Source organism: Acinonyx jubatus, chromosome D4, assembly GCF_027475565.1.
Source record: "Acinonyx jubatus isolate Ajub_Pintada_27869175 chromosome D4, VMU_Ajub_asm_v1.0, whole genome shotgun sequence".
In the NCBI taxonomy this organism is placed as follows: Eukaryota; Metazoa; Chordata; class Mammalia; order Carnivora; family Felidae; genus Acinonyx; species Acinonyx jubatus.
This window is the reverse complement of record NC_069391.1, coordinates 31,924,652-32,068,830: the sequence shown is the minus strand read 5'-3', so window position 1 is coordinate 32,068,830 and position 144,179 is coordinate 31,924,652. Positions and strand designations below refer to the sequence as shown.

Sequence of the window (144,179 nt, the reverse complement as noted above, 5' to 3'; positions counted from 1 at the left end):
GTTCAAATGTCACTTATTATTGAGGTCTTCTCTACCCTATTATAAAACAGCATACATGTCCCACTTCCTGTCACTCCCTTTCCAAGAGAATGTAAATTCCCTGAGAATGGGAGCATTGCTCTGTACACTCTTATATCCCCAGCACCCAAACAGTGTCTGGCATATATTAGGCACTAAATAAATTTGTTGAATTATTTAAATAGACTATCTTTTGACTTCCTATACACAAACCACACAAACACACATACACATCCAAAAACTACCTCTGATTTCAAAGCCCTATTAGCACTATCTGTTCTATTTTTTTATAGCTTGGGAACCATTACCTGTGATGGCCACAACAGAAGAAAAATAGAAGTTGAGTTGTTATGACTTACTGCTGTAATCTATTAATGTTCTTCCACTAGAAAAAAATGGATAATATGGGGAAGTCTAGAAAAAATAGAGCTTTGCAAACCAGAAAGCTTGAGAATTGTACTGTTATCTCAAAAGGCTTATAGTCAAGTTGCTAGGCAGGTAACTCCAAAATATGAAGCATAGTTGCCATCATTAGTGAAAATTAAAGGAATGAAAATTAAAGGAATGAAATTTAAAGTTAAGAAAAACTTACATAACAGAGATCATTGGTATTTAAAACCAAAGAAAGTCCTATAATTATTTAATCATATAAAGAGTGGATATATTTCTCTTAGTACTCATAGAAAGGTTTATGTGGTACGTTCTTGGAATGGACAAAAACTAACACAAAAGAATTTTGGATTTGTAGCACATGAACCATGGAAATGACACTGAGGTGTTTAATCTATAATTTTTAAATGTATAAAATCGATGCTGAGGCAAAAAGTACTGATGGTATGAGAGGCACAGGTTGATCTATGAGAAGGAATGCTTTGCTTAGTTCAAACCACAACTCAAAAATCTAGGAAAAGCTGTCCTTACCCACAGTTTAGAACACCTCCCTCCCCTATTCCAAGTTCTTTGAATATTCCATTATTCTTCCAAACAGATGAGTTCATCAAAAATGTTATAAAAGTCAGTGTATATATTAGATAAGTAACCTATAGGAAGTTTTCTAGCTTGTTTGCAGTTAGTGAAGGGAGAGGTTAGCTCTGGGCTTCTCCCTATACCAAGCCCTACAGAGCCTCTCCTACTTCTTCAGCTTCATAGTTAGATTCCTGACCGCTCTGGGACATGCCTGCTCTATCCTGAGGTCTTCCCACCCTCCCTTCCAGTGAGGTCCCCCAGAAGCTGCTCACGTCTCATGTCCCTCTGCCTACACCCATAGTCTGCCCATTTGAACATTTCTCCAGTGTGCTCCATGCTCTCTGCAGCCACATTTGACAGCTCTCTCTGCCTTCTTTCTCTCAGCCACCAGATCCCTTGCTCTGTTTCTTTTTTTTTTTAATTGAAGTATAATTAATGTACAGTGTTATACTAGTTTCAGGAGTACAGTGCCATGATTCAACAATTCTACATCACTCATCACAGTAAGTGTTCTCTTAATCCCCATCACCTATTCCATCCATCCCCCCACCCACCTCCCCTCTGGTAACCACCAGTTTATTCTCTATAGTTAAGAGTCTGGTTTTTTGTCTCTTTTTTTTTTTCCTTTCTTCATTTGTTTTGTTTCTTAAATTCAAATATGAGTGAGATCATATGGTATTTGTCTTTCTCTGACTAACATTTCATTTAGCATTGTATCCTCTATGATGTTGCATCCATGATGCAGATCCATCCGTGATGTTGCAAATGGCAAGATTTCATTCTTCATTATAGCCGGGTAATATTCCATTGCGTATATATACTATATCTTTTTTATGTAATCATCAATCGATGGACACTTGGGTGGCTTCCATGTCTTGGCTATTGTAAATAACACTGCAATAAACATAGGGGTGCATGTATCTTTTCAAATTAGTGTTTTTTGTTTTCTTTGGGTAAATACCCAGTAGTGAAATTACTGGATCATCTGGTAATTCTATTTTTAATTGTTTGAGGAACCTCAATACTGTTTCTACAGTGGCCGCACGCACCAGCTTGCATTCCCACCCACAGTGCACAAGAGTTCTTTTTCTCCTTATCCTTGGTGGCTGTCCCTGCCTACCCTCTGCTCTCTCAGCTACCAGGTGCTTTGCTCTGGTTCTTTATTGATCCTACTGGGATAAACCTCTCTGTATGACAGGGTCTTCACTGTTCCCAAAGGGAATCATTATTTATTTCCCAAAGACACCTCTTTTACCCTTCGACCTTCCCCCAACAGCTCCCTCTACAACCTGTTACAGGGCTTTTCAAAGAGTAGTCCCAGATCCCCTGAGACAAAATCTTGGGTCTGGGCCAGAAATTCTCAGTGTGCCATGTGTCATTTCTAACAAGCTTCCTAGGAGATTTTGTTGCACATGTAAGTTAAAGAACCACTGCATTCATGTGCCTCAAGGGAGTACCTCTGTAAATCTCCCTCCTCATCTCACAGAAGTCCCGGCCCCTCCCCATGGGTAGCATCAAAGAGGGGAGATGGTCTATGGTCAGGGCCTCTTAGAGGCCACACCACTTCCAATTTCTGAGAATGATGATATCTTAGAAAATGAAAAAAATATCAAAACAGCATGACAAAAATTGACATATTTTAAATGTTTGCACTCAGTAAACATATATAGTGCAATATAATTGTGCTATTCACAGGTTTACAAAATATAAAATTTATAGCACCCCACAGCTAATGCAATCTGGTCATAGAACACAACTTTCAAGTCATGCATAACGGCTGTTTTGGGATATTTTTATGTGTTTTGTTATTAGATCAGTGTATGTCTGTGGCTATGCTAACCCCGTTTGGAAATAACATCAAAAGTCTAAATTTGAGGTTGTTCTTAAATGTGAGGTGTTGGCAATATGGCCCTCCTGATGCTCATTGTGACACCCTATCCCTTGTCTCTTCGAAAGTGGCAAGAACCCTCTTCCTGGGACATAGTCCTAGATCTACTGTGTGGTGAAAGAAACAAAGGTCACTCAGCTGGAAGGGTGAGTACAGCCAACATGGAAGAACAAGAATAGCTGGGAGGTTTGGGGACATTCACAAGGTGAGTCCTCCCCAAGTGTGCTCTTTTATTGGAGGCAAACCCAGCAGACATTACTGACCCAGCCTAGGGAGAGAAAACTGCCTCTGTGGAGCCAGATCAGCGTGCACTTGTCACTCTGTGGTTGGTGGCTGCTTGTTACCCCCATCCTCTTCCCCATCCCAATCCTATTCAGGTCTTGATTGAACCTCCCAGCCTGTTCTCTGCCTTGTTACAGAAAATTGAGACAGGATACCTGTCTGAGCCAGGGAGACCCTCCTGGGACTGTTGTAACAACTAGTGAGAGATCCTTGAAGAGGGGTGGATGGCAGGGTCAGGGACTCCTCCTCACACTTCTCAGTGACACCCTGGACAGCTGGGATTTGGTTTCAGGGGGGAAGATGGTGGAGTTCATTGTAGTTACATAAGTTAAAATTTCCCTCCATGCTCACCTTGTTTCAATCAAGAAAATCTGAATCCTTACAATCAGCAACACTCACTAGAGAAAGGAAGTTCTAAGGGAAAGAGGTTTAAGTTCTTCTGGGTTTCATTCGCACTTTACCCTGAAACCCAGGATTGAAATTCACACTACTTGGCAGACACTTGGAGCTAGGCTTGTTGTCTTTCATCCCTTTTCTCCCCCAGGAAAAAATAAAAATCCTTTCCACACCTGAAGGCTTTCTGCTTTCCTGCCATCATACCAAAGTAAAGCGTCATCTCCCTGGCAACTTGTGCCTGGTGTGAGAAAAGAGTAAGCCCCTGGGCACATGTGTCCGGCACCTATCTGGGAGGAGAGGGGTCTCCACAAACGTACTCCTGTCTCTTCCCAAACAGACATTCTGGCATTATATTCAATCCCTAACTGTGTGGATTTATTTAGCTACAGTGTTATCTCCATTAAGCCACAAGTAAGAGACAATTCTCTGCTTTTATTTATAACCTGAAGGGATTATTTTTGAGTTAAGGCTTTAAGAATTCAGATCTATCAGGAAAGAACAGCTTGTGTAATGAACTTCCTGTTTTCATCATATTTGGACACCGAGCCTCCTTGTTGCCTGTTATTATTACCCAGTTAATATGAACTGCCTGGAGTTTATTTTTAGCTGCGTTGACTCTATTGTAAGGACTGCATAACTGCTTTCAAAATGGGAAAATGTAATTACGGGATCTAACACTAAGTTGGGGATATTCTTAGGTTCTTTCACAAGGCAGTGGCTTAAAAAATGAAAATAGACCATTTTAAATGGCTAAAGAAAACACAGTTATTTGATCCAAAATAGCCCATTGATCCTTTTACAAACTAAACACTTACTTCACAGAATAAAGCCTCATTTTTGTTTAAGTGACCTAAACATATGAATTTATTTCCAAGTTCAGAGCAGGGGGAGTCGAGTGAGGAGGAGAAATTGGTGGAGAATTGAGGCAGGAAAGGTTTAAGCATCATCTACTAAAACAGCACAAGATTAAAACCATGCTGAAGGCACCTAAACTCCTGCCATGGGGGTTAACAGATAAGGGTTGGCGGTGGGGGTGTGAATCTCAGCACATCTTGGATCATTCTATTGTGTGCACCAAGTGTCTCATTCAGGGGCTTCACGGGCAGGGAGAAGCCTGCACTCAGAGGGTTGTGTAGGCTTGCCTTTCACATTTGGTGGCCTTGAATTAGTCACTTGCACAGTCCACTGCCTCAACACCCACCTCTTCTAAGACTCCAGGTACTCACCACTCCATTATCCCTTCATTCAACAAAAATGTACAATAGTTCCCCCTTATTGGGGATATTGGTTCAGAGAACCCCAGTGGATGCTTGAGACCCAGAGCATGGAAATATATATATTTAGTTATATATAGTTACTTATTTATATTTATTTATATACATATACACATATACCTGTGGTAAAGCTTAATTTATAAATCAGGCACATTAAGAGATCAACAATAAGAGTAAAATAGAACACTTATAACAATATACTGTAATAAAAGTTATGCGAATGTGGTCTCCCTCTCAAAATATCTTATTGCATGGTACTCACCCTTCTGTTGAGTGTGTGAGATGATAAAATGCCCTCGTGATGAGATGAGGTGAACAACCAGGCGTTGTGTCCTAGCGTGGGCTACCTCATGCTACGTCAGAAGGAGATGCGCCTGCTTCCTTACCTCCATCACCATTGACCACAGGAGGGTAACAGAATTTGCAGACAGTGACCCTGATAGCAGGGCACAGTGTATTGCTCACTCAGATTGTGCTGGGTTCCTGGAATGAAATGGGAAACAAGACATGGTCTTAGCTCTAAGTGTGATGAATGGACTGGTAGACGGAAGTCTAGGGGATTCTAGAAGCACTGGTGTACACCTAACCCAGCCTGGATGAGAGGGGGAAGGCTTCCTGGAAGAGCTGATGTCTTGAGCTGAGTCCTGAGGTACAAGCTGAGCTTATTCTGAAGAATGGCACTGTAAGCAGAGGAGGAAGCTGGGCAGAGAATCCAGATGTGAAAGGAACTGTGGCAAGGTCAGGTAGCCTGACTGAAGGGGAGAGTGTAAAGGAAGATAAACAGAATGAAGCCTGCTGTGTTGTGTGGGGGCAGGTTGTAAACCATAGGAAAGCCTTTTAGGTTTATCCTGGGAGTAATGGGGGCAAGTTACTATAAGGTTCCAAGGGAGAAAATATATAATAAATACCACTGTGGTCCCTTTGATGTATGAATAGACAAACAAGATGTGGTATATACATACAATGGAATGTTATCCAGCCTTAAAAAGGACAGAAAGGCTGACACATGCTACAACGTGGATGAACATTGAGAACATTATGTTAAGTGAAGTAAGCCAGTCACACAAGGACAAATAATGTATGACTCCATTTATATGAGGTCTCTAGTGCAGTCAGATTCGTAGTCACAGAAAGTAGAATGGTGGCTACCAGGGCCACCTGGGTGGCTCAGCTGGTTAAGCATCCGATGCTTGATTTTGGCTCAGGTCATGATCTCATGGTTGGTGAGATGGAGCCCCATGTTGGGTTCTGCTCTGACAGCGCGGAGTCTGCTTGGGATTCTCCCTCTCCCTCTCTCTCTGCCCCTCCCCTGCTTGCCCTCTTTCTCTCTCTCAAAATAAATAAATAAACATTTTTTAAAAATTAAAAGAAAGAATGGTGGCTGGGGCAAAGGGTCATGGGGAGCTAGTGTTTAATGGGTACAGACTTTCCATTTTGCAAGAAGAAAAGACTTCTGGAGATGGTCGCATAGCACTGTGAATGTGCATAATGCCACTGAACCATACAAGTTAAAATGGCTAAAATGGCAAATTTTATGGTATGCACATTTTACCACAGTTTTTTAAATTTTTAATCAAAAAAAGAAATATCACTGTGGTGGCTGGGTTTATATGTATGTGTATACATATGTAAATGTGTATATAAATATGTATATATACCATATTATAGGTATATGTACACACACACTGAAGTGACCAGATTAATATATTATTATGTATGATATATAATATATCATATTATATATATATACATATATATACACACATATATATATAACTTGCTAGTGTCCCTCTTAAAACATAGTACAAGTATATTAATATTTAATAATACCATAATATACTATTTATATATAATACTAAATGTAGTATTAATTTTGAGTTGATATTTATATTTTCAAACTATCAGCACTTGGACATCTCAAATTGGATCTGTCCAAAACGAAAGTCCTGACCTTCCTTCCACAGTCTTCTTCATCCAAGACATGGCAATTCCAACCTTTGCACTCCTTGATGTACTTATTCAGACCAAAAACTCACCTTTTTTCACAACTCCTATCCTAACGGTCACCAATACTGGTGGCTCTATCTTCAAAATATGTCCAGCTTTTCCCCACTTTCACCAGTACAGCCCAAGTCCAACTGGCCATCATCTCCTAGCTAGGTTTCCTGCTTCCACTTTTCCCACATCTCACTACTGTCTATTTTCCACAAAGCAATCAAGTGATGCTTTTAAAACATGTCAGATCACCTTACTCCTCTGCTCAAAACCCTCCAGTTGTTCCCTGTCTCATTTTTTAAACCCCTTAAAATGGTCTACATGATCTGCCTCTCTACTTCCTCTATGGCCTCTCAACCACTCTCTTTCCATGCTCCATTCCTGCCACATCAAACATGCCAAGCACAGACCTACTTTGGGATTTTTGCACAAACTGTTCCCTCTGCATGGAAACTTTTCCCAGAGGGACTCACATAGCTCTCCCCTTCCAATCTCTGCTCAGATGCCACCTGGTCACACTATTTGAAATAGCAACTCCACACTCACACCCTGTGCACTCTATCTCTCTGTTACACACTTGACTTTTCCCATAGCACTTATCACCAACTGTCACACCATGTATTTTTTTGTTTATTATTGACTATCTTCCCCCTGTCCCTACTAGAATGCAAATTCTGTAAAGACAGGGAGCTCTGTCTGTTCTGTTTACTGATGTATCCTTGGCACCTAAAATTGTCTTTGGAATATAGTAGACTCATATATTGAGAATGAATGAGTGAATGAATGAGTATGTTCCCAGCTAGACGCCCTGGGGTCAGGCCTACAAAAACAACTCTACTCAATTGCCTGCACTTGTCCTAATAAACCACCATAGTTCTACCCACCATCTTTTACTAATTTCTTCTTAGGGTTTGGGCAAAAGGTATTGACTTAATTCAACTATGAACCTTATGTCATAATTTCCTTAAATAGTAGAGCTGTACATGCTACAATAAAATGGATCTCTTCAAGGCTTAACAAAATCTATGAAGAATATTTTCATCTAATTCTGAATTTTAATGAATAGTTATAACGATGAGTAATTAATTTTGATATTTATGGAAAATGAAATGCATTTCTTCCTCTATGAAAATCTAGTACTTTAGGAACAACAGATTCTTGGAGAAAAAAAATCTTAATGAGATCATTAAAGTTGGAAGGATTATACCAACCTAAGCCATAACAGGCACAGCAACTGAATGGACACCAAATGGCATCCTCTCTGTTGTGCCCAACTCTGCTACCCAAGCTCATCAATTCCTCTGATCTGTATGAAATTGCCAGTGGAGAAGTACTTGGGTAAAGTATGAGTTCCCTGGTAACTAAAGCACAAAGAGAAATACCTACTCTGTAACCTATGTTATAAGCAAAGAAAAGTTATGTCCTAAATCCAAAAGGAATTTATCACATATTTTTTTTAATAATAGCTTATAGGTGACATAAGGCACTACACCCTCAGCAATGATATTTGCCCAAAAAAATGCAAAAGCATTGTTCCAGTGGACAATTTGTATATTGATTCTCACAAAGGCTCAAACCAGACCACTAAGTTTTTAACACGGTGGGAGTTTTTCTATCAGGAATTTATATCAGGCCAGATACGTTGCTTCCCAATACCACAACGAATCCCAAGAACAGAGATTAGAGTTCCTGGAAGAAAAGTGGAGAGACAACCCATTTTAAATCGTCTCTCTCCAATAGCATGTGTCTTAGGTGAGCCTTTGGCAAGTGTACAGTTACAAGTCACTTCAGGATTGAATTCACTGACAAGTGCCTGAAGTGCCAATAGTCTATGCTGTTGATTATCCATAAGCTTTAAACACCAGATGTGCAGGAAGTGAAGCTGACATTCTGTTGTTAAATTTTTAAGAACCTAACTTGTATTCTTGCCATTCCATTTCTGCACAAAGATAAGCTGCAGGGGTTCCTGCAGGTGACACCAGTATTTCCCTCAAAATGGAGTTTGAATCCACTCACACACTTAGACTCACTCTTTTGAGGATCCCAAGTTTTTCACTATATTGCAGAGGGCGATTTCATCCAAGGTTTTTCCTAGGGCAGGTGTAACCAATCAATCATTTCAACTATTTTTAACAATAAAATAAAAACAACAAAATGAAACACTCTCCTTGTGGACCCAGTTGAACCAATATCTGGAATGCCTGTCACAAGGAGTTGTTAGGGAAGGAAGGAAGGAAGGAAGGAAGGAAGGAAGGAAGGAAGGAAGGAAGGAAGGAAGGAAGGTGGAGGCAGGTTGGGAGAGAGGGAGAAAGAAAGGGAAGGAAGAAGGGAGGAGGAAATGCTCCTATGGACCAGGGGAGTTGACTTCTGGATTAAGGTTATCTGACATTGTATATCTGATGTTGAGGAGCCTCTGCCAAAAGCAGCAATTTTAGCTCTGATAGAGTCGATGCTAAGCTGCTCTTTCTAACAATAATTAGTCAGCAGGTTCAGCTGCTTCTTTTATAGTATTGTTTATTACAAAACATTACAAAAACATTGACAAAACTCAAAAGAAAGAAAAATCCACGCAAAATCCTGCCATCCTACAAACCAAACTGTTTACATTTTTTTCATGCTCCCTTTTAGTCCCTGTCCATATGCAGACAGAATTTTTGCAGTTGTAAGCATAGCACAGATACAATTTTGTAGTCAGGTTTGTCTCAATTAGAGTTTTAAAGCATTTTTCTAGTTTACTCTGTCATCCTTGGTTTCACTACCAGGAACACCTCACCCCCACCATCCTTACTGACCTCTCATGGGATCCTAAATGGTGAGGAAGGCTTAAAAAGAATAATAATCAATAGAATTAGGGGAAAGGGCTATTTTTAAATTCCTTGTTTAAGGATGGGGGGTTTAGAATTAAACGTGTGTAGAAAGTATTTCTCTCAACCTTTGTTTGCTTCCATGGCTGGAAACCTTTATGAAAACAGCTACATTTTCCACCATCAAGCATGTTTTTGTTATCTTAAGAAAGAGCCCTTGCAGGTATTTCCTCTTTACCTAGTTTGTTTTGAAGGCCTGCTTAGTATTTAGGACATAGGCATATACAGACATCTTTTCCTCCATCTGCTATAATGATTTACGTAACTTGGAAGTTAAGTGTGGATACTAGATACAGAATCCATATAAACATGAAGTGAAATATTCAGCTGTCAAAATGCTGAGTACCTGGATGCATCTTTTTACATTTTAATATGCAGCTCTGTAGTCACTGGCTTCCACACCAAATGGCACGTCAGACTCATGTTGGCAGGAGCTGATAAAAAATATAGATCCTGGGATTCACCCTTGACCTTGTGAAGCAGAATCTCTGGGGCTTGGCTATGGACTGATGTTTGGTAACATCATATATCATAAATTGTCAAAGGTCTCTCTTTCTTAATAATAGCTCTGATTATTATGGGTTCTGGATTTTTATGGGGATGAAAGGGAAAACAGCTATAAGGATTTGGAGAAGGCATGGTAATATGGAAGAAGAATGTGGCCTATAGAAGCTTTGTTGAAATTTTTCTCTTTGAGCTAGATAGGCCTAAAATGTGAATTACCTGCTCCAGCAATTCTAGCAAGAATCCCAAAGTCAATAGTTTCCCATCTTGGTAAGCCAATCTATCCTAAATTTTCTATACACAATCCTGGAACCCCAAGGGCCATGGTCACAAAGGGGAGGATATCTGTTGGTGACAAGGTTGGGGAAGCATGTATCAAATCTCTCTTGGTTTTTTTTTTTTTATTAGAATACTTTGGATGGAACTACAGTGTATTATGCTAAGTGAAATAAGTCAGTCAGAGAAAGACAGATATCTGATTTCACTCATATGTGGAATTTAAGAAACAAAACAGATGAATATAAGAGAATGGAAGGGAAAATAAGATACAGAGAGGGAGGCAAACCATAAGAGACTCTTAAATACAGAGAACAAACTAAGGGTTGCTGGAGGGGAGGTGGGTGGGCAGATGGGCTAAATGGGTGATGGGCATTAGGAGGGCACTTGTTGGAATGGGTGTCATATGGAAGCGATGAATCATGGGGTTCTACTTCTAAAACCAATAGTTCACTGTATGTTAACTAACTTGAATTTAAACAAATAAATTTAAAATAAAATACAAAATAAAACTGCATTTACACAGTAAGAAAAAAAAAGAATAGACTCCAGAAATCTTTCATTTTTAATTCAATTTTAAATTAATTTTTAGAAGCATGGATTCATGTATTAACTAGTTAATTTTTTTTAACTGAAGAGTGGGTTATATCCATATGTGGCCTTTTCAAAAAAAAAAAAAAAATGATCTCACCCGTGGCCCAATTAGTGTCCTGGAATCTGACCAATCAGATTGCTAGTCCCTCCTTTTCAGAGTAAACAAAGAAGTTAGAGGGCAGAAAGATAGAATTTTTTCCTCTCTCCCTACATTAGACAAAGAAGGAGGAAAGCTTTCCAGGAACAAATAACAGAAAAAGCAAGGAAGAGAGGTACTACAGACCCTAATGTGTGCAAAGAGTTTGTGATTCACCACCCAAGTCCTAGCTACAGTGAAGTCGTATGAATGAAGTTATTTTTGATCACCATACCTAGAAGTGAGTACCATTGGCATCTAGTGGGTAGAGGCCAGGGATGCTGCTAAACATCTTAAAATGGCACAGGATAGCCCCAACACAACAAAGAATTATCTGGCCCAAATGTCACCAGTGCAGAGGCTGAGATACCTGCTGCAGTGTGAAGAGTGAGGTGGTGAACAATAGGTAGGAAATAAACCTGAGAGGCTCATAAAAACCAGATAATGGGACACCTTGAATTTTATGCCAGGGAACTTTATTTTTTTCCATTTTACTTTTATTTTATTTTATTTTATTTTATTTTATTTTATTTTATTTTATTTTATTTTTTACTGTGAATGATGGAGAACCACTGAAAGAAAATTACATGATTGAATTTGGATTTTAAATATATCACTCTGAAGGCATTCTGAAGGGTAAATTGGAGGAGGCCATAACTGGAGAAAAAGAAAGTCCTTAGGATGCTGTTATAAAGGCCCAGAGAGAAATGTAAGGGCCTAGGATAGCACAGTGCCAGAAGGCACCAAAGAAGAGAGGGTCAGCACACATGTAGGATGTGAAAGTTCAGCAGGTATTGGGAACTGAATGGGTATGAGGTGGGCAGGAAGGATTCCAGGATAACTCCCATATTTTCTTTTAGATGATTGGATGGACAATAGTTAGATAACAGGAAGGGAACATTTATGGAAGAAAAAAATAATGTATCCAGATAAAAGTTTCACAAAGTTATTCTTTGGAGGAGATAAAATAGGTAATAGAATCTATTCACTCAACAAATATTTTCATAACCATTATCTGTAGAAAATAGTTGCTAACTAAAGCTGGTTAGCTCCTTATGCAAGCAAGCTATTAGACTGAGCCTTAAGTCTTTCAACTTAAGAAGAAATTTGATGTTATTTTGAGGAAGTCTCTAAGAGCCTTAATGGTTCTCTAATTTCAGGAGATGGAAAGTTTCCCTTTTTGAACCTAGAGTCAACTACACTTAGGGTTTATCTTGAGGGAACCATACCTGTGGAGTTAATTAAGGTAAATAGGTTGGCAAGGACTTCAGCCAACTACTCTAGCAAGACCAAAATAATTCTGTCAGCAAAGATTTTCTTCTGGAGCTCGTTTCAACCTTGAAAGACTGGACTTTTTTTTAGAGTTGATGAAAATAATGGATTCTGGCTTTGGAGAATACTGGAGACAACAAAATGCAGAGATGCAGAGTCGAAATTGAGATGATTTGTTTAGTAATCAATCCATGCACGTGATTCTGAATTTCCTCATACTGAAATGACACCAAAGAAGATAAAATCCTCAAATCTGCATGGTTGGTGTCCCTGCAGTCAAGCACAAAATATTCCAGAATATTTTACGTAATTTAATTTTTGGAAAGGATAAGCTGTTTTTAGAAGAACTGTAATTTAATGAGTCTTTGGATGACTTGATCTCTTGTTATATTTGAGATATTATCTTGACAATATGGCCTGGAATTTTTTTTTCCTTTATGATCTCTTTTATGAAGCAAGAGATAAAAGAACTTGCTCTTGAATAGTCCAGCAACATAAGTACTAAAACCACAGTTTGTTAATATTACAAATAGTTATTTTTGAAGACTTCCAGAATAAAATATGTGCTATAAATTCTGTGTTACCATAAATTTACTTGTTCACTTCAGTTTAACATTATCCCTAAAATCTCACTGATTGAGTTATGTGTAGGGACAGATACAAGGATGATTTTGAAAGTTCAGATTAAGTTTAAGGGAAAAATATTTACTTTCAACCAGTCTAAAATTTCCAACTCAAGGTTGTAGATAAGCTCTGAAGACCTAACTCTTCAATCATCAATAATGCTACCTCTGGTTGGAAATGTAAGTAAAAGCCCACAGATTTATCCCACAGCCTGCCATTTACCATTATTGGACTATGATTATAAATGAGTTTGACCAGATATTTTCCTATTTGATTCAGACAGTTATTCCTGGAGAAGTGCCTTAAAAGGAAGAATCTGACAATTGCTGTTTTCTGATAGATGTAGCTCTGGTGGAACAGCTGCCAATCCTGGCATTCAAGTCCTCTGAAATTATGTCAGCTAATGAATACTTAGAAAACATAAAGTTCAGAAGGCTGCCAAATTACCGTACAATTTGAAGTATCAGTATGTACATTGTAGGAAAAACGTATGTGTTAAAACCTAAATCAGCCTTACCAGGAGCTGGATTAGTCCATAAATTCCATACCCTATACACTTAATTTTTACTCAGTAAGTGCCTTCTATGTGTTGGCCACTGTGTGAAGTTTTCACAACAACATATCTCCATTCATCTATGCAACAATCCTTTGAAGTAGTTTTAGTAGTCTCCCACTTAGAGATGAAGAAGAAAAGCTAAAGTTCAAAGTTATCTTTCTAATAATTGTTGGAGCTGGGATTTAATCCAGGTCTTTTGACAATAAATGTACCTTTTTGGCATTACACCATTCTGTGCCCTCCAATTTCAAGAAATCAAGCTCGGTGTATGAACCTGAGTTCATCATTTTTCTTCTCAATTTAGCTCCTTCTGTTGAAAACTCACCATCCCTCTTGTCTTCTGTCCCCATGACCAATCTACTGTCAATTCCTATCAATCCTACCTTCAAAGTCTTTGCTATTCAGTGTGCTCTGTGGGCCAGAATCATTGGTCCCGTTGGGATCTTGTTACAAATGCAACATCGCAGGTCCCTATGAACCAGAACCTACTGAACCAGAACCTGCATTTTTGTAAGATTCCCAAGTGATTCATGCACACATTGAAGTTTGGAAAGTATGTCTCTAGGCTAAGTGGCCCCTCTCCATTCCTGTTATCACCATTATTCATCAGGTTCTCAGTGTCTCCGATCCAGAGTGTTTAATAATCCCCTAACTAGCCTTCCTCACTTTCAGTCTCTCCCTAATCCTTCACCACCAAATTCCTATTCATAAATCAACACATTGACTTTTCTAAAGAAAAGATTGAGTCAGTCACTCTCCCCCACCCCCGACTCAAAAACGTTCACTTGTTCCTCAGAGCCCATGAAAAATAATAACAATAGTTAACAATGGCATTCTTAGTCCAAATATTTTATAAGTCCTTTACATAAACTAACTCCTTCACTCCTTACATCAACTATGAAATTGGTATTATTATTACCCCCATGTTAGAGATGAGAAAATGGAGACTGAGGAAAGTTAAATAACTTGCCCAAGGTAATGCAGCTAGTAAATAGTGGCAGCAGGGTTAAGGCGCCCCCAAACTTCTTAACTGGTCTTGAATATCCTCCACAGTTACATTTAAAAGGAAGGGAGGGTTTTTGTCCAAGCATCCACTCTTTGTCAGGAACTTTGCTAGAAGTGTCCACTTGATTGTATCTCACAACCACCGCACAGCAAGGTTTTGATGTTATTATTCCAATTTTTACAGATGAAACTAAGAATTAAAGAAAATTGAACCAAATTTCAGTTAACTCCAAGTCAATATAATTTCTATCTATAGCTCTACTATTCCTTCCACCTAGAAAGTGTTCGCTACATCTCTGAGTGCCCAGATTTTACTGTCTTTTAAGACCAGTACCAATCTTACATACAAATTTTTCCCTTTCCTTCCAGTATGGAAGTATTCTTACCCTCCTCTGAAAACTTAAAATCTCTTTCCCTCCTTTTTCCTTTGGCACTACTTTGTATTTTTTAATGGTTATCTCTGTGTATGTATAATGATGTATATGCATGAACATTTTCAGAATACTGGGTTCTACTTTCTTTCAGTAACTGTGATTATTATTCCTGAAGTTTTAGAAGATTAATCTAAGGAAAAAGATTAAATCAGAGCTATAATATTAATAAAATTTAACACAAATTCATGAACAGAAAAAATACAACAGTGATAATTCAGGGTTGAAACAAGAATTATCACCCTGGATAAGACAGAATTTGAGAAACAGACAAAAATTAACATTTACTATTTTCTTAATTTAAATTTTTTAAATGTTTATTCACTTTTTTGAGAGAGAGACAGAGACAGAGACAGAGAGCAAGCAGCAGAGGGGCAGAGAGAGAGGGAGACACAGAATCCAAAGCAGGCTCCAGGCTCTAAGCTGTCAGCACAGAGCCCAACAAGGGGCTCAAACCCACAAAGAGTGAGATCATGACCTGAGCTGAAGTCAGAAGCTTAACAAACTGAGCCACCCAAGCACCCCTATATTTAATTTTTTCCCATAAAATAAAGCAAATCCCTGTTGTGAGTTTATTTTCATGCAAGATGTTTTCTTAATTTTCCACCAACTCATCAGTTATTTTCTGTCACTTTGCTTACATCTTTCATTCTATTTTATTTTTCCTGACAGCTGTTATCCGTTATAAACAATCCTTTCAGGTAGCTCTACTCTGATAATAATTCCAAAATTACCCCAATATGATTCCAACCTTTTCTTACTACCTGACATATTCATTCCCACAAATAGCCCACTTTAAAAGGGATATGAAGGGAAAAGGAGAGAAGACTTGGCTTAAATATTCTTTTAAAAACTTCTATTGTGGTAGTTCCTGCAGCCCTAAAATTCCATTAGCAAGTAAGTTTAAAACTTTACCAGCCCATGTTAATTACACTAGAATTAAAAAAAAAAGTTTATCAGCTGAATATTTTTCCAAGATATATGTCACATAATTTATTGTCAACCAAACAATAAAATATATACATTTTCTCTTCATACTTATTTATAATTATTACTGATACCCAATAAAGATATTTATAGTCCAGAGATAATTTCAATTTTATAACTCAATAAGTATTATCATACAGGCAGCAACCAAGAAAACTTTCATTTCCTCTTTCACTGATGCTGACTCCCACATCTAAATAAAGGTCAGTCTTAATTACTTGGTAATTCCTTTTTTTTTAGTGTACTTTAAGAAGCAGAGCTCTGAAGTGTATTTCCAAAGGTGTTCTAAGATTCACTTTAAGAGAGGGATATAGTATGCAGCTTTGACTTGAATCTTTTCTAGAAAGAACATCTCACACTGGTTTCCATGGAATGCCCTGTAGGACAAAGTGTAAAGTATTTATCTTAAGCCAAAGGAATTCCCAAAAGCCAAAAACAAACTTCAGACATATTATATTTTTTTCTATTCTGTTTAAAAGAGAATTGGAACTAAGTGGAAGTATCACATACAGTGCCATAAATTCCAAAGAGCCTTGGAGTTTATATCATTTAATGGCACTAGAATATACTTTTCATGACAGGAAGCATCTTGACTTTTTTGTTCATTGCAGATTGTCCAGCATCTAACATACTGCCTACAGTTTAACATTTGCTTAATACTTGTTGACTAAATGAACAAACTCTTTTCATTTCACAGATGAAGAAATTGGGAGCCAAGTAGTCAAATGACCCAACCAAAGTCACACAATAACTTTGAAGCTGTCCTGGCACTAGAACTTCAGTCTACATCCCTCATTTGGGATCATTTCCACTGGTTGAAACATAAGCAAATTCAGGAGTTGGGTAGGGAGAGAAATGAATGAAAAGTGAAATTAAATAGAAGCCTAGAGACTTTTTTCAAACACCTCATCAGAAGCCAAAAATAAAATTGTAATTAGCATTGGGAAGGGAGTACTAAAAAACATGTTTTTTAATTAAAAACTCTTCCAAGAGCAAACAAACAAACAAAAACTCCACCTGTCTGACTGATGGCCAAAACAGCAATTACAGGGGTTTAAAAGAAAATTAGCTTTTAATAATAGAAAAGTAGCCCACAAAAGGAAAGGAAACCCACAAACAGAGCAGGTTAACCATAAAACTGAAAACTAGACCAAATATAATTTGAGAAATGCTTTGAAAAGGACTCCAAAGGCAACAAAACACTTTTTACAACACACTAAAAAAAAAAAATGTGGACTGAAGAATCTGAATGACAATTTAATGATCAAGGTCTAAAAAAGGTACACTCATCAAAAGATCAGATAGCAAATTGGGTAAACGAATCACTTTTCTTGGTCCTCATGGGGAAAAAATGCTAGAAGGGAGGTTCATGCATCATAAATATCTTTTGAAACAGACAACTCAGGGCTATCATATCAAATAGTGGCAAATGCCCATGAGTAAGCAGGAAAAAGGCAAAGAGGTTTCAATGTATGTAAAGTACATACTTATGCAACTGAAGAGAAAAACTATTCTCAAGTCTGTATCAGGACACCACACCAACCTAGAAAAAGGACAGAGAAATTCCCTGAAGGATACTGCCTCGATGTGATGCTTCAGCCAAAAATTCTACTAAAATACTGCTAAAGAGCATCAAGTAGAAGAAAACTTTCCTGTTTCTATTTAAAACTGTGGCTTAAACATGCTGGAAGAAAACATACATTTCTTACTACTGGTTTTAAGAATAATATAATAGAATTGAACTAGAAAACGAAAGGAAAAAAATAGGGACTCATGGTCAAGGAGACTATGCAAACTACTATAGACTATCAAGGCAAAGTGTCTGCTCTTGAGAGTTGTACTTAACCTAGGAATTCTGCAGTCTCTCTGAACAGTCTGTTCCAGTATGTGGATGTGGCCACCACTTTACTAAGCACTTAATCATGTACCAAGCATTGTGCTAATCACTTTATATCCATTATCTCATTTAAACTTCACAATAACATGAACATATAAGTATTATTTTCCCCACTTTACAGATAACTAGATTGAGGTTTAGAGAGGTTAATAATTTGTCTTTTTGACACTACAGATAAGAGTCAGGATGTGAACCTTGGCTGATCAGACCTCTATATCAACGTTTTATCCAACCTGCCCTCAGCAGGAGTTTTCCAAAGCAGTGCCAGTTTTCCCACAGCAGACCTACACAAACTTTGATAACATCATGCAGCCCACCGCCATGCTCTCCTAGAGATCACCCCACTCAAGCTGCCCTTGGCTGAAGTCCATCCAGAGTGGCGCCACAAGCATGGCAGTGTGCGAGCGGCAACATGGGCCAATACCACTCCAGTTATTCCTGCCCCAGGAAGAGGGGAAGATAACTACTCATACCAATTTGACCGTAGCCCCAGCAGTGGGCTGGGGGCAGACATCTGGTCTGACTACAGGCCCCACCCACCAATGAAAGTCTCCCGAGGAACAACACAGTGAGAACATCCTGCAGTTTAGTGCAACCACAGTTCTGGAAAACACCTGATCTAACCCAGCTCAAGCCCAAGGTGGCCCCAGATTGGGCCATTAACAACACTGGGACCAAACACTACCCATAACAGGCAAAGGGAGCCATTGCAGATGACTGGACTGAAGGCAAATGCAGTTCAGCCACAACAGTAAGGTGTGTATAAGACACATAGAAGACATCCCTGAAGTACTAGACTCTGGGGAACAGAGGACACTGCACTATGGAGCACCACAGAACTTCTTCTTCGTAAGGCCACTACTTGAAAAAGCAGGAGATGTAGCTGACTTTCCTAACACATAAAATAGACACAGAGAGTTAGACAAAATGAAGAAACAGAGGAATATGTTCCAAATGAAAGAACAGGACAAAAATCACAGCAAGAAAGCTAAAGGAAACAGAGATAAGTAATATGCCTGATAGAGAATTTAAAGTAATGGTCATAAAGATACTCACTGGACTTGAGAAGAGTGGAGGACCTCAGTGAGACCCTTAACAAAGAGAAAGAAAATGTGAAAAAGAACTAATCAGAAATGAAGAACAGAAGCTGAAATTAAAAATACACTAAAGGAAATAAATAGTAGACTACGGGAAGCAGAAAAATGAATCATCAACCTGGAGAACAGAGTAATGGAAAGCAATCAAGCTGAATAGGAGAAAGAAAAAAACTTAATTAAAAAAGAGAGAGAGAGAGAGAGAGAGAGAGAGAGAGAGAATAGATTAAGGGAATTCAGCAACACCATCGAATGTAACACCATTCACATTATAGGAATCCCAGAAGGAGAAGAGAGAGAAAGGAGAGGGGCAGAAAATGTATTTGAAGAAATAATAGCTGAAAACTTCCCAGATCTGGGGGAGAAAACAGAAATCCAGATCCAGGAAGCACAGAGAGCCACCAACAAAATCAACCCAAGGAAGCCCACACCAAGACACACAGTCATTAAAATGGCAAAAATTAGTGAAGAAGAGAGAATTTTAAAAGCAGCAAGAGAAAAGAAACAGTTACAGATACATGAAACCACATAAGGCTGTCAGATGATTTTCCAGCAGAAACTTTGCAGGCCAGAAGGGAGTGGCATGATATATTCAAAGTGCTGAAAGAAAACTTGCAATGAATAATGCTTCATCCAACCAGGCTATCGTTCAGAATAGAAAGAGAGATAAAGAATTTCTCAGACAGGTGCTCCTGGGTAGCTCAGTTGGTTAAGCATCAAACACTTGATCTCAGCTCAGACCTTGATCTTATGGTTGTGAGTTCAAACCCCATGTTGGGTTCAACCCTGGGTATGAATCCTACTTAAAAAAAAATTAAAGAATTTCTCAGGCAAACAAAAATTAAAGGAATCTATCACTATTAAACCAGCCTTACAAAAAATATTAAAAGGAATTCTTTCAGTGAAAAGGAAAGATCACAAGCAGGAGCAAGAAAAGTAGAAACCACAAAAGCAGCAAAATTAAATATATCTATTAGGTGTATCTATATCCTTTGACCCAGTCAAGGGATTCATAAAATGAAAGCATGTAAAGTATGGCACTATATACATAAAACATGGGGAGGTAGAAGTAAAAATGTAGTGCTTTTAGAATGGACTCATAGGCTATTATATGCACAAGATGTTTCATATAAACCTAAAGGTAACCACAAATCAAAAAACTGATAATAGATATGCAAATTTTTTTTAAAAAAAGGAATCCAAGTATATCACTAAAGAAAGCCAGCAAACTATGAGGGAAGAAAGCAAGAGAAGAAAGGAATAGAAAAGAACTACGAAAACAACCATTAAAAAGTAACTAAATGGCAATAAGTACATACCTGTCAATCATTACTTTGAATATAAATGTACTAAATCCTCCATTCAAGAGACATGGGGTGATGGAATAGATAAAAAAAAGAAAGACCCATCCATATGCTGCCTACGAGAGATGCAGACACATGCAGATTGGTACTCATGCAGCAGCCACTGTGCAGACAGGACTTCAGTCACTCCCACACCTCATTCCTTTCTGCCGAAACCATGTTTGACAAACCCATTATGGCTGAGATTGAGAAATTCAATAAGTTGAAACTGAAGAAGACAGAAACGCAAAAGAAAAATCCACTGACTTCAAAAGAAACAAATGAACAGGAAAAGCAAGCAGGCAAATCATGAGGCATGCACAGTCAATATGCACTGTACATTACACAAGCATTGCCTTCTTATTTTACTTTTTTCAGCTGTTTAACTTTGTAAGATGCAAAGAGGTTGGATCAAGTTTAAATGACTGTGCTGCCCCTTTTTACATCAAAGAATCAAGAAATACTGACAACAAGGGCCGTGCCTACCTCTCCCTTCTGCTTGTCTGGCTGGCTGGGAAGGGAAAGAACTTGCATGCTGGTGAAGAGAGAAGCTGGGTGGTACAAGAGTGAAATCTAGAGTAAAAACCAAGCTGGCCCAAGGTGTCCTGCAAACTGTAATTTGCAGTTTAATCACAGAACCATTTTTTTGTTCAAACAACTTTAATTATTGGAATATACAATTTTTTGAATGTGCAAATAAAAAGTTTTAAAACCTGAAAAAAAAAGACACATGCAGATTGAAAGTGAAGGGATGGAAAAAGCACTTATCATGCAAATGGAAGTGTATAGAAAGCCAACTTATATCAGTATAAGTAGCAAACTTATATCAGGCAAAATAGACTAAAACAAAGACTATAACAAGAGACAAAGAAGAACACTACATAATCATAAAGGGAACAATCCAACCAGAAGATATAACAATTGTAAATATTTATGCACCCAACATAGTGACACCCAAATACATAAGGCATTTTTTAACAAATATGAAGAAAATAATTGATAGAAATACGATAATAGTAGAGGACTTAACACTCCCCTTTCATCAATGGATAGATCATTCAAACAAAAAATCAACAAGAAAAGAGTGGCTTTGAGTGACACATTGGACCAGATGAATCTAACAGATATATTGAGAACATTCCATCCTAAAACAGTGGAATACACATTGTTTTCAAGTGCACATGGAACGTTCTCTAGAATAGATCACATGTTAGTCCAAAAAACAAATCTCAACAAACTCAAAAAGATTGAAGTCATACCATGCATCTTTTCCAGTCACAATGCTATGAAACAAAAAATCAACCTCAAGAAAAAATCTGGAAAGAACACAAATACATGGAGGTTAAATAACATGCTACAATGAATAGGTTAACCATGAAACTAAAGAGTAAATCAAAAACTACATGGAGACAAATGAAAATGAAAACTCAAAAGTCTAAAATCTTTGGGACACAGCCAAAGCTGTTCCAGGAGGGAAGTTTATAGCAATACAAGCCTACCTCAAAAGCAAGAAAAATCTCAAAGAAACTTACACTTAAATAGCCCTAACCTTACACCTAAAGGAGCTACAAAAAGAATAATAAACAAAGCCCAAAAACAGAAGGAAGGAAATAATAAAGATTAGAGAAGAAATAAGTGAAATAGGAACTAAGAAACAGTAGAAGTCAATAAAACCAGGAGGTGGTTCTTTGAAAAAAAAATCAACAAAATTGCTAAGCTTTTAGCCAGACTCATAAAAAAAAAAAACACGAAAACACACAAAGAAAGAAAGAAAGAAAGAAAGAAAGAAAGAAAGAAAGAAGACTCAAACAAAATCTGAAATGAAAGAAGAGAAATAATAACTGACACCACAGAAATAAATAGGACTTTAAGAGGATATTATGAAAACCTATATGCCAACAAACTGGATAACCTAGAAGAAATTGACAAATTCCTAGAAATATATAGCCTCCAAAACTGAATCGGGAAGAATATAAAACTTGAACAAAGTTATTACCAGCAATGACATTAAATCAGTAATCAAAAAAGTCCCAAACAAATGACCAGGATCAGCTGGTTTCACAGGTGAATTCTACCAAACATTTAAAGAAGAGTTAATACCTATTCTCATCAAACCAGTTCCAAAAAAAAGAACTATTCCAAATTCATTTTATGAGGCCAGCATTACCCTGATACCAAAACCAGATAAAGACACCACTGAAAAAGAACTACAGGCCAATATCTCTTATGGACATAGATGCACAAATTCTCAACAAAATATTAGCAAACTGAAACCAACAATACATAAAAAAAACATCATTCACCGCAATCAAGTGGGATTTATTCCTGGATTGCAAGTGTGGTTCAATATTTGCAAATCAATCAATATGATACTTCAAATCAGCAAGAAAAAAGAGAAGGGTGCCTGAGTGGCTCACTCAGTTAAGCATCTGACTTCAGCTCAGGTCATGATCTCGCAGTTCATGAGTTCAAGCCCCACATTGGCACATCGGGCTCTGTGCTGACAGCTGGGAGTCTGGAGCCTACTTCAGATTCTGTGTGTGTGTGTGTGTGTGTCTCTGCCCCTCCCCTACTCACACTCTGTCTCTCTCAAAAATAAATAAACATTAAAAAAAATTTTAAAGGATAAAAACCATGCATTCATTTCAATAGATGCAGAAAAAGCATTTGACAAAGTACAACATCCATTCATGATAAAAATCCTCAACCAAGTAGGTTTTGAGGGAACACACCTCAACATAATAAAGGCCCTTTATGAAACACCCACAGCTAACATTATACTCAAAGGTGAAAAAATGAAAGCTTTTCCCTTAATATCAGGAACAAGACAAGGATGTCTTCTCTCGCCACTTTTATTCAACACAGTACTGGAAGTCCCTAGCCTCAGCAATTAGACAACAAGAAGAAATAAAAGTCATCCAAATTGGTAAGGAAGAAGTAAAACTTCCACTATTTGCTATGACATGATATTGTATATGGAAAACCATAATGGTTCCACCAAAAAACTACTACAACTGATACATGAATTCAGGAAAGTCGCAGGATACAAAATCAATATACAGAAATCTGTTGCATTTCTATACATTAATAACGAAGCAGTAGAAAGAGAAATAAGAAAACAATCCCATTTATAATTACACCAAAAATAATAAAATACCTAGTAGTAAACAACCAAGGAGGTAAGAGATTGTATTCTGAAAACTATAAAACATTGATGAAATAAATTGAAGAAGACATAAACAAATGGAAAGAGATTCCATGCTCATAGTTTGGAAGAACAAATATTGTTAAAATGTCTATAGCACCCAAAGCAGTCTACACATTTAATGCAATCCCTATCAAAATACCAACAGCATTTGTCACAGAATTAGAACAAATAATCCTAAAATTTGTATGGAATCACTTCACATCCCGACTAGCCTGGATTTCAAGACATACTACAACAGTAGTAATTAAAACAGTATGGTACTAGCACAAAAATAGACACATAGGTCAATAGAATAGAGCCCAGAAATAAACCCATTATTATATGGTCAATTAATCTATAACAAAGGAGGCAAGAATATGCAATGGGAAAAAGACAATCTCTTCAACAAATGGTGCTGGGAAAACTGGACAGCAACATGCAAAAGAATGAAACTGGACCACTTTCTAACACCTTATACAAAAATAAATTCAAAATGGATTATAAACCTGACTGTCAAATCTGAAGCCATAAAAATGACACAAGAGAGCACAGGCAATAACTTCCTCAACATTGGCCAAAGCAACTTTTTTCTAAATATGTCTTCTGAGGCAAGGAAAACAAAAGCAAAAATAAACTATTGGTACTAAATCAAAATAAAAAGCTTCAGGGCACCTGGGTGGCTCAGTCAATTAAGCATCTGACTTCAGCTCAGGTCATGATCTCACAGTCAATCCCACATTGGACTGTCTGCTGTCAGCACTGAGCCTGCTTCAGACCCTCTGTGCCCTCTCTCTCTCTGCCTTTCCCCTGCTTGTGTTCTCTCTCTGTCTCTCTCAAATAAACATTAAAAAAAAAGAAGTTTCTGCATAGCAAAGGAAACAGTCAACAAAACTAAAAGACAATCTACTCGATGAGAGAAGATATTTTCAAATGATATATCTGATATCTGATATATCTGATACTGGGTTAGTATCCAAAATATATAAGGAACTTATAAAACTCAACACTCCAAAATTAATAATCCAATTTAAAAATGAGCAGAAGACGTTAGCAGACATTTTTCCAAAGAAGACATCCAGATGGCCAATAGACACATGAAAACATGTTCATCATCATTTACCATCAGGGAAATGCAAAACAAAACTACAATGAGATATCACCTCACACCTGTCAGAATGGCTAATATCAACAACACAAGAAAAAACAAGAGTTGGCAAGGATGTGGAGAAAAAGGAACTCTCATGCACTGTTGGTGGGAATGCAAACTGGTGCAGCCACTGTGGAAAACAGTATGGAGTCTCCTCAAAAAAAAAAAATTAAAAATAGAATTAACATATGATCCAGTAATTCCACTGTTGTGTATTTACCCAAAGAATATGAAAACACTAATTTGAAAAGATATATGCATCCCTTTGTTTATTGCAGCATTATTTACAATAACCAAAATATGGAAGCAGCCCAAGTGTCCATTGACTGATGAGTGGATAAAGAAGAGGTGACGTAGATATACAATGGAATATTACTCAGTCATAAAAAAAAAATGAAATTGGGACTCCTGGGTGGCTCAGTCAGTTGAGCATCCAACTCGACTTCTGCTCTGATCATGATCCCAAGGTCATGGGATCGAGGCCCACGTCATGCTCCATGCTGAGCACAGAGCCTGCTTAAGATTCTCTCTCTCTCCCCCTCTCCCCCCAACCTGCTTGCTCTCTCTCTCTCTAAAAATAATTTTTTTGTAAAAAAAGAATGAAATATTGCCAATTGCAGCAACGTCAATGGATCTAGAGAATATAATGCTAAGATCAGAGAAAGACAAACACCATATGATTTCGCTCACATGATTTCGTAGGGGGATGGCTGAAATAGGTGATGGGGATTAAGCGTACACTTATCATCATGAGCACTGAATAATGTATAGAATTGTTGAATTGTACACCCGAAACTAATATAACACTGTATGTTAATTATACTGGAATTTTAAATTAATGAATTAAGAAAAATAAATTATTTTTCTCATGCTTCCTGAGTTCAAGCCCCGCACTGGGCTTTGTGCTGACAGCTCAGAGCCTGGAGCCTGTTTCAGATTCTGCGTCTCCTTCTCTCCCTCTGTCCCTCCCCTGCTTGCACTCTGTCTCTCTCTCTCAAAAATAAATGAACATTAAAAGAAAAAAATGATTTTAACCAGCATGTTATACTTCCTTCCCCACCCTTAATCCTACCTATTCATTTTTCCCCTTTGGGCATGACTGAGTTGGTTTGCCCAAATCACACCATGAAAAAACAAATTAAACAGCTCTAATTCTAAATACAAGCATGAAGAAACCATGTCTGCTTTGACTTTGTGTCTGCAAAGTCTGACCATTGTCTTGTACAATATTCAGTAGGTGTCTGATAAGTTGAAATCTGCTGGATAGAAATAATGCATATTGCAGTAATATGGCAACTTTCTGACAAGAAACATACTTGATTATGTCTGGGTACACAAAGCCTGTACTTTAGAAACTGAGGCTTAAAGAACTATAACAGATAAAGGTCAGACTTTTCTACAATGGATACATTAGCTCTGACATAAACAGGCAACCATTGAGTAGTAGTAGTAGAAGGAGGAGGAGGAGGAGGATGAAGAGGTGGAGGAGAAGGAGAAGGAGAAGGAGAACAGGACAAACAATAAAGCCAACCCTGGTTAATTACTAAGAAAAAATAAATCCGTTGAAAGCTATTTTGTAATTCATAGAATCAACACAAAGACTGAAGAACTAGGCTTAAAATATCAGAAGAAACCAGAAAAATATAGGTAACCAGAACCACTGCTAAAGCCACATGCCAGGAATAGCCTGGTTAGGTGCTAAGCCATCACCACTGAACGTTGGATGGCACAGCTGGACTGCCACCACCTGAAGCTTAGGGAACTCTGCTAAAACTGCAGACACAACCACCAGTGGATGCTGGATGCCACAGGCACTACCCACCACCACAAGAAATTCTAAACTGACCCTGCTTCTTTAGGTAACTCATCACAGATTCCAATTCTTGGGCAGACTCTATTATAGCTGAAGTTAGGCAGCCTAAACTCAAGCTGTAAGGGAGGAAAAATAACTGGCTTTTTGGCCTCGACCATGGAGTGGACTCTGCTTCTCCCCAAGTCTTGAATAAGATTCCACAAACACAGGAAGTGAATTTGAGTGTGGGTGACCACAATAAAAAAAGATATGTATTTACTACAAAATTACAGTCTGATAAAGGGATCTAGAACTAGATTAGGATGAAGGGAGTCTCCAAAATCTAGTAAGGGGACATACAAAAGACCAAAAATCTAGTAAGGGGAAACCACACCTCCAAGTGAACTCTGTTTCTCAAGTGGAATGCACTCCCGGAAAAAGGAGCATGAGCTGTATCAGCACTGAAGGGGGACATTACCACAAGGGTCCCATGAAGGGAGGCACACTTCCTACATCATAGGTCAGCAGTTATGGTTTCACTCCCTTTGAAGTCCCTGAAGTTATGACATGCCTGTGGCCATAATTTCCTACCACCCCTGTTCAGACATTTGCTGATTATTTCCTCCTGGGTTACAGTGATGCTTCTGAGCCCTTCATAATGTGATGGTTACATTTACTGAGTGTTCCAGAGCTATGCTAAGGGCACATGTACTAAGTCATTTTATTTTCACAATAATCCTATGAAGTAGGTACTGTGATTACTCTCAGTGTATGGATGAAGAAAGTGAGGCAGAGAGGTTACTTAATTTACCCAAGGACACATCACAGGAGAGCCGGCAGTACCAAGGCTGGAACCAGGCAGTCTGGCTACAGAACCAGTCCTCTTCGCCACCTCCATTTTGTGAGAATTTCCAGCAAGCCCCACTGGACTGCTGCTGTATACCATATATTTCCTTTATTATATCAACAGCTACAGAAAATTAGCATTTTACACATCCAGCATAATACCAACACTTCTACTTGCACAACTTTATCAGCCCCTATGCATCAAATACATTTACCAGAATAATAACATTAGAAAAGTCACAGAAGAAAGAACAATCAAGCTGTGGTGAATCCCACTCACCAACTCTACCTACGAGCCTTTGATGGATCTCAATTCGTTGCACTCCATGCAAGTTAAAAGAACTGTGTTACCACAGTGTTCAGTGCTGCAATAAATGTATGTATATACTTCTTTGTTTCCATTGCACTCTGTTGCATGGGTGTCCCTGCCCTGAACCTATTCATTTCAGGGCCAGGAAAGCTCAGACTCATCCCCCTGCCATATGCCCACAATTCCCAGGCAAACTTCAGCTTCTGATTCTTTGCTACCTTCTTTCGGAAAGTGTCCATCCTCAGTTTAAAAAAAATAAAAATATTCCATCCATGTACCCTCTCCATTAAGATTATATATATCAGGCAGGGATCAATCAGGAAAACAGGACCATTCTAAGTATTGAAGGAGAGGGAATTCAATGTAGAGAAGGAACAGAAGAGCCCAGTTAAACAGAGGACGGTGAAGCAACTTAAGAGCTTAGCAGCAAGAAGCCACTACCACTTCTGTCGCTGGAGGGACAAAGGAAGGAGGTAGTGATATGGGCTTCCAGAGTTTAGGATTACTGGAGAAAGCAGGGACCATGGCTATAAGAACTGGAGTCACAGAGAAGATGCAGCGACTGCTTAAGATGCTGCCCATGGCAGAGAAGAGGAGAAACACCCTAGGCTCTCCTCTTACCTGCTCTTCTGTTTCCTATCAGTCCCTCCCAAACCAGCTGACAGGGGAGCCTGAGAAAAGATCCTGCCAGGTCAGCCCCATTATGACACCGAGTAAATCAGGGAATGCCAAGGAATGGATCTAAGAGCAAACAGATCATGGACAGTTCATGCTTCAATATTTAAATTACATTTGTTGGAGTATTACTTAATTTCTAAAACTAAGTGGATTTATATGTATTATTGAATACATATGTATTTTAATATTAAAATATTTCTGAGATAACCATCACTATTTCAAATTAGCACTGTTTGGGGCAGCCCTAAATAAAGTATGCCTATATATTATTTGTGATTTATTATGTGGTGGTAATATATTTATGATTAAGCTGGTTGTTTAATGAACTATATATAATCCATTTCATAATATATAATCAGTTCTCATTAATATATTTGCTGTCCTTTTTTCCATTTTGCTATTTATTTTTTCCAATATTTTAGCATGAAAACTTTATTTTTTATATTAAATATAATTTATTTCCAGACAACACTCAGTGCTCATCCCAACAGGTGCCCTCCTCAATGCCCATCACCCAATTTCCCCTCTCCCCACCCCACATCAATCCTGTTTGTTCTCAGTATTTAACAGTTTCTTAGGGTTTGCCTCCCTCCCTCTAACATTTTCCCCCTTCCCCTCCCCCATGGTCATCTGTTAAGTTTCTCAGGATCCACAGATGAGTGAAAACATATGGTGTCTGTCTTTCTCTGCTTGACTTATTTCACTTAGCATAATACCCTCCAGTTCCATCCACATTGCTGCAGATGACCAGATTTCATTTTTTTCATTGCCAAGTAGTATTCCATTGTATATATAAACCAAATCTTCTTTATCCATTCGTCAGTTGATGGACATTTAGGCTCTTTCCATAATTTGGCTATTATTGAAAGTGCTGCTATAAACATTGGGGTACAAGTGCCCTTATGCATCTACACTCCTGTATCCCTTGGGTAAATTCCTAGCAGTGTTTTTGCTGGGTCATAAGGTAGTTTTATTTTTAATTTTTTGAGGAACCTCCACACTGTTTTCCAGAGCAGCTGCACCAGTTTGCATTCCCACCAGCAGTGCAAGAGGGTTCCTGTTTCTCCACATCCTCTCCAGCATCTATAGTCTCCTGATTTGTTCATCTTAGCCACTCTCACTGGCATGAGGTGATATTTCAGTGTGGTTTTGATTTGCATTTTCCTGATGAGGAGTGATGTTGAGCATCTTTTCATGTGTCTATTGGCAATCTGGATGTCTTCTTTAGAAAAATGTCTATTCATGTCTTCTGCCCATTTCTTCACTGGATTATTTGGTTTTTTTGGTGTGGAGTTTGGCGGGTTCTTTATAGATTTTGGATATTAGCCCTTTATCCGATATGTCATTTGCAAATATCTTTTCCCATTCCGTCGGTTGCCTTTTAGTTTTGTTGCTTGTTTCCTTTGCAGTGCAGAAGCTTTTTATCTTGATGAGATCCCAATAGTTCATTTTTGCTTTTAATTCCCTTGTCTTTGGAGATGTGTCGAGAAAGAAATTGCTGTGGCTGAGGTCAGAGAGGTTGCTGCCTGCTTTCTCCTCTAGGGTTTTAATGGTTTCCTGTCTCACATTCAGGTCCTTCATCCATTTTGAGTTTATTTTTGTGAATGGTATAATAAAGTGGTCTAGTTTCATTCTTCTGCATGGTGCTGTCCAGTTCTCCCAGCACCATTTGTTAAAGAGATTTCTTTCCATTGGATACTCTTCCCTGCTTTGCCAAAGATTAGTTGGCCATACATTTGTGGGTCCAATTCTGGGTTCTCTATTCTATTCCATTGGTCTATGTGTCTGTTTTTGTGCCAAAATCATACTGCCTTGACGATTACAGTTTTGAAGTAGAGGCTAAAGTCTGGGATTGTGATGCCTCCCACTTTGGTTTCCTTCTTCAATATTACTTTGGCTATTAGGGGTCTTTTGTGGTTCCATACAAATTTTAGGATTGCTCGTTGAGAAGAATGCTGGCACAATTTTGATTAGGATTGCATTGAATGTGTAGATTGCTTTGAGTAGTATTAACATTTTAACAGTATTAATTCTTCCAATCCAAGAGCACGGAATGTTTTTCCATTTCTTTGTATCTTCTTCAATTTTCTTCATAAGCTTTCTATAGTTTTCAGCATACAGATCTTTTACATTTTTGGTTAGGTTTATTCCTAGGTATTTTATGATTCTTGGTGCAATTGTGAATGGGATCAGTTTCTTTATTTCTCTTTCTGTTGCTTCATTATTGGTGTATAAAAATGCAACCTATTTCTGTACATTAATTTTTACCCTGCGACTTTGCTGAATTCATGTATCAGTTCCAACAGACTTTTGGTAGAGTCTGTCAGGTTTTCCATGATAGAGTATCATGTCGTCTGCAAACTGTGAAAGTTTTACTTCATCTTTGCCAATTTTGATGCCTTTGAAGCATAGAAAAAAGTTAAGGGGACTCTACAGTGAACATCCATACACATACCAACTGTATGTTACAATTAACATTTTGCCATGTTTGCTTTATCACATATCTACCTATCTCTGCATCCTTCTACCCATCCATTAATCTATCTTTTTGTTTTAAAGTTTTTATTTTAATTTCAGTTAACATATGGTGTAATATTACTTTCAAATGTACAATACAGTGATTCAACACTTTCATACATCACTGGTGCTCATTACAACAACTGCACTCCTTAATCCCTATCTGCTATTTCACCCATCCCCCACCCACCTCCCCTCTGGTAACCATCAGTTTGCTCTCTATAGTTAAGAGTCTGTTGCTTGGTTTGCCTCTCTCTGCCTTTTTCCCCCTCTGTTCATTTTTTTTGTTTCTTAAATTCCATATATGAATAGAATTATATGCCATTTGTCTTTCTCTGAATGACTTATTTAACTCAGCATTACACTCTCTAGCTCTATCCACGTTGTTGCAAATGGCAAGTTTACATTACTTTTTATGGCTGAATTATATTCCATTATATATACACACACACATACATACATGCATGCATACATATCACTTTCTCTTCATCCATTCATTAATTGATGGACACTTGGGATGCTTCCATAATTTGGCTATTGTAAATAATGCTGCTATAAACATAGAAGTGCATGTATCTCTTTGAATTAGTGTTTTTTGTATTCTTTGGATAAATACCTAGTAGTGCAATTGCTGGATCATAGGGTAGTTCTATTTTTAGCTTTCTGAGGAAGCTCTGTACTGTTTCTCACAGTGGCTGCACCAGTTTGCATTCCCATCAACAGCACACGAGGGTTCCTTTTTCTCCAAATCTTCACCAACACCTGTTGCTTCTTGTATTTTTATTTTAGCCATTCTGACAGGTTGAGGTGATATTTCATTGTAGTTTTGATTTGCATTTCCCTGATGGTAAAGGATGATGAACATCTTTTCATATGTCTGTTGGCCATCTGGATGTCTTCTTTGGAGAAATGTCTGTGCACATCTTCTACCCATTTTTTAAATTGGATTATTTGTTTTTTGGTATTGAGTAGTATAAGTTCTTTATATTTTTCAGATACTAACTCTTTACTGGATATGCCATATGCAAATATCTTCCCCCATTCCTTTTGGTTCTTGATTGCTTCCTTCACTGTGCAGAAAGTTTTTGTTTTGATGTAGTTTCAAAGTTTATTTTTGCTTTTGTTCCCCTTGCCTCAGGAGACATATCTAGAAAAAAGCTGCTATGGCCAATGTCAAAGAAGTTACTGCCTGTGTTCTTCTCTGGGATCTTTATGGTTTCAGGTCTCACATTTAGGTCTTTAATCCATTTTGAGTTTATTTTTGTGAATGGTGTAAGAAAGTGGTCCAGGTTCATTCTTCTGCATGTTGCTGTCCAGTTCTCCCAGCACCATTTGCCAAAGAGACTCTCTTTTTTCCACTGGATACACTTTCCTGCTTTGTCAGATTAGCTGGCCATACATTTATGGGTCCAATTCTGGGCTCTCTATTCTATTCAATTGGTCTATGTGTCTGTTTTTGTGCCAATACCATACCATCTTGATGATTACAACTTTGTAGTACAGGCTAATGTCCAGGATTGTGATGCCTCCTGCTTTGGTTTTCTTCTTCAAGATTGATTTGGCTATTTAAGGTCTCTCGTGGTTCCAAATTTTAGAGTTGTTTGCTCTAGGGCTGTGAAAAATACTGTTGGTATTTCTATAGGAATTGCATTAAATGTGTAGATTGCTTTGGGTAGCATAGACATTTTAAGAATGTTGTTCCTATCCATGATCATAGAATGTCTTTCCATTTCTTTGTGTCAACTTCAATTTCTTTCATCAGTGTTTTTAAGTTTTCAGAGTACAGGTCTTTCACCTCTTTGGTTAGATTTATTCCCTATTATTTTTGGTGCAATTAAAAATGGCATTGTTTTCTTAACTTTTCATTTTACTGCTTCATTATTAGTGTATAGAAATGCAACAGATGGGGTGCCTGGGTGGCTCAGTCAGTTAAGCATCAGACTTTGGCTCAGGTCATGATCCACCATTGTGGATTCAAGCTCCGCATCAAGCTCTGTGCTGACAGCTCAGACCCTGGAGCCTGCTTCAGATTCTGGGTCTCCCTCTCGCTCTGCTCCTCCCCTATTTGCGCGCTCTCTCTCTCTCTCAAAAGTAAACAAACAAAAAAAGAAATGCAACAGATTTCTGTACATTGATTTTGTATCCTGCAACTTTACTGAATTCATTTATGAGTTCTAGTAGTTTTTTGGTAGCACCTTTAGGGTTTCTATATGCAGTATAATGCCATCTGCAAATAGTCAAAGTTTTATTCCTCCTTACCAATTTGGTATTTCTTTTATTTCTTCTAGTTGTTTGATTGCTGTGGCTAGGGACTTCCAGTACTATGTTGAATAAAAGTGGTGAGAGTGGATATCCTGGTCTTATTCCTGATCTTAAGGGAAAACCTCTCCCATTAAGGATTATGTTCCCCATTAAGGATTATGTTAGCTGTGGGTTTTTCATAAATGGCCTTTATTATGTTGAAATATAACTCAAAACCTACTTTGTTGAGGGTTTTTTATCATGAATGCAGGTTGTACTTTGTCAAATGGTTTTTGAACTTGCGTCTATTGAAATAATCATATGGTTTTTATCCTTTCTTTAATTGATGTGATGTATCATGTTGATTGATCTGCAAATATTGAACCACCCTTTCAACCCCGGAATAAATCCCACTTGATTGTGGTGAATGATTTTTTTATGTATTGTTGGATTCAATTTGCTAGTATTTTGTTGAGAATTTGTGCATCAGTGTTCATCAGAAATACTGGCCTGTAGTTCTCTTTTTTAGTTGTGTCTTTATCTGTTTTTGGTATCAGGGTAATGCTGGCTTCATAAAATTAATTTGGAAGTTTTCCTTCCTTTTCTATTTTTTGGAATAGTTTGAGAAGAATAAGTATTAACTCTTCTTTAAATATCTGATAGAATTCACTCTGAAGCCATTTGATCCTGGACTTTTCTGTTTCTTGGGAGTTTTTTGGTTTTTTTTTTTTTTCTGATTCAATTTCTTTGCTGGTTATCAATCTGTTCAAATTTTCTATTCTTCCAGTTTCAGTTTTGGTTATTTATGTGTTTCTAGGAATTTATCCATTTCTTCTAGGTTGTCCAATTTGTTGGCATATCATTTTTCATGCTATTCTCTTACAATTGTTTGTATTTCTGTGGTGTTGTTTGTATTTCTCCTCTCTCATTTTGTGATTTTTTAATATTTAGGTCCCTTCACTTTTCTTTTTGATAAGTCTGGCTAGAGGTGTATCAACTTTATTTTTTTCAAAGAACAAGATCCTGGTTTATTCATCTGTTCTATTGGGTTTTGTTTGGTTTGATTTGGTTTGGTTTTTTAGTTTCTATATCAATTTATTTCTGTTCCAATATTTATTATTTCCTTCCTTCTGCTAGCTTTAGGTTTTGTTTGTTGTTTTTTTTCTAACTCCTTTAGTTGTCAGGTTAGGTTGTTTATTTGGTATTTTTCTGGCTTCTTGAGGTAGAACCGTATTGCTATACACTTTCCTCTTAGAACTGCTTTTGCTGCATACCAAAGGTTCTGGACCACTGTGTTTTAATTTTCAGTTGTTTCCATGTATTTTTTTGTTTCTTCTTTTATTTAATAGCTGACCCATTCATTGTTTAGTAGCATGTTATTCAACTCCATGTATTTGTGTTCTTTCTAGATTTTTTTATCGTGGCTGACTTCAGTTTCATATCATTGTGTTCAGAAAAGGTGCATGGTATGACTTCAATCTTCTTGAATTGGTTGGGCTATTGTGTGATTTATTCTGAAAAATGTTCCACATGCACTTGAAAAGAATGTGTGTTCTGCTATTTTAGGATGGAATGTTCTGAATATATTTGTTAAATCCATCTCGTCCAATGTGTCATTCAGATCATTGTTTCCTTATTGATTTTCTGTTTAAATGATCTGTCCATTGATCTAAGTGGGATATTAAAGTCCCCTACTATTATTGCATTATCATCAATTAGTTCCTTTATATTTGTTATTAACTGCTTTATGTATGTGGGTGCTTCTATGTTTGGTGCATAAATATTTACAATTGTTATATCTTTTTGTTGGATTGTCCTCTTTATTATGATATAGGGTCCCTTTTTTTGTCTCTTATTATAATCTTTGTTTTAAAGTCTACTTTGTTCAATGTAAGTATTGCTATGTATTGCTACTCCAGCTTTCTTTCAATATCCATTTACATGATAGATATTTCTCCATCCTCTCACTTTCAATCTGTAAATGTCTTTAGGTCTAAAATGAGTCTCTTATAGATGGCATATAGTTGGGTCGGTTTTTTTTTAACCCATTATGTCATCCTATGTCTTTTAATTGAAGCATTTAGTCCATTTACATTCAAAATAATGATTGGTAGATATGTATCAATTGTCATTTTATTATTTGTTTTGTGGATGTTTCTGAAGTTTTTCTCTGATCCCTTCCTTTCTTTCTCTCTTTCGTGGCTTGCTAATTTTCTTTAGTGATATATTTCAATTTCTTTCTCTTTATTCTCTGCATATTTATTAGTGGATTTTGATATATTGTTACCATTAGGGTTGTATATAAGCTCTTCTACATATAGTAGTCTACATTAAGTTGATGGTCATTTAAAGTTGAACCCATTCTTTACTCCTGTCCTCCCCACATTTAGGTATATGTGTTACATTTTACACCCTTTGTGAGATCCTTGACCAGATTTTTTTAACAGAATTTTAATTTTTACTGCTTTTGTGTTTCCCAACTTCATACTGTCATTTTTGGTCTTTCCTTTCCATTCAGAATCCCCTTTAATATTTTTTGCAGGGTTGGTTTGTGGTCATGAATTCCTGTAGTTTTTGTTTTTCTGGGAAACTCTTTATTTCTTCTTATATTAGATAGAGTATTTTTGACTTCAGATTTTTCCCATTCAGCCCTTTGAATATATCATGCCACTCCCTTCTAGCTTAGAAAGCTTCTGCTGAAAAATCACCTGCTAGTCTTACACATTTTCCCTTGTAAGCTACTGTCTTCTTTTGTCTTGCTGCTTTAAAATTTTTTTATTACTATAATTTGCCAATTCAACTATAATATGTGGGTCTGCTTTTGTTGATTCTGATGGGAGTTCTTTGTGCCTCCTAGATCTGGATATCTATTTCCTTCCCCAGATTAGGAAAGTTTTCAGCTATTATTTCTTCAAATAAATTTTCTCTCTCTTCTTCTTCTGGACTCCTATAATACAAATGTTTCTACATTTGATGGAGTCAGAGTTCCCTAAGTCTATTCTTGTTTTGTATAATTCTTTTTTCTCTCTTTTGTTCAGCTTATTTTTCATTATTCTGTCTTCTAATTCACTAATTTGTTCCTCTGCTTCTTCCATCTGTTGTTCATTCCATCAAGCATATTTCTCATTTTGTTTATTGTACCATTTATCTCTGTCATATTATTCCTTACCTCTAGGCTTTAAGCCCCACTAGTTGCCAGAAGTCACAAAATTCAGCCCCTATCACCTTCTAAGAAATTGATATGGGGATTCATTTTCTCCATGTGCTCGCTTGTATGTTAGTCTGTCTCTCACCCTTCTCCGTGACCACAGCTCTCTCCTCACCACAGCAGCCATAATCTGTTTCTCTCCCAAACTACATCTCTGTACTTCCTACTTTCTTTGATGTAGCCTCTTCCCTGCCTTCAGTTCCAAGTCTCCAGTCTGTAAGACTCCAGTCTGCCAGTCTCCAAGTCAATTTCTGGGGTTTTTAGGATGGTTTGATAGTTATCTAGTTGTATTCATGGGACAAAGCAAGACTAGGGTCCTCCTACTCTGCCACCCCTACTCTGCCACCATCTTCTTTGTTTTTAAGTAGACTCCACGCCAAGTGTGGAGCCCAATGAGGGGCTTAAATCCACAACCCTGAGATCAAGACCTGAGCTGAGATCAAGAGTTGGATGCTTAACTGACTGAGCCACCCAGGCAGTCCCTCTGCTGCCATCTTCTAAACTCCCCCTTCTATCTTATTTTTTCAATGCATTTCAAAGTAACTTGCAATATCAGGACACTTTCCCCCAAAACACTTTGGTATGTACATCATTAACTAGAGCTTAATATCTGTGTACAGTTATTTTCAAGATAAAAATTATGTACAGTGAAATGCAAAAATATTAACTGTGATAGTTGATGAATCTGTCAAATGCATACCTGTGAAGTCCAACCCCCATCAATTTAAGGATATTAGTGTTAATCCAAGGAGTTCACTTTTGTTCTTTCCCTCTCAATCCTAGCACACACTCCTCTAGAGGCAACCAGTGTTCAGATTTTTTTTCAGCATAATTTAGTTTTGCTTGTTCTGGAATTTTATTTAAATGGAATTACGAAATATTTGCTCTTTCGTATACTTCTTTCACTTAGTACAGCTTTATATCAGTGTTTTGGGGTTTTAGATTTTTTTCATGTTGTTGTGTACATGAGTAGTTTCTCATTTTTATTGCCCAGTAGTAGTAGTTTGTTTGTTTGTTTGTTTTCAATATACCATAGTATCTTTATACTTTCTCTTATGGATGGACTCCTAGGTTGTTTCCAAGTTTTTTAATGCTGTACATTATTCTTGTATAAGTGTTTTTATGGAGATATTTTTCATTTTTCTTGGGTAAATACCTAAAAGTAGAATTTCTGGTTCATAAAAAAGTCATATGCTTAGACCATTCAAGAAACTTACAGACGATCTTCCAAGGTGATGAAACCCATTTTACACAGCCACCTACCAACAATAAATGGGTGTTCTGGTTGCTCCACATCCTCTCCAACATTTGGTGATAGCAGACTTTTAAAAATTATCCATTCTAGTGGGTATCAAATGTTAGCTCATTGTGGTTTTAAGTTGCATTTCTCTGATAACTAATGATGTTGAGCACATTTTCATGTGTTTTTATTAATCATTGGCCATTTGTACATTTTCCTTTTGAAGTATCTCTGCAAATATTTTGCTCATTTTTATTAGGGTGATTTTCTTTTTATTATTATTATTATGTCTTTTATAAGATCCAAGTTAAATAAACTCTTTTAAGCTCATAAAGCAAGATACGTGAACTATGCTGCCCCAACACATTTTTGGTCATCATTTTAGTACCTAGATTAATAAAAACTTTAATTTCCCTTAAAAAAAACTAAAACCTTATTTTTTACCAAATTCTTTCTTAAAAAAAGCATATTAAAACCTCCTCCTCCTCCTCATATTCAACCTGTATATACAGGGATATACACAGTGGGTATATACAAGTGTTGTATTCCATGGTATAGCTACATGTTTCTGTAAAACAATATATACCCCTTCCTCTCTATTCTACATCAGTGCTTATAATCTTTTTTTCTAGATTCTCTGGACTTCAGAGTTCAAACCCCAGATCTATGCATAGTTTTCTAGACACAGTTCTTATCTCCTGTTTTCTAGAGAACAAATCTTGACCAAACTTAGATGTGAATCAGCCCTTCCAGACTACTCTTCTAGTTATTCTTAAATCATCTTACTTTTCTACCTTATTTCCTAGTGATGTTGCTCACTTTGAACTCAGTTCACACTCAAGAAAGTGTTATCAATGTATGTCATCTAATATCTTAAAGATATTAAAAAAAGAATATTAGCAAAATGAATGGAACAGATTATACAGAGAAAGAGATGAGCTAGAATAAACAATCCTAAAATTTGTATGGAACCACAAAAGACCCCAAATAACTAAAGTAATGTTGAAAAAGAAAAACAAAGCAGGACGCATCACAATCCTGGACATTAGCCTGTACTACAAAGTTGTAATCATCAAGATGGTATGGTATTGGCACAAAAACAGACACATAGACCAATTGAATAGAATAGAGAACCCAGAATTGGACCCATAAATGTATGGCCAACTAACCTGACAAAGCAGGAAAGTGTATCCAGTGAAAAAAAGAGAGTCTCTTTAGCAAATGGTACTGGGAGAACTGGACAGCAACATGCAGAAGAATGAACCTGGACCACTTTCTTACACCATTCACAAAAATAAACTCAAAATGGATTAAAGACCTAAATGTGAGGCAGGAAACCATCAAAACCCTAGAGGAGAAAACAGGCAACAACCTCTTTGATCTCAGCTGCAACAATTTCTTACTAGACCCACGTCCAAAGGAAAGGGGAATAAAAGGAAACATGAACTATTGGAACTTCATCAAGATAAAAATCTTCTGTACAGCAAAGAAAACAATCAACAAAACTAAAAGCCGACTGATGGAATGGGAGAAGATATTTGTAAATGACATATGAGATAAAGGGTTAGTATCCAAAATCTATAAAGAACTTACCAAACTCAACCAAAAAAATACCAGTGAAAAAAATGGGCAGAAGACATGAATAGACACTTTTCCAAAGAAGACATCCAGATTGCCAATAGACACATGAAAATATGCTCAACATCACTCATCATCAGGGAAATACAAATCAAAACTACATTGAGATATCACCTCACACCAGTCAGAATGGTTAAAATTAACAACTCAGGAAACAACAGATGTGGGCAAGGATGTGGAGAAATGGGAACCCTCTTGCACTATTGGTGGGAATGCAAACTGGTACAGCCACTCTGGAAAACAGTATGGAGGTTCATCAAAAATTGGAAATAGAAATACCCTATGACCCAGCAATTGCACTACTAGGAATTTATCCAAAGGACACAGGAGTGCTGATTCATAGGGGCACATGCACCCTAATGTTTAGAGCAGCACTATCAACAACAGCCAAATTATGGAAAGAGCCCAAATATCCACCAACTGATGAATGGATAAAGAATATGTGGTTTATATATACAATAGAATACTACCTGGCAATGAGAAAGAATGAAATATTGCCATTTTGCAACAACATGGATGGAACTGGAGGGTATTATGCTAAGTGAAAAAAGTCAGTCAGAGAAAGACACATATCATGTTTTCTCTCACATGTGGAATTTGAGAAATTTAACAGAAGACCATGGGGGAAGGAAGGGGGAAGAAACTAGTTTCAAACAGAGAGGGAGGCAAACCATAAGAGACTCTTAAATACAGAGAACAAACTAAGGGTTGATGGGGGCCTGGGGGGTGGGGGGGAGAAATGGGTGATGGACTCTGGGGAGGGCACTTGTTGGGATGAGCACTGGGTATTGTATGTAAGCAATGAATCATGGGAATCTACTTCTGAAACCAAGCGCATGCTGTATGTTAGCTAACTTTACAATAAATTATATATATATATATGTATATGTAATTTATATATGTATATATATATATATAAATTATATTAAGAAAAAGAAAAAAAAAGAGAGATGAGAAAAGTGGAATGGTTGGAACACTTTAGGTTGCAGGGTAACAGAAACCCAGCTTGAATTAGATTAGGTAAAAGAGGAAATGTATTGGTTTGGGTGCTACAAGAAGGGAAGGACTACAGGTAGACCTCAAGGACAGAGACTTGAATATAAGCAACTTTGGAACCAGAAAACCGAGTCCCACCTGGATTTCTGTCTCTTCATTATTTTTTCTCTACAAATTTACTGTATTCTTTTAAACCAGCTGCAATCATGTGATAAGGAAATTGGCTGCAAACACTCTTCATCTCAGCTTCATCACCAGAGAAGAACAGACCATTCTTTCCCTGGTCCTTAGTCAAAAACTCCAAATGACAAGTTGTGACCACCTCTCAGCCATCAACTGTGACCAGGTTCAAAGTCTCTCAAAAGGAACATGGCAGCTCATATCCAAATCAATTGCCTAAAGGGCCAGAAGGAATATTTGCCCAAAGGGGTGAATGATGTTCCCAGAAGAAGAGTTAAAACTATGGGCAAATAAAATAACAGAGATTTACTACAAATACTACAACAGAGACCCAAAATGACTTATTCAATGAAGAAAGTGCAAGATGATGAAAGGAAGAGAAAATTTAAGGGAAACAATGTGGGATGATGAGAGCAAAAGTCTATTTGTGTGGAGACAGATTTCTTTCCGCTGCCTTTTTTCAGATACACTCTTTTTTTTTCACATATGATCTTTTAGATAGACATGCAATCCTAGTCCTAAAATGTCTGAGCTTCTCACTTTCCATATCCAACAAAAAATTCTGATATAATAAGACCAAATCTTATCCCCCTTAATCCAACTATCCTCAGTCTATTTGTGTGCTGTTCCTTCCCAACTAATATGTCAAAATACCACACAAGATTTTGCCCTGTCCAATAAGCTCAACCTCCCACTTTTTGACAAAATTATAAGTAAGCAAAAAGATGGAAATTAGTCCCAAATTTAAGACTCACTATTTGCTTAAAACAAAAATAATTCCCTTTAAGGCATGCTGCATTCATTCTTTAATGACACAATTGTAACATAATTATAAACATTATAACAGTATAACCATTATAACATCATAAATAATTTGGAGGGAAAATTCAGGAATAGTTGAATCAAACAGGAATTAGGTTGCATTTTTGGCTAAAGCTTAGTAATTTATCCCAGTCTACATGGGTAGGCTAAACATCCAAAATAATTTTTTTCATTTTTATTTTATTTTATTAATATTTATCCAAAAAACTGTATTCACGTACTAAATCCAAAAATGACTTCATTTTAACATTATTCCTCCTGTATTGTACATCCTCAGTAAATGCTTGTTAAATAAGTAATACAGGATCCATGGAAGCAGAGAGATAAAGAAACTTAACTTTTCCTTTAGGGAGAGGTCAAGAAAATCTTCATGAGTTCACTAAGGGGACGAGGCAGGTAACGAAAGAACATGTACAAAAAGAGAGGTCTGCACAAACACGAGGAGCCAATTAGTTCACTATACTAAGGAGGAAAACTAAAAATGGGAGAGCAGGGAGAGGTGCAGTAAGAAAAGCTGGCAGAGGTCAAATCATAAAGAGCTTTATAAGCCATGCTAACAAATTAGATCTTCATTCAGTAAATGATAGAAAGCTGCTATAAGCTGGGAGAGGGTGAGGGAGAAGAAAAAAAAATCGTATCTTCAGTTTTCACATTTATAAAATCATGCTGAAAGTATTAAGCAGATAAATTGAAGAGACCTAGGCCAGCAGCTAAGGAGAGCAATTAGAGGTAAGTATTATATTAATTCATGGGGTAAATGATGAAAGGTCTAAATTGAGAGATTCCAAAAGTATTTCATCAGAAGTAATAATAGGATTTGAATCTTGGAAACAAAAGAGAGGGCAGAGACTAGAAGTCCCCAGCTGAATGTATGTTGGTGCCACAATCCATAATGAATAATATGGAAGGAGAAAGCTTGTAAGGGGGGCAATAATGAGCCCAATTTAGTACTTAGTATGCTGCCTGTGGTAGGTCCAGGAGAAGCTTCCCAGAAGGCAGTGAACATTGTATGTCCATCATGTGGGATGGAGGTCTGAACCAGAGAAAGAGATTTGGAGCCATGAGCAGAAAGGTGGTAACTCAAGCCCCGCAATTAGATGAGATGATCCAGGGGAGTGTGCCAAGGAAAGAAAGAGAAAGAGAAAGAGAAAGAGAAAGAGAAAGAGAAAGAGAAAGAGAAAGAGAAAGAGAGAGAGAGAGAGAGAGAGAGAGAGAGAGAGAGAGAGAAAGAAAGAAAGAAAGAAAGAAAGAAAGAAAGAAAGAAAGAAAGAGAAAGAAAGAAAGAAAGAGGGAGGGAGGGAGGGAGGGAGGGAGGGAGGAAGGAAGTCAGTCTTAGGACAGAAGTCTGGATTGTATGCAACTTTATTTAAGACTGTTTCTTAATTTTATAACATATTTGTTTATAAAAATTTGAACTATAAGAAAACTTGCAGACTAGTTGAAAATTGGCATATGTGGTAAAGGGACGATTTGTTACATGAAAAATATAAATAGCTAAGCATATATATATGTATATATGTGTGTGAGTGAATACATATACAATAGGAGGTACGGTTGATTCACTTGAAGGGGGGTTTCAACATCTGACAGAGCAATGCCCCTCAAAGGAGCTTGAGTGGAAACTTTCTGCTATCAACTCAAGTGGGTAGTGAGTATGGGAAGAGACAGGTGGCATAACCCACATAGATATTCTCCTTGAAGGCCAACTGCTAACCTGAGTACTTCTTGTACTGGTAGACCAGTGCTTTGATACCTAGAAAATATCTTAAAGGTCCTTCTGAATAACCTGTATTTTTCCCAGGTCATGAAAAACATCCATGATGTGAGAGACGCAGTGAGTTGAAGAGAAGCAGCAGAGCCATCAATAACAGCTAGTACGGAGCTGAATGCCATAAACGAGCAGCAAATTGTGGCATGAGAATTCTATGGCAGTAAGAAAGATGGAGCCTAAAACTTCTTGTGGATGAGTATCAATAGCCTGAATGATAGGTAGAATTGTTTACCCTACGTAGTGGTAACACTTAGGTATGGACATAAAGCCGACTAACCCTTTACTGACATGATACATTTCTTTGACTTTACAAATCTCTGAAGACAAAAATGAGTCTTACCCTTGGACTCCCAAATACCAATTTTTGAGTTGACCATAGAGATAGAAGTATGTCATGTCACCCTAGATCCCTCAGTCCCCAGCACTCATCTAAGATGTTGTTGAACGAGTATTGGAAGATGGCCAAGGAGTGCAGATGCTAAACAGTATTACATTATATTCAGACTCATCAACAGATGCCTGGAAGGATGGTATTTTCTTTCCACTTTTTCAAGAACAAAGTTATAAGCATCCTGGGTGTCAAATTTCGTAAAGATCTAAGCGCCTGTTCAGGAAGATCAGTGGTAATGATGATGATAGCTACCATTTATTGAGTACCTATCATGTGCCAGATCTTATGATAGATAAACAATACTTACAGCAACTTCTACAAGATCACATAGTTAAAAATTGGTACAGCCAGAAGTCACACCCAGATATTATTGGTTCCATTGTCTATACTCTTTGCTTTATGCTACATTGCCTCTTCTACTGAGAGATGGTGTGGGTTATACATGGTGAGCTTACCAAAGTCACAGTTGTCTTTCTAGAAAAGGTAAACACCAACCTTTTTCTTATTAAAGAGAACCAAGATAGACCCTGCAAGAAATGTGGGAAACTGATCCATCCTCCACCATTAAGTACTGTTTTACTTCAAAGGAACTTCAGCCTTTCATTTTGTAGCAGTAGAAACACCAGGATCCAGCTCCATAATACACCGACCTGGTGATGGGCACAGAACATAGGAGCCAGGGTAGCTCTTCTACCTTCCCATTGGAGAATTATTATCTGTACATGGTAGAATTATTCAGAATTCCTGGCAGAGGTAACAAATGGGATAGCAAATAGCCAGGTACCAAGAAAATATTGTTGGTAGTGAACGTCAAAGCGAACTTCGAATTTGGAACAGATTAGGGAGAAGTTAAAATAGTTTGAGCATCCAGTGAAAAGTAGCCTCAGGAACTCTTGATATACTCTTCAGACACAATTTAAAGGGGGCATTCTCTTATAATGTGGCCTTGCAAATAAGGAAATCCATGGATAATGTCCAAGGTTTTGAGTCAGACAGAGAGCCTGGCCTGCCAAACCAAGGCTTCATCCACAGAACTGCCAATACTTCATTATGGAAGTTAGCTTCTTTGGCTAGGAATAACTCTGAAGTGCAGAACATCCTTTCCTAAACTCAGACCTAACAGGTAGTAAGGGTCAGAGGCCAGTTGTCTTCTTGTGGAGTTACATCTAAGTGTGGACCCCCAGCAGCAGTGAACACACACACACACACACACACACACACACACACACACACACATCCCAGTAGAGACAGGTATATCACTAGCATTGCCTCTACTCAGAGGACAAGTTCTACCAATTCAGAAAAGTAATAAAGGTTTCAGTACCATATCAGTGTGAAGAGCTCTCCTGAGGCCTCCTTGGAATTCAGCCAAGAGAACTGAGTCATTCCATTCCATCTCCTGGGCAAGAGGCCAGAATGATCACTGACCCTCACCTCACGCTGAAGCCTATGGACATCACTGATGGCATTCCCATCTGCTGTCACAGCAGGACAAAGGATAACCAACAATTGCAACACGCTTTGAAAACACAAAATATCTAATAAAACTCATTTTTTTCTGGAATCACTTTCTATTTAGTTTCAACAACCAAAAAAAAGAAAAATTTCTAGAGAAATTTCTAACAAGGAATAATAATAATAATATAATAATAATAATAATAATATGCTGCCTATTGCTATGGCAAGTTCTGTCCATTCAGTCTCTAACTGCTAAAACTGCATGTGAAAATGACACAGAAGGGCTATGATCATTTTATTTGACCCTAAAGGTCATTACTGAAATTCAATATAAAGTGTATACTTGATCCTGTTCACAAAGATAAATAAGAATATTACTTCACTACTAACTATTTCTAAGAGAATTCAACTCTTCTTAGAGCCTTGCTGAAAAATGAATCCTCAGAAATTCAAAGCCCCATCTTTAAAACGATTTGTAGAAACTTAAGGGACTAAGCCTTGACACCTGGAAACGAATTAAATATTTCTTAAAACATTTTAAAAAATGTTCTCATTCCATTTCTAGAAATGATTGATTACTTCTGAATGTGTAATAATTTTCCAGACTACCTTCCACAACTATAGCTTTCACCCTGAAAACTGGACTTTCATTACAGAATGAGCACAGTGACAATTGAGTGTATTTAAGATAATAAGTTAATGGGCAGTTATTTTGTATAAATCAGACATTCAAATATTTATAGGCAAAATAAGAATTGTTTAAAAATTTGAAAAAATATTCTCATCAAGCACACACACTATAATATTCCTGAATAATTTCCTGTGACTCACTGGCCAGCTACACATTCATTCAACATATTTTGAATTCAACATACTTTGATCTTTTGGTTAGGTCAACTTTATATTTTCCAGATTTAGTCAAATTTTAGATTTAACCAATTCACTAAATTAAACTTATAACCAATTGTCATATCTCTTTTCATGCAGAAAGAAGGGGTGGAGGGGTGGGACTCCAACAAATTCATGAGCAAGTTGCTTGGAATTGAATTCTTATAAAATAGTGTGGGTGGGGGAAAAAGGAACCCTGTGAAATTCTTTGAGTACTACTACTTGAAATAGTTTTCATTTTCTTGATTCATCTCTCACCTTCTCATCCTTGTTTGTCTCTATTGCCACTCAAAAACCCTCTCACTTACCTCTTATTAATTCCCTGTTCCATTCCCTGAAGTGGCCTTTCAAAACTTTCTCTTCCTCTATGTTCCCAAAATCCCCAATCACAAGACTTCACTTCTAGCCTGCTACTTTTCTGAGAACATAGAAGCTATCTGAGGTATGTTTCTTTTTACTCCCTTTCTCTTCCCCTCTGAATTCCTCTGTATTGTAAATTGTATTCCTCCTTCCAATCTTTGGCTCCAGGATGAAATGTCTCTCATTCTGGTAACATCATCCTCTTTGCCTTTACATTTGATCATAAACCCTCCCATCTCCTTACATACTTGCTCCTTCAATTCTCTTCCTTGATTTTTTTTTTAATCTCTCCTGACCAATCATCTCTTCTGCCTACTTAGGTAGACCTAATCCTTTAAAATAAACAAACAGGATGCCTGGGTGGCTCAGTCGGTTCAACTTCAGCTCAGGTCATGATCTCGCAGTTGGTGAGTTCAAGTGCCACATCAGGCTCTGTGCTGACAGCTGGGGGCCTGGAGCCTGGAGCCTGCTTCGGATTCTGTGTGTGTCTCTCTCTGTCTGTACCCTGCTCATGTTCTCTCTCATTCTCCCTCTCTCTCTCTCTCTCTCTCTCTCTCTCTCTCTCAAAAATTAAAAATAAACATTAAAATAAAATAAAATAAAATAAAATAAAATAAAATAAAATACAAAAATCTTCTTTTGATCTTGCCCCTTCCTCCAAGTTTTCTTATCATCTCTTCAACATCCTAATTATTAGAAAAGGAATCTACATTTGCTCCCTACATTTCTTCACTAGCCCTTACTCGTATATTCCTTCTAGGATCATGATGAGCTCCTACATGTCAAATCCAACTTCATTCTCTCAAGCTCTTGCAGTGTTTGACACCGTGGATGGCCTTGTATCTCCTTAAACCCTTCTTTCCCTTGCTTTTGTGACCTTGTAGTACCCTGCTTCTCCTAAGCATGTCCTGGCCGTGACTCCCCTTGTTCTTCCTTCTCCTGTCCTGTGACACCAGGACAGGTTTACCCTTGATCCTCTTCTTCATACCCCCTAACTCTATCCTTAATAATCCAGTTCTTTGGGAACTCTTTTGGCATCGGGATCTCCAGTCCAAAACTTATCTCTCAAGCTACTCTATAAATATGTCTACCTGGCAGACAGCTTCATCCATAACACTAGGGACTCCTCAAAGGCATAAACCCTGTTTTACTTATGTTTGTTCTTCAGTCTCCCACCTCCACCATCGAGGGGCAGGAACAGGGTAGTAGAAACTCAATAAAAGTTATTTAAGCTAAACTAAATTGTATTTCCCACCAGCACCCAAAACTGAACAGACACAAACTGAACAGCTCTCTGGCCCTCCATACCCAGAACAACCCAGCCTCCTAACTTCCCTATTTCTCTTAACTTCTAACCTCTAAGCCTTAAAACCTCAGCTCCAACTCTGACATGTTCTTTTTCTTTATCCCTTAAATCCGATAAATTATCATGTGTTATTGATTCTTCCTCTGTTATGTTTTTACGTTTGTTTACTCATTTACCTTCTTTGTGTCATATCTTCAATTTGAGGCCTTAATTACCTCCCACAGATCTTACTGTAATAGATTTCCAAATCAGTTTTCTCATCTTGCCTACATACTACTTCTAGATTAATCTTCATTTAACACACTTCTAATGATACTAGTCTGCATCTCAAAAATAGCTAATATTTATCCTTTGCCTAGCAAACTACAAATGTCTTGCCCTAGCATCCAAAGTTCTTCATAATATGGCCCCAAAATGCCTCAAGTTACTTTAAGAAAAGAAAGCATTGGGGCACCTGGGTAGCTCAATCACTTAAGTGTCTGACTTTAACTCAGGTCATAATCTCATGGTTCATGAGTTTGAGCCCTGCATCAGGCTCTGCACTGGCAGGCTCTGCTTTCTCTCCCTCTCTCTCTCTCTCTCTCTCTGCCCCTCCCCCATTCTCTCTCTCTCTCTCTCTCTCTCTCTCTCTGTCTCTCTCTCTCTCTCAAAATAAATAAGCTTTTAAAAAATTAATAAAAAAAAGAAAGAAAATAAAACATTTTTAAAAAGGCTATTTATTGATCAACTGATAGCTGTCAGAAACAAGAATGCTCTAAAAATAAACCACTCTCTCTTTCTACTGTGTCTCTGTTTCTCTTTTCAGTTTCTCTTCTCTCTATTGCTCTGCTTCCTCTGGTTATTCAGTTTCCATTCCCTGATGGTTTCAGCTAGCACACAGCACAATAAATATGACCACTCCTAACACCTTCTAAACCTCGGTGACTCTCAATACTTCCTTGCAGTTTCTGCCCCCACTGCTAATTGTTTCAGTCTTTGATTTCCCACTTACAAATTCTGAAGAGTTCAAAAAGCCCGTACACGTTTTCATGCCACAGGAATGCCACAGGACAGCTTATGGGTTGTCTGTACTTGAATCAGATGCCCGTTCTATTCCAATCAGCCAAGATCCAATCACACAGGGGATGGGCAGGATAACAGGGTCAGAGAATGGACCCTTTGGAAGTAGAAAAAGATTCCCTTAAAAGGAATCCTTTAGAAAGGCAGGCAATGATCAACATCTCTAAAGCAGTACTTTTTCTTGCCCTGTTCCCCTACATATATGCCATGATTCTATCAAACAGGAATCGCCATCTCACAAACCCAGTCCACAATTTTATAACTGCATGTCTTTGCTCATTCTGTTATCTCCACTTAAAATTATCTCTGCCACCATGTTACTATCTTGAAACCTACCACCCAAAGGACACAAACAGAGATAAAAGTAATTCCCAAGACATTCAATACATACCAAGAAAAGGAAGCGATGAAAAATTATTTGAGCACAAAGAAACAATACCCAAAAAAGGTTCATTTTTTGATCAACTGAATTAGCAAAAATGTATTTTGAATGAATAATGTACCTTATGATGACAGTTTCTTGTCTTCCAGTGAAATACAACTAAAATATGGCTAAAACATTTAATTCCTGTCAAAATGTCACAAAGATGTCCAAATATAAATAAAAGAAGACAAGCACACCTAATATCAAGATTTTTAAAAATAATAGCACTGGAACAAGTAATGGTAAGAATATAGTAAAACGGTTGGTCTTATAAATGGCTAATGGTATTGCAAAAATACTAAAACCCATTTAGAAAGCAACTGACCAAATCATTTTGGAATATACAGAAAAACCTTAAGAGGAAAACTAAATTGTTTTTTAACACTATCAACTAGAGGAAAACTCTTAATGTTTTGATATATATCCTTCCATACCTTCTCAATATGTACATTTTTTTTCTTTTTATAAAAGAAGTTTGGGCCAACAGTCTTCAAAAACATTATTTTTAATGGCTGCATAGTAGCCTATCATATGAATAGGTAAAAATAGATTTTTAACAAAAAAAGTTCCTAATGCTAGACTTCAGATTTTGTCTGCTTTTTCATAATTACTGATGGACTAAAATGAATATAATGTATATAAATGTCTTGCACATTATATCTGATATTTTTAAAAATAAATTCCCAGAGATATACTTGATAAGGCAAAGAATATAATCATTAAGGGGCGCCTGAGTGGCGCAGTCGGTTAAGCGTCCAACTTCAGCTCTGGTCACGATCTCGCAATCAGTGAGTTCGAGCCCCGCGTCAGGCTCTGGGCTGATGGCTCAGAGCCTGGAGCCTGCTTCCGATTCTGTGTCTCCCTCTGTCTCTGCCCCTCCCCCGTTCATGCTCTGTCTCTCTCTGTCTCAAAAATAAATAAAAGTTAAAAAAAAATTAAAAAAAAAAAGAATATAATCATTAAAACATTTTTTAATTAAAAAAACTTCTAAATATCAATTTCACCAAAACTGTAATATGGCAATATTAGGAGTATAGGGAGTGAGGGAGGAGGAGGGAAAGGAGAGATGGTATAAGGAAGCTAAAGCTCCATCATCCATAGTAAGAAGCCGTAAGTATACAAAATGAAAAACATTTTTAACTAGTATAAGGGTGTGACCTAGAAATAAGGAGGTGAGATAGCTAATAATGAATAGTGGTCAGGAATCAGGTGTAAGAAAAGATGGCACAGAACACTGCTGTTTTCCAGTATAAGTCTTGTTCCGTTTGACTTTTTTAACCATGAATTTATACTAGTTTGCTAAAAATACAATTAAATTGAAAACATAAAACCAATAGTATAATTCAGATATAAAGTACAACAGACACACAAGTTGGCTTACAGGCCCACGATTCTCATAATTAGGTAGGAAAAAATCCTTTTATGTACATACCATTATCTATAAAAACCTTGAAAGGTACAGTTTTGTGAATTCTTATTGAGAACTCTTTAAACAAAGCGCACAACTAGGTGCTGTGGGAGGTATTAAGAAATACTCCATCTTTTCATTCTCTCCAGAGTGGAGACAATTGTTGTCAATACTAGAAGTATTGTCTCCACATGACTCAGCCTTAGAATGTTAGTAAACTGCTATGCAGAAAAGAAGCTCAAGTTTTCTCTCAATAAAGTTTAAAAATAGAGAAAAACTAAGATACCAATTCCTCGAGATAAAGTTCAAGAAAGCTGTGAATTTTTCTTCAGGAAAAACACTTCCATTTTTCTACATACCAAAACACATGCTACAGGCAGCCTTCCCCAAAATATGTCAGAAAATTGGGAAAATGAAAGGAACACTAGAATAGTGGAAATAAAATGTTAGAAACATTAATTCTCAGGCAACTTCCTCACAGATCTTGCCATGTATCCTTGGTAAATGTTTAGTTCTTCTTTGTTCACTTCATTGTTGGGTCAGAAATTTCCTCAGAATATTAGTACCTTTAGAAGAAATCATCATAGTGGCACCAGACCAGTGCCCCCTCTTTATTCAACTGATGTGAAGAGCATGTGTGTAGTAAATAAAGAATCAGATGAGTCTCCACTGTCGATGGTTATTAAGTATCTGCCTTCACTGTATTATCTCCTGCTAGTACACAAACTGGAGCTATGAGACCAAGAGTCTTGTCCCTGCTCCCTCCCCAAAACCTCTGTCTCCTTCCCCTCTTCACTGTGCATTTCTCCTTTACTTACTTTATCTCTCTCTCTCCACTTCTCTTCCTCAAACCTCATTTCTGGGTTTTCCCTTTCTCTCTCTCTCTCTCTCTCTCTCTCTTTCCCCTACCACTCTCCCACCCTTACCATATCCACTCCAAAGACCTGAGATGAGGAGAGATAATGTTTCTTGTTCTTCATCTACTTCCAGACACAAAGAAGAACCATAAATTTTACCTATAGGTGACTCAAGTCTAGTAATGGAGACATCTAACAAAATGCCAGCTAACATTTTAAGTATAGTTCAGACTAAATTATTTGTAAGTTTATCAGAATTGCATGAACAATTTTCTCTTTGTATTTGAGTAACTACCACTTGGGATATTTATTTTGATTTACAATGGTAAACTAAATGTATAGTTGTGTTCTCTATTTCTAAAGTTAATATACTTCCTTCAAACTGTTTTGTCTGATGACCATTATGTAAAGTCAGCATCCATTCACACCATGCTTCCTTCCCCAACTTTTACCCAAATCTATCTCTCTTTCCCATATAGTGGGTATTTTGAAGAAAAAATTGAATGTTCCCTATCTTCATCCAAGCCTCTATACTAATCAACATGGGTCTCTGTGCCAGAGTAGACAATATAATGTTCATTCCTTGGGAGCAGCTATATCCAAATATCATACTGAGTAAAGTTCCAGTTCAAGTACTATATGAACCTTTGAACTCTGATAAATGTGGCTTCAAACCCCAACAAATATGGCTTTTGGAATGGACATTCCATCTTCCAATCAGAATGGAGATGTTACAAGAAGAACCTGAAAGGAAAGGATGAGATTAGTCTATCTGATGAATACATCAAGTAAGCAATGGGAAAGGATGCCAGAAATAGTTGGCTAAAAAGTAATACATCAAGTATTTAGATTGTACAAGTAAATCTTTACAGATAATCTAAATTTCCAAAAAGTATGTTCAAAATTATGCTTAAAGTATAACAAATCCCAAAAATATCACCTTAAGACAGTCATATAAATAAGGATGGCACCCATGGGTCTAAGACTAAGGCAAAACCCATCACCAATATTTGCTGATACACAAAACTGCTGAATAGACTTAGTACATAAGTGCATAAGTACCAGAACAACTGGGACAAACTGCTCCCACTCGAACAGTTACTCTAATTCTTCTTTTTCAGTATCATGGGCTAATGAATTCACAATTTGTGAAAAGAAAAACCTATTACAAGCCCACTATATGCTAAGCATTGTGTTAGGGAATTTAGGGCACTTCCCTGGCCTGAATGATGGACAAAATATCAAAATTCTAAAGGCAGGATTAGTATCATCTTGGGCTTCAACAGGGGTAGAGTAAGTACTATTACTGATTCTATTTTTATTTAAAATTTTGACACTTTGTTCATCATGGATTTTTTGCATTATTTTTTGAATATTGCATTAAAATGTTATTTAATCTTGATTATTGAGTTTTTCAGTGCCCGTTTAAACTTTGCACCCGAGGCAAGTTCCTCACTCTCCTCATTCTACTCCTGGTCCTGCCTAGAGTTCACAGTCCACACAAGGGGTTGGAAAACTTTTTCCAAAATGGGCCAGATTGTAAATATTTTAGGCTCTGTGGGCCATGTCGTCTTTGTTGATAACTACTCAACTCTACCATTATAAAGCTAAAATATCACTGATATTTAAATTAAAAAGTGTGCTATATTCCAATAAAAATTTATTCACAAAAACAGGCTGCAGGACATATCTGTCCCACAGACTATTGTTTGCCAACCCCTAATCTACACTAAATCCTCATCTAGTTGTCGGTGTTAGAGAGTCAAGTAATTCTCATTAATAAATTGTCTGTGAATAGCTAAAGCTTACCCTTGAAGAGTCAATGATTCTAATTTAACCACTTTTGGTCAAAATTTTTCTAAAATGAAGTACAAAAAACTTTTTAATGGTTTTAAAATACAAAAAACAATTAAAGAAAATTAAAAGCACCCATAATCACTATTCAACAATTACCACTATTACAATTTTGGTGAATTGTCTTCAAGTCTTTCTATACGTAATTTTTCTTTTCTTTTTTTTCTTTTAGAGAGTGTGCATGCAAGTGGGAGAGGGGGAGAGGGGAGAGGGAGAGAGACAATCTTAAGCAGGTTCCATGCCCAGCATGGAGCCAGATACAAGGCTTGATCTCACAACCTGAGACCTGAGCCAAAATCAAGAGTCAGACACTTAACTGACTGAGCTACCCAGGCACCCCTCTATACATATTTTAACAAAGATATGAGTATTGAGCAGGACAGGCCTGATTATGCGGTGGTAACAAATTAACTCCTAAATCCCAGTGGCCTAACTCAACTAAGGCTTATTTTTCACTCATACTACCTGCCCATCATGGGTCAGCAGAATCTTAGTCCATCAAGGACCCAGACTAATTAGGAAACTCCACAGTCCTGTAGCTGCACCTGGAACATGTGACTCATCAATCACCCTGGAAGACAAAGCAATAGCTGGAGGATCTCACACCAGCTCTGCTATGCTTTGGCCCATAAGTGACACACAATTTTTGCCCACAGCCCATTGTCTAGAACTAGTCATGTAACTATAGGTGGAAGGATAGAAATGACAAGGACATAAAATGAAATGTTTAGTGGCCACCATCCTCCTTATCACATTATATACATTTATGTGTGTATGTATTTGTATTCCTTTCTTTGCCCTTAAAATTATATCATAAACTTTTCCCCACATCATCCAATCTCCTCATAAATACAGATATGACTCCTTGTTACTGAGTCAGGTTCACTATTATAGCTTCTGTGCAGCAAAGGAATCAACAAAACTAAAAGGCAACCTATAGAATAGGAGAAGATATTTACAAATGACATATCTGATAAAGGGTTAGTATCTAAAATATATAAAGAACTTATAACACTCAACACCCAAAAAATGAATAATCCAATTAAAAAATGGGCAGAAGACATTAACAGACATTTTTCCAAAGAAAACATCCAGGTGGCAAACAGACACATGAAAGGTGCTCAACATCACTCACCATCAGGGAAATACAAATCAAAACTACAATGAGATATCACCTCACACCTTCAGAATGGCTAAAATCAACAACACAAGAAACAACGGGTGTTGTCCAGGATGTGGAGAAACAGGAGCCCTCTTGCACTGTGGCTGGGAATGCAAACTCGTGCAGCCACTCTGGAAAACAGTATGGAGTTTCCTCTAAAACTTACAAATAGAACTTCTCTATGACCCAGCAATTGCACTACTAGGTATTTACCCAAAGAATACAAAAATACTAAATCAAAGGGATACATACACCTTTAAGTTTATAGCAGCATTACCTATAATAGCCAAACTATGGAAACAGTCCAAGCATCCATCGACTGATAAATGGCTAAAGAAGAAGTGGTACATAGGAGTGCCTAGCTGGCTCAGTCAGTAGAGCACACAACTCTTGATCTTGGAGTTCAAGCCCCAGACTGGGTGTGGAGATAATAAATAAATAAATAAATAAACAAACAAACAAACAAACAGCTTTAAAACAAAGAAGTGGTGCATATACACACAATGGACTATTACTCAGCCATGGAAAAGATTGGAATTTTGCCATTTGCAAAGCCATGGATGGAGCCAGAGAATATAATGCTTAGCAAAATAAGTCAGCCAGAGAAAGACAAATACCATAAGATTTCATTTATATGTGAAATTTAGGAAGCAAAACAAACAAGCAAAGGGGAAAAAAGAGAGAGACAAACCAAAAAACAGACTCTTAACTATAGACAATAAACTGATAGTTACCAGAGGGGAGGCAGGTGGGGGGATGGGTGAAATAGGTGATGAGGATTAAGGAGTGCACTTGTGATGAGCACCAGGTGTTGTATGGAAGTGTTAAATCACTATATTGTACACCTGAAACTAATATTACACTGTATGTTAGCTGGAATTTAAATAAAAACTTTTTAAAAAGCTATTATAAACATTGCTATGTGCCAGGCATTTTCCTCAGTACTTTATGCAGATTTTGTCATTTAATTCTTAAAACTAGTCTATGAGGAAAGTCCACTAGCATACCCATTTTATGGTTCTGCAAATAGAGGCCTAGTGAGCTTACGTAAATTTTCCAAGACCACACCGCTAGTAAGTGGCAGATCTGAGACACATACACAGGAATGTCAGACTTCAAAGTCCATGCTCTTAACCAATGCGTATGAACTAATGAGCTGAGCTGTGGTCCAAGTCTGAAACACAGTACTGCTGTACTGGGCTATTGACTAGGAGTCATATTATCGCAGGAGTGGAAAAGGATGCATCAGACCATAAAGATTTGTTGTTACCAATAACTGGTGGACAACAGAAACAGTAACAGATGAAAAATGGGACCCAAGAGGAAACTGGTAAAATTTTCTAATTTTTTTCTCTTTCTTTCCCTGTGAGGTATTTTGAAAAATGATTGATCTCTTTGAATTCAAGATCTCTGGATTATTAGACCACTTTGGAGGGAGGGGGAATAATAAAGATATAATGAATGGACTCTGATACTCTGGAAATCTGGAGTTCAGCAGGTTTTAATTGAAAAAAAAAAAGAAGAGTAATAAATGTAAGAATCTTCTTTAAAACATTTAACTATGAGCTATCTTTACTTAATATGTGTTCTCTACTTAAAGCAAGGATTGATATGTACATATTTCGTTACACACAATTTTTAGTATTCTTCATATACTCATGTCTTATCACAGAAATTTTAAAAATTGTAGGATTTGCTATGTATCATATGTTAAAATTCTTAATGAGCTGAAAGATTTATATTTAAAAAGCACTATCAATATAATCATTTAAAGATTATCACCACAATTGTATCTTAAGATTAGACCACATATCAAACATAAGCATGCTGTCTTAGTCTATTCAGGATGCTACAACAAAAACACCATAGATTGAGTAGCTAAAACAACAAACATGTATTTCCCACAGTTTTGGAGACTGGGAAGCCCAAGATCAAAGTGCTGGTAGATTTGATATATGGTCAGGCCCTCTTCCTAGTTCATAAACAGCCACCTTTTCATGAGACCTCACATGGAAGAAGCAGTGAGGGAGCTCTCTGGGCTCCCTCTATAGGGACACTAATCCCACTCATGAAGGCTCCACCCTCATGACCTAATCACCTCCTGAAGGCCCTACCTACTAACACCATCACATTAGAGGTTATGATTTCAACCTATGGATTTGGGGGAATTACAAACACTCAGTCTATAACACATGCTAAGTTCTGTTTTAGTAATAAACCCATTCCTAGATTGACTGTGGAGCAGACGGACACATAAGAATTTTCTATTGGTCAAGTTTTGATTATTTAGAAGGTATATTAGTTGCCTAGGGTAGCCATAACAAATTACCACAAACTTGGCTTAAAACAAAATTTATTGTCTCACAGTTCTGGAAGTAAGAAGTCCAAAATCAAGATGTCAGCAGGGCCATGCTCTCTCCGACGGCTCTAGGAAAGAAACTTTCCTTGTTTTTTCCAAGTGTTTGGTGGTTGTTGGCACTCCTTGTCATTCCATGGCACATAGATGCATCACCCAATCTCTGCCTCTACTATCACATGGCATTCTTCCTATCTGTGTCCAAATTTCTCTCTTCTTATAAGGACACCAGTCATTGGAGTAGAGCCCATTCTAACGCAATATTACCTCATCTTAAATTGATTTCCAAATAAGGTCACATTCACAGGTACCTGAGAATAGAATTTCAACCTATTTTTGCCAGGGGGACACAATTCAACCCACAACAGATGTCATAAAAGTGTCTTCATGTCTTCCTTGGGAGTGTAGGTGAAGACAGCAGAAAGGGAAGAATTATTTTCCACCAACTCTAGCGGAAGGCTCTGTGTTGAGTCTTGATAAATTTTTACTAATAGACCCATATTCAAACATTCTATCATATGCCTAAACACATAGAGTTTCAACTCTTGAGTGGATTTCTTGGAGCAAAACTGTGTACCTATACCCCATATATAACAGTGTTTACCAATCAATCAACAAAAAGTTCTCCAAGTTCAAACAAACTAAGTTACAGACAAAATTTGGCAACCAACCCATTTGAAAGTTAGGAATTGCTTATAATTTTGATCATTACTCATTTTTCTCTCTTTTTTTTATAAGGGCAAGAACTCTGTTATTTGATATATACTATTTGTAATTGCTACTGGAACTTACAATAATCCCTGAACTTAATGGTTCGCAACCAATATTAACAGATGATGACGATCATCATCATCATCATGACAGAAATAAATCCAAACAGAAATTTTTCAGAAGGCAGTAGCCTTCTGTTTTTATCATAAGTACATTTTTTAAAGTAGATAACTATATTCAAGTGTTTATTATTTCTTACATAATAAGTACAGATAGAAATCTGGAGCTTATGTTAAAAATAAAAAAATTAACCAAAGCTCAAAATAAATATATTCAGCAGGGAACAATAGTCTTATAACAATGTAGCCTTTTGCAGAGCACCTTGGAGTGATGAATCATTGTACTTGATGATCTTAAACAAGTTTACATATAATTAGAGAGGCATGGAAGTTAGGGGGCTGGTATTGTTGTTTTACACAGAAACCTAGCACCAGACATCTCATAAACATTCAGAGGTTTGTATTTGTATTATGTAAGAATTACAACAACCCTAACAAAAAATAAAAATCCTTGGTCAAACTGAAAAATGATTTTTCACTTCCGTTTCTGAGTCACTTATTACAAATAGCAAGCCAAAAATAAAGCACACATTTAGGAAAGGAATCAAGCTAATTTTGTGTAATAGGTAGATAGATAAATATAGATAGATAATTGTGTTTTAAGTGTGTAATACATACATACTTGTAATTTTGAGAAATTTTGGTGAGGAATATTCACAAATATGTTGTGATGTATTTTTTTAGGTTTCAATCTGCACTACTAATACTTAAAACTTCTAGAGACCAAATTTTATTTTAAATTATCCAGTAGAGAAATCTTTACAGTTTTATGTTATTTAATATATATTATGCCTTTCTTCTAAAAAATTAATATCTTGAACAAGATCCCTGTCTCCCAAAGTCCTGCCTTCTTATTGCAAGTACCCTATGTCTATTCGGGTATTCCACTATCTGGCTGCCCCTCTTCCATCTAAATACTGCAATCCTTACTACTTCAACCCCTTTGTTTTTCAGTCTGTAACCCTGAGTTCCCATCCCAATCCTTCTCTGTTCGGATTTGACACTATTAAGGCCTGATCTTCTCAGCTTCAACCGATCACACTTCCAGTGGAATAGAGAACTGAACAGACCCTTAACAAAGGAGGAAAAACAAAACAAAGCAAAAACCTCTCCTTTACCAGATCAAATATAGTTACAAGACTTGAACTTATAAAATGATACTCCAGGTGCCTCCCTCTCTCTTACTACTTGCTTACCCTCCCTTCGGCCATTTCTCTACCAGAGCCTGGGAACCTAATTACAGTGACATCACCAAGAGCTAGGGACCATTCTTCCTGGGTTGCTAGGTTGTTACTTGTCATCCTCATGTCATTAGGCTGTGCAACAGGTTCTGTTCCTCATCCTATCCTGAACCTACAAAAAAGACCTGTCATTTATAGACAAAATTATAAAAACCTCTCTTCTCTATGAATCCTAGAAAATAGCCGAAGCTCCAGGAATATCTGCCTAATTCTCATTAAATCCCCAAACTCTCAAACAACTTTATCTCAGCTATCAGTTATGTCTGATTCCTAAACTCCATAAAAATTTTTTTTCCACAGAAACCTTCTGTTGCTTTTCCTATAACCTCACCAAATCTGCAGGCCAATAATATATTCTTCCTCCACAGGATCCATGAATCAAGCTTCATTCAGATTTCCTGACCCACTGGGGCTGGTATTCCTGCTTCTGTCTCTCATGTTCTGCTTCTTTCACTGGTATGAAGGAGGAGGTAGAATGGTTTGATGAGTTGGTCAAGTCCAGAAAAATCAGTGTGCACTATGCCAAGAACCTAAGAAGCTCAGAGAAATTTAAGACACAACTAAGTTGTGATGATCTACTCAGTAGTAATAGATTGACTATGTTCCTTTGGATCCCTTAAATGTAAATGAACAAAAATCCAAATGGAGACAGAAGTTGGCCAGGATGAGCAAATCCCAAGAAAGACAGGATAGTCCTAGAGACCCATCTATGAGCCTCAGCCCCACAGAATGACCTAATAGTTACAAAACTCAGATAATGAATGGGGAAGCAGTACTTTGCCAGAGACCAGAGACCATTCAAATGGGCAAGGTCACTTGATAAATAATATCTAGAGAATGATTCCAGTTAAAATATTCTAAAAAAAAATGCAGTGGCTTAATACTGAAAATATATATGCTCTAAATTCAGTTCTGTACGTAGACAGACATATCATTGTTAAAATGAAGAAGTAAAATGCATTGGTAAAATTAAGCAAGGGAAATCTTTAGGTCTTCGCCATATCTAATACCACATTTCTGGCCACTTGCCTTGTGATGAATGAAGATGATAATGGAAGAATTATATCCACAACCAGGCATTATATTCATGAGCTTGATGCAAGGCAACTTTTCTCACTTAGAAAATTAAATCTGCTGAATTAACAGCCCACCAGCCCAGTTGGAATGATAGTGTAGAAGGGCATTACTTATAATAACAAATATGATGTAATAACCACTAATGGCTCTACAAATGGTATAGGAGCAGATTTTCTTTCCCTACTTATGAAACTGAACGTGATAGGCATTGTTTTTTGTCAAAACCAGTGGTGTTGAGCTTTGGCCATATGTGGAAAAAATAATGTTTATAAATAAATTTAAATGAACTGTAGCACCACTTGATAACTTACATTCTGAAAACATTGAGCTTATACTAACATGGAATAATCATGATACACAAAAAGAAATCCCTAAGGTAAATACACAATTAGAAGCTCAGTATCCACATTTCCATAACCAAAGAAGCAAAAATCCCTTTGATATTCTTCAAATCAACAACAGAATTTACACATTATTATACTTATTATATATAAGTTTAATGTATGATGAAGAAAGATCACTAGTGCAGAAGAGAATAGACAGTAAATGATGCTGTGATAAATTTGTATCTGTATCTCATAAATAAATTTCAGATGGATAACAGATTTAAATGCAAAAATTGAACTTTATAATGCCTGAAGGAAAATATAAAGAATTATATGTAAAAAAATGTACATTGGAAAAAAGTCATGGAAGTCATCTTAAAAGTTGTAAAAGAGGCTTTAAAGTAAAAGATTGGTATATTTTTTTCTTTTCTTTTTAAAAAATGTAATTGTGGCAAAATATACATAACAAAATTTTCCATTTTAACCATTTTTAAGTATACAATTCAGGGGAATGAAGTAAATTTACAGTGTTATGTAACCATCACCACTATTTCCAGAACTTTTTCATCATCCCAAACAGAAACTCTACCCATTAAGCATTAACTTTCTTTTTCCTTCCCCTCCTCAGCCCCTGGTAACCTCAATTCTCTATATTATCTCTCTGAATTTGCCTATTCTATCTACTTTACACATATAGAATCATGTAATTATTTTGTCTGGCCTATTTCACTTAGCATAATGTTTTCAAGGTTAATCCATGTTGTAGCATGTGTCAGGGTTTCACTATTTTTTATGGCTAAATAGTGTTCCATTCTCTCTACATATCATAGAGTGTTTATCCATTCATCTGTTGATGGACACTTGAGTTGTTTCCACCTTTTGGCTATTGTGAATAATGCTGCTGTGAACATCAGTGTGCACATACCAACTTTTTATTATTTCCATCATGTACCTAGGATTGGAATTGCTGGAACATATAATAATTTGATGCTTCACTTTTTGAGGAACTACCAAACTGTTTTCCACCATAGTATCTTCCTGTTACCTGTTTAATCTTTGCACCAGCTGAACATATGTCCCTTTATTTTATTTAATTTTTTCTTTTTTAATGTATTAATATTTTCCTTTTTTTTTCCCTTTTAAAATTTTTTATTGTGGTAAAATACACATAACACAATTATTTTTTTATCTTAACAATTTTTAAGTATACAGTTCAAGGGTATTAAGTACATTCATATTATTGTGCAACCATCACCACCATCAGTCTCCAGAACTTTTCATCTTGCAAAACTGAAATTCTGTTCTCATTAAACAATAACTTCCCATGACCCGCCCCCCTCCCCAGCCCCTGGGAATTACCACTTTACTATTTAATTTTTTTAAACCTCCTCTTCCCCTCATGCTCCAGCCATTGGTAACCACTATTCTATTCTCTATTACCATGAGGTTGGTTTTTTGTGTTTGTTTGCTGTTTTTCACTAGCATAATATCCTCATTTCATCCATATTGTCACAAATGACAGTTTCCTCCTCTCTTAAAGCTAATACTCCACTATATATATATATATATATATATATATATATATATATATATATACTTTATCCAATAGTCAACATTTAGATTATTTCCATATCCTGACTATTGTGAATAATGTGGCAGTGAACAAGGAAGTACAGGTATCTCTCAGAGATACTAATTTCATTTCCTTTGGTTATATACTCAGATCATATGGTAGTACTATTTTTAATTTTTTGAGGAACCTCCATACTGTTTCCATAATGACTATACCAATTTACTTTCCCACCAACAGTGCACAAGGATTTTTCTCCACGTCCTCATCAACACTTGTTGTCTTTTGACTTTTTGAAAATAGCCATCCTAACAGGTGTGAGGTAAGATGTCATTGTGGTTTTGATTTGCATTTCCCTGATGATTAGCAACATTGAGCATCTTTTATTTTTTATGTACCTGCTGGTCATTTGTATGCCTTCTTTGGAAAAATGTCTATTCAATGGCCAAATTTTTAATCAGGTTACTTGTTCTTTTACTATTGAGTTTTAAGACTTCCTTATATATGTTGGATATTAACCCCTTATCAGATCTATGGTTTGCAAATATTTTCTACCATGCCATAGGTTACCTTTTCATTGTGTTGATTCCATATACCCTAAAAGCACAAAGTCAAAATTAAAAGGTAAAAAGAAGTGGAGAGAAGTACAGCAAATATGATTGACCAAGAGTCAATATATCAAGAGCATATACAGATTAACAGAAAAAACCTAAAATTTTAATGAACCAATTACAAATAGCATGAGTATATAATTCACAAAAGGAGAAATGCAAATAGCTAACATTGTGATGTTATATGTTAAACCCCACTTATGATCAAAAAGTAAAAATTTAAATGAGATTATTTTTTGCCTATTCAGTTAACAATAATTTTTCTAATGCTCAGTTCTACTTCACCCCACCAGAGTTAGTAGAAAAGAAGGAAATGAGACCTGCCGATCACAAAAGAAAAATATTTAAAGATCCCTCTGGCAAAAAGAAAAATGCCATAAGGGAATTATCTCTTCTCATACCCCAAGCAGCACTACTGTCAGAGGCTCTGGTTTAATACAGTCCACAATCCCAGGACACCCATCCTCTGAGATGTGTTCGAGACTTTATCTTTCAAATCCATAACTATCAAGCTTTATTCACGCTGTGATATGCCTAATTTTTAGTTATTCATACTCTTTCATCCCTGATCTTATATCTCCCAATCTTTTAGATGGAATCCCTAACTTGTGCTGTCTGTTTTCCTGAACTTGATTCTTTTTTCTGCTAACATGATATATGCTAACCCTCCTTATATCTAATAGAATTCCTGGTCTTGGCCTCCCCTGCCCAATCGATATGTTTTTATTCAAACTGTAGTGGAATAACATAAAAGTATCAATAATCAAGTATACCATAAAGATAATAAAAGTAGCTAACTTTATGATATACATCCTATGATCCAGGCAGTATGTTGAATGCTTTACATACATTATTCAACTGAGACTTCATAACCCTCTGAGTTGGATAGGTAGTAGTATTTTTATTTTGCTTATGAGGAAGATGTTAATTAACTCACCAGTCTCATAAAGCTGCTGATCCTAGCCAACTCACCTTGACCCCTCCATGCACTCTACTGTCTCCCTGGGCTTTTATTACATTGAACACATCTTGAAGACCATGATTTGACTTACAGAAAAAAATTCCTATTATATTAATATAAATATAATGTCCTACTGCATTTATAGCATCTAGCTGGGGAAATCAAATATTTCCTGGGAAACAAGTCACTACTAAAGTAAACGGAGATTTATTTTTCATAAATCATTATTTTCTATGATTTTTCTAGAAATATGAATTGACAGATACAAAAAAAAAACAAAAACCCATCATACCATCCCATAACAATGAAAGGCCACCAAATGATAGGAGAACATAGTCATACGTAAAACCAGATATTAGTATGCCAGGATGCTGAGCAGAACTTTCCCTATGGCCCCAGTACTGGCACTAGGGGCTATAGATGAAATCTACAGGCACTGAGTCTCCATATCTAAAGGGACAGACACCTTCCCTTAAGGCTTACTACTAGTCACAACCAAGACTATGACTAGAGGCCATCAACCCAACCCTCCCACCTCTTCCCAGTCCATGTAAGAGCCTAGGTAGGAAGAGGAGCGCGAATGGAATCCCCAGCTTTGCTTATTGTGAGGAAACTGTCTTTTCCCCTCTCCTACAAAGCCAAGTTTGTTAGAGGGAGGAGATGCATGGCTCTAAAAGAACTCCTGGTATGGGGCGCCCAGGTAGCTCAGTTGGTTGAGTGTCTGACTCTTGATTTCAGCTCAGGTCATGGTACCAGGGTTGTGGGATCAAGCGCCACACTGGGCTCACACTGAGCTTGGAGCCTGCTTGGAATTCTCTCTCTCTCTCTCTCTCTCTCTCTCTCTCTCTCTCTCTCTCTCTCTCCCCCCCCCCCCATCTCACACTCCCTCTCAAATCAAAATAAAACAAAACAAAACACAAAAACAACTTCGGGTTGGGGGTAACTGCAGGAAAGGAGAACTACTGTGATCTCACTATGACATGAGTGGAGCACAGCAAAGCCTGGTGTGTGAGTTCTAGGGTGGGCCTGGCCTGTAGACGGGGGCATGCAATGGAACTTAGAGCCTTGTGCCCACTTCTCCCTACAGATGTCTGAAGGCAAGAGGCTTACTGCAGCAATCTTGCTATAGCACAGCAAGGAAGCATAGAATAGTAATCCTGGGAAGGAAAAGATGTGTGGCACCTCCAGTCTGGTTTCATGACAAAAGGTATAGCAGAAAACCCCATCAGTCCACAGAAAGGACTCCACAACAGACAAGGGACTGAGAGACAAAAAGGGCTATCCAGAGAGCCAGGACAAATGAGGTGACACTCTACCAGAGAGAGGCCAGGAGGCATGAACCACAGCAGGGTTGCCCCTCTCTAAGAAAGCCCTCACTGACAGAGTGGGCCAGGTTGGCCTGAACAAGAAACCATCACATGGAGACAATGACATCAGCAGAGGCTGCTAGAAGCAGATAGAACTAGAGTGACCACAGTAAATAGGGTACCTTCCTACAACTGGCAAGTAGTCACAGTTGTAAAACTATTGTTACCTCTTCTATCCAAGATCTCTTTGCCCCAGTCAGGGACTATATACATGACAGAAGGGGAGGAAATCTCTTAGAATCTTTCTTTCTTTCTTTCTTTCTTTCTTTCTTTCTTTCTTTCTTTCTTCCTTCCTTCCTTCCTTCCTTCCTTCCTTCCTTTTCTTTCTTTCTTTCTTTCTTTCTTTCTTTCTTTCTTTCTTTCTTTCTTTCTTTCTTTCTTTCTTTCTCTTTCTTTCTTTCTTTCTTTCTTTCTTTCTTTCTTTCTTTCTTTCCATCTACCTATCTCTATCATCTATCTATGTCTATTTCTCAACATCTCCCTCTCTCTCTTCCTCCCTCCCTCCCTCCAACCTTCTCTCTCTCCCTCTGTCTCTCTCCCTTCCTCCCTCTTTTTCCAATCTCCCCTTCCAACACACTTTTGGGTCCCTCAAGCAATGGGTTAGGGGGAACTTTACTCATCAAAAATGACCAGTATGTTTTGATACTTACTTAATATTTTATTAAAGCAAAGGAAAAGAAGATTCTACAGATTTTAATAGAAAGAAGTAACTGAAAAAAAGTTAAAGTGCTTAGTATATCCCACTGAGTTGTCAATTGATAGATTACATTATACTACACTATACTGGAAGAACTCTTGCTAGAACCTTACCAAAAGTAACCCATTTCTAGGACTATGTGCAAGGGTGACTGAGATGAGCTCTAGTTTTCTAATCCTTTTTGGAAAAAAAAAATCATTAAATACAATTTCCCTTCCAGGGCATTCTATCACTAGAAATCAGGACACCACAAGTTAAAAAATCAAATCAAAGGTACAAGTCACATTTATGCACATCAGACAAATCTGCGATGGAACCTACAGCCCCCTTCTCTGTGAGTCATCTCAATACTACAGAAAGGTGTGACCCTGTGTTTCCAGGAGGGCAGTCATACGGTTCTGCTGTGCAGATGAGTCATAAGAAACCTGGCCAACCGTACTTGACATCCTCAAAACACCTCCCCAAGAGCTGGCCATTTTCTTTCCATTCACTCTTATTCTCTTTTTTTTTCCCTCATATTTCTTTCCAGAAGCCACCCTTATTTGAATTCGCATAACAAGAATATTCTACCTGCTGCCCTATGGAAAGGACAAGAAGACTTTCAAAACTCAGTACAACTACAAAGTGATTCTACTATGGGATCCCTACTTACAAAAGTAAAATCATTTTTTTTCCTCCACCAGAAAACGGTCCAGATTCTCAACAGTCTCCAGTCTCAGCTTGGTACCATAATTGCCATAAATAAACTTCTTACGCACTAAAACCAGTTTTGCCCTTTTCCCAGGAGGCTTTTGTAAAGCTCAACATAAATTCAGCTATCTCATATGATGCAATTGTGATTTAGGAAAAGCCAAGACCATCATCAATACACAGTTCCATCCTCCCACACCGACAGCCCAATCTAACTGCTGCCAAGTCCCCAAACCCTGAAACTCCCACCCACAAGCTGCCAAACCCTCTGGTTGCCCTATCACTGGCAGATGCTACGATGCTCTGTCAGTAAAAGGTTTGTGAGAAACTGAAAAGTGTACAAAATCAAACAGAATGCAAAGACATTTTTACTGAACTCAGTATTTCAGGATTCTGAAATACTTAATGCTTAAGAATTAAGAGAGATTTGGGGATCCATAGCCCTGTGTTTCTCTGTTTGGCCAACTTTAGGCTACTACCTGCCTATCCTGAAAGAAATCAGAAATGGCGGTTTGAATTTGCAAAGACTTTCAACTTGTGCCATGAAAAGCACCATGTAGGTACAACTCTGAAAATGTGAAATTATTTCAATTATGGGGGGACTTGTGTGTGCTATAGTCATTATTTCTACATTGAAGCAATACAATGAACACTCACCTGTGGAGCCAAGTTATTCTGCTAAGGGGGAAGCCATATTCCACTGTCACTGACATGCACCACATTGAGCTGTGTCCAAAAGACACTGACTTAGTGACATAATGAGCTGAAATGCTACAACCTACAGTCAGGTTAGTCCTAAAGAGCTCAATAAAGTCCTTCGCCAAATCGTGTAAATTTTGTTTCAATCTGGAAAACAGTACTCATACTCTGAGCCCCTCATCTAACATGTGGGAAAACTGAGGCCCAGGAGGCTTAGCAAAATAGTTAAAATACAGACTCCTTGATTCCTAGCCCTGCGTTCTTTCCATTCCCTTCTTCTGTGCCCCAGCCTAATACAAACCCACTCTTCCCACATATACTCTCCCCACCCAAGTCTCACCTTTGTACTATTACCAATGCACTTCAAGTCCCCAGACTGCTTCTCTGACTACCTGAGCTGACCCTCTCTTTTCCTAATGCTTAACTCAGTTCCTCCTGGCATAGCACTGTCCTCTCTATGACTATGTCCCTAAAACTTGGGCTTCTTGTGCCTCCCAATCACTACCTGCTGTCTGATTTCACTCCACCCAGCCCCAAAACTCTTCTCTGATTCCTGAGTTCCAGTCCTCCCTCAACTAATTCTTACCCTGAAACCTTATATACCGCCGGAGTACATTGCTTTTCTACGGTATCAGTATTCTACTGTGCTGTAACAAATTGCTACAAAGGCAGTAGCTTGAAACAACACAAATCTATTATTTTATAGTTCTGTGGGTCAGACATCTGATACAGGTCTTACTGGACTAAAATCAAGATGCACTCCCTTCTGAAAGCTTCAGAGAGAGTAAGTTTATTTGCCTTTTCCAGCTTGTTGAGGCCACCCCCATATATTGACTCATGGTCCCTTCTTCTACCTTCACAGCCAGCAATGTAGTATCTCTCTGATCCTGCTTCCTCACCACTTCTCTTTCTCTGCCTCTTCTGTTCTGCCTCCCCCTTCTACTTTTAAGGACCTTTGTGATAACAATGAGCCCACCAGGACATCTCAGGATATTAAAGTCAGCTGATCAGCAACCTGAATTCCATCTGCTACCTTAATTTGCCTTTGCCATGTGATCTAATGTATTCACAGATCCTTGGGATTAGGACATGGACATCTTTGGGGGTGCCACTAATCATTCCTGCCTGCAGCACCTTCTCCTCATGCCTTGACAGCCTCCACCCCAATCTACAGAAAAATGGTTCTCCATTGTCTGAATCCCCAAATGACCACTGAGCTCACTTCATCCTATGTGCCCCAGTGGTCATTTGGAGATTCTCCTTGTAGAAGTCTGGAAAGGACATTGGCCAGGCCACTCCCTAGCCCTCTGTGTACATAGAGCCAGGGAGGGCTGAGCCTAGAAATGGAGAAGAGAAATGTGGGAGCTAGTGTAGAATCCACGGACCCAGAAAGAACAGCCCATGCAGTGCTATTGCTAAGACTGGTCAAAAAGAACGTAAACACATAGGCCACTGAATGTGTAGATTGAGCCTTCAAAAAGAGATGCCAGGGACCAAACCTCATGGTAGAAATTATGAAAAGCCACTGCATTGTGAGGAAATCTACATTGCACCTTAGGGGGAAAAAAGCTCCAACTCAGACAACTGTGGGAGACATTATGGAATCAGCCCTAGAGAGTCCTATTAACAACCTTGTAAAGACTTGCTTTTTTTCAAAAAATTTTTGAAACAAAGATTCACAGGAAGCTGCAAAGATAGAACAAAGAGATCTCATGTACCCTTCACCCAGGTTCTGTCAATGACTGGATCTTACTGAACTATATATAGTACACAACTAAAACCAGGAAATTGGCATTTGTATAGTGCATGTGTAGAGTTCTTTGCCATAAGACTTATGTTTTGGTTTTTTTTTTAATTTTTTTTCAACGTTTATTTATTTTTTGGGACAGAGAGAGACAGAGCATGAACGGGGGAGGGGCAGAGAGAGAGGGAGACACAGAATTGGAAACAGGCTCCAGGCTCTGAGCCAACAACCCAGAGCCTGACGCGGGGCTCGAACTCACGGACCGCGAGATCGTGACCTGGCTGAAGTCGGACGCTTAACCGACTGCGCCACCCAGGCGCCCCAAGACTTATGTTTTAAAAAGCATAACTGGACAATTGAATATATGTCGACATTCACCATTCAGAATCCTACAAAGATGGTTCTCAGAAGAAGCCACACGTCTGTGCAGTAAAGCACAGAGAACTCGACCAGGGCCAACATCCGCGATGCAAAACCACAGGGAACTCTCAGTCCTTGAGACACACCTGCTGAAATGAGGAGATGCTCTTGAAACATTTTCATATGGTTTTCCTCAGTGTGTGGGAATTGTCTTAAAACTTCAGGGATGCCAGGGGCGCCTGGGTGGCGCAGTAGGTTAAGCGTCCGACTTCAGCCAGGTCACGATCTCGCAATCTGTGAGTTCGAGCCCCGCGTCAGGCTCTGCGCTGATGGCTCAGAGCCTGGAGCCTGTTTCCGATTCTGAGTCTCCCTCTCTCTCTGCCCCTCCCCCGTTCATGCTCTGTCTCTCTCTGTACCAAAAATAAATAAACGTTGAAAAAAAATTTTTTTAAAAAAAACTTCAGGGATGCCAGCCATCTCTCAGAAAAGAAATGGGAGAGCTGAACTGAAATCCCATCCCAGGGTCTCACTTCTTTCTCTCCATCCCAGGAAAGGATTCAAGAAAAATCCTCTGAATTAGCCCCACAAAGTATCTCAGAAGGTTAGACCTACAATGGCCCCTAGAGACTTCACAGTTTGGTCCTATTCTTTAACCTACACATAAGGAAATGTCTCTCTATGTCTGGGACATAGAGAGACTGCTCAGTAACACAGCTAGTTAGTGGTTGTCCCAGGATTAGAACCTGAGTCTTCTAACTCTCAAACTGGCACATTTTCTAGTATCCACAAATATATGCTGCAAATACATGCTCCTGAGATTTCAACATGATTTTAAGAAAGAGGATAACATGATGAGTAATGCTATGTGGAATGAATTTGAGTGGGCCAGAAGTTGATAGGAGGAAACTGGTGATGAGGCCATTGCAATATATTGAGGAATATATATCATGGCTTCAACTAAAGCGATGGCAATAAAATTGGAAAGAAGCAAAAGAATTCAAAATATATTTTAGAAGTAGAGTCAGACTTGGCTGAACTCTCATATGGGTCATCAGTAACAAATTTCTACATCATTCAGGGAGACCTAAGGATCCAGACTATGACCATAAAACAGACCAAAAGTGAGTAATCTGTATGGAAGTTATACCTGAAAACTTGGCCTCCTTGTCTCTGTTGTTACTAGGATTCACCAACAGCTATTCAGTTCAGATGGTTCCACTTGTCTTGGCAAGCAGTACCTACTGGGTTCACACGTTAATAGATCTCACTTCCTCCATAGCCTTCCTTCCTTAGCCTCCTGCCTAGAAAACTAACGTACAAACTGTGCCCCAGGATTAGGTTCAATTGTACACTTGGGCTTGGATATAGGTGTCCCTGTTTATATCAGCTCTGCCATATCTGCCTGAAGTTCTACTTGCAGGTTCAAGGTAGCCCAGGTTTAGTGGCATCTTAAAAGCCTCCTACCCTATGTGCCCAGAAAGGCAAAGCAACAGCAATCTTAATGCTGGTGTAAACATCAGATGAAACCTGAATCATTTAAGGATTCAGCATATGGCTGGCTCATGAATCTACCCCTTGTACCCAAGATCCTCTGGTTCCCTGAAAAGATGGAATTCTAACCAATTATCCCTGGAACCTGACGTCTTATCTAATGTCTGTAAGCCCTTTCCTGAGACTGGCTTTCCACACACATCCCTCTGTCTCCCACTTTCCTCTGGGACTTGCAACCTGGACACAGACAGCAAGAACAACTGTCAACCTACAGACCTGTTGTTGCTCTCTACATGTTTCTCTTGGATTGGACACTGGACCACATGAGAGTTGGCTTTGCCACATTCCTCCAGGCTTAGTTTTGGTCTTCCCATAGGGAAAAGTCTGTATTGTTTGAACTTTACAGTGGGAGAGGGAAAACAGAATGAGCAACTCTCAAGCAGTGCTAATTGAGAAGTAAATTCATGTAACCACTTTGATGAAAAGATTGGCAAAGTCTTGAAAGTTAAAGATGCAGATCTCCTGTAATCCTATTCCTAGGTATATGTCCAAGAGAAAGGGATGATATGTCTACCAAAAAAGAATCATACAAGATTGTTTAGAGCCACTTCATTATTTTCGTGTGTTTGTTTTGTTTTGTTTTTTAAGTAAACTCTGTGCCCAACATGGCGCTTAAACTCACTCATAACCCTGAGATCAAGAGTCACATGCTCTACCAACTGAGCCAGCCAGGCACCCCTGACAACCACTTTATTCTTAATAGCAAAAAATGTAAACAATCAAATGTCCCACAAGGAAAGAATAAACAGATTGTGATACAGCCATTAAATGGAATATCACCAAGCAATTTAAAGAAAACTTATTAATATACAAAACAATGTGAACAGATCTCAGAAATACTATATTGAGCAAAATAATCCAAACCTAACAGGTACACACTCTGTGATTCCATATAAAATAAGTTTAAAAACAGACCAAAACTAATCTAAACTAGGTCAAAATAGTGGTTATCTCTGGTGGGATATGGGGAGTGGGGCCATTGAATGGCAGGGGCCATGGGGAAACTCTTTAGGGTGATAGAAATAGTCTATATATTGATCTGCGTGATGGTCACATAGGTGTATACATACATGGAATGTCATAAAATGATATACTTAAAGTTTGTGCATTTTACCATATCCAAATTATACCTCAAAGGTATAAAAATAAAAACAAATAACATTAATATGTTATCACTATAAAATGTTTTAAATAAATATAAGCAAAAGGAATAAATCTATCATTCACTTCCCACCACTCAGATATAACTACTGTTAGATGTCTTTTGTAGCCATGTATCTATTTAATTTACAATTCACACTGCTTTTTTTCTTTAATATTTATTTATTTTTTAGAGAGAGAGAGAAATAAAGAGAGACAGACAGAGAGAATGAGTGGGGGAGGGGCAGAGAGAGAGGGAGAGAGAGGTTCTAAGGCAGGCTCAGTGCTTGATCTCACGAACCAAGAGACTGTGACCTGAGCTGAAGTCGAAGGCTTAACAGACTGAGCCACCCAAGTGCCCCCAATTCATACTGTTTTTTAAAGCAGCTATTTTTTATTGAAAATATTTACCATTTAATTGTTTTCTTAAGAAGTGATCTTCAAACATTTTTGTAGCAGAAACCGTTCTTAAAACTCTGTGGGAACCCTCAACATACAAATATTACTCTGGTGGGAGCCTATTATTTAGGAAGGCATGCCCTGCCTGCTAGACCTCCTCCACCCACCTCTGGGAACCTCTGAGCCCTCTCAGTAGTGCCCACCCAGCCTCAAACCCCTGACTTGGTTTCATTTGTGATTAATGCATTCCAATTTACAAATGACCCACAGTGCGTTCAATTCTGATGGTGGCAAAAATATCAAGACCTGAAAATCCACAGCCTCTTCTCTTTTAGACCTACAAAGGAAATTCTGCAGTTGTCAGATGACCCCATTCACTAATTGAGTCCATTTACTCACTCCACCCTCAATATCCCTCAAAAAAAAAAAGATGGCTTTGTCCAACCCAGTAATGAGGCCTTTTTGAGATAGGTGCATGAAGAAAAAAAAAGACTTGTGAGGTCTTACACTGGAAAAAGAAAGAATTATCAGCTAAAAAAACAGATCCAGGAAAGGGAAAGTTGGAGAGGAAGAAGATAAATCTGGGTCCAAGAAAAAATATGAAAGGAATTTTGGACAAAGAGGTAGTGGAGCAAATTGGAAGCAGTTACAAAGGATGGGAAAACTTTGGGAGTTGGGGGAATTTGAAATCGTGAAGAGCGCTTGGGGCAGGAAAACTCCAAAATGCCTTTTCCAACATAAGTTTACTAGTGCCCCACCCAATGCTATTTTATTAAATAATACAATATTTTTTGTTGATTTAAAACTGATGTATAACTTCATTATATGCTAATATGTTATATACACTTGTGACTGTTTCTAGACTTTTGATTCTAATCTTATGACCTGCCGATCTATATCTGAACTCGTTCCACACAACAGCTTCATAACGTATTTTAATAACTTACAGGGCAATTCTCCCCTCATTACTTTTTAAAATATTTTTTAGAGGGGTGCCTGGGTGTCTCAGTCAGTTGAGCGTCTGACCTCGGCTCAGGTCATGATCTCGCGGTCCGTGAGTTCGAGCCCAACGTCAGGCTCTGTGCTGACGGCTCAGAGCCTGGAGCCTGCTTCAGATTCTCGGTCTCCCTCTCTCTCTGCCCCTACCCCACTCATGCTGTCTCTCTCTCTCTGCCTGTCAAAAAAAAACATTAAAAAAATTTTTAATATTTTTTAGATACCCTTGAATATTTGTAATTCCACCTAAACTTCAGAATCATTTTGTCACATCCCCAAAACGTGTCATTGGGATTTTGGTTAGAATTTAGAGTAAGAGGAAATTCACATTTTTATAATTTGGAGTCTTTTTATCCAGAAATGTAGTCTGTCTCCACTTATTCAGATCTTCTCTTGTTCCCCAGGAAGTTCTGTTGCTTTCTTCATATAGTCCTATTTCTTGCCAAGTTAATCCCTAGGTCCCTGTATATATTTATCATAATTATGAAAGGGATCTTTTTTTCTATTATATTTTCTAGCCAGTTTGTGTTGGTTTGTGTTGGTTCATATGTACATGGGAAATCAGCATGCATATGTGTATGTATATACATACATGTGTATATACATACATGTGTGTATGTCATATGGTATAATGATATGTGTGTACACACATACTCTAACAGACACAAAAATTCATATTAGCTTTAAAAGGTTTTCATTTGAGGGGTGCCTGGGTGGTTCAGCTGGTTAAGGCCCCAGCTTCAGCTCAGGTCATGATGTCATGGTTGGTGAGTTTGAGGCCCACCTTGGGCTCTCTGCCGTCAATGTGAAAGCCCCCTTCGGATCCTCTGTCTCCTCTATCGGCCTCTGCCCTGCTTGTGCACTCTCTCAAAAATAAAAAAAATAAAAGTTCCTCACTTGATTCGCTTATATTTTCTAAGTATTTTCTAGATAATGATAATTTTGTCTCATCCTTTCCAATATTTATACTTATTTTTCTCTGTTTACAACAATGGCTAGGAATAGTATCATACTGTTAAAAAGTATAATAAAGTTAAATATTTTTAGTGATATTTGGCACCTTTATGTTTCTAAGGTTTTGTCATTAAATAGGTTTACTCATAGTTGCTCATGAATGAGCTTTTTAGTATGTCAAGGAAATCTCCTTACTAAGACTGTTAAATCGCTAAAAACTGGTAAATTGTATTAAATGCCTTTCTGGTATCATGTTCATTCCCCTTTTAGCCTATTTAATGTAATCAACTGTGCTAATAAACTCCATGTTGAACAATCCACAAATTGCTAAAATAAGCCCTATATAACATGGTTATGGTATTATATGTGTAACACAGCACAAAAGTCAATTTTCTAATATAGACTATTTACACTGATTTTCATAGGTGAGATTGACATAGTTGTGTGTGTATACCAGTTTTGTCAGGTTTAGTTATCAGACTTATGTTTGTTTCAAAAAAATAAATTGAGAAGACTTCTTACATTTCTAATATCCAACATATTTACTGATCAAAAGAAATACCTGCCCCTGGAACATTTCCAGGAATTACCCATAAAATCATCAAAGTCTGGTGCTTTCTGGGTGGAACAGATCTTTAACAATCTTTACGACTCTGTGTGTGGGTCCACTTAGTATATGCAGGTCTCCTTTAATTAATTTTGGACACTTGATTGTTTTTTTCCTTGGAAAATCATCCATTTCATCATCTATTAGCTTGAACGTGGGCATCATTCTCACTTGTAATTCCTTCTCCCTCATATCTGTCATTCCATGCCCATTTCCAACCCTATCGCGGCTTTCCTTTCCTCTTCCTTGACTAGATTTAGAGGTTTTGTTTGTTTTTTCTCAACATTCTCAATGGATTTACCATTCCACTCCCTTTATGTCCACCAATTCTGTAATTTCTGTATTTAACTTGGTGAGCTTCTATCGCCAATATCCTCAGTTGTATTTGTTGTTCTATTTCTAATATCTTCATTTATTCTTCCCTTGTTTCATATTGAATATTAAATATATGTTTAAGGCACCAAATCTGGTCTAAGTTCTGCTTTGGCCATACCCTTAAGTTTTAGGAGTGGTTTTCATTGTCATTAATGTATACATTTTCTCTTTGCCCCAAAAAGTAATTTAGGAGAGTGTCTTAAATTATTCAAGAGTCCACATTGTTTTGCTTTAGTCAATTTCAAAATCTTATGGTATTCTGGTCAGCAACTGTGGCTTATACATTTTCTACTTTGGAATATTAAAGTTTTCTATCTGGTCCAGTATATAATCACATTTTATAAATGTCTAATGTGGACATCAGGAAACAATGCATATTGTCTCTTTATAAGGCATAGAGTTAATATATATCACTGATTTTTCTCAAACTTTATATATCCTCATTCTTTATCTACTTATTCTCCACTTACTTTGTCAATACTGTGTTGCTGTGGTCATCTCAAATCCCCCTTGTGTTCATATTTTGGTTTATATATTTCTGGGGTATACCTTCCAGATATAAATATTTCTTATGAATTCTTCCTTTTATCAATACAAAACGTATTACTTTGTTTAATGTTTCACATAATGCTTTTGCCTTGAAATCTACTATTGTCTTGTAATAATATTACCACCCATTTTCTTTGTTCTTCACTATAATTGTTGACCAACTTCATATCTTTAACTCCCCTTGACCACTGTTACAATAGCATACAGTTAACTGTCAGTTTGGTTTTGACAGAGGCAAAATATACATACAATGAAATGCCTAACCATAAGTGTACAATTCAATGGGTTTTTACAAATATATATACCCATGTTATCTACCATGGTCGCAATCAGGATATCAAACATTTCCATCATTCCAGAAAGTTACCATGTACCATGTTCTTATTTCTATCAACCTAAGTTCTACCCCTTCTGTAATTCTATATAAATAGAATCACTCACTATGTATTATTTTGTGTCTGGTTTCTTACACTCAACGTGATGTTTTGGGGATCTGCTCTTGTTACTGCATGTATTATTCTTTTTTTCTTGCTGGGTAGTATTTAAATGATTTATACCAAAATTTATCCTTCTGTTGATGGATATTTGGGTACTTTTCATTTTGGGACTGGAGTAAATAAAATTGCTGTGGGAATAGCAATTTCTTTTGGATAAATACCTAGAAGTAGGATTTCTGGCCACAGCACAGGTGTATGATTAATTTTATGAGACACTGCCAGAAATTTTTCCAAAGTGACTGTGTAATTTTATACTCTTACCAGCAGTTTCTCCACATCTTCACCAACAGCTGGTGTTGTCTTTTTAATTTCAGCAATTGTAGTGGGTATGAAATAGTATCTCATTATACTTTTACTTTGTGTTTTCCCTGAAGACTAATGGTACTGACAAATTTCATGTGCTTATTGACTATTTATACATCTTCCTTCATGAATCACCTGCTCGAGGCTTTCACCCATTTTATATTGGGCTGTTTGTCTATTTATTACTGGTTTGTAGGAGATGTGTATTGTAAATATTTTCTTCCAATCTGTGTCTTCCCTTTTTGTTTTTGCTATGATAACTTGATGAGCAGAACTTTTTATTCTGAGGTGCCTAGGTGGCTCAGTTAGGTGTCCAACTTCAGCTCAGGTTATGATCTCACAGTTCGTGAGTTCTAGCCCCACATCGGGCTCTCTGCTGTCAGTGAGGAGCGCACTTTGGTTCCTCTGTCCTCTCCCTCTCTGACCCTCTCCGCCCCTCTCCTGCTCATTCTCTCTCAAAAATAAACATTTTTTAAAAAGAATTTAGTTCCATTTTATCAATTTTTTTCCTTTCTGTTCAGCAACATTTATGCTCTCTCTAGGACATCTTTTCCTAACCCAAGTTTTTGTTTCCTTCGAGAAGTTTTATGGTTTTCATCTTATGTTTGGATCTCTGATCCATCTCTTAAGTATATTATGGTTTTTTGGTGTTATCTAATACAGAATTATATTATTAATTGCATTTCCCAATTATTTGCTGATCTATAAAAATACAATTGACTTTATGTTCTACATTTTCTAAATTCATGTATTAAATTCACTATAGCTTTTCTAAATTACTTTGGCCTTTTAAAATTCATTTCTAAGTTCTAGTAGTTGTTTTGGGGCTTCCTTAAGATTTTCTATGTAAAGAATCATGTTGGGGAGAAATAGAGGGTTTTACTTTTTCCTTTCCAAACTTTATAGCTTTTACTTCTTTTTCTTGCCTTATTGCAATGGCTAGGAGCTCCAGTGCCATATCAAACAGAAGTAGTAAGAGAGGACATCCATACTTTGTTCTCAATCATGAGGAAGGCTTTCAATATTTTAATGTTAAATATGATGTTACTATAGGTGTTCTGTAGCTGCTCTTCATCAGGTTACATAAAATTCTTTCCATTCCTGATTTGCTAAGTCAAGAATTGTTGAATTTTGTGAAATGTTTTTTCTGCATTTATTGAGAGAATTAAACATTTTTTCCTTTATCATACTAATATGTGAAATACATTAATTAACTTTTGGATTAAACAGCTTTGTATTCCTGGAATAGACCCCAGTCGATCATGAGGTACTAACTTTTTCATATATTGCTGGATTCAACCTGTTAATATTTCATTAAGGATTCTGATTTCTGTCTTACTTCAGGCTACTATAACAGAATACCATAGACTGAGTGACTTTAAACAACAAACATTTATTTCTCACAATTCTGGAGGGTATGAAGTCCAAGATCAAGGCACCAGCAGATTCAGTGTATGGTAAGGGTCCTCTTCCAGGCTGCAGACTGTTGACTTCTCCATCACACTGGAGGTTAGGATTTGAACACATGAATCTTGGAGGGACACAAACATTCACTATATTGCAGTGGCTATAATCACAGAAATACTGATCAGCAACATTTTTTTGAAATAGTTTTCTCAGGTTTGGTATCCGGGTAATACTTGCTTCATAAAATGAGTTAAGAAATATTCCTTCCTCCTTTATTTTCTAAATTTGCTTAGCATTCATATTGTTTTTTCTTTAAATGTTTTATAGTACTCCTCAGAGAGATCATCTGAACCTATAGTTTTCTTCACGGGAAGGTTTTTTAAATCAAAAATTCAAAATTTTAAGTAGATAAAGGGTTACTCAGATTTTCTATTCCATCTTGTATTAGCTTTAGTAAGTTATGATTTAAAGTAATTTGAAAACATCTAATTTGTTGAATTTAATGGTATAAGATTTCCACATTGTTGTTTTCCATATTATTTTTTTATTATTCTTTTAATGTCAGTATGATCTAGTGATATTTCTTTCATTCCTCAGGTTGGTAATTTCTGTTTTCTATCCTTATCAATCACGGTAGAGGTTCATCAATTTTATTATACTTTTCAAAGGACAGACTTTTGGCTTTGTCAATTTTCTCTATTAACTATCTCTTTTCTATCTGGCTGATTTCCGCTGTTATCTTAATCTTCTTGCTTTGGGTTTAATTTGGTCTTCTTTTTCTAATTGCTTATAGAGGTATGAAAAGTAACCTTAAAGTAACCTTTTTAAGGAGGTTTGAAGACAGAGCAAGCAGTTAACAAAATTTGTGCGTGAAGCACACCAGATTCAAGCCTGGGTATCACTTTCATTTGAAGTCTTCGAGATTACCTCCAGGTTATAGATACAGACACACACACACACACACACACACACACACACACACACACACGACATTCCTGGGCTTCAGGAGATGTTCTTCATCTTTCGACACACTATTTCTGCATACTGCAATACACTGTATGAGATCCAAGGTCAAACAAAGTCCTGAATGACCAGGTTCACAGCCTTGAACATGTCTGGATAGTCTACTGGTGTGTCATCATGGCCCAGACTAAACATGAGTCTGGACTTTCAGGCAAGCATAAGCTCCTAAAATTTAAGCCTCTTTTTTCACATCTCTAACGGTTTTCCTAGGAAACCAGTGAAAGAGGGTTTGTCTCAGCACCACTGTCTACATAAATTTGAGTCCTTATAGACACCAGAATTATGAAGGTTATTTATTCTGAACCATAGGCCCTGGATATCTTCTATTTTCCCCCACCCTTTTCTAACAGTAAGCAATATGTCTCCTATGACTTATTAATTTCCATACAGACTTAAATTTGTGGAAACTCTTCCATTATGAAGTCATGAAATTGCAAAAGAATTTGGAAAAATAACAAAGCTCATGAGACAGACCTGCCCCAAACCTGGAGATCTCTATTTGTGAGGCATCCATTCAGTCCCATTACTACATATACTCAGGGGGATAAATCCTGAAGTTGTGGGAGCTCTAATGTGGCAGTGGAGGTGACGGTGGGGCCTACTTGCTAACACCAATCTGTTCCCATGAAACTTAAAGCAAGGCAAGATTTTTGCACATTTTTCTGTAATTGAATATCATTAAAGTATTGAATATACAATGCATCCTGCCTTTCTTTTATTCTTTCAAAAACTACTTATTGCATGCCTACTATATACCAAGCACTATGCAAGGGATAATGGGATAAATTGGTGAAAAAAAAAGAAAGCTGAAAGACAGTTATGACTGGAAAGAGTAAGAACAGAGAAGAAAAAGTGAATTGCTGGCGGGAGCCTCTATTACCAAAGACTTAGTATGTTCTTAGGACCTTGAATCAGAAAAAAAGCAGTTATGCTGGGTCCCTCTGACATGTATGGCAAGGAGTGTGTGTGTGTGTGTGTGTGTGTGTGTGTGTGTGTGTGTGGTGCCTTTTGGAGAAGATGAGGGAGCATAAGGAGAATACCTCAATTTCTGCCCAATAGAAGTGGGAGGATGGAATCACTGATGTTCCAGAAGCTAAGAAAGGAAAAATGTAAATTATTTTCTTTACGCATGTGGTTTGCACAACATCCTCCAACATAAGACTCCCACTTGGGTCCTAAAGTTGGAAAAATCTAGGGAGTATGGAGAAAAGGAACAGAGCTACAAGACTTGACATTGTATACTGGGTGCCAGCACTAGCAGACAAACTCCTAGAGGGAGACCTTTATAAAATAGTCTTTAGGTTCAATAGCTATGTGAACTATGAATCTGGAATTAACATCATCTACCTAAATTACAGAGATATACTTCTCACATAAGTCTCTAAAGTGCAGGCAAGGTATCAAAGGAAGAGTTCTTTAAGTGAGGGTAATTTGAAGAGCCCCTAAGAACTCCCTACCCCAAATGGTATTTCCCATGTTGACTAAAATTCTTCATTTTGTTTCACTGCTTGGAACCCATCTTTACTCATCTCACTATAACCACAGAAGCAGTTATAACATAGAATAAATAGTAATTAAAGATTCTGAAGTCAAATTGCCTTGTTCATCTTGGGCTTTACCGCTAATTGTGCCTGTGACTTTGGGGTGTGTTTCTTAATAATAGCTAAAAATTAATTATTTATTGGGCATGTAATCACTTAGCAACTATAGGGCCAACCGCTTTACATGTTTTTACATGTATCACTACTCCTCACAATACCCTATGAGGTATTATTATCATTATAATTTTACAGATGAGGAAACTGAAGCACAAATGTAACTTTGAGGTCCAAAACTAGTAACTGGAAGAGCTGAAATTCAAACCTAAGCAGACTTAACTATTATGGTGGTCCCCTCACTTAAACGCTCTAAGCCCCTATGCTTAGAGAGTAGTAAGGATTAGGTAAGATAATGCTTACAGATTTGACAGAGTGCAAAAGTGTTCAACACTATTACTGTTATTATTTCAGATAAATTAATTCTTGAAAAGAATTAAAGCAGTACCCAGCAAACCCAGTTCAATTTTACTGGCCTCTAGTATCAAGCTCTGTATTAGGTGCTAAGGTGATACCATGATGTATAAGACTTGATTCGTACCATCGAGAAAAACAACTCAAGGCTTACTTAGTTGTCCCCTACATAAAGTCCTTCAAGGGCTCTATGCTGCTTTCAGAAAGCTCGTGTGCCTAGCTTGGCACAAAAGGTCCATCAAGATTCCATTGTCTTGCCTCCTTGAATGCATCTCCTGCCACTTCCCCCATCCACACTGCAGCCTGAGCTACTTATTCTTCAATATGCAAGACATTTCACATCTCAGTGACTTACAATGTGCTGTTCCATTAGTCTGGGAAATTCCTTTCTCTACCTCCATTTCTCCAATGTCCAGCTCAAATCTTTCTGGAATTCCCCAACCCCTGCTACATTAGATGCTCCCTCTCTGGGCTCCCACAGAATCCTGCACACACCCACTGTACTTATTACACTGTAATGAAACTATCCTGCTCATATGCCTCCCCCACTATTCTGTAAGCTTCTTGAAAACTGTCTTAACAGTCTCTTACCCTAGCTCCCAGAACAATTTATGCACAGTAGACACTCAATGAATGTGTACACAATGAAAAAATTAATAAATAAACTTTAATTAGCACTCTAATGAGGGTATAATGATTTAATGGAAGAACGAGTATATTGAAATTGACTAAGAGGATCTGTAATGACTTCTTTGAGGAGGTGGCATGTGAACTGGCTCTTTGTGGGAAGGTAGTACTTAAATTAATGGACATATGCAGAGAACCTCCCGGTAAGAAAAGTTTTGAGGAAAGGCCCTAGAAAGAACTTTTGGGGTATACTGAGTAAATCTCTGTGACTACAACATAGGGAAGAAAAATGGAGAATAAGGCAATAAAGTGGCAAGAAATCTAGCAATAAAACTGGGACATGAAGAGAAGCCAGGCCATCAAAGCAATTCTCAAGCAATTTCAATTAAAAAAAATCTTAACTGCTGTAAGTAACATTATCAGCTCCCAAGTCTATCTCTTCTCATGCATAACTGGCCCCTATAACCATAACAGAACTAAAGTTATGTGTACAAGGAGACGTTGTAGCAAAAAGACACAAATGGGGAAAGGAAAGTAATATGGAGAGAAAAATAGGAGCAAACTGATCTAAATTAAAATACGAAGCAGAGGGGCACCTGGGTGGCTCAGTCGGTTAAGCGTCAGACTTTGGCTCAGGTCATGATCTCCTGGTTCATGAGTTCGAGCCCCACATTGGGCTAGCAGCTGTCAGTGCAGAGCCTGTTTGGGATCTTCTGTCCCCCTTTCTCTCTCTGCCCCTCCCCCGCTTGCAGTTTCTCTCTCTCAAAAGTAAATAAACATTTTTTTTTAAATCTTTAAAAAATATATCAAGCAGGTAGGAGTGTCTCACCTGTAAAACAGCAGAACCATGTCATCAGCAATTTGATTAATCTTAAATTTATTTTCAACTTTATGTCATTTTTGCTATATATATTTCTATAACCAAACCACACTAACTAATCTAAGATGTAGAGACAGAGATCTCTAGGGACAACCAATATCATTTTAGAAAGGAAAGCCTTTCACCCACATGCTTTGCACTGCACCTAATGGGCCCCGGCATAACTAAAGAGTGAATCTGGTACAGTATTGAATACAGGTTGCATCACAAAACAACAAAATGCACAACCACTTTACTCACTGTGCTCTCTGCTTCAAGCACCAACTCAGTATTTACTGCACACCTGTTATGAGAAAGACTCTGTTCTTGGCATAGACAGGGAATCTGGATGCATCTGGTAAGATCCAGGCCTTTAAAAGAATGTACAGAGTAGGTAAGATAAATGTGTATGTGATAATGCAATTCAAGGTGTGATGAATGTATGAAAAATGTAACATGAAAGCAAATAAGAGGCATTCAGCTGAAATGGGGAAAGATTTCATGGCAGGGTTAGCTTCAGGGAGTACTAGGGAAAGTTTTCATTGTATTTCTTCTTTTATTTTTATTTATATATTTTAATTACAAAGGTGGTAGATGCACATTATTTACAAGATCTTAAATACAGATAGGCAAAAAATCACTAAAAAACCACTATATTTTTGTATATGCCACTTAAAAATTATTTATTTATAAAACTGAAACCCTATTGTACATTCCTTTCAGTCAACAGCTTATTCAGGCAACAATATATTACAACCATCTTTCCATGTCATTTACTATACTTCTACAACTAACTTCTTTATATTTAAAAAGGAGCATATCAAAAGGTATAGATGAGTATACAGTAAAAGCATGTCTCTCTCCCATCCCATTCCCCAATCACCTTTTAGTTGTAACCAGAAACAACCACTGTTACCGGTTTCTTGGGATCCTTCCATAGATATTTTGAGTATGTGTATATATTTCTTTTTAAATAAGTGGTAGCCATGCACACACAATCCTGTACCTCATTTTTCAAATCTCCCAGGCAATACACTTATCACTGCCTTATTACTCTTAGTAGCTACAAAATGTTCCATTGTATGAAAATATAACCACTTGATTATCCAGTCCCCTTTTTTTTTTTATTTTTTTTAACGTTTATTTATTTTTGAGAGACAGAGACAGAGCATGAATGGGGGAGGGGCAGAGAGAGAGGGAGACACAGAATCAGAAGCAGGCTCCAGGCTCTGAGCTGTCAGCCCAGAGCCCGACGCGGGGCTCGAACTCACGGACCTCGAGATCGTGACCTGAGCTGAAGTTGGACGCTTAACTGACTGAGCCACCCAGGCGCCCCCATCCAGTCCCCTTTGATGGACATTCAGGATATTTCTAATATTTTGCTACTACAACGTTACTAGATGTGTCCTTAAAATGTAAATAGGTACACATTTGTAAATATATATTCAGTAAAAACTGCTAGAAGTGGAGTTTTAAGTTCAAAGGATATGTATAGTTTAAAATTTGAAAGATATTAATTACCACAGTGTCTTCTATTCAGAGGTATCATCTTGCCAATTACAAATGAGAACGTCTATTCCTTTCCCTTACGTGTGGCTGCCCAGGTGATACTATTTCCCATTCTCCCATGCCCCCCGCCCCACTACCAATATACAAACACACCTTACAGATAGGTGAGACCACCTATCTGGCCTATGGAATGTAAGAATGTGAACAGAAATGATGTGCATTGTGTCAAGACCAAAGTAATTGAGAAGAGAGTGTGCATTCTCCACCATATCCTTGCCTTTCTGCCAGTTGGAAAGAGAAGATGTCAAGGCCTTAGGAAATGGCAGAGCCACATGATGCAAGGAAACTGAGTCCCTGAATCCATACAGAGAAAAACTGTTTATCAACCAGAAACATCCACATGGGAGTATTACATGAAGGAGAAATAAGTTCTTATTGTATTAAGGTGTTGAAATGTTGGTGTTTGTTAAAATATGTTGCCTTTTTGTAACCAACATACTAAAATACCTTTTTTTTAATAAAACTCCAGATCCCTATACACTAATAAGGAAGAGCAGAAAGAGGAATCAAGAAAACAATCCCATTTACAATTGCACCAAAAATAACAAAATACTTGGGAATAAAGTTACCAAAGAGGTGAAAGACCTGTACTCTGAAAATTTTAAAACACTGATGAAAGAAACTGAAGATGACACAAAGAAATGGAAAGACATCCATGCTCATGGATTGAAAAAACAAATATTATTAAAATGTCTATGTTACCCAGGGCAATATACACATTTAATGCAATTCCTATCAAAATACCAACAGTATTTTTCACAAAACTAAATCAAACAATCCTAAAATTTGTACGGAACCACAAAAGACCCCAAATAACCAAAGCAATCCTGAAAAAGAAAAACAAAACTGAAGGTATCACTATTCCAGACTTCACAAAATATTACAAATCTGTAGTAACCAAAACAGAATAGACACATAGCTCAATGGAACATGATAGAAAACACAAACATAAACCCACAACTGTAACATCAATTTATCTTTGATAAAGCAGGAAAAAATATCCAAAGGGAAAAGGACAATCTCTTCAACAAATGGTGTTAGGAACACTGGACAGCTACATGAAAAAGAAAGAAACCAGACCACTTTCTTATACCATACACAAAAATAAACTCAAAACTGGAGCACCTGGGTGGCTCAGTCGGTTAAGTGTCTGACTTCGGCTCAGATTGTGATCTCACAGTTCATGGGCTCGAGCCCCACGTTGTGCTCTGTGCTGACAGCTCAGGGCCTGGAGCCTGCTTCAGATTCTGTGTCTGCCTCTCTCTCTGCCCCTCCCCTGCTCATACTCATTCTTTCTGTCTCTCAAAAATGATTAAACGTTAAAAAATTTTTTTAATAAATAAACAAACTCAAAATGGATTAAAAACCTAAATGTGGAACCTGAAACCATAAAATCCTAGAAGAAAACACAGGCAGTAATTTCTCTGATATCAGTCATAGCAACATTTTTCTAGATATGTCTCCTGAGGCAAGGGAAACAAAAGCAAAAGTAAACTACAGGTACTGCATCAAAATAAAAAGCTGCACAACAAAGGAAACAATCAACAAAACTAAAAGGCAACCTACTGAATGCAAGAAGACATTTGCAAATGACATATCCAAAAAAAGGTTAGTACCCAAAATATATAAAGAACTGATACAACTCAACACCCAAAAAAACAAACAATCCAATTTAAAAAATGAGCAGAGGGGTACCTTTGTGGTTCAGTCAGTTAAGCGTCCAATTCTTGGTTCCAGCTCAGGTCATGATCTCAAGGTTTCATGAGTTTGAGCCCCATGTCAGGCTCTGCGCTACAGAGCTGCTTGGGATTCTCTCTCCCTCTCTCTCTTCCCCTTCCCTGCTTGTGCTACCTCTGTCTCTCTCAAATACATAAACTTAAAAAATCTATATATAGGCAGAAGACATGAACAGACATTTCTCCAAAGAAGACATCCAGATGGCCAACAAACACATACACGAAAAGATGCTCAACATCATTCATCATCAGGGAAACGCAAATCAAAACTATGAGATATCACCTCACACCTGTCAAAATGGCTAAAATCAAAAACATGAGAAAAAACAAGCATTGGTGAGGATGTGGGGAAAGGGGAACCCTTGTGCATGTTGGTAGAAATGTGAATGGGGACAGCCACTGTGGAAAACAGTATGAAGGTTCCTCAAAAAGTTAAAAACAGAACTACCCTACAATTCAACAATTGCATTACTGGGTATTTACCAAAAAAAATACAAAAACACTAATTCAAAGAGATACATGCACCTCTATATTTATAGAAGCATTATTTACAACAGCCAAATTATGGAAGCAGCCCAAGTGCCCATTCATAGATGGATACAGAAAATATGGTGTGTATATATATGTGTGTACGTGTGTGTGTGTATGCACACATACATACATAAAATGGAATATTATTTAGCCATAAAAACGAATTAAATCTTGCCATTTGCAACAACATGGATGAAGCCACAGAGTATAATGCTCAGCAAAATAAGTCAGAGAAAGACAAATACCATATGATCTCATTCATATGTGGAATTTAAGAAACAAAACAAACAAGCAAAGGAAAAAAAGAGAAAAGGGGGCAAACCACGCAATAGACTCTTAACTATAGAGAACATACTGGTAGTTACCAGAGGGAAGATGGGCGGGGGGACAGGTGAAATAGGCAATGGGGATTAAGGAGTACACTTGTGACAGGCACTAGGTGTTGTACGGAAGTGTTGAATCACTATATTGTACACCTGAGACTAATATAAGACTATATGTTAAACCATACTGGAATTAAAATTAAAAGCTTGATTTAAAAAAGTATCATGTAAAATAGCAACAGAATATGAGATAGAGCTAACAAAATACATGCAAAATATGTATGCTTTAAAAAAAAAAAAAACAAAACTAAAGAGATAAATAAAAAAGACCTAAGTAAAACTGGCACTATGTAACATGTTCTTGGATTGGAAGACTCAATATTGTTAGAATATCAAGTCTTCTCCAAATTGAACTACATATTCAATGCAATCTCAAAAATAATTCCAGCATAGTTTTTGGTAGAATTTGGCAGACTGATTCTAAACTTTATATGGAAAAGCGGAGGACCTAGAATGAGTGGAACAGCTCTGAAAAAGAGAAACAGGAAGGAGAATTCACATTACCTGATTTCTGTACTTAATATAAAACTAAGCACTTAAGACAACGTGGTATTGGTAAAAGGATACAAATATACATCAATGAAATAAAAACAAAATTTTAAATTAAAAACCCACAGTTCAGAGAATACACTTAGGAAATATCCCTTAGGTTATTTCAATGTTAAGTACGACAATGGCTATTAGAAAATATCTTTCATCTCCTGGGTTACCAAGAACTGTTTTTTATTTCTTCATTTTATTATGAATGAATACTGATTTATCAAATACCATTGTAATATCTGGGGAAATAATCCTAATTTTTCTTCTTCTGATCTATTAAAGTGATACATTAAATTAATATTTCCTAATGTTGAAACAGCCTTAACACATCTCAAATAAACCTTGTTTACTTGATTATGATATTTTAATATGGATAAACATAATAGACTGAGAAATTCTTTGAACAATTTATAAACTTCAAATTTCAACTGAGGAATTAAACAGTAGAACCAACCCTTAAAAGAACAAACTTGTTATCTGGAAAAGCAAGTGAATGAGTTATCACATATCCAAATCAAAAATAAAAGAAATGGAATTCCTGAATGAAAAGGAAAGAGAAATGGGGGGCAGATCTAGGAGCCCTCATTGCAAATAAAAGAAACTCAAGAGGGATCACAGTGGAGAAAGCAATAATCAAAACATAGTGCAAGAAAACTTCCCTCAGGAGGAGACTAGAGTTCTTAGATCAAAAGCACTCACTGTGTGCCAGGCAGGATAAATGAAAAAAGGCATACAGCTTAGATATATCCTGGCAAAAGTTCTGAAGTTTAATAAAGAAAAATATAAACTTTCAAAAAGAAAGAACAGGTTACTTACAAACGAATGAGCATGAGGCCAGCATTGGAGATGGCTAAGCACATACGCTCTGCAGTAAGACTACCTGGCTTCAAATCTTGGTGTGAACCTGGGCAAGTTACTTAACTTCTTTGTGCTTCTGTAAAACAGGAATGATGACAGTACTTCACTTCTAAGGTTGGCTGGAAGCAGTATTTGCGATAACACCCAGAAGAGTCTGGCACATAGTTCATTATAATCACTGGACTTCTATCTGTTAACACTGGAATTTGTATCAGAAAGTGAAAACTTTGTAGACCTTTGAGAAGGCAAAAGCCAGAACCTTCCCCAGACCTTAATGTTTAGCAGTAATGATCTGAAAAGCTGTACAATAGGCCCCATGCTACTGCCTCTAATGCTACCTGAGCTCATGCTAGTGAGTAGTGAACTGATGGGCTGAAGCAATCTCATTGATTAATTTTTATTAATGTGAACAAGGCAAGGATGACAGTTTTTTTGGCCTAGAGTTCAAGATTATCATAGATGAAAAAAGTTGTAAGCTCTGTCAAGAGTAAATGGACTTGAGGCACCTGGGTAGCTCAGTCAGTTAAGCATCCGACTTTGGCACATGTCATGATCCCACAGTTCATGGATTCGAGCCCTGCGTCAGACTCTGTGCTGACAGCTCGGAGCCTAAAGCCTGCTTCGGAGTCTGTGTCTCCCTCTCTGCCCTTCCCCTGCTCGCACTCTGTCTCTCTCTGTCTCTTTCTCTGTCTCTGTCTCTCTCTCTCAAAAATAAACATTAAAAAAAAAAGAGCAAATGTACTCACAGTGCAATCTCTGAGAGACATGGAGGATTCTCCTACAATGAGTAGATCTTATTGTTATTGCCACTCAGGACCCTCCAAAAAGTGAACTAGTATGGGATCTGTGGCTACGTGATTTGAATGTCATAAAAAAGTTATTTCATTCATTCAGCAAATTACTTGAGCACATCTATGTTATGTGTCAAGCAGTATACTGGAGTTCTAACCGTAAGTAAGACACATGGAGCCCCTTCCCTCAAAGAGTTACATATATGAATCTTGATTTATATGACCCAAATTAGAATGCCCATGTGATGTAAGAAACTGATCATACCAAGGTCATTAACAAAATGCAAAACACACATACACATACACCTCTTCTAGCACAAGAAACAAAAACAAAAAAGCCAACTTTTAATAGTTAATCGTGAATAGTCAAATGTTACTTTAACTTATTTTAATCCCATCTTTTATAGTTCTGTGAATGCGAAAGCCAACATAACAATTTGGTGGAACTCTTGTATTAGGTCAATTCTACTTACTAAGCACTTAGCACCAACCAGAAATATTTTAAATGTTCCTCTCTAGATACTAGCTAAAAATTCCCTAAGTCCACTACCTATCTTCACATGGAAGATTATTTTTTCAATCCAAAAGGAAGATAAAGAATTAAATTGCATATAATAAATGTAGTGGGGTTAAATGGTGGCCCCTGAAAAGATATGCTCATGCCCTAATACCTAGGACCTATGACTATCACCTTCTTTGAATAAGGGGCCTTTGGGGATGTAATTTAGGATCTTGAGATGAGGAAATCATCCTGGCTTATCAAGGCATGCCCTAAATCTAATCACAAGTGGAGTCTTAAAGCCAGTCCTTATCAGAGAAAGTCCTTTCCAGAGGAAGGCCAAGAGTGTTTTGAGACAGAAGAGGAAAAGACATGGAGCAGAAAAGAAGGAGGCTATGAGAACACAGAGGCAGAGACTGGAGTGAGGCAACCGTAAGTCAAGGAATGCCAGCAGCCACCAGAAGCCAGAAGAGGCAAAGAATGGATTCTCCTCTGGAGGCTCCAGAGGGGTGCTGCCTGCCAACACCTTGATTTCAAACTTCTGGCTTCCTGAGCTGTGGGAAAATACGTTTCTGTTGTTTATACCCCGGATCTGTGATAATTGGTTACTGCAGCCCCAGGAGACAGTGAACAAAGGCATTTTGGTAAGAAGCCCTGGGTTCAAGTACCACACCTGACAGTTTTGTCCCTATTTGCTGCTTAGCAAGTCCATTAGCCTCCCTGAGACTCCACTGCCTTATTAGTAAAAATGGGATAATCAGACCTGTGCTACTATCCCCCAGAGTTCTGATAAGACTAAACTGAAATCATGGATCTGAAAACACTCAGAATACTGTAAAATCCTATGTGAATATGTATTATTATTATTCTTATACTTTATCTGGAATTTCAAATGAGGTTTGGAGCACAGGCTCTTTATTCAAATCCACTTGCTGCAACCCTTTACACAAAAATCAACGTGCCTAATTTTAACAATGCCAACATTCTATCAATTCTTAATATCCAATTTTATGTATAGAATTAAGCTATCACTAATATACATAGTACCTCTTTAGTGCTAGGATTTAATGAAGGCCTAATTACCACTAACCCTATCATCTATTTTATTTCCCTCCAGATAATCTTCTACTACTGTCATACTAATTTAGTAAGGAGACTATCTAATTGGTTTATTGCCCCCATATATATTAACAAATCAGTTCTAGCTGATTTGCCTTCAACAATATCTGTGAACTCACTTAACATAATCATAATTCTTTCTGTAGCTGACCTTAATTATTCCATACTGAATTTTTCTCGGTGAAGAATGAACCATTAATAATCTCTTCCTCCTATTTCTGGTTTTCCCCAATAGGTAGATCCTGATCTACTGCCAGACCTAGTTCTTCTTTCTAAAATCAAGTATATTTATGAAGTATAACCATAAACTAAGGATATTAGTTCCACAAGTTACATACAAAAGTTCACTTCATAACTCTATAATTTTACTTTACCAATGTACAAGTTCATATTTCCGAGAGAATGTTTCCATTTTTATTTCACATAAAACATCTTCAGACACATTTTAAGTTATTGAGAGGTTGGTTCTACTGCAAGCTGCAAATGTCTTCCCTTCAGGGCAAGGAAGTTTGACATTAAAAATTAAAAAAATGGCACTTTGATAATGCAGTCTGGTACCAGAATTTATTTTCTTGTGCCTTAATCATTCTATTCTGTATTAGAGTAGAATGGCACTCAAATCATCCTTAGATCACTTGTAATTATTACCATCAACAACATACATCCTTAAAATGAGATGTCCTTCAATAATGCATTAGGTGTTCCCACCAAACCACTGAATTATGGGTAATATGTTATTTTAATCTACCTAATTTCACTACCTTTGCATAGAAAGCAATTAAATCACCTCCAAGATGCATGTTAAACATTCAGTTCTCAGGATGGCCACTAAAAAATTTCAAATCAATAATTATACTTAGGAAAGCCACCCCCATTATTTTGTATATATAGGTGAATACTACTGTATGGCATACCCATAACTTTAAATATAGGCTTTATCCCCCTACAAATGGATTTATAAAGGTACATACTGTATTATCTCAGATCAATAAGAAATTTAGCAACAATAGTCTCCTAATTCTCATGCTCTTAAATGACCTACAAAAAAAGTAAACTGTGAACCACTTCCAACTGTAGCATCTATATTTTTCAATCAATTCCACATGAGACTGCCAAAATACTACTTATTCTGTAAAATGTGTTAACTCCCTTGATAAGGAAGATGGGCTAAAGATCTTCCTTAAAAGTTCTGACTCTAGATCCTTGGGATTCTTCTTACGAAACTTAAAAAACATCCTGGGGCACCTGGCTGGCTCAGTTGGTAGAACATGCATTTTAAGTTTGAACCCCACAGGGCATATAGAAATCACTTAAAAGTAAAATCTTTAAAAGAAAAACAAAAAACAAAACTTAAAAAACATGCTAAAAAGCCATTCATTCCCTAGTCACCCATCTTAGCAACCAAAGTATAGAACCTGGCCCCTCGCCACTAGAGGGGGGTGTTTCTTCTACTGGTTTCTCTTTCCCCAAATTTGGCTCACCAGAATTTCTGGTTGAACTAGAATCAAGCCTCAAGATAAACATTCTGACCTTTATTTCTCCTTCATAATTGTGTGGTCCTTTCACTTTATTTCAGGCTGTAAGTTGCCACTAAAATATCAACTTCAATCCCTAATTACTTGTATTATTATGACCCACATCACACTTTCTTGCCTTTCTTACAGGCTAACAAGCGCTACACAGAGCTGATTATAGAGATTTTGACATTAATTCACTGGAAAATAATCGGAAAATCCAACCAAGCCTGACTATTCATTTTTTAAAAACTGGACTTTTTAAAATTTGCCATGTTCACATGACTTCATTTGAATCACAATACCATGAAGGAAAAAGACTATCAGTAACAAATTTCAAAGAAGAAACTCAACGTCTTCAAGTGACTTGCCCAAGATCATGGGTACGAAACAGTGAAGCCATAATGAACACTCAAATACCCTGACCTGTACACATTCCTGGTACTACTTACTCTATGCCATGAGTAAAAGACACAAGATGAGAAAATACACCAGTTCTTTACTGCTTTCTCTGAAGAACCCTGGTCTGAGGCAACGTCCCTTAGAGAAGATCAAGACAAGAACTGGCCGAGAATCTGCACACACTCTATGAAGCCAGAAGTCAGGAGAGGGAAGAGCCCTGATAAAAGTAAATGTATCATAATAAAATCAAATCCATCGGACATGAATCTGCTTGGGACAAAGTAGGTATAACCACTCAGAATGCTTTTGGCTACAAGTGACAAAATCCCAAATCACGCTGTATTATCTCACAGAACTAGAAGTTCAGAGGTAGAGCAGACCAAAAATACAATCAGCAGTTCAATAAGGTCATCAAGGACTCAGGTTTCTTCTCTCGTTCTGTTACCTTCTAGATGAACTTCATCCAAAGCTACTTTTTCTCATTGTTCTAAGATGGCCTGAGCAGTTATAGCCATTACATTCTCTCATAACATCATCAGAGGAAGAAAAGGTACCATCTCTTTCTTTTATCTCTTTTTAGGAATAAGAAACTCTTTCCCAGAAGCACTCTGGCCCTCCTCCAGACTTCCTTTCAAATCTCATTGGCCAGAACAGGTTACAGGCCATGCCTAAGCCTTCACTGGCAAAGGAAATGGGATCAACCATAATTGCTTACACTAATCATCTGGGATAGAACGAATGCTGGAGAGACTCAATCTCCATGACCATACCATGGGCAATTTATAATGATGAGTATTACTGTGACATTGTTTTCACTCCAGAACAAAACTGTAATTTAATTATGCTTCTTCCATGATCATAACAATGAGGCATGTGCTTTGCGTGAGACTCAGATAATTACTGCCTGCTCACATCTCATATTTACCATCATAAACTTATTCATCAGATATAAAACATTTTATTAAAACTTTCTATTCAATCCACTATTTAAAAAAAAAAATCTTTAATGCAACATTTTAGAGCAAGAATGGCAAAGAGATTGGTGTTCCACACCTATTCCAGTAGATACAGCTATCTAGAACCCCAATTTAAGAATGATCCAAAGCAGAGTTTGGATCAGTGAAAAACAGTGACATGACTCATTAGTGATGTCTTCCATGGACTTGGGTTTGGGCACAATACAGAGTATATTTGCCAACACTGATTTAGAGAAAGTCTCTTTAAATAATTTCCCTCCAATGATCATGGATTTCTCTAATGCAACGCCTCGTTATTTTCATTTTAGTGGAAATTCAATCTAGTCTTTCCCTCTTTATTCTCCCTATGTAATTTACATATATATAAATATACATCAAGCACAAACTCCAAGAATTATTTTATATATAATCAGAGTTCCACACGAATTCTGAAAACTGACCCCTTTCCCAAGTCCATAGAAAAGCTTGGCAGAATGGCTTCATTTACAAACTATCTCACTTACAGGAAGCAGAGCGTCTTTGGGGCCCAGTCTGGATGTGGGCCTAGGCAAGATTGATGGACAGAAGGAAAAAAAAGAATGGCCATCTATTCACAGTGAAGATGGCCCAGTCCACAGCTTCCAGACAAAAACCAAAATGGAACCAAAACCTAATCCTACACAAAGGTGACTAATCAGTAACTGAAGAATGCTTAAATAATGGCAGATTACAAACAACATGCAGAGTGTATGTGTATAAAATGCATTTGAAAAGACAGGGAAGGACAACAGTGGTTATTCTGGAATGAACTTACGGCTTTTTTTCTTTTGTCCTTCTATTTCTTATCTACATTTTTCTGAGTGTCCTGTACTGCACATACACTGCCTTTTTAATGAAGAAGGGGGAAAAAAAAGGAAACATGTTTTTATCTTATCGTTTGATGTTTATGTTTTCGTTGTTCCAATTAACCTTTAACTGCCTTGTAGTTAAGATCAAGCTTGTCCAACTATTCCTAAGGTTGTTTTAACTTTTTGATATCATAAGCAACAAAGTATTCTTGTAGCTGAAAATTGATTTGAAATATAAAAGAAGAAAAGTTAGAAAAATCCCTAAAAAAATGAATCAAAGTGTTTAATCACCCCATAATACTCTAAAATTACCACTACTCAAAAATTTAATTAACTTAGGATACTCACTCTCTCTCTCTCTCTCTCTCTCTCTCTCCTCTCTCTCTAAGTCAAATCATTTTTTTACCCAAACTGCCAGTTGGCCAGTCTGTGTTCACAAAATTGGTTTTGGCCAAAATAATTTTAAGTCAATTTGGTATTGGACAAAGAACACACCATCAGCATCAGGGGAAAGTCTGAAGGCACAGATAAGAAATAGGATTCCCAAAAAAGATTCAGTAATAAAGAACAAGCAAGATAGCCTGGACAAGTCTGAAAAAGAAAAATCACCTAGGGCAATGGTTCAAAAGTGGAAGGAAGTCTTTTATCAAGGCAAGGAGCTGTAAAATGAACCCAAGTAGCTTAGTACATGCTTGTAAGGATACCAAGTAAACTGGGTTTCATCAGCCTGCTTGGATTCTCTCCCCTGGGTAGAACAGTACTAGGGTTTTCCCCAGGTTCCCTATGAAAAAACCTAATCTGCCTGGGTCTCAAGTTGAAGACAAATGTTCCCCAAATCATTCCATAATCACTTTCACAGTAAATGAGGTTTTGGAGCTGGCCACTGCATGACAGAGGATTCAAACCAGTTTTTTGGCATATTATGGTTCCCACTCCAACTATAGAAGGTAATTTCCCACATTGTCAGACAAAGCAGAGATGGCAGATGATATGACCTTGCAGAGGAAGAAGCAACTCGTACTGGACTGCTTTAGGAGTGAAGAACTCAGGTAGTGGACTTCAGCTTCTACAACAGCTGGTCAATATGGCTAGCGAGAGCCAGAAGACATCCCTGGTTCGAAGTCCTCTAAGGAACCTGATTACAGTTAGGATTTCTTTTTAGCTAGTTAATGTTCAATGGAAAATCCTGGAGAGCTTTCTGAGCACTTATATTCAACTCAAATATTAACTGGTTGCCAGGCTGTGGGTGTTGCTGAGGCAAGCAAGGAGGTAGCAGGGTGAAAGACATTATTGCCACTGTCGTTAAGAAAGGTGTTCTATAGGATGGAAAACAGAGAACAGTATTTATATTCAATCACAGCAAAGTAGGTGTGAAAAAAAATAGATAAAGCAGTCTTGTTTTTGTAAGAAACAAAACAACATAGAGATGGACTATTCACAAATGCTTCTGGGGCAACTGAGTAGTCATTCGGAGAAAAATATAGTTGGACCCATCCATCACCCATACACCAAGAAAAATGGGTAAAAACTGAAGTGTAAAATAGAAACCACAAAGATAATAGAAGATAATATGAGAGAATTCTTTTACAACTTTGTAATGGGACAGGCTTTTCTAACTATGACCCAAAATCCAGAAGTCATAAAAGTATAACAAATTCAACTACATTTAAAAAAAAAAATCTACTTAGCAAAAACACCATAAGCAAAGATGAAAGACAATAACAAACGGGGATGGCGGACATGTTGCAACTCACATTACAACAGGCAAATTAAACACAACAGCCACAAGGTGATTTTAAACAACCAACCGCTCCCCCTCCCGCCCCCCCACCCAGAAAGGTAGGGATAAAAGACACATTTCACGAAAAAGGAAATATAAATGGCTCCTAAACATATGAAAAGATATTCAAACTCACTCATAAGGTAAATAGAAATTAAAACTACACTAAGATAACATTTTTCACCCATCAGATTGGAAAAAATCCAAAAGTTCATGAACACATTTTGTGGGCAAGAACATGGGTAACCAGTCACTCCCATGCGTTTCTGGTGGGGGTGCACATTGTACAACCTCTATAGAGAGCAATTTGGTAGTACCTATAAAATTATAATAACATACACTCTTTGGTCAGCAATTCCACTTTTAAAATTTTACCCTACAAATACGTTTACACAAGTATGAAATAATCTATGTAACAAAAGTACTTATTGCAGTATTGTTTCTAATAGCAAAAGATTGAAAATTTCCCAAATGCCCATCAATATGGGACTGGTGATATAAATGATGCTATACCCACACAATGATGTGGAAAAGAGCTCCAAGATATATTATTAAAGTGAAATATATCTGGGATATTTTCCCACTGTTATGGAAAGAACTCCAAGAAACACTGTTAAGTGAAAAAGGGAGAATAATACATATATAATTATATGTATTATATAAAACGAAAAACAGAATTTATATTTGTATTGGCTTGAATATGCACTTAAAAACTCTGGAAGGATGGGAATTGAATAGATGGGGAACAGGGGTGGAAAGGAAACTGCTCATTTCTAAACACTTTGTTGTTTGAATCAAGTGAATGCATTACCTTTTCAAAAGGTAAATTTTTAAATGCTTAATATATTAAATGTTAAGTAGATATAATTCCAGTGGTATCTACTAAATATTCCACATTTGGACCCCTCAGTCTATGGGTGATAGATGGTGCACAAGTGAGTATGCACTTGGAAGCTGCCTTAAATAGTAGCATCCAGAAATGAGAAGCAAAGTGAGGGTTACAGTTGGAAACCTGATGACTAGAAGTGAAGAACTCACTGATGGTTGTTTATTCCCAGGGCAGAGGCAGTGAAGAAAAGAGGAAAGAACACAATCTTGTGAAAGTGTTATAGTAAGAGAGGCACATCAAAATAGAGATAAACCAGAGATTAATTCCTAGGGGGAGTTAAGTCAAAATGTGGTACAATTCCTTAGGATACCTGAATTGGTTCTTGGTTCAAACACAGATGTCACAGAGTGGTACAACTAAAGGCACAGCTCTTCTGTAGACTAGCTGCAATGGTGACAGCACACTGATGTGCAACCAGCCTCCTCAGCTGCTCTCTTAGGCCTAAACTCTACGTAAAACTCTCTCAGAAAAGTTAATAAGGCCACAAGGCTGGTTAGGATAAAGAAAATAGAATATTTGGAATAAAGCTTCTTGAAAACTGCTTTCATTCACCCATCAAATGTTTACAGAGCACCTACTCTGTGCCAAGAACTGCTCTAAGTGCTCAATAAATTCATCCCCCAAAATAAATATGTCCAAGGTAATTTAAGCAAAAAAGAGATTTTAAAAGATTTTGACATAACAGAAGCTTCTCTTAAAAAACATTTTGAAATATGAAAAATAAACTAAAAAGTCAATTGACAGCTATAAAATGCTATGAAACTATGGTAAATGGGTTTCAATTTTTACCCAGTTTATTCTGTTGTTTTAAAAGAGTAAAAATAGTAACTAACATGTGAATTTAAAATAAGAAAATCATTCTCAGAAATTAGAAATAATGAGGTAGTATGTTTCAATTTCACTAACCTTAAATAGGATAAATCTTTAAAATATAAGCTTTCTATTCTCATCACCACAATCGATAAAACAGGAAAACATAACTGGAAAAGGGAACTAATTCAGAACAGATGTCAGGGAGGAATTTTTCCAGTAGTGAACTATAAACATGCGGAATAAATACTGGAAAATGTATTATGGTAAAAAAATCAGAATCAGTTACTAATTACATGATCTAAGCAGGAAACCAGATACCTAAATATGTAGAACAGGCATTTAAAAAACAGCCCTAAGTTAATGGACAAACCATGTTTTGACTCTCCAAACCTCAGATAATAAATAAACCTGCAATGTGTTAAAATAGGTATTTCTCAATGCCTATAAAGTTGGCTCTTATTTATCCATAAAGATGTATCCAACTGAAAATGTAACAAGTTTGCAAACAGAATTTATTGCATTCTTCCTGCTTGATGTGCTAATATTTTTTCAACCTAATACCTATTTGGTACTTTCCTTTTGACCAACCTTCTTAATATTTCACCCTATCTACTTACACTCTACAAGGAGATATAAAGACTTACAACCTCACCATCACCAATCATTCTCCAGAAAAAAGCAAAAAGGACAGTTATTCCTTGGCTGCTACATCTAAGAAGAAATAAATGGTTTATGCCTAGCATGCAGTAAGGATCAGAAAGGAACTGAAACAAACAACAGTATCCATTCCAATGAAAGTTTATTAATTTGTATGAAGTCAATTTGCTACTCATCCATATTCAGATGAATGTCCAAAAAAACAAATTCCATAACTAAATATAAAATGACTTTTGGACTATCCAGGTTTCTGCTCGTTTCTACTTTATGGATAAGAGAAAGCTGTGATGCTAGCAGTACATTAACTCCTTCAGGCTACCAAGATCCCACTCAATAGCTACAATTAATTATCACACAGGCCAAAGCAGTTTAATATATTACTAGTAAGATTACTACTATAAGCATACATGTTAGATACAAAAGAGTTATTGAGCCTACGGACTACAGCAATCAGGTAGTGACAGAAGACTAGACCAGAGCTGACTCGTGATTCACAATATTTAACTGGCCTAAAAAAGCCTTCCACTCCAGAACCCGAAAGATCCTTCAAATCAGATAGCCCAATGTTGTCATTTTATAGATGATGATATTTAGGCTCCAAAAAAAAAGCTTAATAAACTTACCCAAGGTAGGGCAGTTTCATGGCATCCAAGCCAGACCCAGGCCTCTGAGAAACAATCTAGTGCTCTCTGGGAAATACAGCATCCCACTCCTGGAGAACATTCTGAAGCAACTGAAGTTCATGTGAGGCAATTTTTTTTATTTCACAGTTGGGTGATAAGGAAAAGGGTTATGTGGTTATATCTGGAAAAAGATATTAACTTCACCTATCACTTCTAGCTCAAATAAGTTCTCATTTTATAGGTATAAATAATATCCCAAGTTGATTTATCACACAAGAGTAGTAACTTTTCTCCCCCAAATCTGTGGTCTTCTAGAGTTTACCAGCAACTGGGGAAAAACATGACTAGGAAATAAACTCTTGGGGCACCTGGGTGGGTCAGTCAGTTGAGCATCCAATTTCGGCTCAGGTCTGATCTCACATTCTGTGAGTTCAAGCCCCACGTTGGGCTCTGTGCTGACAGCTCAGAGCCTGGAGCCTGCTTTGCGTTCTGTCTCCCTCTCTCTCTGCCCCTCCCCTACTCACACTCTGTCTCTCTCTCTCTCAAAAATAAATAAACATTAAAAGATTTTTTTAAATAAAAAAAAAGAAACAAACTCTCTTTTTAACCACACTCCAAGCCTGTTATTTATTAATGAATTAAAAAAATATATCATTTAGTGAGATTTTAAAATATTATTAGCAGTTATGCTATTAAGTAATCTTTCTATCTCAGTTTTTACTGTTTTCTAAAATCTGTAATATAGAAAGTCTTCCCTCATCTATTACTTTTTCCTTTTAAAGTAAATTTTAATATTCTAAGTCACAAGAGCCTCTCTCTAAAACTTCCTACAAATATAATTCCAAAATCTCTTTGCCTAGCTCACTTCTACATATAGTGTCATACACATCTAGTTAAATATATTTCAGAAGAGGTAGAAAATTAAGAAATTTTTATATTTAACTCATTATACACAGATGTCAGAGTTCTCAATTTTGTAAATCTTAAGAAATTTTTGCACAAGAATATGACATTACATTTCCTAGCCTACAGCATCCGGTTCATCACTAAGAAAAAGCAGCATAAGAGAAAGTGCAAATAAAGGGAGAAAGAGGGTAAAATAAGAATCAAGTCTATCAGGAAAAAAAAAAATCATTAACAAATCTTCCTATGCAGATACAACAGGTACAAGACGAACTGCAATTTCCTTGTATCAACATGCAACTGTCTGGGCTTGTAGCCATTATCTAACAAGGTATCTTCAATCAGGACTGTCAGAAGTTGAGGTGAAGAAAGCTTAATGTATGATCTCATATACATCCATTAATGCATGCCAAGAAGCTCCCAATCCATATAGTTTTTTATTTATATTATGGCTGGTCTCTATACTCAAATTTAGAAGAGGGAAATATCTTATGGATATTTACTATCTATGTTAAACTTAGGTGCCACAGAAATTTCAAAGATGTGTGAAGCATGTTTCTGAAGCTTATAGTTTGACAGGGGAATAAGCTATGAACACAAAAGCACCAAAAAAAAGCTGTAAAATAAGAACTCTATAAAAGACTAAAGCACAATCTGAGTACATTTCTTGAGCTAGTTTGACAGGAAAGATAAGATCTCAATAAGCAGAAAAGAAGGAGAAGGGAACATAATACAAAGGAAAACTATGAACAAATGTGGGAAGGGGAAAGATGTTTGAAGAGCAGTAGAAATACCAGTTTGACTAGAATGGGGAAATTCTGTGGAAATAAAGAGGCCGGGATATGGAGACCTTTGAAGAGAATATCCAGACCTTTTGAGCAATGATAGAATTGATATGGAAGAGATGATATGCAGGTAGATCAGTCAGAAAACTACTACAGTAGTACCATATTCCTGAGCCCAGAACACTAAAGTTTGTAAGTGAATGTCAGCTACAGTTACCAAATTTTACATATACATACATATATATATATCTTCTATTATATATATATATCTTTACATATATATATCTTTATATATATATATCTTTATATATATATATATACACATATATATATCTTTATATATATATATAACTTCTACAGTGATTCTAGAAACTTGGACTTACACAATTCTTTTACTTTCCCTTCCTATTTTCATTTCAGGTAACATCTTCTGGCTTGGATTTTTTATTTCGCTTTTCCTTATCCAACCTTAGCATTAATAAGACATCATTCTTTGTTTATTAGCAAAATCAACATCATATGTCATTGCTTAATCAGAAGAGCATTTAAAGCAATTTTTTAAACCCCACTTTGTTAAAGTGATTGTTTTCTATCACACACAATAAATTCCCCCCAAATTTCATATTTTATTTTCCAAGAGCAAGAGCACTTTTTTTCTTGCAGGTTTCACCTACAAAACCAAAACAAAATGAAAGGTTAATATCCAATGAATCTGTAATAGTTACTTCATAGAAAGAGTTTTTTACAGATTGACTGCCGTACCCTTCATGAAAGCAAAAACTAACTGCTTTCTTTGCTTTGTGTGTGTAAACTAGGCCACACATGAATGTCTCTCTTCTAGAAAAAGGACCAAACCAGTTAAGTTTTCAACATTGCACGGATTAAGGTAGTCTTATTCTATTTGATTTCCCCAAAGAAGAGATTTAATTATAAAGTATTACGTTTCATTTAATACAAAATAATCATCAAAAAGGTAATTCAGACTACTGAAATAGTCATATTACACATGCCTTACAGAATATTGTGATTTCTAGTAAATCAGATTTATGAAAAGGTATAGATCAATAGATATTAATCTGAAAAAGAAAAGAGAATGATTCATTCTGTTTGAGGAACTGCATAGGTTTAGAGACCAAGGATTAAGCAGAGGATGGTGTCCCAATTTGTAAGAGAGCCTTCCTTGTCTCTCCTTCCATGACTTTCCATTTGAGTGCAAAGACGTTGCCACTTATCAGTGACTATTGGAACTTCTCCAACAGTCAGCCCAACTTCCTACCCAGAGGAGTACTAAGCCAGCTGATTGGCTCAGTGCAATCAGACAACAGCCCTCAGCCCAACTGCAGTCAAGGAACAAAGATTGGTGACCTGATACTCAGGAAGGAAAGGATGCAAAAGAGGGGTTGGGGGAAGCACAGAATTAACCAACACACACAAACACACAGAAAAACACATCCACTTAAAAGAAAGAAATCCTTTACCTGGAGATATTCAGCCAGGGATGGATTTTTTTTTTTTTAAGGTAAACAAAGACACGAGTTTAAAACTGTCATTGGAGGAGCCCGATTCATATGAACAAACTTAGTAGCCTTGGAACAACCCTGAGTGGGCAAAGACCTTTTTATATATTAACACTTAGAAAATGGACTTTATTCAATAAATTCATTAAAAGATGTCCTGTTTCCTAAAAACTGTACCTAATTTTAGGGTTTCTGCTCTACAGTGACTCCAGTTCTGCATGAGACTTCAAACTAAAGGGGTTATGGGTGGGGTGCAGAACACATGAAATTTTTACAGCATGGAAATAAAAGTATTTTTAAACCTTCTTGGGGTGAAGAATTAGGCAAGAAGTAATACGTGGAAACTGTCAAGTGCTTCTCTACACACCCACCCACCAGATACCATCACAGCCGGCTAGGGGAGTCTCCCTCTTCTTGCCTGACAGCTTCACTTTCTTTGAGGTCTTGAGCTGGTGATCACACTGGCCCGTCATGGTATTTTCAGTTAACAAAGCAGTTACTCAACAGGGGAAAAAGCCACAAAGGAGCAGAGCAGCTGCTGCTGCACCCGTGATGCAAGTGCAGGATGAGCCCCGGGCCGCCACCGCCGCCTCGGCTCCTCCGTGACGTCCGGGAGGGGTATCCCCGGCTCTCAGGAAGTGGTGGCCGCGGGCGGCTCCGCCCCCACGCGACTCGGGGCTGGCCGGGCCGCCGGGTGGCAGGATTGCCAAGCAGGTTGGCAGAAGGCTTACGCCGTCCGACACACAGGCACGCCCCACGGGCCGCGCGCCCCACTCCCTCGCCCGCTCCTCGCCCTCTTCTCCAGTCACAGCCCGCGCCCCCTCTCCCAAGACTCACACCCACTCACCCCGACCCCCTGCGCAGAGCCTTGCCCAGCGCCGCCGGTCACTAGACGGGGACGAGCCGGGTCCAAGATGGCGACTCCGCCCCCGCCCCCTCCGCACTCTTGGCAGGGTCAGGGCGCCCCCTCACGCGGCGGGCTCGCGCCCGAGGCCCAGCTAAAAATAGCCAGGCTCCACTATATTTGGTTCGGCCGGATCCCGACGCGGCCGCGCGCACTCCGCCCCGCCCCGCGCGCTCCGCCCCGCCCCGCCCCGCCCCGCCCCGCGCGCTCCGCCCCGCCCCCCGCGGCACTGAATGGAGAAGGGGCGGGGGTGACCGAGGGGAACCTACTCCGCTATCTGCGGCGCGCGCCGGCGGCAGGGCCCGGCCAACTGCCGAATTTAGTAACATCGCCTGCGTCAATCACGCGCCTCCTGTGCGTCAGCGCCGCGCTGCTCCAGGTCCTGCTCCCCCCACCCCCCAGCCTTTGAATGGATACAATGTAGCAGCGCCCTCCTTCCTTCCTAGACTGGATTGGAACCCGCGGCAGTGCAAAGGCTCCATTCCTCTCTGCTGGGTCAACTTTCGGAGCATCCTCCCACGGTCTTCTCCACACCACTCTGTCTAAAGTGGAAGTGGAATCGAAGAAATAAACCAATGTCATACATATGTATATAATAGTATATATAATATACATAACACTAGTTTTGTTTTCAAGTTTCTGGTGCTAACTCGAACCTTCGATTCTGAACCTTGAGCTGTCGACAGTGGGATACTACCCCCCCCCACTACGCCACACACACACACACACACACACACACACACACACGCAAAGATTGGGACAGGTCAAAGAAATAGAATGCCACATCTGATTCAAGCAGACCACATGGGGACCATGCCTGTCTGCATTGTTTCACTCAAATATTTTCTCCACCTCAAAAATTAATTTCTAGAGAGGTTGCTTTCACTCAGCTGCACGTTGAAACTAGGAGACTTTAACTCTGATAAATTTTTGTTTTTGTTTTCAGCAAGAAATACTTAAATTCAACATTTCCAGGAAGAAATTGCTCTCCCTCACACAGTTGCTGAGGCTTTCAGCACACTGTTTCATGACAAATGTGTCCCAGAAGACCAGAGCAAATCCCATGGCGAGGGACTCACTAATAAATCTTGTTGATTGATTTCGAAATGTTTAATTTGGGAGATTGGGAGAGGGGCAACCAGCAAAAAGTGAAAGTGCGAGCTGAGATTTCCATTTCTGCGGGGAGGGGGGGGGAATGATTTGCAACAGACCCGCTCAGCTGTTCAACACGTGTGTTTCTTTTACACACATTAAGTAGTTTCTTCTGCAGCGCGCACGTGGATGATGGATGTGCACTCAGTTGGGTTATAGTGGGTCCAGTTAGGAAATCCACACCTTAGTATAAAGAAATAAAACCTTATCTTCCCGGAGCCATCTGCATCCCAGTGCGAAACACGCACTCAGCAAATTATAGGAGGAGAGGGATTAGTCTACACGCTGAGGGCCAGAGAGACTTAAACAGTTTTGGAACTGTTGCTTGAGGAAAGCGCAGCTGCACCTCAGGGAGTCTTCGGGCCGGTGACTGACTCCTGCACCGGCTGCCAGGTCACTCGGAGAAGCTGGCTGGCGGAGCCTTCTCTTTCGGAAGAGCTGTCCTCTCCCTTACCCCCCCTCTCCCTGGCTCCATGCCTCGGGGCAGCCTCGGAGGCGCGCCAGCAGCACTCCTCCCAACTCTACTCCACCCGAGCCTGACAGCTGGGCGGTCCCGCCTGACCCGCGGGCGGACCGCTGCACCCTCTCGCAGACTCGCGCCCAGGAGAGCAGCGCCGCTGCGAAGGGATTGGCGGCGCGGGTCCAAAAGGCCCCCCTGCCGGGGCTGGCCGTGCCGCGCAGTTTCCATTGTGCAGCCCTGAGAATGGCCGGGGAACGCGCGCGCGCGCACATGCACACACACACACACACACACACACACACACACACACACACCCTCCCTCGCACACGCGGAACCGGCTGGGCCAGGGGAGGGAGGAGGAGGGTGACGTAGCGTCCCATGGCGTCACATTGACGTCTCGCATTCCAGGCACTCTATGGAGAGGCCGCTAGGGCTCCTGTGGCATAAATGACGTGCCGAGAGAGCGAGCGAACGCGCAGCCGGGAGAGCGGAGTCTCCTGCCTCCCGCCCCCCACCCCTCCAGCTCCTGCTCCTCCTCCGCTCCCCACACACAGACGAGCTCACACCCGCTCCCTCACTCGCACACACAGACACGCGCGCACACAAGCTCCGCACACACTCTCCACTCTCTCCCGCGCGCTCACACCCCTCTCGCCCCGCGCCCTCGCCCGTGCAGAGCTGCGCGGCAGCCGGACGCCCCTCCCGGACTCACTTTGCAACGCTGACAGCGCCGGCGGTGGCCTTGGAGGTGGGAACTGCGGCGGCATCCTCCCCCCTGGTCGCGGCCGGAGCCCGGACGCCCGCGGAACCCCTCGCCGGCACTCTCCCATGAGTCGGGATCGCAGCATCCCCTGCCAGACGCGCACCACCTCTGGGAGCCGCTGGGCTTGTACACCGCAGCCCTTCCGGGACAGCAGCTGTGACTCCCCCCCAGTGCAGATTTCGGGGCAGCTCTCTAGAAACTCGCTCTAAAGACGGAACCGCTACAGCACTCGAGTACGTATGAGATTCGCCCAGTTAATTGGGGGACTTGTTAAAAAGTTGGCGCGCTGGGAAGCGTCGCTCCCGAAATTGACAACTTTGAGTGTGGGGTTTTTCCCCCTCGCCTCCTCGCTCTGGCTTTGCTCGCCGAGTGGCCCGGTGGGTTCTGATCTGAAACTTTTCCCCTGTAGCGGGCCCGCGGGGATCTCTGAAGCTCGTGGGATTCCTCCCCCCACCCGAAGAGGCGAAAAGCCTCTAACAAAGAGGAGGACCGGGATTTGTGCAGTAGCAGCTCCAGCGATGTAATTCAGGGTATTTCGGCTCTAGTTGTCATGGTAATGATGCTCTCGGCGGCGGCGGCGGCGGCAGCGGCAGCGGCAGGGAGTTGCAGCTCCGGTGATGAACGGCAGTAATTTTCCTGCCTTTTAACTAGGATTGAAAATAGGGGCTTCAGTGGGTCCAAGTTAATATATCTAATGGTGACTCCCAGCTGGTTGGCTGGGAGGAAGCTTGAGAGGGAAGGGGCCTGGGCAGCAGTGGTTGGAGTTTGCAAAGGCGCTCCGGTGATCTCTGGAAACAGGGAGTAATTGTAGGAATGTGGCTTATTGTATTGAAATGAGCCTGGGGCTCTCCTAGGCACGTCTGCCTGGCGTAGCCTACTTGCCCGTATACACTTTTCCCTTCAGAGGTAATCGGGTGTAATTGCCGACTCCCGAGCCCGGACACGCGTGGGGATGGTGTTCCTTTCCTTCGGGCCTTGGCTTGGTGTGGGAATGTTTTACTCTTAACTGACTTTTGGAGAAGTTGCTCTGAGTGTTTTGCTCTTAATAGAAATAAATGAAAGTTCTCAGTGGTGAGAGGAGAGCGGTTATGAGAGCGCAGCCTGCGGAGACTGGCTTCCAAAGGCACCTCTCGAACCCGTTGGAAGCTTGGGTCAGTAGTAAGAGAGAAAGCATTTGCCCCTTGCTTCTAAAGAACGTTCCTGGAGATTGCCTTTTATTTACGCCTCTGGATTCTTCAGAGGGAAGTGCTGCAAGGAGTTTAGTAATCAGAAATCTCGGGCTGTTATCCCAGAGCCTTAGGGTGCCAGGACAGAGGTAAAGGACAAATCTGTCCTGAATCTTCTATTCCCACGACAGAGAAGTATTTTACAGAACTGAGTTGGGGAAAGAAAAAAGCTGCCCAACGCAGCTACTTAGGGACGATGAATGAAGTTAGAGTTCATTCGAGTTATCTTACCTGTATTCGGCGCTCCTAACGTGAATATCAAAGACTCCTTTGGCTAGGCAATCTCCACACCGGCTCCCTCCCCCCGCACCCACCCACTCCCTTCCCTGCGGACGCGCGCTCGCAGAAATTCTCCCCCGCGGTTTGTCTCCTCTCCCTCGGTCTTTCTGAGAATCTCTGTCTTTCCCTTTCTGTCGGTCTCTCCTCCACTCCTACTGCCCCCGCCCAACCTCCGCCCCCGCTCCCCAGGGTTGGAAACTCCGCGGAGGAGCCCCGGTCACAATGGTGCGTTTCACGGTTTCCTCCACACACTTCACCACGGGGAGGGGAACACGGGGGTGTTCCTTTCGGCTGCCCACGAGAAAGAAAGGAGCTTTGACAGAGGTAGTTATTTCTACCTAATTTACAACCCCGAGGCTCAGTGCTCCCGGCCTCGGCGGCCGCGAGCGGGAGCGACGGAACGTGTTTCCAGGCGCGGAGGCTTTGCCTAGGTAACCGGCCATGGGAGTGGGCGGGGGGGGAGCCATGGGGCTCTTGGCTCGGCTGTAGGAAACGTGGTGTGGCTTTTTCCCGCGAACGCCCGGAGCTCGAGGGGAGCCCATTCCTTGAGGAGACGCAACCCTCGCCGAGCCGAGTCAGAAGCCGATCCTCGGAGAAAGACTCTGCTCGAAAGGACCCAGGGGAGGGCAGGAATGAGGGCACCTACTGCAGGAGGTGGTGGAAGGTTGCTGGAGATTCGCATTAAAAATTCGGGGCGGACGGGAAGCTCCTGCTACAGCCGTGGGAAGATCCGCCCGTGCTTGCGCTAGAGCGAGCGCAAGATTTCCGTACGATCAGCTGGGGCACGGCAGGGGCTGGGGCTGGGGGTGGCAAGGGAATCCCCCGTTTCCTGGCTTTCCAGGGCTTCCCGGACCTGGGGGTTCTGTTACCCACTCTCTCCCTTCAGGCAAGCCCCTGGCGCAGGGGCGGCGGGGGAAGAAACTTACACTCCCCTCTCGGCCCGCGCACCCCCGAGGTTTTTTTGGGTTGTGTTTTGGTTTTTTTCAGTTCTGTGTTCCCAACCCTCTAGAAATGAACGGGTCCAGGCAAAGGGGGCGCTGTAGGCCAGAATTTGGGGCAGGGGATCCCTCCCCTGAGGCCCGCGGAGCTGCGCTTCCAGCTACAAAGTTTCGATGAGGCTGAGCGCCGAGACGCTTGCCCGGGAGCCGCGCTTGGCGCCCTCCGGAATGTGCCCCCTCTGGGCCGCCGGATGGCCCCGAGCCTCGAAGTCGCCCACCCTCAGGGATACCGCCTGCTGGGTGCAGGGGGCCTCCCTCCGCCGACCCCACCAGCCTGGAACTCCAGCCGCCTTGTCCCCTTGTTTCCAGCGCGGGCCTATTTCCACTGTGCCCTTTTGTTTGCTTGACCCCTGGCCCCCGAAACTCGCGGCTAATAGAAGCGAAGCTCCATTAGCATTTAGAATGAAAAGCGCAGACTTTCTTAATTCCTCGGGGCATTCACGCATTCGTTCCGGACCTTGTGCATTTCCTATGCAACGTGTAAATTTTGTATTTGAGGGGTGGGGAGGGGGGGAGGACAGGAGTTGGAAAATGGCTATTTTCCGCTCGTGCACACTCACTGACCCCTTGAATTCGGGCGAAACTCTTCCTCAGGTGCTCTCTTTGGTTTCCTTGACTTAACGAGCTCAGAACCGGTTGTAGGGACAGAGAGATCAATTTCTGGGTGATGACAGAATACACTTTTTTTAGCCTAGGTTTAGGTGCCACAAAACGCCAGAAAGTGCAGTGTGTGCTGACAAGCTTTCTGTGGCTACCCCCGAGGTGATGTGACACTTAGTGCCCAGGGACTCCGTTCATCTTAAGCACTGCTTTCTAGCCCTTTACCATTCTTTGTAATTAACATAGCATTCATAGAGACCCCCTACCAACCCGCCCCCTCCCAATACGTCCAGCCCAGACTGCGACGACCCAGATTGGTCTCACTTTGAGCTCTGTCCTCTCTCCCGGTGCCCGCAGAGCCCACTGCGGAAGAGCGCAGTCCGGCAAGCCCCCGCCCTGAGACTGGACCCTCCGCGGAGCCAGGCAGCACTGTGACCGCTTCGCCTCGCCGGACTTCCCCGCCTCCTACCCTCTCAGCCTCTGCTGGAGAGACCCACAGCCCCACCATTCAGCGCGCAAGATATCCTCCAGGTAGGTCTGAAAGCACGACCCTTTATCCCTCCCACGTTTGGAGAGGTGGGGGATGGGGGGAGCCACACGTCCAGCAGGCAGGCTGTACCGACTTGCCCAGCGCCAGGACAGTGACTGCTGGCCACGCATTTCACAGCACAGGTGGCCTCATCGCAGAAGCTCCTCTGGATACCACACCCTGTTGCTACCTAGTGGAGCAGCCAGATTAAATTAAGCCTTGCATTTCTCAAAAATATTTTTCCTAAGAAAAATGTAATGCATATAAAAGATTAGGATCTTTTTATACATTTTAATGTCTTCATTTTTGCTCTCCTTTTATATTCAGTTTATAATGCACGTAAAAGTTACAGGATCACTTTGAGCAATACAGAGCTCATGTTTGTATAAAACCCAAATCATTTGGTGCAGAAGTTTGGATTATTGAAGCTCAGAGGAAAAGGGAAAAAGCATTTAAGCAGGAAACCAAGGAGTAAATTCGAATTGGGCAAAAGAAAGGATTGCAGGTTTTGACTCCTTACACCTCTTTTTTTGCATTTGTTAAAGAGATGCCAGGTCCCTGGGCTGTGGTCACCAAAGATATGCAGATAAATAGAACTTAGTCCCAAGCAGACTCATCTTCTGGCTGGAGACCTCAGGAAGACATGAGGAAGAGCAATGGGTAGGGACTGGTAAGGAAGGATGACAGAAGACTAATGGAGAAATCTAGAGGTGCTGAAGGAGCATAGATGGAACATCATCAGGCAGTGCCCTTTCTTTTAAATCATTAGTCTTTCATTTCACCCCAACAACAAGACAGTAGGAAAAGTAATCTTTTAACATCAAACTAGAGAGTGTTTTGAAGGCCCTTCTTGAAAAATGAAGGCTTGAACTGGACTCTCCTTATCACTGCTTCTTCCAACAGGCCCTCATCACCTTTTTCCAAGTCAAGATTTCATCCCATACACACATGACTCAATCAGATTTGGAAATGTGGGTAAGAGAAAGATGTCAAAGGAAGTGTGAAGTATTGACTTTTTTTCTTTTTTCATATTAGTCACAACTTCTATACCATAGACTCCAGGTAGAGGCTAAGCACTTGGTTTTCCTCCAGTTCAGAAAAACCAACCACCAGAAGCTGCCCATTGTATCATTTCTAGTTAGCCATAAAGAAAGGGAAATAACTAGATAAACATCCACTAGGTCCAATAATTCTCAGGGCCTTCTCATCCAGCTCAACCTCTCTGAACAATAATAAGCCCCCTGGATACCCATCTCTTTGGGGGCTCAACATAGAAACTAAACCTACTAAGCGGCTGCTTTCTTTTCTAAGGGTACTAATTCTTCTGCCATAAAAAATTTGTAGACTAACTCACCTATTACAGTAGCTATAAACTGTTGTCTTAAAACAGCTACTGATACATTTTATTAGTCAGAATTGGAAAAAAAATATATATATATACTGTACATGGCAGAGAGCACGTTTGGTGGGTGTTTTGTTGCAGCTGCTGATCTTTTTCTTTGCAGATGGCACACACTCCCCCGAGTCCATTTCCTGGGCCTGTGTTCCCACCTCTCCACCTAGCTGGCTGAAGTCATCAACAGGGGTCCAGTTTGTGTAGGCTGCTGGCTGTGTTTGGAGAAATGGGGAGGGGGTGGGAGAAAGCGACCACAACGTGTGTGGGTAGGCTCAGTTGGCACTCATAAAATGTTAGAATGTCAGTCTCCCTTGGCCAGTAAGTCCCACATAGGACACCCCCCCCTTTTTTTTAACCAACTCATAAATGTATAAATCAATGTGTGTGACTTGGGGGACTCCTGGCCTCTTTCCCCAAAAATAAACCAATAGAGCATTCACTGGCTTTCTTTTTGTCCTCCCAACTTCTGGCTGAGACCACCCCCAATTAGTTTATAGGACTTAAAACCACTTTGTAAAAACACCACTGGGCTTATGAAGGAAGAAATCAAATTTTCCAGATCTGGTGGTGGACAAGGGTAAGGGAAGGAAGGTGGGCACAGAGATCCCCAGGAGTCCTGGTTTTGGCATCCTGTGCCCCTTTGACAGTCTGTCAGGGATTCTGCTTTCTTCCCAGGAAAGAAAGTAAGCATGGAGCTTTAAATCTATGCTACCAGAAGGAGGAAAAGATGTCACTTCCTATCCCATTTCCCAGATTAGAGAGCAATGAATTCAGTGCTACCTGTCAGCTAGAAGAGAGTGCTGACTTGCTTCTGAAAGACCCTTTTCCCTGTCCCTTTGTCCTGCAGATATGCCCTGCGTTCAAGCCCAGTATAGCCCTTCGCCTCCAGGTTCCAGTTATGCAGTGCAGACCTACGGCTCGGAATACACCACGGAGATTATGAACCCAGACTACACCAAGCTGACCATGGACCTTGGCAGCACTGAGATCACGGCCACGGCCACTACGTCCCTGCCCAGCTTCAGTACCTTCATGGAGGGCTACTCGAGCAACTACGAACTCAAGCCCTCCTGCCTGTACCAAATGCAGCCGTCTGGGCCACGGCCCTTGATCAAGATGGAGGAGGGCCGCGCGCACGACTACCACCATCACCACCATCACCACCATCACCACCACCACCACCAGCAGCAGCAGCAGCAGCAACCTTCCATTCCGCCCCCCTCCGGCCCGGAGGACGAGGTGCTGCCCAGCACCTCCATGTACTTCAAGCCGTCCCCGCCGTCCACACCCACCACGCCGGGCTTCCCTCCGCAGGCGGGGGCGCTGTGGGACGACGCGCTGCCCTCGGCGCAGGGTTGCATCGCTCCCGGCCCGCTGCTCGACCCGCCGATGAAGGCGGTGCCCACGGTGGCCGGCGCGCGCTTCCCGCTCTTCCACTTCAAGCCCTCGCCGCCGCACCCGCCCGCGCCCAGCCCGGCCGGCGGCCACCACCTGGGCTACGACCCGACGGCCGCCGCCGCGCTCAGCCTGCCACTGGGAGCCGCCGCCGCCGCCGCCGCCAGCAGCCAGGCCGCCGCGCTCGAGGGCCACCCGTACGGGCTGCCGCTGGCCAAGAGGGCGGCCGCGCTGGCCTTCCCGCCGCTCGGCCTCACGGCCTCCCCCACCGCGTCCAGCCTGCTGGGCGAGAGCCCCAGCCTGCCGTCGCCGCCCAACAGGAGCTCGTCGTCGGGCGAGGGCACGTGCGCCGTGTGCGGTGACAACGCCGCCTGCCAGCACTACGGGGTGCGCACCTGCGAGGGCTGCAAGGGCTTCTTCAAGGTGAGCGCACGCCTCCTCCTGGCGCCCCCTCCCCCCTGCAGCCAGCCTCCTGTGCCACCCGCTCAAGTGAGCAGCCAAGGGGTGCGTTCCTGTAGCCCTTCCTGGCACCTTCGCATGCGCTCTCTCAGGGGGGTTTAACTTGAGGTCCATTACAGGAGGCCGAGCCGGATGGACTCCAGGGGGCCGTGAACCTCCTGACATGGCTTTACCTCAATGAACATTTTTCCAGAGGGAACCTTCAGCATATTGAGATTGAATTCTGGCCACCCAGTAGCTATTTTTATTAACAGTGTCTTGAAGGTGGTTATTAATTATCCTTGTTTCACAGATGAGGAAATGGAGGCTGGGAGATGTTACTCAGCTACCCCAAGACACACGTTCAGAGCGAGAGGGAGGCAGGATGCCAAGTCACGTTCGCATGATCCCAAAGTGTGCACCCTCGTCCAAGATCTGCAGCAACAGAATAGACAGGAGCAAGTGGCTGATGCACTCTGGGGCAGCTCCCTCTGTGGAAGACAGAAGCTGGGTCTCACCAGTCCCCTCCAACTCTGTGCCACATGCAGTGCCAGGTGTAGATGCTGTTCATTAGCTCAGCCCCAAAGGGGAATTTTGCAGTTCGAGGGGCTTCAGCCTCCCCCATAGTTTACCTGGGAGGAGGCTGAGGCCTAGGAGAAGTCTTGTGTAGGCTAGAAATGGTGACTTAGTGGCAAGTTTGGCAGTTTCAGCCAAACTGAAACTCTTGAGGCCAGTGCTCTCTCTACCACTGAAGAAGAGCCCTTGTTCTCTTGCTGCTCTACTTTTGCTATTGACTCCCAGACTTCTTCAGACACTTAATTCTGTGCCACCCTCCCTACTCCCCTGGCCATTATCTCAGGCATTTGCAAACCCACAAATGTTTTCCCACAGGAACCACTCCCTAGCCTCCAGTGCTGGGCAGGGTGGAGGGAGAGGGGAAGCTAGATGCTGATTGGGTAATTGGTATGGGGGGGGCCAATAGGATATATCTGGGAGTGTGCTAAAATTGGAGTCAGAACATTCAAATAGGAGTCCTTGATCTTGTCACCTACCAGTCTATGACGCTGAGCATGATATGCCTTTCTAGGCTTCAGTTTTCCAGTCAGGTGAATAAAATTCAGAGAAGGACTATGAGTACTAAATTAGATAAGACATTTATGAATGCACTTTATAATCTTTAAATGGCCATAGAACACTAGTTCATTAGCAAATGAAACCTGCAGAGTATTTGTAAAAATGCACATGTTTGTGGATTGGTATACCTACCAGCAAGCAATAATTATTTTTGATCTGGAGTTAGGATTCGTGTGCTTAATTAAATTCTGCAGATATATGAGAAAATGCTTGTGGAAAGACTTTGCACTATGCTAAGTGCCATACAGGAGGTATGTTAAACGTAGAACCCTCAGGTTAGTCTTCTTCTTCTTCTTCTTTTTTTTTTTTTTCTTAACTACCCAAGCTTTAGCAGGGTTACTTTCAAGTTAACCACTTTCCTTTAGCAGATTTCATTTTCCCAGTATTTCAGTGGAAATGCTGGTGGGCAAGGAAACAGGCAGCCAGAAAGGGTAAAAGAAAGGAAAAAAACAATTAAGAGAAGTACGATTAATCCACAAATATAATCACCTCTGAATAATTGAGAGTTAACCAAAATACAGGAATGGTAATACATTCCTAGTCTAGAAATGTCAATTAAGTGTTCCCCAACAGCGTCCCTTTTCTGCAGCAATGCCTTGAAAACAAATCTATACTTGAAAGGGTGGGGGTAGGATCAGGGAGAACCACCCCACAGATCTGTTAATTAAAGGAACAGGAGCTGGTTTGACCCAGTGGCTTTCTACCATTAAATTGAATTCTTTAAAAATGTGACACGAAGTGCAGTTAATGATGGGCATTCAGTAATTGAACCATAACGATCTCTCCTTGTCCTTAAACTGTGCAGGCACACACAAATGTGGGGAAGCTTTCAGGTTATTGGGAAAATGTATACCTGAAGCAAAATGCCACCAGCACTCAAACTGGCAGAGAGCCTTGAGGATGATGGCAAGAAATAGAGTTTTAGAAATTACTGCATGTCCAATGAAAGAGAGCTTCATTCCGAAAACATAAGTTTCCTACCCTTAAAGACTGTTGAGAATTTAAATGCTGGAAATTCAGAAATACGTTTGTGTTTTGGAATTTTGCATTTTAAACTAAATGGATCTGGCTTTGGTAGATTTTTTAAGTTTTATATAAGCAATTTAGAAACCATTTCCTGAAATGAAATTAAAAGGCGATAGGATGAAAACTAATACGTGGGGTTGAGGATTGCTAAAAGTAAAAGATTGAAAGTAAATCTAGAATTTTGGACCTAAAATAGATCACCAATCCCAAATTATCTCGATTTCTTTCTTTTTTTCCTTTTTTTTTAAATGCAGCCCAGGCTTACCAAATAAAATTCAACTTTCTGCTCTATCTAGAGTTGTATAGATTCAGGTGATTTCTGAATGATTTCCCCCAAGTGGTAAATACACATCCGTTTGCACAAGTGTCTTTAACTTTTAAAAAATAAATCATTATTTTGAAAATCTGGAGCATAAAATACGCTTTAATTATTTCTCCATGTGTCATTTAAAAATATATGTGATTCTGAAGAATACAACATCATCTTATATCCAAGTCCAAGTTTTATGATGTGTCATTTACAATATGGCTATTTTGATGTCTATGTCAATAGTCATTTTTGAAATGACCTATTAATGGAAATTTTCATTGAAAATTTATGGCTCTCATATTTCTTTCTTTTACTCTTTTCTGGGTTTTTTTCCTTCTATGTGGTAGTGGTTTTTAGTAACCAATTTTAAGATTTTGCTTTGAAAAATCAGAAATGACCAGTTTACTATACATATTCTCTTAAGAGAATATTCTTTTAATATGTATTATCTTAATATTTTAAAGGTTACATAAATGATATAGGCCGATTGAGTGATTTTTTTGTTTTTGCATTAAAACATTTCCTATATAGTATAACTAGTCAAGTCCTCATTTTGCTTTTTAAGATTTCATCTCTATTGGGGAACAAAGCCAGTTACTGTGATATTTGACTTACAATAGTGATAGCCAACAAAGTACATCCCAGATAATTTTGATTTTATTTTAATAAGGTCAGCAATAATCAGGGGAGTGGAACAAGTAGAAAATTGTTCCCAAAGGGATATTAAAAGTGGAGATAATCTAATCCTCCAAGGTATGATATGTTGACCTGGTAATTTCAGATATGATTTTATCATTCAGACTTGGGTGTCTCCTGAGACTTGCTTCAGAACAATCCGAGATGATTTTCATTGTCAGCAGCTAACACTAATAAAATTGTTTTTCCTGCAGGCTAGCGTGTTAGGAAATTAAATTTATCTAATTATACGAATTGCACTGTCGCTTTTCACATTGTAATTAAAATACATCTTGTCAGGTCCTACCTCTTTCCAGAAACTATTAGTTGACTATCTCTGTATTGTGTTTTCTCAGAGAACAGTTCAGAAAAATGCAAAATATGTTTGCCTGGCAAATAAAAACTGCCCTGTAGACAAGAGACGTCGAAACCGATGTCAGTACTGTCGATTTCAGAAGTGTCTCAGTGTTGGAATGGTTAAAGAAGGTATGGACATAATGCTTTTTGTTCAGCTTGTTTACACATATTCTTAGATATCACTGAAAAAAATGTTAATATTGACGTTGGGATGGGTGAATTTTCCTAGTTTCCCCTTCTTTCCCACATTTTATTTTTATGGTGTATATTAGCATTTAAAAATAGCTGAGGACCACTTATTCTAATTTCTCAAAATCAATAGAGAGCTTGTGTACACACATCTCTGTTCTATTTAAGAAGGAGACTTTTAGGGCTAATTCATTACCAAATGTAAGTATGGGTGGCTTTTATTCTGCTTGTTTCAACTCTCATTAAATCATTGTGCTCATATTATTCCAAACTTACTGCCACCTTTAAATGGTTGGTCCCATTAATGATTGCTCCACTGTAATGTGTTTTGATTCCTTTTTGTGATTTATGGCTCTTCGTGGATATCTCTGAAGACATTTTTTCTTTCTTTCTCTTGGTATCAGTTGTCCGTACAGATAGTCTGAAAGGGAGGAGAGGTCGGCTGCCTTCCAAACCAAAGAGCCCATTACAGCAGGAACCTTCTCAGCCCTCTCCACCTTCTCCTCCGATCTGTATGATGAATGCCCTTGTCCGAGCTTTAACAGACTCAACACCCAGAGATCTCGATTACTCCAGAGTAAGTTTTGTGATGTCCTGCTTTTCGAATGAATGATCAGAGTCTCTATTCATGATACTTCTAACGAGAGTAGATTGAATGACTTTGTGCCTGGCACTGTACTAAACAGTTTTCATACCTCTCCTATATTTCTCACTTCATTTAGCAATTCCGGTGCGTCCATTGCACCAAATCATTTTTGCCTTATTGGATCTCTAAATGCCTTAACAAATGACCCTGACGGTGCTGCACCTGTCATACCATTGTTGTAGGATTCCTGGTGGTTGTGCCAACGAAAATCTGCACAGGTGAATTACAGTGTGTAGATTTCTTTCACGGTTTAGAGGAAATGACTACCAATTTTTTTCATATTGTGATCACACCATCTGGGTGGGCCTCAAGTTATCCTTAAGCAGTTTACCCAACTGCATGGGCATTGATTGACCTGCCCTCTGAATAGAGGGACTAGACCACTGATGGAGAGGAGCAAGCTCTGGCTTTGACATTGGGAGGTGTCAGGGACACTGGGATGGAATGCTGCCTCTGCTGCTTCCTGCCTGTGTCACCTGGCTCCTGCTCTTGGCTTTCTCATCCCCACAGTGGAGATGATTACAATATTTAACCCCAGCAGGATGTTTTGAACATCAGTCACACACGAATGATGGTTTTGAAAAACATAAAATAAGCACCAATATTGTTATTGAAGTCAACCAAGGCATATCAATATTTTTATTTCATATGAGGTATAGTAAAATGTCATCAGCTTGAACTGTGAAAATTCCTGGAAATTTGGATAACACAGAGGAGGACCATGAGAAGGGATTTTCTGAGCAAATGTATAAACTTTACTGAAAGGCAGTTTTGAAAAAGACTTAGAAGAGAAACTTCTAATAAGATGGGGTCTCACCAGAGTTGGAAAGAAAGGGGGAAAAAAACACAGTTATTGAGCTATTTCTACATGCTAGACATTGTGGTGTGTTGTCTCATTTCATCATTTAAAAAACCATGAATGGTGAGGATGGTTACCCCCTCTCTGATACAAGAAAACTTATAAACACAGTTTGCACACAGATGAGAGAGAGGCAAGTCCAGGGATCTCCAGTTGGTTGATCTGGCTTAGCAGCTACTTCCAGATTGCCCTCCCCAGGTCTCATCAGTATTTCAGGTTTTTGACAGAAGAGCTGGCAAAGATGTGTGTATATCTGCTTCGTGCCCTCCTTTTGGGTTGCAGTGTTGACAGAAATGAAGGGGTGATTCGTAAACCCGCTGTGATCCTCCTTCCCTCCTCCTCAGCCTCATTATAGGCGGTGAAGCCTCCTCTCCACACCTGATCACAAGACTTCACATGAGAATCATGGTAGATCCTTAGCACCAAAGGTTGAGGACTCTTATTCTGATTACAAGTAGCATCTCCTAACTAAAGTCAAGTCTCAAATAATAGTATAACAGAATAATGCAATGGTTAAGGACTTAGGCTTTGGAAACATGCAGGCCTAGGAGAAAATCCAAACAACCATCATTTAGTAGATGGGTGACCTTGAGCAACTGACTAAACCCTTTAATGTCTCAGTTTCCTCATCTGTGTGATAGAGTAATAACAATGATATCTACTTCCTGGGGTGGTTTGTGAAGAAGATTCAATAGGATGGTACTTGTCAAAGCTTTAGCACAGTACGCTGTACATTATCTCCTTGACCAACCTTTCCTACTTTACCATTTGTTTGAATGTATTAATAAGTGTGAATACAACAAATGTCAGGCACCATCCAGCAATACCATTAAGGTAGGTGTTATCTTATCTGTTTCACAGATGAGGAGATTAAAACTGGAGAGGTGAAAGGAGTGACTTACCCAAGGTCACCTAGCCATGCATCAGAGAGACAATTAGAAGCCAAGTGTGTTGGACCCCAAAATCTGAGCCCCTGCATACCATGCTTCCTTCCCTGTGTCTCTGGTTTCAATGAGAGTGGGTGCTAGAAAGGCATTTGGGAATAAAGATGTCTCCTCCCTGAAGCAACTTTGGCCTCCCCTTGTGCAATTACTCTGAATTAATGAAGCTGTTCCACACTGCCAACACTGAGGCTGTCGCACACAGTCTGACGTTGTTCCAGGGTATTGGAAATCACTAATGATGATCAGTGCAGAGATTTTAGGCCCCAAAAGTGATTTTTTGGCCCAAAATTATCCATTTATTGGTCTACATGGCCTAATTAGTCATTCAGTGGCAAACCCTCTCCAGCACTTTGAATTGCCCCAGCTGGGAACTGTCTCCACACAGAAAAATCAATCCAGTGTGTTTGCTTGCCTCTGCACTATTCAGTGTGTTAGACTAGAGTCATCATCCTCATCAACAAACATTTATCCAATTTAATTGTTAGCTTTGTCCAAAATAGCAGATTGACCATGCCTGAGTCTGGGTCACATTGATACTACCTTGGGAGCCTTGCTCAATTCTGTAAAGCATATTTATTTTAATTGCATTGTTTTGGAATCAGATTGAACCTCATAACTTGGATTCTCCTGCTTTGAGATAGCTTTACAAAATTATCAAAACTTGGACCAAAATCAATTAAATTAAAAGACTTTTTAAAAATACAGTGAGTTTTCATCAAAAACTTGGATGAAGGTATAGAAGGCATGCTGATCACATTTGCAGATGACAGAAAGCTGGGAGGGATCGCTAATATGATGGATGTCAGTATCAACATTCAGAGTGATTTCGACAGGTTGGAACATGATGGGCTGAAGCCATCATGAACAAAGTTAACAAAAATAAATATGAAGCTCGGTATTTAGAATTTTAAAGCATGGGAGAGCCTTGGCCCATCGGTAGTTCATGTTAAGAAGATCTTGGGGCTTTATTCCATGCACACTCACTATGAACAACAAAGTACATGTGTGGTGGAAGGAAGGGATGCTAGGTTACCTTGGGCTGCAGTGGTAAAAGTATAGGACCAGAACCAAGTTGGTGGTGGTCCCATAGACTGTCCTGTGAGACCACACTTCAAGGATTAAGTCCAGTCCCAAACTGGAGTTTAAGAGGGATGTGGACACACCTTTTCTGGAAACTTGCAAAGGATGGTTGGAGAAAATGAAGATAACTGGATGAGAAGGGAAAAAGTTTGGCAGGACTAGGTCACCCTTTTACCCTGTGGAAAGAAGACTGGTGCTCCCAAGGGCAAATCTAGAGGGAGAAGAAGGGGGCCCCTTCCAGCTCATTCTGAAGATAAGGATGAGCTCTCTGAGCCACAAGAGCTCCTGTGGAAGTAACTAAGAAGTAACAACCCAAGAAGTAACTAAGGAGAACACATAACAGGATTTCTCACAAGCAGAGAAGTTATTTTGGAAGTTGAATTCCTTCCAATTCTAAAATTTAGTGATTCTGGGGTTTACTTTGTTGTCCCAAATGCAAACGGTTTTTTCATTTATATGAATTTATATTTATATATACATATATATTAATAATATGTGTTAAGTAACTTGTTATTTAACAAGATTCAACTTGCTTTGATCTCTAAAAAGCATTAACATAAAATGAAGTAAAATGAATTTATTGAGTGCCTACTTTGAGCTAGGCGCTATCTCATATGTTCTTACACAATTTCACTTATGCCACAGCTTTACGTGTTATAATTTATGGTTTCAGTAATTTTTTTAGGAATGTCATTCATTGAAATTCAGTTTTCTTAATACCTTTTCTTTATGCTTATATACGCATGTGTGTATATGTATATTAATGTGTATATATATTCAACACAAATTTACAGAACTGGAGGTGACCTTGAGATCATCTAATCCAACCCCCATAATTTCAGAGGAGTAAATAGAGGCTTAAAGGAGTTAAGTGCCTTGCCTAAGGTCAGTGGCAGAGCCAGGGCTAGATCCAAATCTCATCACTGCAAGTATTAAGTTTCTGTTTCACCATACTGCCATTTCTATTTAGTGACAATTTACTAGGGTTTTTTTAATTTATTTTTTTTTTAATTTATTTATTTTGGGAGAGACAGAGACAGCGTGAGTGGGGGGAGGAGCAGGCAGTGAGAGAGAGGCACAGAATCCCAACCAAGCAGGATTGGGATGAAAACTGTGAGATCATGACCTGAGCTGAAACCAAGAGTCAAGTCGGACACTTAACCGACTGAGCCACCCGGGCACTCCTCACTCCTCACTAGTTCTTTTTTTAAATAGAACCCTTATTAAGTTTTTAGAAATTACAATAATAGTAATATATGCCCATTGGTTTTTTAAGGTAACCCTTTTAGAAGAGGATAAAGTGAAAAATGAAAGTCTCTTCTTCATTTATTCCTGACTAATCCCACTCCTCAGCGGTTAACAGTTTCGTGTGTATCCATAACTTACTACATTTAAATAAGAATTTGCCCTGTCAGACTTGCATCAGACAGTTGACTTGACCAAGACAACTTATTGACATGACTATGCCAGTTTCCCCTGTGAATCAGGTAAATAGAGAAAGGAGAAAATGTTTGCCCGCAGGTGTGTTCTAACCTTCTTGTTCAGGCATGTGTGCCTTTAAGGTAGTAAGTGAGCGGGTTTTTCTCATTTGTGGGAAAGGGAGGTGGAGGGGTTGCGTTCCAGGTCACAGAGGGAATGCATGTTTTAGAGGCCAGAGAGAGAGAGAGCTCCTCGCTCTGTGAAAGTGTTCCTGGCTCTGGGACCTTCACTTCTCCTTTGGGCCAAACTTCTCTCCTTCAAAAGTGAGCTCAGATCATTGTATATCAGGGCAGTCAAAACATGTCATGTTTGATTTGTTTCTCCTTGAAATGTAGCTATTCTCTGTCCCACAGTTGCTTTTCATTTAGCAATACAAGTATATATAGATACTGGGCTTGGCTTCAGAGCCTGCATAATTACTGATGAGGAAATATACTTAAGGTCCTCATTAGTTGGTCATTTCAAGTATTTTTCAGGAAACTAGGATGTTGCTTGGTAATTGGTATCACTCAGTGTAGTAAGAGATTCCAAATACAAGAGATGCTGCTGGGATAAAACCAGGCACCAGCAAATGGCATTTAAATATGTTAACAAGAAACAACGGGGCGAACGCGTGTTAGACTACAAAGTAAACAGTATAAAAACTCTGCAAAAAAACTGTTTTCATGAAGCTACTCAGAAAACCCTCTCAAATTGCCACCAATTCCCTAGATGATTTCAGGCCAGCTCCTGCGCTACGGTGGGCTTTCGTTTCCTCAACTGAATGGTGAGGAGATTGGACTAAATGCACTGCCACGATCCCTTCCAGCCTTCTTCCCTGACCCTCTGACCATTACACTTGCTGTAATTCCACTGTGGGTAGGGCTCAGCATTTCCCAAAGTGTGGTGTGCCAAAGGACCTAGGGTGTTTGCTTAAGAATTCAGATTCCTGGGCAACACCCAGACCTACAGAATCAGAACGGGGAGCAGAGGAGGAGGCAGACAGAAATCTGTTTTTTAACAAGTGTCTCAGATGACCTGTTGACACACTAGGGGTTGAGAATCACCAATATAGTTTAATAAGAACAATCCAGTTTTACCTCAAATCTATTTCCCAGCCTTTTTTGAGACTGAGAAGGGATGAGCAATAGACATAAAAATTTTCCGGAAAGTAACTAAGTCGTTTAACAAATATTTATTGAATGGCTACTGGGTGTCAGGCACTGTTCTGGAGCAGCAGACACATTTTTGAGCAAAAGAGTCCCACCCTCATGCAGCTGACATGAAGGATAGAGAAAGTAAGCAAATGTATAACTGTGGTGATGCCATTAGTGGGAGGAGAGGAGGCTTTTTTGTTTATTATTATTATTTTTTTTAGCAGGGGAGGCGGTTAGATCAGAAAAGAAGAAATTTGGGGGAAAACATATTCATTGCCAGTTTTTAAAGTGTCACTTTTTATATTGTAAGAACTTAAGAATATGTGTACGTAGTTTGGCTCATATGTAGTGATCACATCTAAAATGTATAAAGAAATATAAAGACTCAGGGAAAAATAATCTTCTACAGGGAGATAAAACGTTCTTAGGACATTTTACATATTTAGCCTGGACTGGCAGTGAGAGAGTAAATAATATCAGATTCCATTCTGCTATGAAAATGTCACATTGCTAATGTAGGGCTGGCATTCACCAAGGGTCTCACTGGATTCCCATTCGAATAATTTATTTTAGGCCAGCGTTGTTTCTGAAGTCTGATCTACACAGCCATATTATTGCCATATGGAAACTAACCTCTGTGGTTGTTTTCAGCTTTAGATTCTCATTCTGGGTAATTTGGAGAAACTTCCATCAGACATTAGCTGTATCCTCTTCTAAATGGCTAGTAAATATAATACTGTGTCTTTGATTAGAAGTAAAGACAGATTTTTTGATGGATCTGTTATGCATACAGGCTGGAATAAAAAGCATAAACAGGAAAAAAAAGATTCATTTTTTTAAAGTCATTCTCTGTTTCACCAAAATTCAATTGGAATGATCAATAAACAAATGTTTCCAGATTTTCTCTGGTGAACCCCAAGCCTGCCTAGCCCAGAGACAGAGTAATGTAGAGGAGAACAGAAGCAGAGAATGGGGATCTGGTTCATCCAACTCCAGGGCCAGTATGCGTTGGTGAGGTTTGATAAAAACTGCTAGGCCAGGTGAGAAAGTATCTAAAATGTTTTGTTCTGTTTCTTTAAATCTTATGTTCAGTAGAGGCAACACTGGGTTTGTCTTTTCCTCTAGCATTGGATGCTGACCCACCAGTCACCCCCAAGTTACTGGTGGCTCAGGCTGAATCCAGTTTGGCCCCAGAATTCTGGAATGTGGACCAGAATCACTGCAGGTGAAGCCCAGAGGGTCTGGCTGGAGTCTGGCACGCCAAGCCTGCTGGCTTTTCTCCTTGATGGACTCCATCACAGACAACTACCCACGCAGGGTACACAGGGACTACATCTCCCTGTGTGCAGGATGCATGAAATGTGAGCCTAGCAGGGACAGAGCCCTGCAGAGGATGCTGGGTGGAAGCTAAACACTCCAGAGGATTCTGAGAAAATATTGAAAGCAGAGTGATTATTGAGTTGTGAGCCATGATTTCAGAGAAGTCAGCACAGGAGGGAGCTGCTAGATGCCATTCCTAGGGAAAAGTTTACAACCTTTGGTCTTTTTAACCAAACATACAATTGTTTAACATACTATTTTAAAACAAAATAATTCTGAATCAGTGTCAAATTCCAGGCAGTAACATCATACCTGGTATGATTAGCAACACTTAGAATCATCGAATGCAAGAACCAACATTTGGAACATTTGCCAGGATAGATGATAGTCTGTGCCATAAAAATACACCTTAACAAATTTCAAAGAATAGAAAACAGACAATGTCTGTTGTCAAACCACAATGGAATTAAACTAGAAATCAATAAGAGAAAGACAGCTGAATGCAAAGAGCCAGATGGAATCTTCAAAATCAGGTAACCCAGTCCCTTCCTTCTCCAGAGAAGTTAAGTGACTTGTCTAGGGCAGCACAGCAAGTCAATACTAGAGCCTGGGGGAGGACCCCATGACCTGCTGCCTGGTCCAACATTCTTTTCTCTACTCCAGTTATCACTCAGGAGTTTCACATGTAGAGCTGTCGGCTTCCTAGAGGGCGTTTTCCTCCTGTCCTTGGAGGTCATATGGAATTAGATTCATATAAGAAGAGAAAGCAAAAAAATAAAATAAAATCCCTTTTTCTACTCTCCTCCAGTTAGTAGTGTATGTGCTGAAAGAAAGTGTTGGGAAGTGTCATGACACCAGGATCATGCTGACATCCTTGACTATCTGTGGGAAGAAGGACTACTTCCTTCTCCTGGACTTTGCTCCCGTGGAGTCCCACCACATCACAGAAACATCCAGGGCTTCAGAGAACCCAAGCCCTGTGTGGGATTATTGAGAGCGGAGGAGCCAGGACTCCAAACTGGACCTCATGGATCCTAGAAAGTCAGGGCTGAGGATTGGAAATCTTCCAGTTTTTTCTAACTTTCCCCTTTCCCCATTTTATAAATAAGGAAGTGGAGGGACAGTGTTAGTTCCAAGTATCATAATCGTTATCAGTATCATCATCACTGTCATCATCAATCATCTTCCTTATCCTGGGCCCTTCACGAATATTATCACATATAATCCTTACAACAGAATCTTGAGGAGGCTATTATCCCCATTTTACAGAGGAGAAAACTGAGGCTCAGAAAAGTGAAGTCTTTTACCCCAGGTAGCTAAAGTAAGCAGCAGAGCTACATTACTTTACAAATTAGGGGCCTGGACAAATCTAGGATTAAAGCAGCTGGGCCCTCCAGCTGATGGTGTCTTTTGTTATTTCGTATGCCTCCTAGGAATGCAGAAAGGGGAAAAAAAGAGACCCAATTGAGAGAAATGTCTCATTTCCTCATGTCTACGTTCTCAGTCGGTACCTGGTGCTTATTGGCAGTTCTTCCTCCAGTCAGGTTAGGGCGTTGTGGCAAACCTAGGCAGTCCCGTGACTATTCTTTCATTGCACAATATGCAACAACACTTTATTAGGTGTCCATTATGTGCCAGTCACTGTGCTGCTGACAAAACATGGGACCAAATGAATACACACCCGGAGACCTCCAATTAGAGCAAAGCAAAATGCTTTTTAAAACTATCCCACAGCTACCAGTTGGGAACATCAGACACATTAACAGCCAGGAAGTGTAGGAGCGGAACACACAGGGCCATGTTTAAGTCTTAACTGGACCACTGTTGGTCGTGTACCTTGGGAAAGTCTCTTAACCTCTCTGAATTCCCTCTGAGCCTGAGTTTTCTCATCTGCAAAATAAGGATTAAAATCCATATCCCAGGAGGAGCTGAAAGAAAGGACGCAAACGCACACTTAAGGAAATGATGCACATATTTACATGAATGTTTCTGCAGATGTCTTAAGTCTCTGTGTTGTTGGTTGTCCCTTGATTATTATCTTGGTATATCAATCTTCCTGCCTAAAGCAGGAAAGATTTTTTTCCTCCAGTGACTCAGGCAACCTTGACTCTGCCAGAATATCCAAAAGCTGGGCAGGAACTTCATTCCTACTTGTACCTTTCTTCTCCTGGGATCCTTTAGATCAATGCCATCCAGTAGAATATTCTGCACTGATGGAAATATGCTATATACCACACATGGCTTTTGAGTACTTAAAATATGGCTAGTGTGACTGAGGAACTGAATTTTCTTTTTTTTTTTTTAACTTCCATTCATTTTAGTACCCACAAGTCCTGAGTCTGATAGCACATAACTGCCTCGGCCCTACTAAGAAGACACCCTCCCATCCCTTTCTGATTTGGTTCATGTCACAGCAAGCAAAAATCATTCTCTTCTCCTATTGGTTAATTCTGTGATTCCTAGACTCCAGTGTCCATGAGAATCAGCTAGAGATCTTAATAAAACAGTTTCTTGGTCCTACCCTCAGAGTTTCTGCTTCTGCAGGTCTGGGATGGGGCCCAAGATGTTCAATTCTGGCACATTCTCAGGGACTACACTTCGAGAACTGTGGCTTAATGAGCATCTTGCTTGGAGACAGCCATGCTCTCCTGGAATCAGTAGACCCTGGAGGCCTACTTGGACACAAACCTCTAGGGGTAATGGTTCTTAACAATGGCTGCTCTTTGGTATCACCTGGGGAGCCTTTGAAATTCCTGCTGACCAGTCCCCACCCCAGACCAGCTAAAGTAGAATCTCTGTGCCTAGGAGCTAGATACAGTGTTTTTTAAAGCTCCCCAGATGATTGCATCAAGATTGAAAACCACTGCACTAATGGTACTTAACCAGATTTCTTTTGTCTGTGAAGAGGTAACAAAATTTGCTCTGTTTACATTGTGAGAATCAGATGAGACTAAATGCAAAAAAAAAAAAAAAAGTGTTTATAACCGTGAGACCTAAAAGTGAGGATTTAGGCACTGATGGCCTGGGAAGAGCCGGCTTGTTAAGACTGCTGCTGCTTCTGCTGCACTGAGATAATGCTGCTGTGTGTGGTTTGCATTCCAGTACTGTCCCACCGAACAGGCCGCTGCAGGCACAGATGCTGAACATGTGCAACAGTTCTACAATCTCCTGACAGCCTCCATCGATGTATCCAGAAGCTGGGCGGAAAAGATTCCCGGGTTTACTGATCTCCCCAAAGAAGATCAGACATTACTTATAGAATCAGCCTTTTTGGAGCTGTTTGTTCTCAGACTTTCCATCAGGTAATCACTATTTATCTTTTTTCGTTCTCTCCTTGCTTTGAAGCAGTTGGAAACCTGCTGGGTTTGTTAACTGAGTCATCGGTGAAAAGTTTGCTCAGGAAGGAAATAGGAAATTTGGTCAGGCATTAAAAAACCGGGCAGTGGGTAAAGCACTGGACTGGTAGCCAGGACGCCTGGGTCCTAGTCTCAGTTCTAACATGCACTTGCTATAAGACCCTGGGCAGGTCAGTGGCCTCACCTGAAGTTTACTTTCCTTTGTAAAATGAGGTTAGATTTGTTGATCTCTGAAGCCCATTGCAGTTCCAGCATTCTGTGATTCTGTGAAGATTCTCTCCTGGTGCATAAGGTATTTCCTGGCAGCAAGTTTTTGTTTTGAACATTGCATTTACCTCATGGGTTTCTATTTGACAAGTTACTGTCCTAGTACCCAAGCTGGGGCTCTAAAGAGTTCCCACAGCTTCTCAACCCCCCAGTGTTTACTGCAGGAGAATCTGGATCAAAAGATTTGGTTCAACCTATCCTACTCAGTGACACCAAAGACAGAAAGGCAGTGAATTTTCAAAAAGCTGGAACCTGGGATCTGTCTAAGCTTTTCATACTGTGTTACCAGAAACTCTTGTTTAAACTGCAGATTCCCGTGCCTCATTCCCAGCTATTTTGGTTTGGAGCTACCTTGGAGAATGTTCAGAAATCTGCATTTTTAACTCATGTTTCAGCAATTCTGAAGCCAGTGGCCTGAGGTCCATGTTTTAAATACTGAGACTGAACGATTGTGTCCTTTGTATGCCTCTGTGGCGGGATCTGTGAGAGAGAGGAGGAGTTACATCTAAGGAGTCAGTAATTAGCATAATTACAGCCAAGCCGGTGTGCACAGGAGCCAAGCCAGCAATGTGACTGTCACTTGTTAGGCAGACAGCAAAGGATTAAGTAACGGATAAGCTCCCCACAGACAGGTGCCATATATGCCCCATTCACTAAGTTTTCTCCAGTGCCTGGCTCCCGGAATGGCATATACTTGGTCCTAAGGAAATACTTGCTAAGTGAATGAATGAATGAAACTGCTCATCCAAGAAGCACAAATTAAGAGATATTAACTTATCGCAATAGGCTAAAAGAGACAAAGATGTAGCAAGAGACTGGAAAATGAAAGGAAAGGTAAGATTCAAGTAAGGACCACAGAGAATTCAGAATTAGTTACACCTGTTGCTCTTTGAGCTCCTGTCGTGTACCAGGCCCGGTGCATGGTCTTTCAGATCCTTTATTTCATTCCCACAACAATATTAAGAGGTAGCAATCGGGATTCCTGTTTTACAGGTAAGGAAAAGGAGCAATTAAGAGTGGCATAGGCCCCATAGCTAAGTGGTGACATCTAGGTGTTCCAAGGCACCTGTCATGAGAGACGAATGAGGTGATGATGGACATAATATAAACTATCAGGCAGATGTAGAAATAGCCCTGCACCGGGGCACCTGGGTGGTTCAGTCAGTTAAGCATCTGACTTCAGCTCAGGTCACGATCTTGCAGTTGGTGAGTTTGAGCTCTGCGAGCCCTGCAGTAGGCTCTGTGCTGACAGCTCAGAGCCTGGAGCCTGCTTCAGATTCTGTGTCTCCTCTCTCTCTGCCCCTCCCCCACTCACACTCTGTCTCTCTCTCTCTCGGTCTCTCAAAAATGAATAAACGTCAAAACAATTTTTTTTAAAGTACAGAAGGATATGCAAAATGACTGTTTTACTTTCAGTGACTTTTTATTTTTGTGATTGACTTCTGGCAGTTGCAAGGACTTGGTGTTCTTAGAGTCTGCAGAGTGGAATTGTAGTGTCTAGTCTCAGGTCTTTTCAGTTTTTGGCATTTGAGAATAAGAAGGGAAGGAGCCATGAAGGGAGAAGGCTCGTGTTCACTACAGAAAGAGGCGGTGCACAGTGCTTCACTGCCGTGCTCCTGGAGTGCCTGCTCCTCTGTGTCCCGTCCCGGGTGGGACGGCAGCTGATTCTCATAATAAGAGTGCAAGTGCTCCACCCCCAGCTTCCCAGGGCTGATGCTCACCAAGAAAGTTTGCACAGACAAGTGGCGGTGGTTGTTTATCCCGGGAGCACAGTCTCGGGCATCAAGAGTATCTGGGCAGGTTTCACAGCATAGGCCGCTGGGTTCTGAACACTGCCGCGTGGTTACTCAGGTGCCTTTGTGTTATGGTGTTGGACAGACTGAACACACCCATTTAATGTGTCTCTCCCACCCGCCATGACCTTGTCTTATAGGTCGAACACTGCTGAAGATAAGTTTGTGTTCTGCAACGGACTTGTCCTGCATCGACTTCAGTGCCTTCGTGGATTTGGGGAGTGGCTCGACTCCATTAAAGACTTTTCCTTAAGTTTGCAGAGCCTGAACCTTGATATCCAAGCCTTAGCATGCCTATCAGCACTGAGCATGATCACAGGTAAGCACCAGCTGGTCACCAAAGTGACTGTGTCCCTAGCCCCCCTTCCTCTCCTTTCCTGTGTTAAGGGGTTCTGGCTTTAGCTGTCACACACACACACACACACACACACACACACACACAGATTAGGATAATGACTGCCACTTTTCTAAAATCTGCTAAGTTTAACCTTGTTTAAACAAAGAAACATATATCTGCAACTTACTGCCATGAACCTTCAGGAAAAATCTGAATTTCCACAGAAGCTCTGTTGACGTTGGACCAACTGCTTCTGGGTTATTTTTATGTGGTTTACCTTAACCAGCCTGTTCCTATGGAGCAGAAGGGGCAAGTCTCCCTTTCTCCCAGTCCTTGGTGGGTGACCCAAAGTAAAACCAAAAAATATGAAACATACCTTATTTATTTATTTATTTATTTACAACTTTATTTAGCAACTTTGGCGGAGAGCTGAGAAAAATAGATATTTATGAAAAGCAAAAAATGGCTCAACTCAATAATTTTTGAAGGTTGAGAACCAGAAGCATAACACATATTCAATTTCTGTGTTATGCCTTCTTCCCCCTAGATGCCTCTCCCTTTCTTTCTTTTTTTTTTTTAAGATTTATTTATTTGAGAGAGAGAGAGAGAGAGAGGGAGCTGGGGAGGGGCAGAGAGAGATGGAGAGAGAATCCCAAGCAGGCTCTGAGCCGTGAGCGTGGACCCTGATCTGGGGCTCAAACCCACAAACCGTGAGATCGTGACCTGAGCCAAAACTAAGAGTTGGACACTCAGTCGACTAAGCCACGCAGGTGTCCCTCTCCCTTTTGGTCTTTTGAGAGAGAAAGGTTCCCAAGACAGAGTGAGAGAGAAAAAGAAAGGCACATCAGTGAGAAAAGAAATACCACCTCCTTGTGGCTGCTCTCAGAGCCCCAGGCCCCAGCTCCCTTTGCCCCCCTCCCTCCACTTCCAAAGTGTCCTGTTCAGTCTCATCCTTCTCATCAGACTGGGGCCTGGTGAACCAGTGACAGAGGTTGGAGGCTTCAGAGGAGGCCAGCCAGACCTGGGGCTCACCTGCCATCCTTGTCATCAGAGCCAAGCATGGGCTAGGCTGTCGGACTAGGAATTAAGGTTCAGATTTGCTACACTCTTAGCTGTAGAAAACATGTGTTTTAGGAACATAATGAGCTTCACAGAGGACCAAATCCATCCTTTGGTGCAAATGGGCCCATTTTTCTCATGCATCAGGTGGGTTGTTCACAGGCACCTTCTTGTGACATCTCCTGTCAATGACAGTGAGATGCGTCTGAGTGCCTTAAGAGGCTAGGCTGGTTCAGCAATTAATGCTTCATCTGAAGGCAAATAGAAGTAATTAGCACATGCTACGGTAGGACTCAGACACTACTTTGTTCCCTCAGTGTTCCAAGTGGAACCCCACTTCCTCCAGGTTTTTGGTCCTTCTTTTGATGGGGCCTACCAGAGATTTCTGAGGGAGCCATTAACAAAAACAGAAGCAAGGCCATCTTGAAGAGGATGAATTCCATTTAGAGGGTTTTCAAATGGCTTGTGGGAGCACCTGAGGAAAATAAGCATGTTCAAGGCACAAGCTTATTGCTCCCAGCAGGACTGGAGTGAAATTGGTTCAAAGGCTACCTTTGAACTAAGCTCTTCAGCTCAATTTCAAAACCATTCAGCTCTTCCTAGGACTGTTAAACATTCAAAACTAGAAAGTACAGAGTTTAGTGAATTAAAAAAAAAATACTAGAGCCAGCCTTGGCTTTCAGTAAACAAAACCAGTACATTGCCACATCTCTATGGAAATGACTCTTGAGTCTAGTTAATCAACAGGTGTTCACTGATCTCCATGCTCTGCAGCGTGTCAGTGCATTTTCAGAGATAGCACACATCCCTGGAGGAGACAGAATGCACAAACTAATGCATGTGGTACAGGGTGTTGTGGCATAGTAGGGATGTAGGAGTGGGCACAAAGTGCTGAGAGATAGAAGGTAGGAAGTGGTCTTCTCAAAACAGGTAATCTATTAAAAGCATGAATGGTCCTAAGGGTGCCTGGGTAGCTCTGTCGGTTAAGCGTCCGACTTCAGCTCAGGTCATGATCTTGCAATTGGTGAGTTCCAGCCCCGTGTCGGGCTCTGCGCTGACAGTTCAGAGCTTGGAGCTTGCTTCAGATTCTGTGTCTCCTTCTCTGTCTGCCCCTCTCCCACTCACGCTCTGTCTCTCTCTCTCAAAAATAAATAAACATTAAAAGCAGGGATGGTCCTTGATAAAGGCACAGGATATCTCCAGGGCAAAATGGAAGGACTGAGAATTCTAGAGATAAATAAAAATTCACTAAAGCCGTTGGAAATATGGCTATCATAAGTTTCAGGAAGGAAGTGACCAAAAAAAAAAAAAAATAGCATGCTGGGCGGTGAGGCTGGCATGAGAGCTAAGGGTGGAGCAAGGCAAGAAGAGCCCCTGACATCAGTGAGGAGGTCAGAGTTTATTTGGAGGACAATGGTGACCCATGGAAAATTTTGACCAAGGGAGAATCACAGTCAGTCTTGCGATTTAGAAAGAGCTACCTGGGTAGCTCAGTCGGCTAAGCATCCCACTCTTGGTGTCGGCTCAGGTCATGGTCTCATGGTTTGTGGGATTGAGCCCTACGTCAGGCTCTGCACTGACAGTGCGGAGCCTGCTTGAGATCCTCTCTCTCTTTCCCTCTCTCTCTGCTCCTACCTCACTGGTGCTCGCTCTCTCTCTTTCTCTCAAAATAATGATAATAATAATAATAATATTAATAAGCAAACATTTACAAAGAACTACCCTGACAGTTGGCTTTGAGCACAAATGAGAGGGAAGAGGCCAGTTCAGGTGTAGGAGCTGTGGTTTAAGAGGAGAGCCACTGAGGCTTACACCTTTTGTTGTTGTTGGTTTACTCTTTAAGTAGAAATTAATAGATGACTCTGAGGCCAGGACTTGTGGGTGCCAGACAGTCCCTGCCTGGAGATATTGGGCAGCTCAGTATAGAGAATGCAGAGAAGGAATTGGGAGAAGGTGCTGCTAGTGCTGTCTCTGTGTCCAGTCCACTGTATGTCCTGCGGCTATAGCCGCTCAGCCCGCTGCCCTTTCTGTGGGGAGGTGCTCGGGGAGGAGGCAGTTTGGCATAGCAGACACAGCATGACGATGGGATCTGGCACCCCCAGGTTTGCATGTGGGGTCTTGTATTTAACAAGCGTGTGTTATTCAGTAACACGTTTCATTTCTCTGAACTTCAGTCTTCCCGTCTGTGAAGTGGGGATAACAACAACTATTCCATGAGGCAGCAGTATGGATTACAGGAAAGTAGCTTTGTGATGGAACCAGACCGGATTCAGAATAGGCACTCCATCCACCCACATTCCATCCTGGAGTGATGGTGACAGGGAGCCCCCAATATTAGGCACACGCCTGCCCCTTCCCCTTGGAAGCCCTAGGTAGTCGAAAATCAAACTCTGTGGCATGAGGAAGTGGGTGGTGGCTTTAGGAGGTATTAAGATTGGTGAATATCTCAAGCATCCTTGGATGCTTGAGAGGCCCAAAGGATGACACTGGTATTGAAGAAATTAGGTTGCACTTACCAAGCTCTTGGGCACAGCGGGGCCACGTCCTTTATGGGATACTGCCCTCAGTCCCGCCCACCTGTGCAGAGTTGTTACAGGTGCGGCGGGTATAACCCACAAGAAAAGTTAGCCCCTCTTGTCTCATTTCTGGACCTTGCAATACTTTGTGATTTGCTGGTTGGGAGAGTGTTTGAAATGTGTGAAAGCGTCAGGAAACGGCAGAAAAGGCGGTGCCTGGAAAACAGCAGTGTGCATTGTTGCGGATATGAATTTCCATTTGAATATGGGCTCCCGTGAAATCCTCACTTCTGAATAAGCCCCACTGATCGTACAGGGTGTTTGTGGAACACCAGTTGGACTACTGGCGTCAGGAAATTCATCCCAAAATAATTGTCTGCCCCTAAACCACAGGGAAGAACTCTTGAAAAGGAAGCAGAATGTTAGAAGTTTTAACCAATCTCTTTTCCAGGAAAATTATTAAGAATCCGTGCAGTATTAGAAGTTTGCACAAACGTGGCTTTTCTTTTCTAATTCTTTTTTCTGCTTCTTCCACCTCTCTCTAGGCCCCCTTGTGATAAACTAGGTGGGGAGGTGGGGCAGGAAATGGTTTCTTTCAGATCGCTCTCATTCCCCACAGTTGTGGTTGTCAAATGTTTTTGAGTCCCCAGTTTTTCTGCCCTAACCGCCCTGTTTAACCGGTGCCCCATCCCTGACATGGGAACAACCTACAGGCTTTGCTTCTGATGGGGTATCCGTGGGGGGATGTCTAGTTATAGTTAATTATATTTAATAAATAAGAAGCTCCCCAAACATAAAGTTAGTGTGGAATTACCATTTTCGTAAGTATCCATTCATTAAATAAATATTGAGGTCCTACTATGTGCCAGGCCTGGTGTCAGTTTCTTGGGATGCAAAGATAAGCCATGGATAGCCTACTAGGAAGTCCTATGTGATTTTCATGTCATGAACTTGATGTGCAGTGGTTAGTGCCCAGGTCCTTAAAATGGACAGATTCAGTGCAGGGTAAGGCCAGACTACTGCTCACTCTTTTAGGGCAGAGAAAGGTTGAAGTGCTGGTCATGAATGACTTCCCAAGGAGGTAGCATGTAGCCATGGGAAGATAGAGAAGAAGGACATTCCAGACCAAGGAAACAGCATTGCAAGGGCTTGTCATGGAATACTTGAGCACCTCTGGGGTAGAGCAAACACAGTGGCACTGCATCACATGTGTTAAATCGCACCTGTAATCTCAGTAGAAAGAAGAACCAAAGGAGTGCAGTCTATTATACTCGATGACTATGTATCCTGGAGTGAGCAGGAGGGAGAAGACATGAACACAGTGTGGGCCCTGGGCTCTCTACTTCTAGTGGTGAGAGCTGCACTTTAGGGAAATTTAGAAGATTTTCAGGGAAAAGATTGATTCAATGTGATATTTATCTTATGGCCTGGGATTATGATCTAGCCTCAGAGTACAATGCATTTCCCACATAATGAAAAGGGGGAAAAGATCGGAAAGGCCATTTTGGACCAGATGGTGGAGAGAATCTTGAGTGCCCAAATGCCGTCTTGCTAATCACTTCACCGAAAGGATGTTCTCCATAGCTTTCTTTTCTCTCTCAGGTCTTCTGTCAAGTGAGAAAATGACTTTTTTCTCTTATGCCTTATAATCTTTCTCCTGGTCTTGTTGGAACATGAACTCTAAGATTGAGGAGCAGAAAGGAAGGCTGAAGCAGGGGCAGAAAGCAATGAAACAGTGTCATAGGAGGACTGGGCAGGTGGCTGATCCTGCCACACCCTCCACCACCTGTCTTCCCAGAGCTCATTCTAAGTGGTTACCTGGTTACCCTGTGTTTATATCGTATATGGCCATCAGCTGCGTTGCAAAGAAAACTAAGTGTACAACTTGGCAAGGCAATATCCTTTTTTTAAAAAAGGAGTGCGGGTTGTCTCAAGATTTGGAGATGGGAGATCTGAGTTCAAGTCTTCACTCTGCTACTTCCTAGCTGGGCAGTCTTGGGCTAAGTTGCTTACCCTCTCTGAATCTCAGTTTTCTCATTTTTCACAGAGATAATGTCTACTTGCAGGTTTCCTATAAAGATTAAGTGAGCTAATGTGTACTTTGCAGAGAAAAAAATATTAGCCAAACCTTCATTATTATTATCCTAAGTGTTATTTTCTTACCTCCAGGAAGAGCTAGCTATTCTCCTGAGAATCCAGAACAATTTCCTGCATCCCTATAATTGCATATACACATTATATTAAGTAACTTATTTGTGTCTCTTCTTTTCTAAATAGACTGTGGGTTTCTTTAAGGGCAGGGAGAGTCTTACTCATCTTTATAATTACTTTGGCATTTAAAGGCGTCTGGCACATGGCAAATATTGGTTAAATGAATGGGTTAATTGTGAATTTCAGAAAGTCTCCCAAATTAGGAAAATTAATTATTTTTAGCCTACTACTTTGTTATTAGAAAATAGTCTGAATTCCTGAGGACTACCTTATTTCAATTCAGATTAATTCAGTAATATTTATTGAGCATCTGCTCTGCGCCAGCCACACAAATCCCTCCTCCTCAAAGAGTTTGTGGTGTCGTTGGGGAGACAGACACATACTCTAATAAACCAAAGACAGGCAGAGTGGAAAGCACTATTACAGCCTCAGCACAGACTGCTGACCAACCTGTGGCTTCCTGATCAGTGTGGGCTCGGTGTCTCTGGGGACCGCCCAGCAGTGAAGGATGTTACATATGCAATAAGAGGTAGCAGTGAGATGACTTCCCCAAGAAAGAAGGGGAGCTCAGAGCAGGAAGGTCCTGTTTGTTTGTTGGGGTTCGTTTTCCCCTTCAGCTGGAACTATCTCACTGTGGTCTCCATGCTGGCCTGTGCCCTGAGACCTGCTCAAAAAAAGAAGGATTTGCTTTTCCTTATTGGGTGTCCTCATCCCCTGTCCTCATACCCTGCTGCTTGACACGAGGAAGAGAATTTCTTTTTTGTATGGGTCCAAGAGGCAGAACTGGGCCCTGTAAAATTCAGCTCAATATAAGAAAAGCTTGATCCAGGAGCAAGCAGCACTGGGGAGTTAGGTTTACAAACAGAGGCTAGACAACCACTGGTTGCGGACTGGCCCAGGCATCTCCTGGGGACCAGAATTGACTAGAGCAGTTTCCCTAACTTTCACGTGCATGAAATCACTAAGCATCTTGTTAAACTGCACATTCTGATTACAGAGGTCTGGGGTAAGGCCCAAGATTCTGCATTTTGATGTTGATGCTGCTGGAGGAGGGACCACACTGTGTAGCAAGGGACAATGAAAGCTATTGGTAATTAGGATTCCGTGAAATTAAGAATAGCCATCGTTTTAAAATACCCAGTGCCAGGCACCATGCCAAGGGTTTTACATGTGCTCTTTTGTTTGTTTAGTAAGGAGATTTGGAAGGACCTGGGATGGATTACAGCAGAGATGGGAAGCAGAGGGACCAGCCAGGAGCTATTGAAACGATGTAGGTGACGGATAGGGAAGACCTAGCCCAGAGAGGCTAGGAGAGGAGGAGCTCGATGAGAGGAACATCACAGAGATAATAACCAAAGTTCTTCGATGGATTAACTAGGACGGCCAGGGGAAGCAATCATTAGAGATGGTTATGGGAGTGATGGGGAGGACTGTGAAATCATTAAAAGGCAAACTCAGAGAAGTGGCTGATTTGAAGGGACATTAATGAGCTGAGTCTTAGACATAGGGGATACTTGCTAATATTTGTTACTTTATGCTGGCATTGGCCCAAATACTTCACATGTATCAATTCATTTACTTCTCACCACAACCCACGAGGCAGGTACCATTATTAGCCATATTTTACTGATGGGTCAACAGTCATCAGGCTCATGAGTGGTAGATGGTACATTCAGGAAATCTGGCTCTTAAGCTTCTAATACAAGAGGTTTTAGAGTTGTGAAGTTCTTTACCATTGGGTGCTGCTTATGCCCTACTTGTATATTTATTCTGAGCAACCTACACGTTTAGTATTCAGTGAATCGTATTTTACAGATCATGGTTCCTCCATGCGCATATTCATTCAACAGACATTTATTGGGTGTCTCCTAAGTAGTAAGCTTGGTGCTGTAGGTATAATGGTGAGCAAACACAGTCCATGCCTCCATGGAGCTTATATTTAATGGAGGAGGCAGGCAAGAGTCAGACCAATGTCTGATTTCAACCTGTCATATCCTTCAAAGGGGAAAAGTAGAATGCCATAGGAGAACATGGTCTAAACTGGGAGTAAAAAGGAATGTTCCCTTGAAGAAATATTTGATCTGCAATCTAAAAGATGGGTGGCTCAGTCAGGTAAGCATCCACCTCTAGAGTCTCACATTGGACTCCACGCTGAGCATGGAGGCTGCTTAAGAAATAAAGGATGAATAGGTCTTAACTAGGCAAAAAGGGGAAAACATGAGCACAGACCTAAATACCTCTATCATTTCAGTCAATCTCTCCCTTTCTCTCTCCCCCTTCCCTCTCTCCCATTCCTTCACTTTCCCCTCTCCCTTCCTCCTCTCTCTCCTCTTCCAATTCCCTCCGTTTCCTCTCTCTGCAGAGATGTCTATGGCATGGGCAGCTAAAATTGCATGGGAATCCAACAGTTTCTTTAGATACTAACACCACACAGGTCAGGAGTATATGATCTGTTGTCTGTCTGTTTTAGTCACTGCTCTACCCAATGGCTATAACATTGCTAGGCACAGAATAATCACCTAATACGTATTTGTTGAAAGACGTAATTCATTAATTAGTTCATTAGGTACACAGAAAGTAGGAAGGAGTTTCAGGGGGGCTGAGCTCACCTCAGGATGAGGAAGAACATTCTAATATGATGTTCAAGGCATCCTGGTATAGTAGAAACACATCTGGACTTGGAACAAAAGAAATTAGCCATTTGCTAGTTTTGACTGTAAGTAAGTCATGAAACTCTCTGAGCCTCAGCCTTCTTAACTATGAAATAAAGATCATCTTTGTCCTGCCTGATTCACAAAGATGCTGAGAGGTGTGATAAAATAATCTAAGTAAAAGAGGATAATATAAAGTGCTACTAGGTTTAGTTTTATTACCCAGCTGGTTCTGGGCACTCTCTTTGTGATCTCTTGTGGTGGGGATTCTTGTCTTAGGTGGGAGTGTGATCTAAATGATTCAAATCCTTTCCCACTCATATGTACTATGACTGTAACATGTAAATCTATTAGTTAACCATTTCTGTAAGATGCAGTTTAAAGCTTTGAATGCATAAAGGTGAGTTAAAATACTGGAGTATTGGATAAAAATGATGTAGATCAAAAAGCAAGAAGTGCTGAAGACACTGTTGTGTTTAATGGGGACAAAGATCTTATACTAAGATGCATGTGATTCTCTAGGAAGGGGGAAGTCCAAATGTCCAGTCTCCCCCAGGATTGAAGTCTCTGTTTATTAGCGCTGCAGCCATGTTTACCAAGCTGCAAAAAGAAAGAAGGTTCCTTAAACTAAAATGTCAGTTATTGGGGTTTTAAGGAATTTCAGATTACCAGGAAGGTCCCAGACACCTAGTGACTCCCTAGTGATTTGAAAATTTGCTTGCTGCTGGCAGTAGTTTGCATGGAGACCGAATTTTATCTCAGCCCTTTTGAAAAAGTAAAGAAGCCACAAATCCAGTAGCTGTTCAAAACAACAAAGAAGGTGCCTTTGGCTTCTAACAGGAGTGTCTCTGAATTCCTCAAGGAATTCCAGGCCTAGGGTTGATCCAGCTGGCAGGGAGGTATCGATCTCCACTTGAGTTCACTGAATAAATAATGGTTGCCATAGTTATTGAGCAGCCACAACTGGTTGGAGAGCAGGGAAAACTCTGAGGCTCCTTCTGTGAGTTTGGCCATAAGAAAGTCTGGTTATAAGGTTCCATAATCAACCCCCTCCCAAAATCCAGCCAACGCCTTGCTCCATTCCTTTATCCTAAAAATGAATATGGGATCTTGAATATAATTCAAGACATGGGGCACTGAAAGGAAGGGGAAGTTCAAATCAACGGACTGGTATTTTATTCTGGGAATAGTGTCCCTCCCTGGGTTATGAACCTAATTTGATATAGCTCAGTATTGATAGAATTTACTATCAGCACAATGACTGTTTGATCATGTTACAGCCACTAGAGCCACCAAATCGCAGATTGTTCTGTGTTACCACTGTTTCAAACGTAAATGCCACTAACTTGGAAATTTTAAAAGAAAGGAAAGGAGTTATCTGATAATCTCATAAATATTCTCACTATTTTGTTTCCTTTCACCCTTCTCTATATGCAGAAATAACTTCCGCTTAGATGTCATTGCAGCTTAGATACCATTTTATATTCTATTTTTTCTTTAATGTGATATTCTGTATTTGTCCACGTTGCTTCATAATCTTCATATTTGTCCTTTCCGGTGTCTACAGAATCTCCCATTACGTGCATATACCATTTTTTTACTTAACAATTTCCCTATTCTTCTACCCCTTACCTTTTTCCAGTTTTTTTTTTCTAATAGATACTGCTACCCCAAACGTCTTCATGCATACAGTTTCATTCTTCTGAATTTTTCCTTCAGATAAATTCCCAAGAGTGGGATTACTTGGTCAGAGGCTATGCACATCTTATAGCTTTTGAAGTTTATTGCCAATCTTGCAGCTTGCCTTTTCACTTTTAGAGGGAAAATAAAACTCTAGGCAGAACACTATTGCAGGAAGAGTTTCTCTTCAAGTTCACTCCCGGGTGCATCTTTTGAGACTAAACAAAGGGACTGTGTGTATGTAGTAAAGATAAACGTAGAGGACAGGTTTGCACCTGGGCTGATTAGCTAACAGTTTGCAATCATGCATTGCAAACCTTGAGAAGTAGGGAACTTTACTGCCTTTTGTCTGACCCTGTGGTTGCCAACCACTTGCCACATGTCACGCAGCATCGTAGGTACTGATGGTACCACGCATGGAGCACCCTGCAGTTGGCAGAGCACTTTTGGGTTTCATCATCTTAGTTAAGCCTCACAATGACCCACGGAAGTAGGTTTTATTATAATGGCACTTCTTCTTTTAATTTATTGTGTAATATTTAAGACACACGGAAAAGGGGGAGCCTGGCTGGCTCAGTAGGTAGAATGTGCAACTCTTGATCTCCGGGTTGAGTTCCAGCCCTGCATTAGGTGTAGAGATTCTTTAAAAGTGAAGTCATAGAGGCACCTGGGTGGCTTAGTCAAGAGCGTCCGACTCTTGATTTTGGCTCAGGTCATGATCCCAGGGTTGTGGGATCCCAGTGCTGAGTGTGGAGCACTGAGCATCAAGCGTGATTGATTCTCTCTCTCCCTCTGCCCCTCTCCCCCATTTGCATGCACACACACACACTCTCCGTCTCCAAAATAATAATTTTTAAAAATTTTTTCAGTAAAAATAAAAATCTTAAAAGACACACGGAAAGGAATGAAGGATAGAATCAAGACTTGTGTGTCTACCGCCCTGTAATCCCCATTCTCCTAGAAGGACATTGAGCTTCAAAGAGATTAGGTCACGTGGCTAGTAAGTAACAAAACCAAAACCAGAATCCAGATCTGTCTGACTGCACGTCCAGTGCCCTTTTCTCTATATTATGATGCACTGAGATGAGACGCCTACAAGTCACAATCCAACTGAGATGCCAACCAGCAATTTTCATGGTTGTACTTTAATATAATTACAACCACCAGGCTGGAAGGGACCTGAGAGGTCATTAAATTCAACCTCCTCCTTTTAAGATAAGCCTTGGAGAGAGAGGAGCTCACCCAAGTTGTACACAACTAGCCAACCTAAGGCCAACCTAAGGAAGAATGCAGATCTTCTGGCCCCTGGGCCTCCTTTGGTTTAGAGCAAGAGAAGAAAACAATGTCTGGACATTGCTTCCTTTTGCTGATTGGCTTTTGTTTTAAGGAAATAATTTCCCCAACAAAAATATCCCCAACTGAGGATTAAGAGTAACTTCTTATCTTCTGAGCACTGAGTAATGTGTAGAAATGTTGAATCACTGAACATTTCTGTACACCTGAAACTAATATAATGCTATACCTTAATTATTCTGGAACTATATCCCCAACTGAAAAAAATAAACCTAGGAAAAATTAGACAGTGTTGCCTGATTTCCCATTGGAAGGATGCCTTCCATCTCACAAGAATTATTGTTTTACATGTAAATATACTTAGAGATACAAGCCCTGACTGAGATAACTGGGGCCAAGCCCTTCTCTCAGGAAAGAGGCTCTGGTATCTAAATGCTGAGGGAGAGCAAAGTGATTTGTACTGGATGGCAGGCTCCTTTCTGATTAGAGATGCAACATTGTTCTGGGGCAAGAGGACAAAATCTGCCTCAGAAAACTGAGTTCAGATCAGTTTAGCAGTTAAGGTTTATCACTTAACCTTAAAATAAATTAGGGGATCATAATATTCAACATGGGGATCATTTTATGTATTGTTTTATAAAATATAAGATACTGGTGTTCATGTATTGCTACATTGTAGAATGCCACCGTGCCTGTTTCTGGGCCTTTTCCCTTCTCTTTGACTTTTCCATCTCCACAGCAGGAAGACATGTGTATTTTGTACAGAGTGCCTGGTGTCAGTCAATAGGTGTTTCAAGGGGGGGTGCAAAAAAAACAAGGAAAAGAGAAGCTGGATTCTTCTCAGTGCTGGTTAGCATGAAAGCACGTGCATGAAAACATGAAGAATGTGCTTTATGCTGGGTCTTGGGGGGGGTAGCCCTTGCTACCCTTGTTCCTAGCAAATGGAACTGACCGAGCCCCTTTCCCCATCTGTCAAGATGAGAACGTTAATTCATTTGCCTGGACGTGTTTCTTTGTCACTCTAAAGAGTTGCTTCCTGACAAGGCTTTCGTATGTATGCAAAATAATGACCACTCTGTCGTTCACTCAGTGTGACTACGTGCCAGGAACTGTGTGCATAGTTCACCTAAGTGGGTCCTCCCAGAAACCCGAAATTAGGGACGATTATTATCTTCATCTCATAAGGACACTGGGGCTCAAAAATCAAGAGGCACACAGTGAAGAAGTGGCAGGACTGGGATGCAAACCCTGGTGCCATTGGAGTCCAAAGGCCACGAGTTCCCTCCAAGAGGGAGGTGCTTGCATTGTAAAATGCCATCCCAACTGGAGGAACAAGATGCGGGTTTCCATTAGGGATTCAAAGTCTCTTAAGATGCGACAGCCTCCTGGGGCACCTGGGCAGCTCAGTCAGTTAAGTGTCCGACCCTCGACTTCGGCTTAGGCCATGATCTCACGGTTCGGTTCGTGAGTTTGAGCCCCACATTGGGCTACGGAGCCTGCTTGGGATTCTTTCTGGTCCTCTGCTGCTCGTGCGTGTTCTCTGTAGACAAACAAACTTTAAAAAGATTTTTTTTTTTTAAATAAAAGATGTAACTGCCTTCCAAACTTGCCCCTTTTCCATTGTTCTGCAGAACGACATGGGTTAAAAGAACCAAAGAGAGTAGAGGAGCTATGCAACAAGATCACAAGCAGCTTGAAAGACCACCAGAGTAAGGGACAGGCTGTGGAGCCCAGCGAGCCCAAGGTCCTGGGCGCTCTGGTAGAACTGAGAAAGATCTGTACCCTGGGCCTCCAGCGCATCTTCTACCTGAAGCTGGAAGACTTGGTGTCTCCACCTTCCATCATCGACAAGCTCTTCCTGGACACCCTGCCTTTCTGAACAGGAGCAGCCTGAGGGGGGGAGCCGCCTCATTGGCTAGCGCCTCCGACTTGCTAAGCAGCAGAGGATTTGGGTCTGGACACCTACCATTTTCTGTCCTTGCTTAAGAGAAAAAAAAAAAAAGCAGCTCCTGTAGAAAAGACTTTTTTTTTTTCTGGCACTTTTCCTTACAACCTAAAGCCAGAAAACTTGCAGAGTATTGTGTTGGGGTTGTGTTTTATATTTAGGCTTTGGGGTTGGCGCGGGAGGGGAGGGTATAGTTCATGAGGGTTTTCTAAGAAATTGCTAACAAAGCACTTTTGGACGATGCTATCCCAGCAGGAAAAAAAAAAAGGATAATATAACTGTTTTAAAACTCTTTCTGGGGAATACAATTATAGTTGCTTTGTATTTAAAAACAAGAACAGCCGATGGTTGTTCGCCAGAGTAGGATGTGTCTTGAGGTTGATCTTTAGAATACACTTCCTGTGTCAAGGGTATGTATGTGGTGCAAACAAGGCAGAAATTCTCTCTTCTTAATTTCTTTCTTCCTTTATTTTATTTTAACAAATGGTGAAAGATGAGGATTACCTATAAATCAGACATAGCAAAACGATAATGGCTGTTCGCTTCCATATACAAGTGCAATTTTTAAAGTGCTGTCTTACTAAGTCTTGTTTATTAACTCTCCTTTATTTTATATGGAAATAAAAAGGAAGCAGTCATGCTGGCAAGTGACACATGTTAATTTTCCTAGCAGAGGCTTTGTCCACCTGCCCTATAGAACCCTTCTGAGGTATGGTCCGTCCAAGATTTTAGGCAATTCTTAATGGATCCAGATCTCTGCCCTGACTGTCCAGCTGTCCCAAAGGGGGCTCAGATTATAAAATGGATTGCATACAACTGTGTTGGTTGTGCTCTATCAACCGAGACAGAGTTCCCTAAACTTGTTCCAGTTGATAGCAACTAGCTGACACATTCGTTCAGAAGCCCCAGGAGCATTCAGTGAGTCTCACATGTCTGATCCGTAAATAAGAACATACAAATAAGTAGGAACTGATCATACAGGGTAAACATCAGAGATAATAAGATTTTTTAAATATATATAATTTAATTTTTGTTACTGGTTACAGAGACAATTTTGGAGAGCAAGTGAGTCTTATTTTAAAAAAAATTATAGTATGAATGTGACTACTAGACAGGATTAGTGGGCTGCGTTTCAACATTCCGTGTTCGTACTCCCTTTTGTATGTTTATACTGTCAATGCCATATTACTACGAGATAATTTGTTGCATAGTGTCCTTATTTGTACAAACATTTGTATGCACGTTATATTGTAATAGCTTTGCCTGTATTTATTGCAAGACCACCAGCTCCTGGAAACTGAGTTAGAGTACTTAAATGGGGTGTTCACAGCGACTTGGATACACCTATTAGAAATTAAATAAACAAATATATATATAAATATAGCAGGTTACATATATATATTTATAATGTGTCTTTTTATTAACCATTTGTACAATAAATGTTACTTCCCATGCAGTTATTTTATGGTTCATTTGCAGTGACTTTTAAGGCAGTACTGTTTAGCACTTTGATATTAAAATTTTGCTTATGTTTTGCTAAATTCGAATAATGTTTGAAGATTTTTAGGTCGAAAAGTCTTTATATTATATACTCTGTATCAAGTCAAAATATCTTTGGCCATTTTGCTAAGAAACAAACTTTGAATGTCAAACTGATGTCACAGTAGCTTTTGTTAGCTTTAAATCATTTTGCTTTAGTCTTTTTAAAGAAGAAAGAACAGAACTATGCTGTTTATATTGTCATTAAATTATACAATCAAACAAATGCCAAATGAATTGCCTAATTGCTGCAAAGGATAACCCAGATAGCAAAGCATATATGGTTTTTTTTTTCCAACAGTCATTCTGATATTTGATCATGTATTATGTTTGTGTGAGCTTTTATAAAAGATTATTATTTTTATATCCAGGTGATGGGGTCTGCAATGTTAGGATCTTGGAATGTTAGACTTGGCAGGGGCCTGACTTGTTGACTGGTCCCCCACCCCTCTGAAACTCATACAGGAGAAAACAGGGGCCCAGCGAAGAGTAAAGATTACCCAAGATCCAACAGGCTGGTTGGACCAGAACCAAGACTAGGACCTGGTTCTCTTTTC

At 39.6% G+C, this 144,179-nt stretch overlaps 2 protein-coding genes and 1 long non-coding RNA gene across 8 annotated transcripts; 2 read left to right on the top strand and 1 right to left on the bottom strand.

The window, feature by feature from the left end:
- The first annotated feature begins 20,566 nt into the window (after positions 1-20,566).
- LOC113593697 (thymosin beta-4, Y-chromosomal-like) lies at positions 20,567-20,880 on the top strand. The gene has a single exon (XM_053204883.1). It carries the CDS (start codon positions 20,581-20,583, stop codon positions 20,713-20,715), a length of 135 nt encoding a protein of 44 aa, XP_053060858.1. The 5' UTR covers positions 20,567-20,580; the 3' UTR covers positions 20,716-20,880.
- Positions 20,881-77,415: 56,535 nt separating this feature from the next.
- LOC106972060 (uncharacterized) lies at positions 77,416-102,701 on the bottom strand. Of its 2 annotated transcripts, XR_008291075.1 has the most exons (3): positions 102,528-102,701; positions 87,543-87,660; positions 77,416-82,338 (listed from the first exon to the last, which is right to left on the bottom strand). It is a non-coding gene; the product is annotated as an uncharacterized LOC106972060 (long non-coding RNA). The 2 variants fall into 2 exon arrangements; XR_003414004.2 differs by having other exon boundaries at positions 77,416-87,660.
- A 1,984-nt stretch (positions 102,702-104,685) lies between these two features.
- Positions 104,686-143,543, top strand: NR4A3 (nuclear receptor subfamily 4 group A member 3). Of its 5 annotated transcripts, XM_053204881.1 has the most exons (9): positions 104,686-105,192; positions 108,420-108,593; positions 109,495-109,566; positions 110,835-111,805; positions 115,322-115,451; positions 115,916-116,088; positions 126,078-126,277; positions 128,532-128,710; positions 141,770-143,543. In XM_053204881.1, exons 4-9 carry the CDS (start codon positions 110,837-110,839, stop codon positions 142,015-142,017), a joined length of 1,899 nt encoding a protein of 632 aa, XP_053060856.1. In that variant the 5' UTR covers positions 104,686-105,192; positions 108,420-108,593; positions 109,495-109,566; positions 110,835-110,836; the 3' UTR covers positions 142,018-143,543. The 5 variants fall into 5 exon arrangements, with proteins under 5 accessions (XP_053060856.1, XP_053060855.1, XP_053060854.1 ...); XM_053204880.1 differs by having other exon boundaries at positions 109,495-111,805; XM_027039540.2 differs by lacking the exon at positions 109,495-109,566 and having other exon boundaries at positions 104,687-105,192.
- The last annotated feature ends 636 nt before the right edge of the window (positions 143,544-144,179 follow it).

What these genes read in the sequence shown, in the direction of transcription:
- LOC113593697 (XM_053204883.1), top strand. Translation starts at nt 20,581, where the DNA reads ATGTTTGACAAACCCATTATGGCTGAGATTGAGAAATTCAATAAGTTG.
- NR4A3 (XM_053204881.1), top strand. Translation starts at nt 110,837, where the DNA reads ATGCCCTGCGTTCAAGCCCAGTATAGCCCTTCGCCTCCAGGTTCCAGT. An exon ending in GCTGCAAGGGCTTCTTCAAG is followed by an intron (nt 111,806 to 115,321) that starts GTGAGCGCACGC and finishes GTGTTTTCTCAG; the next exon opens with AGAACAGTTCAGAAAAATGC. An exon ending in AGCACTGAGCATGATCACAG is followed by an intron (nt 128,711 to 141,769) that starts GTAAGCACCAGC and finishes ATTGTTCTGCAG; the next exon opens with AACGACATGGGTTAAAAGAA.